The 105,601-nt window shown below is 32.4% G+C and overlaps 1 protein-coding gene across 1 annotated transcript; it reads right to left on the bottom strand.

Moving 5' to 3' along the window:
* Positions 1–21,694: 21,694 nt before the first annotated feature.
* Positions 21,695–95,597, bottom strand: LOC111707116 (chondroitin sulfate proteoglycan 4). The gene is made up of 36 exons (XM_023480123.1): positions 95,386–95,597; positions 82,090–82,577; positions 80,993–81,080; positions 80,653–80,725; positions 80,292–80,382; positions 80,038–80,093; positions 79,264–79,350; positions 76,745–76,937; positions 75,349–75,458; positions 73,488–73,598; positions 72,065–72,259; positions 70,872–71,060; positions 70,571–70,674; positions 61,911–62,012; positions 61,273–61,425; positions 60,747–60,840; positions 57,977–58,138; positions 52,020–52,093; positions 50,866–50,959; positions 47,041–47,209; positions 46,363–46,426; positions 45,778–46,250; positions 44,846–45,594; positions 43,535–43,686; positions 37,857–37,975; positions 37,660–37,760; positions 33,978–34,030; positions 33,875–33,924; positions 32,091–32,273; positions 30,728–30,946; positions 28,879–29,114; positions 27,781–27,914; positions 25,599–25,792; positions 24,073–25,110; positions 23,662–23,805; positions 21,695–23,351 (listed from the first exon to the last, which is right to left on the bottom strand). The coding sequence occupies exons 3-36, from the start codon at positions 81,048–81,050 to the stop codon at positions 22,170–22,172; spliced, it is 7,206 nt and encodes a 2,401-aa protein (XP_023335891.1). The 5' UTR covers positions 81,051–81,080; positions 82,090–82,577; positions 95,386–95,597; the 3' UTR covers positions 21,695–22,169.
* Positions 95,598–105,601: the final 10,004 nt, after the last annotated feature.

Genomic DNA, 105,601 nt, shown 5'->3' with positions numbered 1-105,601 from the left:
ACGCGTCTCTAACTCTAATTTCTAATCCCTATATCTTCATAATCTGAAAGCCACAGACCATTCTTCTTTTAAACTATGATATCTTATTAAATAGTCAAAGTTTGTAAAATCAAGGTCTATGTTGTTGCAACGATATAAGGACAGGAAATTTGAGTTTTAAAAGAGAAAGTATAAAACGTGGTTATTCATCATTATAATGTTTATGAGATTTACTGTTTTAAGTCGATCTTTTATTTCACATTTGAGACCTTAAGGTTTATCATTCACAATTACAATACAACTTTTTAGGGTTAGGGCAGACGACCTCATTACATTCTTCGTGCCAATTTAGGTGTCCTTAAGCTCACCGTCCCTTCATGGTAAATCAATCTTGGGAACCTTCCCTCCTTTATACATGATAAACTGGAAGCTGAAAACTCTTCTTTGGCATTTCCATCTTGCAAGAAGAAAGACAGGTTGATGAAACTATATTGGCTGAATTCCAAGTGATTTTTATTGGATTGGATCCATTAAAGAGGCATTCTCTGGATTCCAGGATTGAAACTGTAGCAAAAACATTTGAGTATCTTAAATAATCTTTTAATGTTTTATTTTTTATTTTTGCGCAAGATGCATCATCAACTATTTGTATTGCTTAGGAAATAAAATTTATAAATTCTGTTTTAAATGAATTGAAATAAAATACAAGAAATCGTTCTAAGAAATGTTTTCTTCCTTTGAAAAGAAAAGTTTGAATATTTTAGATATTATTTGAGAGGTTTTCAGAGGCTTAAATAAAACTGCATCGTTCTGTCCTACTAATAGGATTACAAAGAAAGATTATAGCATTGTTTTTAAAGTTCCATAGTTTGGTCATATTTTAATTTTTAAAGAGAGCATTATCAGAAACAGAGTGAAAATGAAGTGGTTTGGAAAGTGAAGGTCAATCGATCATTCCATATATCTTCACATTGCTATTATGTGTTGTATAAATTAATTACTTATTTTCACATATATATGTAAATTTATATAATGCACATATGAATTTGATCTAATTTTAGATCTCTGCAGATATCTCAAACTATGAGTTATTTCCGATCAAATAGTCCATATTTGATATATTAAAGATTTACACCATCAAGTTGCAAAGATATTGGGATTAGAAAATTTGAGGTTGGGACAAAAAACTGCATTCCTTTCTTTACTTACCGCTAGAACTAAGGTCGACTTTAGCTCACATATTTCCACATTCGTTTATAATTATCCTAGAACGTTATACCACTTACCCTAGCCTTTTTAGAAGTATATATATTCATACACATATATAAACTATATTACTCATAAGACATAAACGTACACCCTAGTCTGAAAACTAGTCTCAGGGCGTAAACCATAGTTTATCATAGACACAGGATACGTAAACTATAGTTTATCATAAACTCAGGAGACGTAAACTATAGTTTATCATAGTCTCAGGGCGTAAACTATAGTTTATCATAGACACAGGAGACGTAAACTATAGTTCATCATAGACACAGGAGACGTAAACTATAGTTTATCATAGACACAGGAGACGTAAACTATAGTTTATCATAGACACCGGAAACGTAAACTAAAGTTGATCATAGACTCAGGAGACGTAAACTATAGTTTATCATAGACACAGGAGACGTAAACTATAGTTTATCATAGACACCGGAAACGTAAACTAAAGTTTATCATAGACTCAGGAGACGTAAACTAAAGTTTATCATAGACACAAGAGACATAAACTATAGTTTATCATAGACTTAGGAGACGTAAATTATAGTTTATCATAGACACAGGAGACGTAAACTATAGTTTATCATAGACACAGGAAACGTAAACTATAGTTTATCATAGACTTAGGAGACGTAAGCTAAAGTTTATTATAGAGTCAGGAGACGTAAACTAAAGTTTATCATAGACACAGGATACGTAAACTTTAGTTTAGCATAGACACAAGAGATGTAAACTTTAGTTCATCTTAGTTTCAGGACGTAAACCTTAGTTCATCATAGTCTCGGGACGTAAACTTTAGTTCATCCTAGTCTCGGGACGTAAACTTTAGTTCATCCTAGCTTCAGGACGTAAACTTTAGTTCATCCTAGTTTCAGGATGTAAACTTTAGTTCATCCTTGTCTCAGGGCGTAAACTTTAGTTAATCCTACTTTAAGGACTTAAACTTTAGTTCATCCTAGCTTCAGGACGTCCTAGTTCATCCTAGTTTCAGGACGTAAGCTTTAGTTTATCCTAGTGCATCAGGACGTACACTTTAGACACAGTGCGTATATTTTAGTTCTTCCTACTTCCAGGTTCAGTTCATCCTAGTTTAAGTTTCATCAAGGTTGATTCTGTAAATTCCTTCGTTAGCTTTTTTCCCATACAATAACTGATCTTTTTTGTCTTATCATATTTTGACCGAAAAATTGAAACCATTTGTGTGTTTTTTTATTATTGTGGGAAGTCTTAGTAAGTAAAAGAATAAAATCAAAATATAGTTGATAATGCAGATATTTTGATCACTTCTACATCTATCATTTTTAAAAAATGATAAGTTTCAGAACTCTAGTTATGCAGAAAACTTTTCAACCCCAATTAAATAAAATTTCAATAACAAGGCACTGGCAGCCTTTGAATATTTTAACTTATCAAAGGGATTGCTATAAAATGATTTGATGCAGTGCAAAAATAAATTGTTCAGTGAACCTAATATGTTTCCCTGCCTGTCAGAACTTGTATTTACATTTATTGACAAGATTCTTGGATGATCTTACTCCGGCTGGGAACTTGAGGGGGTTAGAGAAGAGGATGAAGTGGGAGGTTTGGTTTCCCAGGCTTCGTTTCCCTAGAGGCAGCACACCTGCTTAATACAAGCCTGGAGATGGTCAAGATGTTTATTTTTTTTATTCTGTCAATTTGAAAATTTTTTTTCAACGGATGTTAATAGTTTAATGTTAATAATTTTTCATCTCTGTCGTGATCATGTGTGACTTTACAAAAATTTGTTTTTATTTCTTTTACTTTACTTTTCGAATAACTTTCCAGAGCTTCAAAAAAATTACCACATCATTGGGTTTTCTTTGATCTAAGGTTCTAAAATTCTCTTTGAGAGGATCGTCTGTATAAAAGAAGAAAATATTGCGGATATTTATTTTTTCTGTGTTTGATATATAAGAAGCTAACTCAACAAGAAAGTTGATCAGGATTATCCTCTTCATCTCCAACTTCTCCAACACAACCCTCTCCTCATACAACCTTCAAAACTTTAGCCTCATTTTTTCTTACTTTTTAACTTTGCTATAGTTTTAAATCTCTTGCTTCCGTATACATTTAATTAAATCAAAGTAATATAAACTCCATAATTTGAAGAATGTGTGTTGACTTATTTTCTGTGATGTAAGAAAATGTAGGAAAACGAAGTTAGAAGCATAATTGTATTATGACATTAAATACAGGGCCACTTTGATCGATGATGACTTAGTTATAAGATAAATGAATTACACAACTATTTTAGTGTTTCCATTAGCCCGGAAATTCAGCACTTTGCTGTGTCAGTCATTTGCAATCGTTCTTTATACCTTTTCAACTGACCCTGGATGTTTTTAAATAAGCACTAGGCTAGATCTAATTTTTAAATATTAATGGTCTATGACATCAGGCTGAAAAGATATACGGATTAGAAAAATACAGTTTTATTAGTTTAGGTTTTTTATTTCCTTTTTATATGTCGATCTATCTAATGTTTGCACCCATCTTTGGTTTAATATAATAAAATTTAATTTTAAACTTTGATTGGATTCTATTTTCACGTCTGTCTGGCTCAAACTTCCGGTTCAATAATGTGTATGTATTGGTTCTAACAGAATGCGTGTCCGAGTTACATAGTGCGGTTTCAGTATTTAAATCAAAAAGGGGTAGAGGTACAATAAATAATCAACCCTTCTCTCCCAACCCCTCAATGAACCTGCATGCCATGTATTTATATACCACTGCTTCAGTGTACCGTATTGTAATAAAATAGAACAGAATAATACAATTTACAACGCTACCTCCCCTTGTATTTATATACCACTGCTTCAATGTACAGTATTGTAATAAAATAGAACAGAATAATACAATTTACAGCGCTACCTCCCCTTGTATTGCAAAGAATTATTAAATCCAAACCAAAAGGTTGAATAAGATCCTTGGAGCTAGAGTTTCCAACGGAATTCCGGGTTACGGTTTACATATGGAAATGATCTAGATTTAAACATCTTAAACTTATGTAAAAGATAAAACTGAAACTGTTCTGCTTTACGGAATAGAACCCGGAATTTTTCACGTTTACAGAATGGAACTTGGAAATTATTCGGTTTCCATTCCATAAACCGTAAACCGGAAAATTCCTTAATTTTATGATAATTCCATAAAGTAATAACACGAAGAGGGCTTAGCTTAGATGTACACAACCGACCTCCCTATTAACTAATTAATAGAGTGGTCGGTTGTTTGCATCACGATATGTTTACGTATCTAACGGTGTACACTTGTATATAGAGTGATCGTATTTCTAAGGGGTGGTTTTCTGGAGATATTTGAATATTAGTATTGATAATTAGACAGTCACTTAATATGGATTGTATACTGCAGTACATTCAAGTTCAGTTGTTTGTTTATTTTAATAAAAGTATGACTAAATATTGCATCGTGAAAAAGTGCAAAAACAATTCTTCTTGTAAAAATGTGAGTTTTTTCAAAATACCAAAAAATTGTGCATGGCAAAACCTTTTAAGGTTGGCCGACTCCGTTGCATTTGCTCAAACCATTTTAAAGAAGGAGATATTAGTCAGGGGAAAAATCCGAGTTTGAAGAAAAATATAACATAATTTTAAAAAAGGTTCAAGACATCTTACAAAAGTTTGCTAGCTGGCGCTATAAACAAGCACAAATCAGGAAATTGTCTTTTCGACAGCAATACATCAATTCTAGCAATTGATTCTAATTATGTTCTGGAAGAAAGCCATATAGATGATCATCATGAAACTCATTCAAATAAAAAGGATTCTTGGTCGGAAACATACTCAAAAATATAAGCTAACTGAAATTCAGATTACACCGAAAATTTACTTCTGTATATCTATGGGTACATTCAAAGAAGATTGGTGAGAACAAAAAAATGTAAATCATGCATATCTGTACTTCAAAATCAAAATCTGCAATTAACATGTAATTTGTTGGAAGCCAAAGATTTGGGATGTTTATTAAGGCCCAGCTCTGATGTTGTAAAAATAGTAAACTTGGAAAATAAAATCTTGAATTCATACAACGCCACTTCAGATATATTGGCCCAAGAGATGAGCCTTAAATCTTTTAAAGAAGTCGGGTTAAAACTCAATTCTATTTTCCAAACCATGCATGAAGACGAAAACATTTTTATTCAACATATGCACAGGATAAAACAACATTCGTCAAAAATCTAATAAGTTGGTTTTATTTAAACATAAATAAAACTATATTTTTGAATCATTCTTATTATTACTGTGTGTTTATGACAATTACCACAATACCCACAAAGAACGAGACAATATTTGAGACAGAAACTAAATTTAACCTTTAGATTGTTGTTTATGTTTAACCCTATAGGTATAGGGTAAATGCATGTTCATAACCAAATTTTTCAAGGGAGGGTCGAAAAATGCAAAAAAAGGTCGAAACAATGAAAAGAAATTTTTTTTTGCTTAAAACAAATATCAACGTGTGATATGTTTCTACACCCATTTTTCAAGGACTTTTCAAAATTATAGTTTCCAGATCTGTAGCTTTAGTCATTAAAAAGTTATGGACTATTTAAGATTTTTTTACATAATCCGGTTTTTTTATCGCCCTGTACCCTACCTTATGCATAAAAAAATTTTACAAAAAACCTTTAAATTTCTTTTTATGAAAAGTCAAAAAATTAGAGGGGGAAGCCTATTTTGGGCTAAGAGCTCCAGGTTGTCAATGTTGTTTCATCTTTTGTGGGTAACCCTGCATACACTGTCATTTTTATGAAAAAGAGTTGAAGAGAAGAAACAATAAAAATTTTTGAAATAAGAATGTTTTAAGTTAAATTCATGCCCTAGAAACTTAATATTTTTGACATAACCTTTTGCTAATAAATTGAAAACCTACAAATTTGAAAAATGTCAAATGTTTGCAGTCAACATCATCGAATTCTCTTTAAATAAAGAAAGAAAATCTAAAAATTGGTCAATTCCATAAAATCCCCCTTAGAAATACGATCACTCTATCTTATCTATCCTCTTAAAATGCATTTGTCTTGTTTCATGATGAGAATGGACAAAATAAATATATTCTTGTATTCTTTTCATTTACAAGCACTGTATGAAGACTCAAAGTGAATAAATACTAAAGTGGGCCAAACTCTTAGTTGGATGACGACAAGTATAAGCACAGTACAACAGCATAAAAATTTTGGCTGTTTGAAGGAACTAAGTTTTTGCCACAAACTCTGATTTTTTATTCCTGTATCTTTGTTACTAGATGTCGTAGAGCTTACATAATTTTTATATTATGAATTCGCTTAGTCTAAATTTGCTTAGCCATAGGAAATGTGCTACTGTTACCAAAAATATGATGAATAAGTTTAATGAATGCCATGACGCCTTTAAAAATGTTAACTGATACTATTAGATGCTATTACATTTGTCTATATTTGATAGTATAGACATATTGCCGGAAGACATTTTGTGACGTCGTTTGTGGGTCGGAGGTAAAACGGGTGTGCCTCCCCTCCTCTAGCAGGCTTTTAGCAACAAAAAACTGGTCCTCCTCTTCTTGGGTTTTAAATCATGAAAATCCGCAAAAACTGTTCCGCTCTTAAATTTGGGATTGAAGAAAATCCGTTTGTAAAAGTTTCTTTCTGAAGAGCATAAATGTGTTGGTCTGGTTGGCTTGCAAGTTGCATGATGCTGCTGCGCATTCCGATCCTTTTTTTTTATTAAATATTTATCTTGCCACATTCAGTTTTATACCTTTTTTGTATTTTATAGTTTTTCGGTGAATTATCAACCATAGTAGGTTGTCTATACTAGTATGATGATAGATTTCTGTAAAGTGGGATATCTATAAAAGTCGTCATCTATAGTTTTCTTTCAGAGTTGATTTCTAAATTGTAAATGTATAACAAATTGAGACCATTTCGTGGGGTTCACGGCGGCCCTGAACCCCTTCCTGTTCTAGCTAAGCTTAATTATTTCTTTGTCTTATTTTACATTACAAATATTAAACAATAAAATACTTGACCAAGAAATTAATTGTCTTTACCCAGCCGAACCCAAACACTTTAAAAAAAAGTAAAATATGTGAGATTTACGTGGTTTTGTGCTACAATTTTTAGCAGTCAATTGTGTACAGTGATACTTATAACCAGAAAACTCTAAAATAAGAAGACGACTTTTAGAATCAAGGTATAACTTTTAGAAGCAAGTGTCTATTACAACTATTTGCCTCGAGTAACAACATCATATACACTTAAGTACTCCTATAATGTCGTCTTTCTATTCCATTGTTTTCTGGTTATTACTATACAACACTTGGAAGATGGCAATGGGGTGGGTCGCGGGTTGTCCCAATTCTCAAGCAATATGATATTAGGGGAAAACAATTTAAAATAGTAATTAATTATATGTTTTAAAAAAAATTTTGAAACCAATATTATCTTAAGAAATCATCCAAATACGCCTCGTTCTAAATAAGCTGGCTTATTATGAGTCAACTAAAATAGAGTTCTCTGGGTGTAGTAAAGATCTGATTACTCTGAGCTCAGGTCAGATAATTGGTTTCCTGCTAGGATAATTCAACCCTATCAGTACAATACATCTTCACATCAATTTCATGGTTGTAACCCTACACCACCTCAGGCGCTCGAGAAATACCCTCAGGCGCTTTAAGAACCTCCTCAGGCAAACTAGATATATCCTAAGGGTTTAGGAGGGCTGGAGAGTTTAATGCATGCAGGATATGTCAAGATCAATTATTGTTTATCTATCATCAGCAGAATCCGGACTCATCCATCAATCATATCTTGTCATATCGTTTCATGCAATATTCTCATCATCCAAGGGGGATGGGGGAAGGTAAATTTGAGATTACGAATAAAATGGGTCACTTTTTGCCTTCAATATTAAATTTGTGTTTCCACTATAGGTTCTTGACATACCTGAATTGTTTTTACCAATGATTTTTTAGGAAAACATAAACCCTGAAATTTGGATTTAAAGAATAAGTTTGAACGTTTTCAGAACTTAAGTTGGCGAAATGATCTTAAATTATTTCATATGAGGGGTTCTAAAACATTAATTTAATTTTTCACTATTTATTCCAGACAAAATACAGGATTCAAAAGCTTTACATTTGAAGACTTCAAATTTTTTAAAATCGAAACAGTAGGTGCCCCTGAAAGTGAATGTATTAACCATAGGGAAGGATAAACTATGAACAATATTCATCAATCTTCAAGTTTCTCAGATTGTGGTTTCTGATGAGATGAGATATCCTGCTGGGTGAAGACCATCCTCCCCTGTCCCCAGATTTTGTATCCTCCGGCAAAATAAATCAACCCCCAGGGTAAATGTGTCTACCCTCAGGGCGCAATTGTGTGTCTTGCTGTGAGGGGGCGGGGTTGTATTTACATAGTCTTCTTGCCCAGGACAATAGAAATTGGTAACCCTTACCCGTACCAAATAGATAATTAACAATTGGTATGTATTTAAGAGCCTGAAGCCTAGAAAGGGGGGGGGGGTTTGAATTATGGTCGAATCAATATGAGATGAACTGAGTATGGGGAGTAGAAAGTTGTGAACATCTAAAAGTGACGTGTCAGGACTGCTAGAAACTAATTTTATAGAAATTTAAAATGAATTAAAAGATTGTAAACAAAGATCATATTTATTTTGGACAAGGGCAGGAGGACAGGCCTTGTGAAATCCTTATTTGCCAGCTAATAGTATGTTTATTTTTGTACAATAAACAATTTCTCTGAATAGTGCTAATACGTCACAAGGTCGGTTCCAGAAACCTTAATAGCAATTAGTACTCTTCACTAATCCTGGTTGGTAGGATTTATGGCCGGTTCAAGAAACCTTAATAGCACTCTTCACTAATCCGGGTTGGTAGGATTTAAAGCCGGTTCAAGAAACCTTAATAGCTCTCTTAACTAATCCTGGTTAGTAGGATTTAAAGCCGGTTCAAGAAACCTTAATAGCACTCTTCACTAATCCTGGTTGGTAGGATTTAAAGCCGGTTCCAGAAACCTTAATACCACTCTAAACTAATCCTGGTTGGTAGGATTTAAAGCCGGTTCCAGAAACCTTAATCGCACTCTTCACTAATCCTGGTTGGTAGGATTTAAGGCCAGTTCAAGAATCCTCAATAGCACTCTAAACTAATCCTGGTTGGTAGAATTCAGGCTAGATCATCTTTTTAAATAATCCACCCGCAGGGTAGATTTAGGTAGGATCATCTACCCTAAATACTGGTATTAATTTGGTTTGGTCTCGATATTCTTGCAACCTCATGAAATACAGGGGATGTTTCAAATACAGGGATGCATAAAAACAAAGAAATACTTTTTTTTGCTTAATTCAGAAAATTGAACCCTTCCTACCCCTTCTTAAAAGGCTGTATTAATAAAATATTTTGAATATAAAAAAAAACAGTTTCATGAGGAAAAATTTATAAAATTATTTTTTTTTCTCTAAATAAGACATCTTATTTAAAAGGATTTGATTGAAATATTAAAAGTATCTTATTTAAAATTTAACTTGGATTTGATTGAAATATAAAAAGTAAAATATTTCCATGCATTTTCAATCTATCTTTCGTCATAAAAAAAAAATGTATTATTTAAAAGTCGTCTTAAATTATTAAAAATTATTAGATTGAGAAGAGAAAATATTGCACATAAAAGTTAAAACGGTAAATATTCGATGATAATCCCGGTTTGAGCTAGGATGACTTATGAACGCATCAACTGTTTTAGGCTAGATATCCTTCCGTAAATTAGGCAGCATTAGCGACTCATGAATCCGTATTTCCTAAACCGGTGTTAGTGTTAAGAGTGGTATAAGAGCGGTATATAAGCTTATACTATAGAGGACGTGAGTCAGACTCTAATAAAAACGCATAAATAACTTCCAGTATATATATTTCTTATAACTTATTACTAGAGGGTTCAGAACTAGAGTCAATATCGATATCGCACGTGTAGACTGTAGATGATGATATCAGTACTATGCCCCGTATCCGTTCTCATTCTGTTGAATCTTGTGGAACTAGTTTAACGCGGCCAGGCATCGTCTTCCACAATACCGCTCTTATGCCACTCTTAACATACCGGACTCTTGGACTGCAGCCTACAGTTAAAACAATCCCAATAACCCCACCTTAATTCTACCCTCTTTGGGTTGAGTGAGCAAAATAACATTTAACACACACCTGTGAACTCTATTTTAAAAAAAACGAAGAAAAGCTGGATGATGAGTAAATGTGTTTGTGAACTTATGTATTCAGAGCTGAAAACTTTAGAATGGTGGATATCGGGATTAAGGCTTAATCCACTCTTTTTCTTAATCTCCAGATTAAATGTGGCTTGTTCTCCTCTCATTTTTAATCTTCAGATTAATTAAGAGAGCAAGATTAAGGAAATCTCATTCTAAAGTTTTCAGCTCGGGTTGTATCTAAGTTAGGATTTTTACTTAAATTTAACTCTAAAAGACCTTCATTCTGAAGATGTCGGATATAAAAGATATCCAAATCGGAGTCACCTATATCTATTATTTATTTACCTGTCATATTCTATGTACTTTTTAGGTACAGTTTGTCGATTTGAATTTAATTTTTTCGTAAAATTAATTTGGTTTAAAAATACGAGATTCAATTTTATGGGCCAAATTTAAAATACTTTTTAATTTTCAAAAAGGTTTATTAAAAGCACTGAAAATATAAATGGCTAATGTTTAATGTAATACAGAAATATTTTAAAAGAAGCGGATTTTTTGGCAATGAAGATATGCATTGGAAATCTTATTTGATCTTTGAAAAAATATCGGTTTTATTTGGCAATCTAATTTTAAATGATTATTTTTAAAAAACCTGCCATTTCAAAAATGTGGTGTGCCTCTTTTGTGCTCGCAAAATTAGCAATATATCATCATCATTTATGTTTTTTTTCATTATTTTAACCATTATCAATCTATTATTTACTAATAAAATATCAAACACAGATAGCAGCAAACTCCAAAATGCAAGATGTATCTAACAAAAATGTTTGATATGAAAACAGAATTTATGATCCTGAAACTTATTTCCACACATACTTACATCATGACATCATGACAGGTTTATGGAGGATTCTGCAGTTTAAACTTTATAATATAGTTCATAGCAGAAATCTCTAAGCTATATATTTTACACTTGTACTCATATTTCACCAAAACTTGTCTAACTTCTTTTAGATAATTTTTGTTAATCTTAAATTTAAGTTTAATTTCTAACCATCTTTAGAAAAAAAATACGATGGAATGAACTTTATATATTGTAAAACATTTGAATTCACAGTTCTGAAAAAATTTTTATTCTGCAAACTTTTTTTTTGAAGATCGTATCCATTTACTATGTCTCAGTTTAGGGCGCAACCTCAGGAGCTCAACTTACATTCCTCTTTTAGAATTCAACTCTCATCTCACTATACACTATTCAGCTCATTTCCCTGTATGTATAATTCAGCTCCCATATCTGAATGTATAATAAAGCTCCCATATCTGAATGTATAATAAAGACTCCCATATCTGAATGTATAATAAAGCTCCCATATCTGAATGTATAATAAAGTTCCCATATCTGAATGTATAATAAAGCTCCCATATCTGAATGTTTAATAAAGCTTCCATATCTGAATGTATAATAAAGCTCCCATATCTGAATGTAGAATAAAACTCCCATATCTGAATGTATAATAAAGCTCCCATATCTGAATGTATAATAAAGCTCCCATATCTGAATGTATAATAAAGCTCCCATATCTGAATATATAGTTCAGCTCCCATATCTGAATGTATAATAAAGCTCCCATATCTGAATGTATAATAAAGCTCCCATATCTGAATGTATAATAAAGCTCCCATATCTGAATGTATAATAAAGCTCCCATATCTGAATGTTTAATAAAGCTCCCATATCTGAATGTATAATAAAGCTCCCATATCTGAATGTATAATAAAGCTCCCATATCTGAATGTATAATAAAGCTCCCATATCTAAATGTATAATAAAGCTCCCATATCTGAATGTATAATAAAGCTTCATGCATGCCTCTACATATTATTTCGTTCCTATCCCTTTACATAAAAATTCAGCTACCATCCCTTCTAAAATAATTTTCTCCCTTCCATCTGATTTGATCGTAATCTACATTTTATCATTTTAGCATTTAGCTAATGAATGATATTCTTTCTTACAGTGATCAGATTCTAATGTTCAAAGTTTAAAGAAAACTTGTCTGTGGTGTTGGTTTAATATATTCTTAAGAGCTGAAGTTTTAAACTTCTTGGCAGAGGTATATATATAGAGATCTATCTATAAGATGTATGCATGGACTGTTTAGTATACATGCATACATCTTTCGGATTATTCATAAAACATTTCATAGTTTGAAATATTAAAGGTCTCTACTGCATCACGTAGAAAAGAAAAAGTGATTAGAAAATTATAATTGTGGCAAGTTTTCAATTGAATTTAGGAATTAATATAAATAAATAGTGTAGAAATCGATAGTAGAGATTTGTGTGGGATGGATGAATAGTAGGGATGGATCGCATAGAATAATTAGCCACTAAAATATAAATAACGGAGAGACAGATAAAAGAGATGGTAGTGGAGGGTAACTTGTTATAAAATTTACTATAGCTGTAATGAGAGAGTGATATTTGAGATTTTGATTAAGGAGATATAATTTATATAGAGATTTCTTGAGAGAAGTGAACTACGATATATATCAATAGATAGATTATATTGATGACACTTCTAGTTAAGAAAGAGATGGATTGCTAACTTAAAGCCACGAAACTTTTTTTTTATCATAGAAATAATGTTAAAATTTCATTTCTAGGCTTGCACAATGAACAATGAAGAACCATAGAATGTCTTATTACATTACTGAACATTTTCTGTTTGAATGAATATCTTTTGTGGGGTTTCTCTCCAATATTTCTCATCAAGAACTTTGATTCAAACATTTGTAGGAAAATAAGCCAATAAATCTTCGACTCTATATTGTGTTCTAATCAATGTCAAGTCTATCTGATACTGTAGAATCTTGAGTATAGTCGAATTATATTTGAATATAGAAGAAATATATCTACATATACATTATGCAATGTATATTATACATATATATACAAGTATACAACAAATAAGATGGTTATAGTAAAAAAGATATGGATACTTTTTTCCTTTTAAACACACATTTTGATTCTCCAAAAATGTGTTAAAACGCGCGCTGTGATAATTGTATTTGTAAAAATTTTTAATTTTTTTAAATATTTATTCACCTTAATCCTCTTCAATAAAGGACATTATTAAAAATTTTGATCGATGGAATAGAGGATATAATTATGCCAGATAATATGCCAGATAATATAATAGGGGAATAAATGACATGGTACAGTTACTTTTACTAAAGCCAGATAACTGAACCCTTAAAACGGTGTGAAGTAAAGTTTTTGTATTTAATCAAAACTTTTGTTCTCTCCTTTAGGAGAGCCCATGGAAAAGTAATCTCATTAGTGTGGAAGGGGGGAGGGGTGCTGACAAACCAAATTTTTGCATAATGGATATTTTGTAGATTTTGTATTAGTGTAAAAGGTGTCTGGAACGGTTCCTGTAAAACGGGTATGAAAGGGTCCCTGTATCACGTGAATCATGTATGTATGGGTTCAGGCATGGAATGGATCCTATACAACGTGCATGGAAGGGTTCTTGTAATATGTGTATAAAAGGGCTCCTGGATAAGGTGTATGGAATGGATCCTATATAACGTGCATCTTAGAGTTTCTGTAATATGTGTATAAAAGGGCTTCTGGATAAGGTGCCTGAAATGGATCCTATATAACGTACATGTTAGAGTTCCTGTAATATGTGTATAAAAGGGCTCCTGGATAAGGTGCATGAATTGGATCCTATACAACGTGCATGTAAGGGTTACAGTAATATGTGTATAAAAGGGCTCCTGGATAAGGTGTATGGAATGGATCCTATACAACGTACATGTTAGAGTTCCTGTAATATGTATGTAAAAGGGCTCCTGGAAAATGTGCCTGAAAAGGATCCTATACAACGTACATGTGTGCGTATTTCGCTCATTTTCTAGCAAAAAGTGTTTATATTTTATGCACCTGTGTAAATCCTATTCTACCAGAAGACAAAGATCATGAAGATGAACCAGATGATGATGATTAAGACGAAATTGGTGAAGATGAAGATAAAACAAATTTGTCAGAGAATGAAAGTGATTTCAAAGACCTAGAGACTGAGAATGATTGTTCCTACAATGAACCGGAAATAGTTGAATCTAAGGATTCCCCCATATCCTGTTAATCACCTGCCCTGCCCAATTATATGTCAATTAAGCTGATCTCACCCCTCTCCTGACTGCTATTTACTATGTATAATTACTGTATGGTAAAATACGTCCCCTTCACTGAGCAATTATAAAGTACCTGTTTTTATTCGTATTATTATTGTTTTACACTGAAAGTTCTAGAACTTAATGACTTATAATTACTCCATGGTGAAATTCGTCCCCCTCTCTTTGAACCCCTGCTCTCTGTTAGAGCCAATCAGATCTCATGCAACGCAATTACGATAATTAAGATAATTAAAAAGGCACCCAACTCTTTTCTCCCCACCAATAGGAACCCCTACTACCCAATTATGTATCATTATAAGTGTAAACAACCAATCAAAATCTGAATAGTCCAATTATCGCGCGCAGTTCCTGCTCCCTTGGGAGTATAAAAAGAGGCTTGATTTCTCCCCAAGCTGAGTTCAGAGCTGAAATTTCTCCAGAGTGAAACTGCGTGTGATTCCGCCTATTCAGGTTTTGAAGTTTTCTTTATTACTTTTGTTTTTGCTCCCCTTTTCTATTTCTAAGTTAGTTTAGTTCGTTTATATTGATTCTTTTACTCTGAAGGCTCGTATTCATGTATGTTCTGCCTAGTACTTAGTTTTTAAGGATTTATATTGTTTCAGTTTCAAAGAAAAATAAAATATCTTCTATGTTTTTAACTTGATTATTTGAGACCAGAACTTTGAGCTCAGTTTTATTTCAAGCAATATAAGGAATCACAGTAGTCAATAGTCGAGCAGTTTTGATTTTTGAATTGAAAGGTTAAGCTAGAATTAAAAAGTTTTGTCATTCTCTTACACATGTTAGAGTTCCTGTAATATCTGTATAAAAGGGCTCCTGGATAAGTTGCATGGAATGGATCCTATACAACGTGCTTGGAAGGGTTCCTGTAATATATGTATAAAAGGGCTCCTGGATAAGGTGTATGGAATGGATCCTGTATAACGTGCATGGAAGGGTTCCTGTAATATATGTATAAAAGGGCTCCTGGATAGGGTGCCTGAAAAGGATCCTGTATAACGTGCATGGAAGGGTTCCTGTAATATGTGAATGAAAGGCATCCTAGATAGGGTGCCTGAAAAGGATCCATGTATAACGTGCATGGAAGGGTTCATGTAATATGTGTATAAAAGGGCTCCTGGATAGGGTGCCTGAAAAGGATCCATGTATAACGTGCATGGAAGAGTTCCTGTAATATGTGTATGAAAGGCCTCCAGGATAAGGTGCCTGAAAAGGATCCTGTATAACGTGCATGGAAGGGTTCCTGTAATATGTGTATAAAAGGGCTCCTGGATAAGGTGTATGAAATGGATCCTGTACAACGTGCATGGAAGGGTTCCTGCAATATGTGTATAAAAGAGCTTCTGGATAAGGTGTATGGAATGGATCCTGTATAACCTGCATCTTAGAGTTTCCTGGATATAAGGTGTATGAAATGGATTTTGTACAACATGCATGGAAGGGTTCCTGCAATATGTGTATAAAAGGCCTCCTGGATAAGGTGCCTGGACAGGATCCTGTATAACGTGCATGGAAGGGTTCCTGTAATATGTGTATGAAAGGGCTCCTGGATAGGGTGCCTGAAAAAGATCTATGTATAACGTGCATGGAAGGGTTCCTGTAATATGTGTATGAAAGGGCTCCTGGATAGGGTGCCTGAAAAGGATCTATGTATAACGTGCTTGGAAGGGTTCCTGAACAGTTGTATGAAAGGCCTCCTGAATAACGTGTAGAGTATTGTATAAGTAGCATGAAAGTGTATTCCTTGTAATTACGAGAGATAAAGAAAACAGGAAATTGCACTGGAATGTTTTTAATTAGAAATCATTAGTGTAACGGCCTCGTACAAATTGAACTAGGAAAGCTCTTTATAGAAAATGATGTAAAATATTAACGTTTTTTTGTATTTAAAAATAGTAAGTCTGTTGATAATTCGTTATATTTAAGAAAGGAACCAAGCTGAAATAATTTTTTTTAATTCCTACATTTTTGAAACTTTGTAGAGGAGTAGAGGATTATGTTTAGAGGAGTAGAGAAGTATGTCTTAAGGAGTATGGCTAGATGAGTAGTAAAGTATATCTTGAGGATCGCGCCACATAGATTCAGCCTGCTTATAAAAAGTCTCATCAATTTTTAAGACAATGTATAATTTGAAGTGTCGCAACGCCTTGAGCTTTGTTTTTTCCGCTCTAACTCACGTATGCTTTTATGTAGCCCTTTACATGTATATCTAGCACTGTAATACACGTGTTGCTAGCTTTGGTTTTCAGGAAGTAATTGGCAAAATTCTCATAGATTGAGGAGTAGGGAAGTATGTCTGAATGGAGTAGAGGAGTATGTTTGGATGGAGTAGAGGAGTATGTCGTGAGGAGTATTTTTGAGGAGTAGAGGAGTATTTCTAGAGGAGTAGAGTAGTATGTCTAGAAGAGAATGTCTAGAGGAGTATGTCTAGAGAAGTATGTCTAGAGGAGTATGTCTAGAGAAGTATGTCTAGAGGAGTAGAGGAGTATGTCTAGAGGAGTAGAGGAGTATATCTAGAGGAGAAAAGGAGTATGTCTCAGTTGCTTACCGCTTGCGCCAGAAAGAGGATCTCTCATAGCATCTCCCGGCTCACAGTTTGGAAGAGCGCTGCATAGAGTTGCTCATGATTATCCTACAGGGGAGTAGCGAGGGAATCATTGGAGTTAAATAAAATAGAAACTGCATCTCCAGCTTGTCTCAGCTGAAAGGAGGAGTTATAACCCCTGATGGGAATGCAGGCCATGCACAACAATACCGGTTTTTTTACTTGGCTGGCTGTGTGGACATGGTGTGGACTGGTCTACTGTGGAAGATTCCACCTGGTGTGGCTTTAAGGCTTCCAACTCCATATTTTGCATAAGCAGTACAGTTATGGGTTCCTTAATTCCGCTTAGTCGGAAAGACTTTAACAAAAAGGAAAACAAGGAGCAATCCCCCATACTCTTCCTCCTCAAAACCTCCTTATCTCTCTCCTACCTGCTCCACAACTCGATGTCACAATAACTATTTGGATAGGCCTTAAAGCATAGCAACAAGGAACAAGAAGCAAGAAGAAAAAAGAAAATTGAGCAGGAAAAAATGGAAGGGAAATCTTTTGATGACAAGCTCTACACTATTATATATAAATATTTAAGCCGTTAGCAAAAGGAGACAATATTAAGAGATGGGGGAGTATATCTAGAGGAATAAGTAAGTATGGCAAGATTAGTAAGTATGGCTAGAGGTGTATGTCTAAAGGAGTATGTCTAAAGGAGTATGTCTAAAGGAGTATGTCTAAAGGAGTATGTCTAGAGGCGTATGTCTAGTGGAGTATGTCCAGAGGAGTATGATTAGAGGAGTATGTCTAGAGGAGTATGTCTTTTGTCAAAAGGAGTATTTCTATTGTCTAGAGGAGTATTTTTTTTGTCTAGAGGAGTATATCAATAGTATAAAGGAGTATGTCTAGAGGGGTATGTCTATTGTATAGAGGAGTATGTCTATTGTCTAGAGGAGTATGTCTATTGTCTAGAGGAGTATGTCTAACTAGAGGAGTATGTTTATTGTCTAGAGGAGTATGTCTAGAGGAGTATGTTTTGAGGAGTATGTCTAGAGGAGTATGTCTAGAGGAGTATGTCTGAAGGAGTATGTCCTATTGTCTAGAGGAGTATGTCTTGAGGAGTATGTCTAGAGGAGTATGTCTAGAGGAGTATGTCCTATTGTCTAGAGGAGTATGTCTAGAGGAGTATGTCCTATTGTCTAGAGGAGTATGTCTAGCTAGAGGAGTATGTTTATTGTCTAGAGGAGTATGTCCTGTTGTCTAGAGGAGTATGTCTAGAGGAGTATGTCTAGAAGAGTATGTCCTTTTGTCTAGAGAGTATGTCCTATTGTCTAGAGGAGTATGTATTGAGGATTATGTCTAGAGGATAGGTGCAAGTTAATGTCAACCTGAGTGTTGGTTTGAAAGGTTTAAGATGACACTGTGACCTGATTGATAACTAAACTTACAAAAGAATTGTTTTGCTTCAAAGAGTTTGTATAGAGGCAAACTTAAGCTAAAAATTCTTCAACCCCATCATGCTATTATGGTGAGAATATAAATTCCAAGCTTCTGGAAGTGGAAGTTGTGGGTTTTACAACACCAAAATTGTTAAGAGTGCAAACAAAAAGGAAACTACAATGAATACAATTAATACCGTAAAGAAATTATATTAAAACAAATGCTATAATATCAACATTGTAAATAAAAATTCGTTCTGAGGCCCTATCAAAAGCTTAAAAATGTTCAAAGAAAGAAAAAAAGTAAATATTACACATATGTTAAATAGAAAGAAAACGTTCTCCTGCTAGCTTTGTGTTAATTAATCTTTCTGTATTGCAATGTAGTAAAAGTTTTTTATAAGATAAAAATGATCCCGGAGATTACAGGATTACTAAACTTTAAGATCTACCTACACGGGATAGAAGGCGAAGGGAGGATAACTACCAAGGATTTTAGGATTAACCAAAAGAAAGTTTCCAAAGAGAATTATTATCAAATTATCTTTTAGATATATCATAAATTATATTTGATATTATGAAAATGTTAACAAAAGGAACTATATTTGATATTATGAAAATGTTAACAAAAGGAACTAAGTTTTTGCCACAAACTCAAATTTTCTAATCCCTATATCTTTGCAATCTAATGGTGTAAACTTTTGAGATTTCAAACTCAGATTATTTGATGTAACATAATTCATAGTTTGAAATATCTAAGGTCATACGACATTGGGTTGAAAAGATATAGGGATAAGAAAATCATAGCACTTTATTTGTAAATATCTCAATTGAGGCGTTGAGGAAGTGTTAACAAGATTTCTAAATTCCAGTTAATCTTAGCTTTGTGTGATTGATTAACCTTAATCTTTATACATCATTAAACAAAAACACTAAGAAAGTTGTAATTCGTGACTTTCTAAAATTCTAAAGAGTTGATCAAGTTTTCTTTCTTTATAAATGTTTTTTTCAAAATTCAAATTTTTTTATTCCTTAGCCAAAGCCGGGCACTTTGAGTAAATTAAAGTTTTAAAAAGTACTGGGTTCAAACAATCTTCCATCTCGACTAGAATATTAGACTTAACTATATGTGACCTAGAGTAAAAAAATAAATATGAAAAGTAATCAATAATTAATCCACTATTTTAATATATTTAATTAATTATTTAAAATATAACATTTTCCCTCTCCGGCAGTTTTCTTGAAATAATTTTCAAGCAACCTTTTTTTTAATTAATTCGATTTATACAAATTTATCTTATCGAAAAAGTTATGTTTGATAATTTATAATTTTGTTTAGACCTGTCTATGATCTATGTTTTATTGAAGATAATGAAGTTTTTGTCGCAATGAAAAGTTTTAAAACCAGTAAATTGATTCTCGCAGAGCTCCCCACACCACAATCTCCGAAAACCCTTCACATCTCAAAGAATACATTTATTTAAGGTTAACACTCCCTTCCTGCTGCAAACTATATTATATATTTGATAGATTATATCAAGAGAAGGATTTCCTAAATTCCTTTCCTACAGCCCACTACAAAGTATATACTTTATTCTTGTTTAATTTACTTTTATTGCTTTGTATTCCTTTTATTGAGAAGAAATAAAAGTGGGTTACGTTTATCTATTTTTTAACGTGTGCTAATTTTTTCGTATATTGATAAAAGTATAAAAAAACACAACTGATCTTGTTAAGTATTAAGACCTAGGTTACTACCTTCAGACTTCCAAATTACTAGCAACGTTTTTATTGAAACCCTGAGTCTTAGGAGTTATGAACATTTAAAAAAATTTCATCGGTTCAGGAGTGTCATTTTTATGTAATAAATGAGTTAAGCAATTGTTTCTCCGTTCAAGGCAGAAAACTAAACACTAGCTATCTTATACACCAATTTATTTTTATTTATTTTTTATTTAATTAAAATCAAGACGATATATGATTATTTAAACTAGTATTCAAACCCAGTAGAAATGATTTTCGTCATTCAAAGTTAAGTGATGTATGGTTGGGGGGGGGGGGGGGGGGGGGGGGGGGGGGGGGAGTTTGGTTAAATATAAACCGTTTTAAACATAAAAGAATAAATATTCAGACTCATATTTTAAAAATACAGAAATTTTCGAAAATATTTTGCAGGAAGAATAGATTCACAAGTTTATAAATCATTACTATACATAAATATTCAAGTTGAATCTATCAAAGTTTTAATCAATTTTACTGCAAAACTTTGGATTAGATGTTTGCCACATCTCTATGCTTTTCTTTATTCAATACGTTTCCCAGTTAACAATTCTATCCCTAGTATTTATCATTGAAAAATATTGGCCTGGTTTCCGGGTTTTGAGCTTCCAAACTTGAACCAACATCTCGTCAACAATATTATATAAACAATCTATCAAAAGGACTTAAATGAAAATGTAAAGTGAAAACGAAGTTTATTTTTACCGATTACATAAATATTTCCTGCTAATATTAATAAAAAGGTGTTTTTCAAGTTGTTTGTAAACCTATTTGCTCGTTAACATGAAATACACATATGATTTATTAAATATGCGTCTTCCTACTCCACACTTTTAGGATCCCACTGTACATATCAGGAATTTCTCAATCTCAATTTCTCTAGAACAATTTCGGAAATGCTCTCATAATAAAATACTTTGCAATTAATTATTAGGAAAATACATCAATTTAGAAAACTAGCGCGATTGGATAGATTGATATCTGGAAAATGCTATCGGAAAGTACTCATCAAAATAAATCAGAGCTAATGATATTGCAGTACTGTTATATGGAATTAAATTCAAGTCTTAACTTACTGACCTTTATAAAAAATAATAGAAATAGATTTTATTTTTTTGTTTGCATGTATTCATTACTAGAATATAGACTTTACAGGAAAGAACAAGAAATCGTTTTATCGTTGATATTGGTTTAAAATAAAAAATAAATTAAAAATACAGTGTATATTTTGATTTAAAATTAAAAAAATTAAAAATACAGTGTATATTTGTACATATCTAGATATTTTTTTATTGACAAGTTTTGAATACTAGACACTACTCTCCACTGTGTCTATAACCTCGGCGCTTCTCCGTCTCTCCGAGGTATCACATATATTCTCAGGTCCGGGAATATATTCAAGCAGAGATTGGCATCCGCACCCTCCAGTACCAGGTCTAGGAAGGGATTGAAATTGATTGTTTTTTAGAATTCCTTTTAAAGGTTTCCCCATACTATCTAGTAACTGACGATCCTCTGACTCTCCTCTCTGTTCCTGGCTCCAGTAGTTTCTCTGGAACGAGTTCTGAATAAGAGGGGCGTATTCTGTATTCTCTACTAAAGGATCATAGCTCCCGACCCGACGATGTCTTTTTTGAGAGGAACCAGAACCACTGTCAGATTCTGGAAACCCTACACCAGAGTCAGGATCAGAACCAAGAGAAAAGTCAGTTAAAGGCCTTTGTCACACCCAATACTGGTTTCTTCTAAGTAAAGGCTGTCCATGCAAAGATGGACGATCTCCAAGAAGGGTGCAATCGGAAGGGTGGGATCCCGCCTCCGACGATGCAATGTGGAAGTCATTGGAGTTACGTCCGAACGGAATTGCGGATACAGGTGGATCAGAAAGATGAGTTCCGGAACTCTCGGACTCACAAAGAGGTATAACCCTAAAGGCTGGGAGGGAGGGTGGAATGCTGGAAGAAGGAGATGTTTCTCTAGATCTGGAGCTCTCCATCCATGAATCAGAATCAGATATATTGGCTCCGTGTGGGGACAATGGTAGGGCTGGATGACGAGAGAGAGTTCCATTTCCGTGAAACCTGTCAGTATTAAGGCGGGGAGATGAAACTGGATGATCTTTAGATAATGACATAATCCCGGACCTAGTTTCGTAAACGTCATCGAAATGGCTGTTTCTCCTGTGTCTCATGTCCGATGAAATCTGACAAACATGACCGTTAGGTCTCAGCATCTCCGCTCTATACTTCCCGTTCCTACATTTAACAATGATTATTGCGCAAATGATTATGAGAAGGAGACTAGAAACAACACTCGTGGCTATAACAATATCTTTCCTGGAGGCAATGGGTATCGGAGCTAACCCTGTTGGTGTAACATTAGGTAGTGGCTGCCTTGATGTTACTCCGGACAGATTAACCATAAACTTGAATATGCCAAGTGCAGGTTGCACCCCGGGGGCTTCTAACCGATACGTTATTTGATCCGAAGTATTTCTTGAGATAGGATTGTTAGAACCAACAAAATATATGACCCCGTTTCTCAGATCCTCATGGGTAAAATGCCAAACCTCTCGGTCCCTTAGGGATCTTGGTTCTCTTGTTCTTGACGTCCTAATAATCCTCTTTATTTTGCCGAGGCTAGGAGAGCTAAGAATATAATACACTGGATTGCTATTGGTTAACCCTGCAAGCTTAGTGGCATCAAGGTTCCGACAGGAGAGTGGAGTTGAGTTGTCGATACTTCCCACAAATAGGATTTCCTGTCTCACCAGAGGTTTTACTGATATATTAAAAATAAGTCCTGGTATTTTGTTTTCCTGGTTCGTAATTTCAGCAGAGAAAGAATCATTTGAGAACTTCATATCTGTCTGTAAATACACAACCTCCTCGCGGTCTATATTCACCTGGAAAAAAGATGTGTTACGTTTAAATAAAAGGCTAAAAATTCATATTAAAGTATTTTGAGGTTCTTTCCGAAATGTCTTTCTTACGCTTTTTGTTGCAAATATTCAAAGTTCGAGCTTTCATGGTACATTTGAAGTTTTAAATGCGATTAAGCTAAAATCTACTTCCTTTGACCAAGTGTTAAATGTTCTTTTAAATAAAATTAAAGTACGTTAAGTACGTTTTATGCAGATTTAAAAGAGTTTACAAAAAATATGTTTTTGATCAATTACGTGAATTCAAACATTTTCTGATAGCTCATTACAGTACCTGAGAGAAAACATCAGCAGGTTTATCCTCTACTAAGAGCTGACCAGCCTCTGGTTTTCTCGTTATCCTGTACAGAATCCGGTTTCGATCACCATTTGAAGAAGCTCCAAGGTTACGATTGGTTAGAATAGCTGTAGTTGTTCCCTGAAATATTCGTATTTTAATCTCGTAAAATTTAGCATTTTTTATATTCGTCATATATGGTTTCTTACTTTCATAGCATACATTTATTGAAAATAAATTTTTATTTGCAACAATTTTTGATAGCGCAAAAAACCTACACTTATCCATTTCTACAGAAATTTGCAATTTTTGCTAAAGAGGAACTAAAGATTATAAATGGATGAGAATAATAACGAATTGTATATATGATATATTGGTATAAAATACTTTCATGTAATATAAACCCACCTGGTCTAACTGAATCACTGTCTGGTTCTGAAGATCCAAGGAAAGTGGGATAATGTGAATCCTGAAATGTCGAGAGAGTCCGGTCTCTCGGGGCTGAAATCTTCCGTCTGTAACGGAGAAATAAAACTGTGTTTGACTCGAGGCTCCGTCATGGACGTAAAGCACTCTCTCTTTGTTTATATCATCCTGGGAGAAATGAGAAATACTCTGAGCTTGATTTTCTTTAAAGACAAGTCTGCCCTGCAGTCCGTTATCCAGGATAGTAAAATGTATATCCTGAGGTTCTGTGTCCGGATCTTGTATTTCCAACATATCCCTATTTATAGGTTTGGACTGCCCTCGGACCACAACTATACTAGGGTTCTTTGTTACCAAGAAGGGCATTCTGTCATTTACTGGAGTAATTGATATATTGAGTTGAGACTGGTAAACCAATATATCCTGGCTCAGGTCTAACACTAGATAGACTGAAAACCCAACTCTGTCCGACACAGTGTCAGAATCATCGTGAGAATAAATAATCCGTCCAGTATCTAAGTCTCCCTGTGTGAATATAGCCCCTTGTTTAGCTAACCCACCTCCAATACTAATGGTACCTCTCAAGGGTGTACTCGACAACTTTATCTTAACCAAAGGCATAAAGTTTGGAAGATTGAACTTAGGACCTGAGCGGAGAAAATGCAATATTCCCGTTGTGTTCAGATTTTGAGGAAAGATTGTAACATTTCCCCCCTCCGGACATACTACTTGCTGAACCTTTATATATCTTTCAATTCCTCCGGGGGTTTGAGCTGTTACAGATATGACTACATTAAAGACGGATTTTAGTCTATACGGAGCATAATCAGCAACTGCTTCAAAGTTGAAGAAGTCAAAATCCTTGATATGTTTAAACGGTTGATCGTGTTTATAGAATATTCTGCCCTGTGAGATTAGGCTCTGAGTAAAGTTCTGAGTATCTTCGTATTGTCCTGCATCCGTGAGATAGAGAATTTTCCCTTTGCCAGGAGAACTGGTAACAAGGAACACGATCTCTCTCTAGTAAATCATGCAAATATTCCAGTCAGTTCTCCACACTGGATCAACCTCATTATTTATTCATCCAACTACAAACTACTTAGTAAATAATTTGCTTTCAAAACAGGGAAGAAAAGTACACCTTGTCCTAACATGAATAGTTCAATATGTATTTTTTTCATTTATATATCAAGAATAAATTCCTCATGCTGGAATAACCATGATTTATAAGAAAAATCCTTATATGTGTATATAACTAGCCCTCACTCCCAGTGCCCCCATATTTTTTACATATAAAAATACTCTGGCTGTGTTTACACACTCTAATCAAAGCATGGGATATATTAAAAAAGTTTCTGATATCACGATCTAGTTCTTTCATCATGAAAGATTAGTATTACTTACTGAAATGATCCCTCCTCCAAAGAAAAAAAATCCTTATATCTAAGGGGTAACTAACATGTTCTATTAAATTCGAATTTAAAGAATTGGTTGGAATATTTGCGTGCCTGCGAGTGAGCATCTGAGGTCTGGACATGAAGATCAGATTCTGTTATTTTTGTCTGAGAACCAGGAAAGACGTGGAGTTCTTTGTTGATTTTTTCCTTTAAAACCAACTGTTCAATCAATACTTGAAATTCCTCTTTCTCTCCTATATTCTTTCCGTCCCAAAGCTTAAATGAGAACCCTCCAGCCAGACAACCTAAACGTAATATGTTAATATTATAATTTTAAGTAGGAATTAGGATATTTATAGTAAAAAGAAATGAGTATTTACAACAAACTCAAATTCTCTAATCCCTATCCCTCTGTAACCCCATGATGTAAACCTTTTATATCAAACTTAGAATATTTAATGTAACTGAATTCATAGTTTGAAATATTAAAGTTCTACCACATTGAATTGCGAAGAGATATAGGGATTAGAAAATCAGTGTTTATGAGAAAGACTCAATTCCTTTATACAATTTTTGTCCAATAGTTGGACTCATAACTTGGAAAAAAGTTATGAGTTTTTAAAGAATTATTGCAGGATCATATATTCTGACTTTCTGTGTTCGGAATCGATTGTAAAGTTTTCTGTAATCATGTACTGCATAATAATTAATTATACTATACTTAATAATAAAATAAATTTTGAAATACTGAAGTAAAGGAGAATTGTGCCGGATTCTAAGAATTTGTGATTGCAAAAAAAATTATATGGGAGGGTCGGTGTTGTGCACATCAGTTCATCATCCCTGCCGATTTTTAAAGGGACCGTTCACTTATTTGGGTAATTTGAGGGTAAACTAAACAGCCTATTCGATCTTGATTGCCATGGTATTAGTCTTACTTTTCAAAGACAATTGTGGCCTGAGAAAAAGCCGATTTTTCGTTCAGAATTTGAGCGGAAAGGGACGGTCCCTCTCTATAGACACTATTTAATGTTTTTTTCAGTAAAAGAAGCCCAATAACATTTAAATTTATTATATTTTAATGTCATTATGTGTTCGTTATTATGTACTAAAATCTGAAAACTTTTGATATTTGAATTAGCAAGAAATTCACGTTTTCCGTATTAAAACATGTAAAATGTGTATACAAAGACGACGTCTCTACGACAATCAATTAATCATTACTCGTATTTTGGTTCGTAGATTTTGTATATTTTTTTCCCGTATGTGCATAACTTTTCATTTGTCATGCCGCGTTCAATTCAGCTTTTTACACAGGCAATACACAATTTTGAATGCGATAAAATAGTGTTATTTTAGAAATAGAAAGTTAAACAACAAAAAAAATAAAAATAATGACATTCACAATTAACGATTTGATACTACAGTTTAATTATATATTCGAAATTTATTTTGATTCACAACATGCTGAAAAAAAATATCAATTAGTGTCTATAGAAAGGGACCGTCCTTTGCGCTCGAATTCTGAACGAAAAATCGACTTTTTCTCCGGCCACAGTTGTCTTTGAAAAGTAAGACTATTACTAATCAACAGCGAATAGGCTGTTTAGTTTACCCTCAAATAACCCAAATAAGTGAACGGTCCCTTTAAGAATGTATTTTGATTTGTAAAACACATTGAAATCATCTTTACTTCGAATAAATATTAATTAATTGATAATTTGAAAAAGACGACATTTTTGGCGTCGCATGGAAAATGAAATAACTAGTGAGGGGGGGGGGAGGGGGTTGACTTGTTTATTCTAGAAACATAGAAGAAGGTAGGGTTGTGTACTTTAGGCCTGAAGGTGGAAGAAGGGTGGAGAGGGGGGGGGTAGAAAGTTGGGTTGGATGAAGGTAAACACTGTCTGTCTAGAGTTATCAATTTTTAACTTAAATAAAGACTCTTTCATTTTTCTTCCTGTCAGCAAACACTTCACTCAATACATAACTGGAGGGAAGGTTGGAATATACTATAAAATAAAGTATTGAATAAACAAGTTCCTAATATCTAGCTTCATGAACTTCAATTTATTTTTATCAGGAAAATAAACTCAGTTCAAATTCTGATTATCTTCGTTCTGTGGAAATATCTATAACCAAACTGAATTTTAAGTTCAAGTTCAAATATTGACTGTTGAATAACAAACATCAAATTATCGATGTCGTATTGGATTCAAGAATTAAATTTGGTTCCAAGACTGCTAATTAGATATAAAAGTGGATGGAGTCTACCTAGGAGAGTGTAAAATACCTGAATGCGTGAAGGCTACAGCGCCCTCTTGAATTTGTTCCTCTGTGAATTCTGAGACAGGATAGGTTGGCCGGCTTATCAAGTTTACCATTCCACAGTGAGGCGAACTTATACGGTAGGTGATATTTGCAGCTCTAAACATTTTATTTTTAGCTCTAAATAGTTATATTTGCAGCTCTATAAACAGTTATTTTTACGGCTTTAAACAGTTTTATATTAACGAAAAACGGCTGCATAATATATTTAGAACCAACAAGTTATATTTGTACCTGGAAGAATTTTAATTATTTATAAGATATATTTGTAGCAGTAAAAAATGTGATTTGTTTGTTGGTAACCATTATATTTTTAGATAAAAGGTATATAGATTAAAGACAAACATAATCACAGTTCTTCGTGACAGAAAGACAAAAGAGACATAAATTAGAGTTGGTAAAGAGGACACAATGCAGAGTAGTAGAATCCTTCACTTCCATCTGATTTATATTTTACCGCATACATTATATATTTCCTTTATCAACAGCTCTTTGTATTCAAGGTATCAATATATATATACATATGTATATTTATCCTTTAAATACACATATTCTGCAGGTAATTCGTTGTTTTAAAAATAATAGTCAATTTTTTAATCCTTCGCAAGAATGTAATGCAAGGAAAGTTTATTACGGTTGTGTATACTCTGCGCACATAATGAAACCAGTTCTCTTTGGGCGGAATTTGTAAACAAGAACAGATGAATCAGTGTTTGTTTAGTATCCGAGGAGGTTAAAAGCATTAAATTTTGATAATTTTGATTATTCACATAATAGTTTCCTATGACCAGAATATTTCATTGATTATTTATGTGAAAGATGGATCCCATGTCAGGCTTCGACATCCGTCTTGTGTTTACATTACCGCCCAGAGACAATACACTGCAGTACAAAAGATGTGTACACTTCTGAAATAACGTTCCTTGCATTACATCCTTGATCCTTCGTATCTATATTTTTATTATCTTGTCTGTGTCGGAGTGTGTACGTGTGGTGTACATTTTAAGTATTTTCGATTTAATGTAACCAAGTTTTTTATCCAATCAGTTTTAATATTATTTACCTGGTGTCCGCGTCAGCTGCTGCTAGGTTACTAGAGCTTAGGTTTACAGTTGCTCCAGCCCACATTGTTAACCCAGTGTTGGTGATAAGTATAGGCTCAGCATCGTTGACAGGGTTGATTATAATGTTAAGAGTGGCGGGGACACTTGTCTTGTCCTTGTCTGGCCAGTCAACCCCAGCAGTTCTACCCACTATTAGTACACTGTCAGTTGTACTATCCGTCCCATCGTGAAAATACTAAAAAATTAACATTAATCTTTAAAATATCAATAATATCTAATTATCATTTTGATACAATAGAGATATTAATAATGTCAATACTAAAACTATAAATGGAAATGATAACATGAATAATAATGATACTAGTAGCCAGTTATATGTTGTTTGCAAAGGTTGAGTATTAAACTAAGACTAAAGTATACTATGGATCAAAGCAATGGGAAAAGCAAACAACTAACTTGGTTTGTGCTACTACACAATACAACCCAATCCGTAATTAACTCTGAGTTTAATAGAACAAAGCTGCTTCCACTTTCATGCAAAGTGAGGAATTCTTTTACAAAAAGAAAAATGTGCCGAGCTGAAGGCTTCACTGTTTTATTTAATTTGAATTAATTTCAACTTTAAAAATAATAATTCTAAATACATTTTTTTATTTTGGAATTTAATTCTTTATCTAAATGCAATACTAAATGAACAGCAACAGATTTAAAATTTACTGACACGTATTTGTAATTTACAGTTGAGATATGCAAAATTACAAATACAGCTCTTCATATATATTTTACTCCTTTCCTCTTCCTTTTTACTTTAGGATCTTTTCTGTTAATTTGCCTCTATCCTCTATATTCTCTTATTTCTAGGATTTATCATCCTTTTCTCTTCTCCAAACTGATAGTACCTATCAATATAAGTTGTATATAATACGTCTCTACCCCAAACCCCCTTCTTCCTTTCCTATTATAAGTATAAATCAACGTCTTACTAATAACCTACCACTTCTAGTGCCAAGTTAATGTTACAGTTAATAAAATGAGAACAATGTCTAACCCCTCTCCTTCTTATCTTATGGTTTGTATTCAGGAAGAAAGAATTCAAACTTTTTTTATAAAATAAGATTTGAAGATATCTTTCTAAAAGTGAGAAATATATAATTTCTCTTTAAACTTGGAAACTTGTTGTGACAGGCAAGTAATTACAGATGCTGATTCAAGTCTATGTAGCTCCACTCCTCAAATTTGGGAGCTATACAGCATTTCTTTGTTACATTTTCCCTCAAATATATTCTAGGTTTTTTTTACTGCATAATGTATGAGTCTAGGTAGAGAATTAATTGGAATAAAGATTTGTTTCTACTTATTCTTTTGTTTCTACCATAATCCTTAATATAAAAACAAACAAACAAAAAAGGGCCAAGAATTAACATTTCCCGAAGAAATCCTTATTATGATGATGATAAGGTGGATACTGGATTGACAGTGAAAGAAGCAGTAAACAAATTTGACAGTAAATAATGCAGATAGTGAAAGGTATGACAACAGGACACAGAAAGCAATCAAATAAACAGAAAGTGTTTACAAATGGAAAAGTGGGTTAGAATGGAAGAGGGACGAACGAAGGATAAAAGTGGGTTTGGGGAGTGTAAAACTAATAATTAAAATAAGGAATGTGTGGCATAAAATGAGAGTTTAATAATTGAAGGTTGAAAAAAGAGAATCGATATGAGGGCAAGTAAGGATGGAAAACCGACGATGGATGTGAAAAGAAAAAATCCTGTATAGGCCTAGAACTTTATTTTATAGATTGTTATCATATTTTATAATAATGAAAAAATGAAATAATTTTTAAACCTTAATCTGATTTCCCCTCAGCTGTTGCATACTGAAGATAGAAACATTTCTATTAGGTTGATGAAGAGCAACTAGGCTACCATGCTCAGGTCCGGATACAATCATCCAGTCTCCGATCCTATCTTCATAGTAGGTGGTGAGAACATGTAGGTTCTCCGTAGACAAGAATCCAGATCCTCCCTCATCAACCCGTAGCGGCCTCGTCTCAATATAGATATCCTAGAACCAATAAAGGTTTCAAATAAATTCTATATGTCCGTTTTAACTAAATTAAACGAAAATTTTTGAAAAAGTGCTAGGTTTTTCAGATAAAAATATCAGTTTTATTCTTAATTTATTTGAAAATAATTTCCACAAAAAATTTACAAAATACATCAAACAAAAACAGAGAAATATATGAAAAAAATTGTATATGTTTATTGTGTACTAATATATTTAATAATATATAATATATATAATAAATATCCTCTGTCCAGGGGATATAAAAACCAATAAAGTTAGTTGCACTTCTCCGAACTCAGGATTTATATCCGACCTAGATTCTACCATTACATCTAATTTTTACACATTTTTCTAGATTTTCTTTGACAGCAAGTATTAGCAGCTTAATATATATTTCAAAACAAAATGAAAAAATAGGTTATAATTAAGATAATAAGATTAATTTAAAATATCCTTAAAATCTAAGTATATAACTATAGAATGGTATGATAAAAAACTTAATATAAAATGTAAATCAGTTCACACCAAGGAGTGTGGAGTACCATGGAGTCGACCCCTTCAGCTTTGCTGACTGTTTTACAATATATTTGGAAAAGAACATCCAGAAAGGTTGTCTTTTTTTCTTAAATGTATATTTACTGTATAAAACTGCCTTTTTTTTAATGAAAAAAATGTTGCCTTACATATACATTATACCATAGGTTATAATGCAAGGAAAGTTAATCGCAGTAGCGCATACTCTGGGTACATAGTTCTCTCTAGGCGGAATACAAACAAGATTAGATGCATCAGTGTTCGTTTAGTATCCGAGGAGGTCAAAAGCATTACATTTTGATAATGTTGATAATTCACATAATATTTTTCTATGACCAGAATATTTCATTAATTTTTTATTTGAAAGATGGACCCATGTCAAGTTTCGACATCCGTCTTGTGTTTACATTACCCCCCAGAGACAGTACACTGCAGTACAAAAGATGCGTACACCTCTGAAATAACTTTCCTTGCATAATAACCTTGCATTACACAAATGTATATAAAACTAGCTGTATTATGATAATAGATAAATATCACAGGAAATGTATATAAAACTACCTGTGGTATTATAATAGATAAATATCACATTAAATGATAAAACTACCTGTGGTATGATGATGAAGTGAAAAACGAGACCGACAATACTTGAAATACCGTTGCTCACGTCGAACATGAATGAGTCCCTAGTCTGGTTGGAACTAGACTGAACATAATGAAGACGACCTTCATTGATGATATTTTGAGTAAAAGAGGTCACGTGATGTTTAACTCTCTGCGGTGCAGGCTCCTGATATATATAAACATGTAGGATATATAAAGTTGATCCGATGCATACATATATATACAATATACCAGTATACATAAGGATGAAAAGAAACTGCAAATCCTGGGTAAGTTTTACTGAAAAACTTGTATCAGGGTAAAATTAACTTGCATACTGTGAAATGATGTATTTTGCGTAAATGCTTATTTTAGATAGATATAATGTTCTGCAGTTAATGATCTAAGATGCATTTAAGTAAAACTTTCCCATTGGGGTAAAAAACTGTTAAAAAACTTCGTTATCATATTTATCACTATTATTATAAAACATATTTTAATGTTTAATTTTTACACTTTAGAACTTTAGAATTATCCAAAAGGATATAACTTTATCCGTGCGTAGGATTTCTGCTCACTGATCTGGAATTCACAATTCAAAAATTCCGACCTTAGAGACCAGAATTTAAAAGCATAGTCTCGAGTGTAAATTCCTCAGTCTCAATTCTAAAGTCTAAGGTTAGACCCGATTTAGCGAGTTTTGACAAAGTGATTTAATGGCTTGAAAATTAGAATCAACTCTAGGAAACATTGATCCCGAAGAATTTCTTCAGCTAATTTTAGTCTATAAACCCCAGTTGTATTGATTTCTTCTTAGTTTTCTTATTGGCTTTGATATTTTTCGATAAAACAGTATTGTGAGAGATTAATTTTTGATAAACAAGATCATGAATGATGGTATGGTTGACGGATTAGCTAATAATTTCTTGGATCCTGATGTACCCTGCAGCATTTCCTTATGATCAAACACAACGTTTTCTAATAATATGCTTTTCTTAATCTATAGGGTAAGCGGTGCATAACATAAACTATCAATATGTTGGAATCCAACAAAACCATTTTCTTTAATAGTAAAATCTTATAAAAACAATGGATATTTTATTTGAGACAAATAAAAAATACATCTTTGCAGTTTGCAAGCGAGGAATATTTTAACCCTATCACATAAGACACAAAACAATGAAGGTGTACCAACCTATGGAAAAAATAATTAACATACAGGATTCTATGATTTTTTGTAAAACTCTACTTTTAATAATGTAACAACGGTGCAAAGTGTAAATTTTGAATTTATGATTTTTGAAAAAGAAAAATTTTGAGCTAAATGTGCCTCTAATGTTCCCCATTTATAAGAGTGAGAGTACACTTTCTTCAAGCTAATAAAACCGACCGCTTTAAATCCATATGAACCATTTGTATTCGAACGCCATTTAATCCTTGAACGTGAACCTCAAATAAAATATAAAACACCCGTTATTCTTTAGTTTTTCTTCAGACCAATATTTTTCACTACATTTTCCTGCCCACACTTGCATATACTCGCCTTAGGTATTTATATATTGTTAATATTTCACGATGGTGAATATTTTCTAAAGTTTTCGAAACAAAATTATAAGTTCAACTTTAACTTGCAATTGTTTTTTTTCTTTATATTTTTAATCATTAAAATTCATCGATACAGGACTTCATTTCTTAACTTATGTGATGGAAAAGGTTTATTTTTTAAAGATCTAAATAGGAAAATTTATACTTTGTATGTAGAAAAAATCTTATAATCAATCATGTTACCTGATCCAAATAGCTGGGAGGATCAACCTCTAGAAATCCATAACTTGGACCTAAATCAAAACAATTAGTTTTAAAAAAGTGTCTCATGAAAATAAAAATTTACCTTGAGTTACTGAAAACTTGATATCCTGTGAAACCATCTCACCATGCACAACCCTGATCAAACCCAGATAAAAGTATTTTAAAACGAGAATTGAAGAATACATATCTCTACCTTTTCTCAAGTTTTTAGCCTACACTAATCTAGTGAAAGCTTAACAATTTAAATTTTTAACTTAAAACTTAAAGCAGGAAAGTTTTCAAGTACAGATAAGTACCAACTAAATTTTAAAACTTTTAGCAAAGAATTGAAAAAAGTTCATTTAATAGATAGACTTGATACTAATACAATAAAAAAATCCAACAACATTGAATTTTTAATATTTGGTCCTAGATTCGCATCAAACTGTAAAGTGTCCACCCCCCCCCCTCCAAAAAAAAATTAAAATAAAAAAATTTCAAGGAATTAGAAGCCGAATTAAAAATTGTGGCAAATGGTTTTTCTTTAATTCTGAGGTTTTTTTTCCATTCGTTCGTTCATCGTTCGTTTAAGACCCATTTCGTTTGTTTTTCCCAGTCGGTCAGGAAAAATTAGAATTTTTTCGTTTTCAGAATTATCGTTAGTTTATTTTCAAGTTTAATTTAAATCGCTCGTTGTTTCTTCGTTTTTCAGATACTGTCTTTTTGATTTTTCTGAACTTTCCAACTTGTTCGTTGATCGTTTATTAATTTTTCTATACAACACCATCGTTCACGAAAAATTTCGTTTATTCACAAAAATGATGCCCATCTCAAACAGTTTATTTCCACCCACATTTCCTTAATGATTTAAATAATATTTGAATTCGTAGGATTGTGAGGGATAAATTGTAGCAAATGATTTAAATAATTTAAATTAAACATTACTTTCTCCTTGGATATAATCGTGTGACAGGCAGAAGTGACTTGGTTTGAGAACAAAAATTTGCCTTATTTGTAAATATATCAGAAATCAATGATTTTTTATATGGATTGAAAAGGAAAGATTATAGACCATGTTCAAGTTAATACTTTGAAAGTTAACCATTTTCGAGGAAGAAAAGGTTTAAGTTTTAACCTAAATAAAGTTTGGCATCATTTTCATGGATTTGAAGATTCCAACATTATAAAATCATTGCAAAACTTTAGTTGTATGCCCTAGCGTGGCCAGCTTTTTAAAAAATATTCTCATCTTCAAGGATTGGACACATAAAAAAATATTTTTTAAAAGACGAGGATTTTGAGGAGAATGAGGCTCGGATTAGGAATTGTTGTGATCGACCTTCCTCCCCTCGTTGAACTATATTCAATCTAAATTGTCAATTTCATAAATAATATGGCACTATATTTGTTCTAATAGTTTTCCAATCAAGATAAAGGATTTATCTCTTATACAATAATAAGAAAGGAAGATTAAAACTAAGCCTGAAACGAATATTAGAAAATATTGTAAATAAAACTGTCAGTGTTAAAATATTTTAAAGTGTAAAGTTTATCTCCAAAATGAATAAAGTGACGACGATGCTCAATATTTAATTCTCATATTGGTAAATACTTTTCTGATTTGACCAATTGATGATACGTTAGGCGAATATCATAGTTTTGACTTATTTTTATATTTATATATTTAACAGTTTCCAGCTCAGATTCTTAGAAGATGATGTCTTTAAAGTATTTTTGAAATGTTGAACTGAGTGTGGCGGTGGGGGGGAAGGAGCAGCTATAAGGTAGAGTAGGGCGGAAATGCACTATTTCCTATGCTGTAATATACAGATTTTATGAATATATTCCTGTTCTATATATTGTAAAGATTGTATGAATGTATTGAAAAGAAAATAAGGAGAAGTTTTGTAAAAATATACGGTCTATTCTATCTAGCTGGAAACTAAGAATTTTGATTTGGGAGAACGGGTTAAAGGAAATGAGAGATTGCGAATGGGATAATGAAAGAATATAAGATGGTAATAAAGGGATATAAGTTAGATAGTATAGATACAAGAATATTCTTTGCTAGACGATTGCTACTTTTTTCATCATTAGAGAGCAAATAAGAGAGTCGCAGGTGCAATTAAGATTAAGTACAAATATCTGCCAGATGATTACTGTAGTGCTGTGTACTAGGATGCTGAAGAGACAGCAAAGAAGATCCATCATTCATTCTGAGAAAGGTAATACAGTGATGGTCCAGTAGAAAAAGGATAGATAGATAAATAATAGTTAAATAGATGGAGGGTATATCTATGGATTAGATACATTATCTAACACTCTATACTACTCTAAAGTATGGAAGATTTATATTAGGTGAAAGAAATTGATGAGCTAGGTAAATGGACAACTAGATAGATAGATATTCAATACTCGGTCTCTGTCATTAATAAATCCATAATATTATAAGCTGAGAGTAAAAAAAAGCAGCAATGACAGTCTGACAGTCAATGTAATAATACAATAAGAAATGCATTCTTAACTCCATCTTTTTAAAATCATGAATTGTTAAAAATATTAAACCAATCGAAAAAAGGATGGCTAGAATTACTCACAGTTAGTAGATTAGACAGACTTAATCGTTTAACTGTATGATATTAACACTTAAGGTTTAACAGTTTATGATATGACACTATGGAAAACAGACCTTTACATTTTGATTATCATTTGATTTTATATTTCCAGGTGCACCACGTCATGCACACGACATTAGCATGCTGGAAGATTCATTAAGGGATTGGCCACCTATATTAAAACAGCATGATCAATACTGAATGTTGCGGGTTTTTGGATTTTTTTTCGGACCAACAAATAAAAATATTTATACAGTTAGATATGTAAAGTAAAAAAAGTAGAACGTCCAATCTATTTAAGAAATAGAAAGTAAAACAATTTCTCTGAAAATGGATTGAATTCTAATCTGTTTTAACGTGTTTGAATTCTCATTTATTCCGGTATAATCTGAATGTTATCGTTTAAAACAAAAATCTTTTAATTTACGTCCCTTTCGGCTTAATTGTTTTTTGACGGTAAAGACTCCTTTTCTTTAGTTAAATACAAGGTTACCCATAAAGAATTAGGCTTAAAAACATTACGATTTCAAGGTTAAATTAAGTGATATACAAAATAAATATAGTCTTTTATGGCTTATTTAAAGATTTGGCAAAGAAAAAGACAAGTTTAACGTTGCAGCGAATCATGAAAAATGGGAACATTTTTCAACAGTTCAACAGTTTATTATAAAATCAAAGCTTAAATAGTAATCTCAATGATATATTTTGTATTGAAATATGTGCCGACCATTGTAAAAAAAAACAAATCATATATGATTCTAGGCTACATCATTCAAAATCATGATGGAAATTGTCACGAAATATTTTGATTGCTCCGGGACTCAGGAGCATCTTTTAATGGCACAATAATGGACTCAGATGAGTTTTCAATCCCAAAAATTGGGGCATCCTGATTATTTCGTAAAAGGTAAAAAATTCCATCAATAAAAAATTGACTAATCTAAAACCAGGACTGGCCTTCTCGTTCTATCTGTGTATTCTGTAAAAGAATTAGAAAGTTTAGCTGGTCCACCAATCAAGATCAATAGAATGCAGTTTACACCTGCAATCTATTTCACTCAACAAGTGCATTGATGATTAATAGAAAAGATTTTGTAATACATGACATCTAACTTGACGTTATTTATAATAAAGAGTAGATTTCATGGTAAATATGAAAATCTAGGTTTCCTGAGATCGTATTCTGATATTTTAACAGAGGTTCCTTCTTCCACTAGAAGGGAGTTGTTGCTCCCGATCTTCAACCCGTCCCAATATGATTCAGGGTAAACCTTATAACAAAAATATATTTTTTAACCTAAGCACAATTTAATATTTTTACTTCATGTTGAATTCGCTCAGATTATCAAAAAAATTACATATATAACCTGTATATGCAGAGTGTCCTCCATATAAACAGTCCCTCCGACCGTAACCTTGAACATGAAGAAGTCCGTGGTAGTTGAATTGTCATTGTTAGAGTACTCGACCTTTCCCTCCTCAAGATCTGAAAGAAAAAAATCTAAATTGACATCGCTATCTAAACATTTACATGTTGTAAACTACTAAATAATACAGTTTCAATGTATGCATGGACATATGTTTAAATTGAGCAACTGTTTAAATTTGAAAAGTCGTTTCTAGATAAAAAAAAAAGGCTTGTGTACCACAATATGTATAGTATAGAATAATTGTATTATCAACCAGAATCCATCGTTATCCTGAATTGTATAAAAATTTACCAGAACCTCAATACATTTATTTTCTCTCTAGGTGAATACAAACTTTATAAGAAGAATATTTCAGTTTTATATTTATAAATAATAAAACAAGATGAAGACGAATTATATATAGGTTTCACACAGTTTTGTCATTTATAATTCAATAGGATATAAGAAATGAAACATGTAATTTTTAGAGAAAATATTTTTGTGTCGTTTCTTTACAGTTGTAATTAAACCTAATTAATTGAAAGCAAGTTAAAGCTTTTTTTATTTAATGAAATAATGATTTGTCAGATTTATTTCTTCAACTAGATTTATCTTCTAAAGTACTTTAGATTTTGAAATTAAAACAAGTTAAAATAAGATATTCAGCACTGTAAGAAGTTGCTGTCATCCTTGGTGGTTCTGAAAATTAATATTCTGAGTATTAAAGAAGAAAAATAATTGAAAACAAGTTGAGGTTTAGTTTGTCCAACTAGATTCAAGTTTCTCCATTAAACCTTTCTATTTAATGAATTCTAAACTTTAATTCATCATTTTTAAAGGATTTGAATTTCTTTTTGAAAATTCATTTATGTGTTTCATTTCAATGTTATAAATACTGATTCAACTGATGTATTGACTACACTTGCAACTATGTACACATTTTTTTGTTCAAGCAATAAATACGCAACAAAAGTAAAATTAAATAATGACGAGTTTTCTTTGGAAAGTGGAATTTGTTTGTACGCTATGAAAGTGAATCCTAAAACAATAAGTTTTATCTATGTTTGTGCTGTGGACCTGACAAGGTTTCAACCGAAATATGATATTTATGTCATCCAGTCCTGATATATATATTTTATATATATACATTTTCATGTACACAAACGTCTAAATAAAGCAAATAAATTGCAGCAATATCTATGAACTAAATATATTCGATACCTGTTGTCTTATAGATTTTTGAATTTGTTATGTTTGGTTCAGATAAAAAATACACACATGAAGCACTAGGTCTTTATTCACAAAAAAATGTGTTGAATGTTAAAAACTACAGTATAATTTTTTATTAAAACTCATCCTGATGTGTAGGAAATGTGCAAATAAAAAACGTTTTAACAGTTTAGGTTCAATTCAGAATATGTTCTTTATTCCTAACATATGGGCAATAAAATATCTGAATATTAGCACATTATTCTAATTTTACAGTAAAACATTTTCCCCCGACTCCAGTTATAATGATAGAGAATTAATCTTCTGGTATGGTAGTACTTTACACTGTACACTGTACAGTGTACAGAGTATGTACATAGAACTATACTTAGCTGTAAACTGGAGTACAGAACTGGATAAAAAACTGCATGCTGGAGTTAAAAACTGTATCATAAAAAACAAAACTACACAATTTACATTCATTACAGAACGATTCTTGTATACAGGACACAGAACACAATATTGAATAAATGTTAAAGTTGTACTCTGCAGAATATCATGCAGGACACATATAAACTGTTATACATACAAGTGCTGCAGAACCATACACTGTAATATATAATTGCTGCAGGACTATATACGGTGATATACGAATGTTGCAGGATGATGCAAGGTAGTATATTAGTATATATACATTATTCATGTACTAATTACTGATTATTTGTAGTATGTATTGTATAATATGCATTTACAACTTAAATGAAGTTCTATCAATATATTTATGTCCAGTATATTTATGCAGTCAAGTAATTTCATAATTTTTCATCTGCCTCTTATTCTTGATTGTTCTGTAAGGAAAGAGAAACAACCACTTTATACAAATTATTCTCCTAACTTAGTTCAACAACTAAACTTTTGTATTTACATAATCCTAAATCATCTTGTCTTTATATCTCTGTGAATCAAAAACTTCAAAATGACAGAATTAACAAATTAATGCAAAATTGTGCCAACATTTTCTCATCACTAGTTTAAAAATTCATGAGCCGAAAATGATTGAACTAAAAAGTATGTTTGATTTCCGAACTGATTGATAAACATAGGTTTAGAAAATGTAAACAGTGACCAAATGTAATAGTTTTAACTTAGTTGTCGTGGATCATTCAACTATGTCTGGTTTCTGGATCCTAATGCAAGTATTAGAAACACAGATAAATTATCAAATAATTATCTAAATTAACTAGTCAAAGGTCAGACTTGGAGAAAAATAACCTTAAAATCACACTCAATTCTATATATGACCCTTAAAAATGTGGCCACCGACCCCACTGGAAAATAGTTTGGTGTCGCAAAGTTTAATAATCTCAGTCATGAGACATTTTGAATATATTTCAATAATGTAAAATAATTTCTTTATATATTTTATTGGAGGTTTTTCCTTTTATGTATCTTTTATCAAATATAAAAAAAATGAAAGTAAATGAAACAAAATCAGCTAAAAATTTGAAATATCTTTTTTTATAAAAGAGTTGAGTAATTGTGAAAAATTCAAATTAAGCGCTCTTACAATTTCCCTTTTTTATTGATAAGTTTGATATGGAAATGTGTTAAGGGGATAACTAGTTAATGGCCTGAGATATGAAAAAATGAACTTTTGAATTGAAAACGTTTTTTTGTTTACTTGAAAATTATTTAAATGATTTTAGATTTATCAAGAAATATTATTTTTCTTTATAAACAGTTCAGCATTAGTTTTAGACACCAGTAAAACCAGATTTGCATACCCCTTTACTTTATGTAAGTAATGAAAGTTTAAAATCAAAAGCATTTGTTATGTTTTTACTCCTAGAGATAGGATCGATTTCAGATTTAAAAGGTTCTTCTTTTTATACAGACTCCTCAAATATTTATCTAAAATGTTTCTTATGGTATATAACCAATTCTAGAAAATTATCCCTAGCTTCGGTTCATCCCCCCATTAACTCACTCTATGAATATATTTAGGTTTTACACTACACATTCCATCTCCTGGGTTTAAGATCTGATAGTATTCTAGAATTGCGAGCAAGCTGTAAAACTTATTTCAAGACTTTTCATCCAATTTGTATAAATTAATGTTTAAAGGAATTCTTTAGCCTTAAATTCTTTACTTTTTCTTTCAAGAGAATGACACAAAATTAAAACTTGGAGATACCACTTATATTTAGAATAAGAGGGTAATAATCAGATTTTCTAAATTTTCTTAAGTTCAGAGAGATCCAATAAGATGAAGACGACTGTTATGATTCTAAATAATCCAATGAAAATGAAACACTGCAATAGTGTAGTATACACAGGCTCATTTCTCTTGATAAGTTGATTTTAAAGCTTCTAGTAAAACCATATTGCATTATAACATAATCAATTCCATTCCATAGTTGTATGGGTTCTCACTGTAATTTTAAGAATCTTTATTTAAATCCCGACTTCTGACATTTGTCTTAGCCGTTTAACTGTCTTTTAACATAAAAAAACTGTTTATTTTTAGAGAGAGACAAACGTAGACTGAGGAGACCGTATTATATTGGTAAAATTTTTGAGCTAACACTACATTAAATGAAATACAACCATCTATTCATATAAAATATTCTTTACGCAAAAATATGCATAAATTACTTTATTCTGTAAACTGGGAAATAAATAAAAACATGAGAAAAGCGGGAGAACATTAGGTATTATTAAACTCGCCAAACAAATTATCCCTGCTGGGTTAGATTAAAAATATTTTTTCCCTGCTCTTTATCTTTACAGAAGATTGGAGAAAGAATGTTTTTTTCCTGTGATGGATGTAACATTTAATCCCTTGATATCGTTACAATCCCAGACATAAATCCAAGGGAAATCAAGATCAATCGTTGTCCCCCATCATTTGAGGGTTAATACAAGACTTCACTTTCATTCCCAGTACCAGTTCATAACACACCCAAACCTCTCTTCTTATGTATAATATCTATCTCTCAAGGTCTTGAATAAGTGGGTGGTTTAACATGACACATTTTATTGGTACAAATATATCTGTTAATATCTATTTATATTAAATCATATTCCATATATTTGTGGAGTCCCTCAGCGGTAAAGCAAGCCTCCACTAACTCTTATATGAGGAAGAGTCCCTCAGCAGTGAAGCAAGTCTCCCCTAACTCGTATATATGAAGAGTCCCTCAGCGGTTAAGCAAGTCTCCACTAACTCCTATATAGGANTGGTTTATTGTATTCCTGAAGATATGATCATGTAGATATAATCATGTAAGTCCACATGCTGTAAGCCTTCTGAGAGCTGTCCATGAAGTGCCCGTCCCCTAGCCTTTGGTTGAACAAACGGAGCTTAACTCATACGTCTGTTCGGTTCAAAGGTCTAGGGTGCACTGATCAATCTTAATGAATCCGTTCAGGTTAATTCTTCTGCATTGTTGAAAGAACAAAGACATGAAGGTGTGAGGCCAGGGAGGGTTTTCTTGCCATGAGTCATCCATACTTTAAATATTACATGGATTAAAATTTTAAAGAAGTTTGACTGAATATTTTATATCTATGAGTTCCCACATTGAATGATGAGAACGAACAAGAACTATCTTCAACTGCTCAATGTTAATAGTGCGTGAATAATAGAATGCTTTCAAAAGAAACGACAGTGAAAATGAACACACAAAACTAATAGTGGTCAATTTCTTTTCTAGTGGATGATGAGGGTTGTTCTCTTAGTAATAAATATAATTTTTTACGAATGTGAGAGCTGTAAAAACAAAATATTTATGTATCAAGATCAATTTTAACTATAAAGCAATAGTCAGAGCAGTCTCAGTTTTTTTGTATTTATAAATACAAATTGTTTCGGATCTCTCGATCCTCATCAGTCTATAAACATGTTCAATCAATTATATTAGTCAAAAAGCATATGTTTAATCAATTTGATATCAATGGAATTGAGTCTTTGGAACAAAATCAAATATTTAAACCTCAATATCTTTACAGCCCGATGTTGTAAATATTTGATATTTAAAACTTAGATTATTTGATCTAACAGAATTCAGAGTTTGAAATATCTAAGGTCTACAACATTCGGTTCCAAAGTTATAGTGATTAGAAAATCAGAGTTTGCGGCAAAGACTCAATTCCTTTCGGTTTCGGGCGATTTAAAGACTGTACAATTGTTAAAGATGCTGTAAAGGAAAAACTGGAGGGGGGTATATTAGTAAATATGTTTAGCATTGTTAGCTGGCAAATATAAAGAGGGGAAAAACAGATGTATTGTAAGAATAATGATGATTGATGTGAACCTGACTTTAAAGTTTTTTATTAACAATTGTAAATAATGCTTTAGCATAAAAATTAGGAAACTTACATTCTCTAATTTCTCCAGTAAAATGCTTTCTCTAGATGTAAATTACCTAAAGCTGTAAATGATGTAACACTCCTATCTTCCAGTCTGATACTCCCAGAGTGTGGTCCCTCAATTACTAGATAGGTAATATCCGAACCAAACATATTCAGATTTGTGTCCACACTCAGATTACTGTTCGTCAGAGCTGCTGCGTCCCCTCTAAACAGCGTAAAAAGGATTATAACTGCTTTTCTTTAATCTGTATAAATAAACCCGATCTCACGGGTTTATTATAGCGTATATCTATGTATTTCAAATTTTCTTTCTGTGTTTCAAGCCAGTATGTATAAAAATGTTTTAAATATCTTAAATCTAAAATTCTTCTAAAATGGTAAATGTAATAACTATAAAAGTAAATTGTATAAATCAAAAGTAAACCAAAATTATTTGATTTATGAATTAGATACTACCTAAATATAATGGCAGTAAAATTCTCAAAATAAAAAAGGTTAAATCATTGAAAGGAATTGAGTCTTATCACAAACTCTGATTTTTGTAATCCCTTAATTTTAGCAACCTACTGTCGTAGATCTAAGATATTTTAAACTATGAAAGGAATTAAATTTTTTGCCACAAACTCAAATTTTCATTCCTTCATATTTGCAACCTTATGGTGTTAACCTTTGATATTTTAAACGTAGATTTTTTGATCCAACATAATTTATAGCTTAAAATATCTTTGGTCTCCAACATTTCGTTGCAAAGAAATAGGGATTAAAAATCGAGTTTGTGACAACGACTCAATTCCTTTGCTAGATCAAATGGTCAAAGTTTGAAATATAACAGTTTTAACGATCCGATTGCAAAGATATAGGGATTAGAAAATTTGAGCTTGAGGCAAAAACTTAATTCATTTGTCCTTTTTTCTTGTCATCTATCACGGTTCTCCGTAAGTTAGAATTTGTTAAGGGGAAAAAGTGATAAACTGATTCTATCATTCAACTAACAATATATTTTTTTAAATTTCGCCTTTCCATCATTTTTTGAATTACAAACTAGATTGAAAACATAAGAATTCTGAATCATACTAGGAATGTTACTTTGGTTTTAATTTAATTTACATAATATGACTTTAGGACAGATTAAATTTTACTTTGAGTTTGGACAATTTAGATTAGATTAATCTGGAAGTGACTGGAGGAACTATAGCCTAGCTTCAGATAGATAGATAATATTTAGATTAGTATGTAATATTTGTTTGTCTAAAACACAATTGTTTGTTCCTTGCAAATACAAACCATTTATAAAAATTTTAATATCAGAGTAAGAATTTTTTTAACGAATCAAACTTCTTCAGAATAGTTTAAGTGAACCTTACCTTTGAACAACAAGTCCTGTGTTGTTTTCAATCTTGACGAAAGGTGGTGAGGCTCGAACCTTAAGCTCAGTACTCACCCACAGCTGACCATCGTTTACCCATATCAGAATCCGACCAAAGTTGGACCCTCGGTGACGAAACATAATTTTTCTGTCGTTGATATCTTGCTGGGTAAACTCACTCACGCGTTTGCTTGGATCCTCAGCATAAACTAGTTCTCCATTTGGCGTAGCTCTGCTTTCGAACTTGATATCCTCAGGTCTCGTGTCAATATCCACATCTGTAAACAAGAGATCCTTCTCTGTAAGTATTTTTTCACCTGACTCTACCACCTGAAACACCTTGTCCACCGCCCGAGTTGGAGTTTGATCGTTCCTCAGCAAAATGTGAATATGGAATTCCCCGGAGAACTGAAAGGTCCGTCCGCCCGTTTTGGTAGCCAGGAAGGAAAATGAATCCCGCCTAGATTCTGAATCATCATGATGGTAAACAAGCCTCTGCTCTGAGAGCTCTTGGGATGTAAAGAACGTTGTTCGTTGCCGAAGAACATCAACTTTGTTTTGATTCAATACACTTAGCCAGCCATTTACTGGAGGGACGGAAATATTAAACATGAATCCGTTATAATCCAGAGATCTTATCTCCAGATACTTATTTGTTATTACTTTTCTACCCCCCTCCTCCACCTCACATCCTTCCAGAGTGATATCTACGCTAGTATCACCAGGTGAATAAGATATCTCATAAACCTATTTGATTCTTAAATATTCGTATTAGTTTTTAAAAGTTAAAAGGTTCCAATTGTCTAAACATGGTGTAAAAATACTTAAATATTTTAATTTCCTGAAATCTAATCTAATGTGAAGAATGTAAACTTGAAAATGAACCATTTAATCTGTATTGGGATTGAATTTGAGAATATTTAAGTAAACCTGAAGGTTTGAGGTTTGCTTTGGTGTCGAAACCTCGAAAGAGAACTGGTCTTGTATCCCGGAGTAAGGTTTTCCGGAGAGTTTATATTTTAACCGCCCTGAGAGAATCTCAACCTGGGAAAAGGTTGAGTTTGCGAAGAGTTCTTGGAATATATTTCCAACCCCTCCTGCACCGGATTTGGAAATTAAAATACTTCCTTGCTTCGGAGGATTGATGATTCTGTAGATTATCCTTGAGTCCTGAGTTTCCTCGGGAAATGTTTGATACATTAAACTTGACTCCGTAATGACGGATTCTATCACGTTTTCTAGGCTGAGACCGTGGTTTCTCACAGCCTGAATGTTAATGTTTACAAAGGTGATGGCAAACGTGAAGGATTTACCGACACTGTTACCGTTAAGCTGGGCTGTGAAGGTGAAATAATCGCTTCTAGGGTTTCCTCTACTGTGAATATAGCGAACCTTTCCCTTCTCTGCAGTCAAACATAAAACCTTTAAACTCAGCTAACATAGCAGAAGTATACACTTTGAAATGACATAATATATATCATAGTTTTTATTATCATTTGAGTTGTTTATGTTTTCCTATTTGTCTCTGGGTAAACCTACGACTTGTCACCCATTTTCCGTTCGCTCTCTGTCTTTGAATCTGGTTGGAAGGTTTGATTCTATTTTTATTACAAATGTTTTTAATCAAGTTAAGTCAGAATTAAATGTACCACCTCAACACAAGTTTTAAGCTATGTCAAAAACTTAGATGGTATGGTATGAAGGGAACGTTAAATGATTAGAATAAAATGAGATAAAAATATAAAATATAAAAATATAGGATTAAAAGTAAGATCTTTAAGAATTTTATTGAAGGTCAGAAGTTGAGCATTATGCTTTAATGTCTACTAAATATTATCTTAATGAAGATTTGGAAGAGAATTGTAAAGTGAAGGTTCCCACTCGGGGATTATTGTGGCACTGTTTGTTGGGAGATAATGAAGTACTTTTAGTTCTACTCACAGATCTAAACAACATTGCCTTTTCTAACTATAGACAATTAAAACCAGATCTAAAAGGAGAGAATAGAATAGATAACAATTTGACATATGAAGATCGGTATGGAGATAAAGGCCTTAAAAAATAATATCAATTTGATATGGGTTAATGAGTAAATAAGACCGCGATTTCTGGGGAAAATATGGTTCTCGTAAAACTTTAACGACATTCTATTTGTGTTATCTGCCAAATAAAAAAGAATCTTGAACCCCTTTCCTTCCCATAGTTTGGACCACTGATGATCTCCAGCTTGATCTCTGCATCTGGACCAAGGTTGGAGGCCAGGAAGGTCAGGTTGGCCGGACTAATAACACGACCTCCACCAAGGCTAACGGTTAAACCAGTGTTGTTAACGAGCACAAGATCCAGTTCGAATGCAGAAACCCTAAACATAAATGGCATTATTTCTTTTCTGGCGCCAAGGCCAAAGGTACGTTATTTACGGTGAACAATTAAATATCTCCATTTTCCTATGACATCTTGATTTCCAAAAAATGATCTGAGGTTCGAACTTGTGTGGGTCTTGAACAAAATATCCCAGTGGGGTATAAGAGATATCGAAAAACTAGTCCCTTTCTTTAACTAGTCCCTTTCTTTAACTTGTCCCTTTCTTTAACTATTCCCTTTCTTTAACTAGTCCCTTTCTTTAACTTGTCCCTTTCTTTAACTAGTCCCTCTCTTTAACTAGTCCCTTTCTTTAACTAGTCCCTTTCTTTAACTAGTCCCTTTCTTTAACTAGTCCCTTTCTTTATCTAGTCCCTTTCTTTAACTAGTCCCTTTCTTTAACTAGTCCCTTTCTTTAACTAGTCCGTCTTTTTAAATTGTCCAGTACCTCTCATTCACCTGCCTTTCTTTTGAACCAGTCCTATTTCAGAACCGTTTTTTCTCATACTTTTTTTCTGAACCAGTCCCTATTCTAATTTTTCTACAATTAAGTTTAAATATAAAGAGACGTTGGAATAATTTATAAAATGTCGTATTCTTAACTTTCCGATAATGGAATGCTGCTGATATTTAGTTTTTTAATTAAATGATTATATGGAGCTCTTTAAAACTGTTCCCGCATATTCATGGCTATTTAGTTATTTTTTTTTTTCAATTACTAAGATTTACGTATAATAGTATAAAACCCATTGAAAAATTGTCAAGACGACATTTCATAATTTCTTTCGGCGTATCTAAATCTCTGGGGGTAAACTGTACCAAACCTATTATTACTCAAGTCCTTCTGTTGAACCAGTCTTTCTTCTGAAAACTCTTTCTCTTCACTACAGTTTGTGAAGAATAGTGGAAAAAGTGTGTTTCCTTATTATACTTATTTTGTATCAGTATAGATGTGTATACCAAAGATGAGGTTGGTTCTATACATCTAGGGAGATAGTGTCTAGAATTTCAATTGTAAAATATGAGAAAATTTTATATTTCTAAACTCGCTGGTCTCCTTTTAGAGAAAGCTAGAATTTTCCGTAACTTCTAATAAAGAAATTCAGACTGAAACAATTGTTTTCAAAGTGATTGAGTGAATTTAATTTCTTTTTTTTATTGAAAGAGTAAAGATTTTTGCGTGAATATTATCTTTAAATTTTAAACAGAAAGATAAACGTTAAAATGAATTGACGTGAATAAAAAAAAACAATGTTCCCTCCCCCCTCAGTTCACATCTTTATTTTTTTGATGAAATGAATAAGATCCATTATGGAAGATTTCTAAAACCTGGGACTTTGAAAGGTTTGAAATGAAGAATTGGTTTCTAAATTCTAATCCTTTGTGAACCAGATTAAAGAGAAGATACAACTTACAATGGAGTAAGCTTTGAAAAGAAATAAATCAAGTAGGGGTGCTTTAAATCTCAGTCGGGGGTATTTCGACTACCCGGCTGGTTCTTAAGAAAGGAAAACACTATAAACCGGGGATGGGGGGGGGGGTAGTTAGTATAAAAAGAGAGATTTAGTTGAAAACTTTGGTGATTAAAAACAGGGATGAAACAAACACTTCACCCTTCCACACGTATTTGTCTGTAGTTGGTGTTTGTGAACAGTTAATTAATTAAAATAATTTTGTGCAACTGCTTCATTTCATTGTTTTTATAAACGTTATTTAGACTAAGAAATGATGGAGCTTCAACTCAAATAAACGTTGTTTGGTGCAATTCTTTTTTACAAAAATAATGAGGAAGAGGTGCTAAAGTGTTTAGTTAGTTAGTCGGAAGATTCTATCTTAAAACTTGAAAATGTATTAATGGATAACTTCAGAATTTGAATATTAAGAATTAGATAATATACATCCTTCAAATTGAAATAAATTCATGTTTGAATTAATTATGAATAATACTGTTCTTAAGCAAGTGCGAAATCAAGAAACTTCATAGCTTTCATATGTTATGCAGAGTTATGAGTAGAAGAGCAGCAGCAGTTTAATTGTAAAAAGTGTAAAGTGTGAATTTCAATGTGCAAACATAGAGTATCTGCTGCAAAGTTTAAGTTGCACAGCAGAATGTATGTATAGTGCATGTACATTTCTTAGTGTAGTCTGTAGAGTGTAGAGTGCTTAATGGATAGATTAAAGTGCAGATGTAAGTAAAGAATTAGGGACATTAGTTATAGTGCAGTTCACTGAAATGTAAGGATAATTTGAATATTTTATTTTTCCGAAATGCTGACAGCTATTTGATCGAATTGCTTAGCTGGCAAAAATATTAAATTGACATCATCATTCTTTTGTCTTTCTTTATCTCCAACTTTTCTCCAGGTTTTTACTGAATTTTTCTTTTTGGTTCAGAGTTTTAGAAGAGTGCTGTGGATTAGTATCCAAACTTAGTATTCAACACCCTAAACCATCAAAAAAGAAAAACTTGAATAATCTCCCTTGATTAGAAGAAAGTAAACTTGTTAAAGGGAGTGTTCGCGAAAAATGAAAGGGGGTATAGGCTTAATGCAATAGAAAAGCGCTTTTGATCGCTACTAATCTTACTTCTATCTGTTGTGTCTTTAAGGAGAAAATTGTTAAAAACGACTAATACCGAAGAACGTGGTGTCCATACAAATTCAGAAAGATGCAACATACGACTTAGACCGTAAAAAAATCTATTTAATTTTAAACAAATCATTCAGATATTACAACCTATGGCCATCGATTATCTTTCGCCACATTTGTATATAGTTGATTTTTCATAATAAATTTTATTTTATTTTTTAAAATAACATTTAGCTTACAACTTGTTCTCGAAGATTCCTGGAAAATATGAAAATGTCGTCTTCTTTACCAAAAATCCTCGAAACAGGAATAAATGTTTTTATAAGTAACTCTCAGATCATAACAATTAAAACATATTATGAAAAATCAACTATATACAAATGTGGCGAAAGATAATCGATGACTATAGGTTGTAATATCTGAATGATTTGTTTGAAATTAAATAGATTTTTTTACGGTCTAATTCGTATGTTGCATCTTTCTGAATTTGTATGGACACTACGTTCTTAGGTATTAGTCGTTTTTAAAAATTTTCTCCTTATAGACGCAACAGATAGAAGTAAGATTAGTAGCGATCAAAAGCGGTTTTTAATCGCATTAAGCCTATACCCCCTTTCATTTTTCGCGAACACTCCCTTTAAACCGCTAGTTTGTGAGTTAATAATTTATAGTTTTCTGTCTTTTAATTATTTGATTGAATGAAACTGCGGGATGGGATATCCTTGAGTTTATTGTTGAACCAATAGAATCTAACACTTTTATCATGTTATAACAAATACTAGAGATAGAGCTAGCTTTCACTAACTTGAGAACTAATAGAGTGCTTTTATTTCAAGTTGTAGATTCTTTCAACATCTGGATGATTATTATTGTTAAATATAGAAAACTATTTCTAATCAAGTTTGCAGTTGGTCTAGACTTAGATTATAAGTTTCCAGTTTTTATCCAAGGCTGTCGAAAGCTATTTCATCACAGATGGGTTCAAAAATAGAAAAGAATATTTTTATATTATATCGAGAAAAAAATTCCATCAATGAGGCTCAAACCAAATAAAGTTAAATTATATACCTGAGATATTCTGTGTTACTGTAAAGTTCTCCATCCCAGGCTTGAATTCCCATTTGTGAATTAAGCTGACCCTTATGCGCGTACTGTAATGAACCTGAATAAAAAGGCTTTGTTTGACTTTTCCGTTAAAATATTTTTTTCGTATTTTTTAGCTAAAATGTATTCTTATAGCAATGAAATAATTTGAAGATCTATTAAATATTAAAAGGAAGGTAATTATGTAACGATTTATTTGAGAGAAGAATTTGCAACGAAAAGGTGCAAATATATATATAGTGCATTAAAATATTATTACAAAGTAACAAAAATGAGAAATCTTTCTTCTGTAAAAAATTTTTTTAAACAATTCATTTTTTTCTTTAAAATTAATGCTGTTGTTGGGAGGTGGGGGGGGGGTCACACAAAAACAATTTTACAGGTGGTTCTATTTATAAAAAAATTTAGATTATTTCTAGATCTGAGATTTTAAAAGCTTGAACCCAAATGTCTATTAACGCCCAAGTGAAGACTTAAGTTTTATCTAGACTTTGTTTTAAGAAAACCGACCTAGTCAGTCTGCTCAGTGGTAGATTCTTTGCAACCTAATGTTAAACAATGCATAATGTTTAAAAAATTATAGCACCATAAGGTTTCAAAGATATCTGGATTAGAAATTTGGGTTTGTGGCAAAAACTCAGTTACTTTCAAAAATACTATTATATTTTTACATTAAAAATCTCAGGAATTATCTGTAGTGTCCAGTTGTCTGTGTCAAGATTTATGAAATATAAACACACTATATAAAATATCTAAAAATAAAATTTGAGTTTTAGAAATCCCGTCAACTAATCTTTCTAATAATAAAGTGTTTGCAGTTAACCTTTGGCACTTAATCAAATATTTCCGCAAACAATGTTTACTTTGCAAAATGTTTCCTCTAAAATCTGCCCCTGTCCCAAACATGCATCCCGGCATTAAATATTTTCCTGCAACAACTAATTGTCTTCTGAAAACTAATTGTAAAAATAATTAAGAATGCCACTCTAAAAATATATATAGTTCCAAAATTCCTAAAACCTCTAAGGTTTCCGTTAGGAAATAGCTAAATAAAGATAAGGTTACACAATTGTAATTTCCATATCTTTCATATTGTAAAATACTTGTTATATAATAACCTGCTTCTAGCTCAGCAAGACGAAATGAACTAACACGTTCTCCCAGCCTTGACATATGCTCAATATAACCATTTCTGAAAAAAATAGAAGATTCTGAAATGTATATGAGATTTAATTGACAAAAGTAGAAAATGTTTTTATTGTTTCCAGTCCTTGAAACATAATGTTTAAAAATCAATGAAACTATTTCTTTGAAGAAATCTGCAAAAAAAATTTGAGAAATATTTTCAAGTAATTTTTTTTCTTCATAAATTTATAGCTTCTTCAGATCCTATTTACAAATATATTTTAGGAACTCAAAAAGGAAGCCAGTTTATCGTTCATGTTTAAATTCAGTCAAAATATCTAAAATTTGCTTGGCTCCGCGAGCTCAGTCAAAATGTTATACATTAGTGTAGTTCAAGTGTTTATAAATGTTTGTAGATTTCTAGTCAACATACAAATATATATATATTAATATACAATATACTATATTAAACACAACAACTTATCTGTTCAATATTTTATCTCCATATATTCATCTACTGAGAAGGTTTGAGTTCCTATATTAAATGAATCTAGAGAACCAGGGGAAACTTTTCAAAACTTTTCCCCTTTATCTATAACAGGAAAAGTAGAGCAAAACTAGTTTTTATAAAAAGGATTCGCATTTTCGTATTATAAACAAACGATCCTTTTTCATGTTAACCACTGTTATTATTTGCGGAAATATTACTTGCCAACCCGAATAACACGTAGAGAGATGTAACTTCTATAATTTGCTTAACTACAGTAGAACCGTTGAGTCACTTCAGCTAGTGACACATCACACGACCTTTAGGCATGTTAGAGAAAGTACACGCAGACAGTACACTAAATTAATCATCCATACTGAGGAGTTTGTTGTGATTATAAAATGTATTCAAATGTGCACAATTTATCTTGAACGAGTCTTTAATAAACAAATAAATGTTTATTCAAATCCCCGTTACTTTTGCTAATTAATAAATCCCCTCCTCTCTCATTCTCTACAACTTAGGTCCGATAAATATTTTCCCATCTTTTAAAGAAAAAAATTTACGAACAAACGAGAAAAATATGAATGTTTTTTTCGTAAGTCGTTTTTTCAGAAACGGAAGAAAAATTAATAACAAAGAATAAAGTTCTGTTATACAAAAGCCATGGAAAATAGCAATTTTGTAATGAATACATTTTTTTATGTTCTTTTGAAATGTACTGCATGGGTTCAGTGTTAGAGTTGAATACCGGATAAGATTTTTTCTACTTCCAGTTTTTTTTTGCTTACTAGGCTTTTAGGGAGCTTCGCAGCCATCTTCTATTTAAATTGTGAACATGTTTTTTTTGTTTAAATTTTAAAACAAAGAAGAAAAAATTGTTGCGGATTTTTTAAAAAATTTGCGGCTTTTCAAGAATTTAATTTTTTTTTACCAAATTAGAAACCTTTAAACACATTTTTTAAAAAATTTTATCATTCAGAAACCTTCCCTGTGGTAACATGATATCCCACAAAAAATTTGGGCCCGATCGGTTCAGCCGTTTTGACGTTTATTAGATACAAACAAACGAACAAACAGACAGACAAGCCAAATTTATATATAGATTCGAATTTCTATGTTTGAGTAGAGCTTATAAGTTTCTAAATTGTAATATACTGATGAATATTATAATATATTTCCATCTCCTAGAGTAGGGTTAAAGTTGGTGGCTCCATCTAATTTAATATTAAAAGTTCAATTATAAAAGTTTTGACGGCACTTTCTCGGTCGATAACTTTGATGAAAGAAGAAGAATATATAGGATGCGGCAAATAAGAACTTTTTCTATCTATTCCGACCCATTTAAATATATTCAGAAATCTTTTTATTCAAACTAGGACAAATTCGTTCGCAATTTGCAAAAATGCATGAAACTAAGTCTAAGGGATGAAAGATTTTCTTTCACAAATAAAGTTTTTTTAGGATTACAGTCTCAACATAATTTTGAAAAATCTCGGAGATGGAGGCTTTAAAAATTGCTTAGGAAATTTTAAAATTGTCTAGAAATTTCCACAGATATCTCACTTAAATTTCACACGAAGGGGATGGTTTATGTGGTGTACTGTCCTGTTTTGTCTTTTACAGTAGCTGTATGTGTACTGTAACAGAGGCGTAGTCAGGGGGGGCTAAGCCCCCCCCCTAGTATCACCAGGTNCCCCCCGACAAATTCCTGACTACGCGGATTACAACAGTACATCTTGCTCTCTGTCCCGGTACTTTATGAATTTGTGTTCTATATAAGAAACTGAACACTAGCCACAAATTTTAATTTTCTAATCCCAATGTATTTTGAAGTCTAATATTAAAAGTCTCAACGTATGAATTCTGGTAGATCAAATAGTAGTTTAAATTATAAAAAAGCTTACACCATCAGGTTAAAAAAATATAGATATTGGGACATCAGACCTTGTGGCAAGTGTTCAGTTCCTTTATATTAGAAAAAAGAGAGAACCATGATTCATCAGTACTTGGTTAATATATTAAATGTCTTTGTTTTTTATGTAGAGAGAGAGAGAGAGCTTACAATATGACGTGTGATAAAGTGTTGATGTCCGGAATCCACCAAAGCCCAGTGGGTATAATGTACTAGTATATATTTACGACAAGCTCTGTGTAATAAATGAGTGTTGAATAGTATAAAACTAGATCAGAAAATCATTTATTTCTCCATTGCTAGATATACCGCTTTACTACTTTATATACATATATATATATATAAGAGAAACAAGAGGAATAGGATAAGTACATTCTGGCAATAATATATACTTGTATTAACTAATAAACATAGCTTGGAACGTAAAAAATGTTCATCGCCATGTGTGATATGAATATATAAAATATATTTGTACTTTTTTGGTTCTATCAACGATATTTCATTTTTATTCTTTCTTGAACTTTGAAACTGTACACAGAAGCGTTTCTACAAATAGATCTTAAATGTAGTGACTAAAAAATGGCGTTAACTGCAGAGAATGAGATACACTTAAAATTCTTTCTTTTTTATTAATATTTATTAATTTTCATTTAATATTCCTTGATGGCACCTCTTTCCCCTCTAACTTTCTTTTTCCTCTTTATCTGATCTTACTTTTCAATTTTTCTATTTTTCCAATTAGTCAATTTTTCTTTTCCATTCGGCAAAGGAGTATAAGGGTTATGAAAAAAAATCTCAAAAATTACGCGCTGAATATTGCCGAATTAAATGTTTTGAATTAGACTTTATTACAAAAAAAGTGCTCATCGATATTAGGAAAATGTGGATTTTTGTCTTTTTTGATGTCGAATAAGTACCGTAGGAAAATGTAATTCGGTTTCGTTAATTTGGTCACAGATCGTGTCGATCATTTGTAATTAAGTCTTTTGTATTCGCTCCAGAAGATTGACCAAACATTCTATCATATCTTTTCAGCTAATCTCCATTCTTTCATTAAAACTACAAATAACACTTTCCTTTCTCATTTTATCTTCTTTCAGATTCTTAATTTTCCAAATTATGGATTTTGAAACTTAAAGGGAAAGTAAGCGTAACTTCAAGTGACCCTCCAAAAGGGCAATGCCTGATTTACAACGGTGCCCTTTAAACTGTTGTGTGTTCATCGAGTACAAAATCTCAGCGTGTAAACTTATCGAAAACCGCTTGTGTTCTTGAAAATTCTGATGTGAACTTGAAGCAGCTGTTATTTTACTAGCGTCCAATGAAAAGATCGTCTTTTTAGCGTTAAAAGCGGATTTAAACATTTGAAAGAAAATATTTATTTTCTGCCTCTTCTGGATAGTAACTATTGATAATTCTTAAATATATAACAGCTTGCAAACAAAGTATTTAACAAATTAAAACGCTTCATTAGATTAATAAGGATATCTCTAACTTCCTTGATCAGTCAAAGGTTTTCAGGGTACTCTTGTGAATCGGGTAAGCCCCTCTTTAAATTAAATGTCACCTGAAATTACGCGTACAGGCCCTTTAACTTTTGATTGAGTAAAATTAAAATATAAGTTACTCTACTCAGCAGGGTAACTTTTTTAATGACCTTTTATTCAAATCTTTGTACAGTATTTCTCTTTTATCAATGTAAAATAAATTTCGTTATACTTCTTCCCTATAACATTTCCTGTTTCCTATACTTTAATCTTATTCTACCAGGGCCTGTATCCCCAATGGTCCGCCGGAGAAAAGAAATCTTTCTCCGTTCTCAATCAATTATTAATCTTTTCATTACCAATTTTAAGATTCCTTCATCCAATATTATTAATTCACACAAACAGAATCACTTGCTTTAAGGCCGTTTTTTACCACTATTGTATATAATATATATTGAAACATGACTCCTTGCCACAAGTATAAAAGTAACCATGCCATCCAATACTTTATTCTGGAAGTGAAAACAGACGCTTAAGATCTTAAGCCATGGGTCTATTATCTATATATCTGCCTACGCATAATCAATTCTATGTATAATGTGTATTGTATATGTAACCAAAATACTAAATTCAGCTCCAGGTGTAGCCTTTGTACATTAAACATTCCTTCTGGTATAAACCCTAAATAACAAACTCAGCTCCTTTGTACCTTACCTTACTTCTGCATGGTATGAAACATAAATAATAAACTGCATGCTCCAAGTAAAGCCTTGGTATATTAATTCATAATTTTGGTTTAAAACCTAAAAACTCTAGGGGTAGCATTAAATTATACTTCAGCTAGTTATATGAATATTTTACTCTTAGATATAACCTACATGAAACTAAGAATTATTAAATCTTGACAGTAAACTATGCTCCAGGTCTGAAATATACATATTAAACCATTCTGCAGGAACAGAGCCTAAACATAAACCACTAAACAGACAACATGTAGATAATCTCAATGTTTAACCTACTCCAGGTGGATAAAATCAATGTTTAACCTACACCAGGTGGATAATCTCAATGTTTAACCTACACCAGGTGGATAATCTCAATGTTTAACCTACACTAGGTGGATAATCTCAATGTTTAACTTGCACCAGGTGGATAATATCAATGTTTAACCTACTCTTAATGTGTAACCTACTACAGGTGGATAATCTCAATGTTTAACCTACTCCAGCTGGATAATCTCAATGTTTAACTTGCACCAGGTGGATAATATCAATGGTTACCCTACTCCTGGTGGATAATCTCAATGTTTAACCTACTCCTGGTGAAAAATCTCAATGTTTAACCTACTCCAGGTGGATAATTTCAATGTTTAACTTGCACTAGGTGGATAATATCAATGGTTAACCTACTCCTGGGGGTTAATATCAATGGTTAACCTACTCCTGGTGGATAATCTCAATGTTTAACCTATTTCAGGGGGATAATCTCAATGTCTAGCCTGCTCCAGGTGGATAATCTCAATGTGTAACCAATTCCAGGTGAATAATCTCATATTTAACCTACACCAGGCGAATAATCTCAATGTTTTACCTACACCAGGTGGATAATCTCAATGTTTAACTTACACCAGGTGGATAATATCAATGTTTAACTTACATCAGGTGGATAATATCAATGTTTAACCTACTCTCAATGTGTAACCTACTACAGGTGGATAATCTCAATGCTTAACCTACTCCAGGGAGAGCACTCTATACTCTAAGCTCTTGATATAAAGCCTACAGTATAAGTAAGGGAATACTGTATACCATCATTTATCAATTACAAGATTATTTATTACGCAATATATTTCTTTAAAACAAATATTCACACACACTCTAAAGTTTAGTAAAATCTAACTAAACCAATATAGTAAATTTGCTTCATGATTTGGATAAACTTCAAAATAATCAAAAAAAAAATTGGAGAAATTTTTTAACTCCTGACCAGCCTGTTACCTGCCCCGGGGTAATTTTTGTCTAAATGATAAAACAAAATATAATTTTGAAAAATAATATTAACCTTGAATCATTGTAGCTGACCACGATAATAATTTGATCCGTCCTAGTATCTGGATCCTGGATTGATACAAGGGTTGGGGATAAAGGCAGGGTCCCCCCTGCTCCAACCTTTAGCACAGATTCAGTCAGCACTATCTTTGGCCGGTCATTTACAGGCAGAATCCTAAAATAAGTGTTTATTAAGACTGATTACAAGAAGTTTTGTTTGTGAAGGCCTTTCCAAAGATGTAAATTTTCGGTCTCAGTCCTGTCTGGATTGCCAACGGAGCAAGGTTCAAACCCATATCAAATCTCCCATCCAACAGATACCGGTTCCTGGACGGAGATTCTCTCATATTCACTTAGATCTGGTTGGTCCTCTTCCTCAATTCTGTGGATATACGTTCCTGTTCACCATCGTTGATAGAACAAGTAAATGGCCAGAAGCTATTCCTCTCCAGTTTACAACAGCAGAAGAATGTGCCAAGGTTTTACTCCGATCCTGGATCCCAAACTATGGAGTTTCGTCTATGATTACCTCCGATCGTGGAGCACAGTTCACAAGCTCTATCTGGATTAATCTCTGCAGGTTCATAGGAATCATTCACTCTCCAACGACATCTTTCCATCCACAGTCAAATGGCCTGGTGGAGAGGTTCCACCGTCGTCTCAACGTGTCTCTTAGAGCTCTATTGTCTGGAACAGACTGGTTTAATCATCTACCCCTGGTATAACTTGGTCTTCGGGGTGTTCCCAGAGAGGATTCTGCTATACCGCCTCCGAAGCTCTTTTTGGTTCTCGGCTGGTTCTGCCCGGAGAGTTTCTGGATAGTCCGGAGCTGCCCTCGCCGGAGTATCTTAGGAGAATCCAATCAGTCCTGAAGAACAATATCACAGTTCTATTCTCATCATTCTGCAGTTCCAGCACTTAAACCAGACCGGATTACTTCCAGTTTAACCTCCTGCTCTCATATTCTGCAGTTCCAGCCCTGAGACCAGACCAGATTACTTCCAGTTTAACCTCCTGCTCTCATATTCTGCCGTTCCAGCCCTGAGACCAGACCAGATTACTTCCAGTTTAACCTCCTGCTCTCATATTCTGCAGTTCCAGCCCTGAGACCAGACCAGATTACTTCCAGTTTAACCTCCTGCTCTCATATTCTGCAGTTCCAGCTCTGAAACCAGACCAGATTACTTCCAGTTTAACCGCCTGCTCTCATATTCTGCAGTTCCAGCTCTGAAACCAGACCAGATTACTTCCAGTTTAACCTCCTGCTCTCATATTCTGCAGTTCCAGCTCTGAAACCAGACCAGATTACTTCCAGTTTAACCGCCTGCTCTCATATTCTGCAGTTCCAGCTCTGAATCCAGACCAGATTACTTCCAGTTTAACCTCCTGCTCTCATATTCTGCAGTTCCTGCTTTGAAACCAGACCAGATTACATCCAGTTTAACCTCCTGCTCTCATATTTTGCAGTTCCAGCCCTGATACCAGACCAGATTACTTCCAGTTTAACCTCCTGCTCTCATATTTTCATCAAGGAAGTTTCATCTAAACCACTGCTTTCTCCGTTTTATAGAAGACCCTATTTAGTTATCTCCCGGAATCCGAAGTATTTTATATTCGAAATTTATTTTGATCCACAACATACTATAAAAAAAAAACATCAAATAGTGTTTATAGAGAGGGACCGTCCCTTTCCGCTCAAATTCTGAACGAAAAATCGGCTTTTTCTCCGGCCAAATAACAGCGAATATTTACCATGAAATTACCCAAATAAGTGATACAATTAACTATAACTCGAGGTTACACTTTCAAATTATGAAGTTTTCATGGTCATGCTTAGAATTTAAAATGAAATTTGAAATTGTGACTACCAAAGAAAGACGATTTCATTTTACGGGACATAACGAACTTTTATCTAAAGGAATTGAGTTTTTTCGCAAACTCAAAGGAATTGAGTTTTTGCCAGAAACTCAAATCTTAGATAACATTATCTATACGTATTAATAGTTTGAAATATCTAAGGTCTACGACATTGGTATACAAAGATATAGAGATAAAAAATCAGAGTTTGTGGCAAAACTCAACTCCTTTTCTCAAAATCTTTATAGCTTGATGATGTATTCCTTTCAAACTTTGATTTTTATATCTAATATAATTCATAGTTTTAAATATTAAGCTAGATCTAAGATATTGGGTTGCAAAAATATAGGGTTTACTAAATCTGAGTTTGTGGCAAAGACTCAGTTTCTTTTAAGCAATTTTAGAGTGTCATTAACAATTTACAACTGTATTTACAACGTTTTTCTAAGAAACACTGTATCGCAGTTAAAAGTTGATTTCTAGAAAATCTGTAAATTTGGTTTATGTAAAACCAAAATGTTCTCTGAAAATAAAGAGGCACTGTTCCTTATTCGTTTTAAAAAGGTTCACCGACATAGGGCTAGGGGCCGAGCGCTGCATACATTACATTAATTATTACATGTAAATGATAAATAACCCATATTTTTGGGATAGGTATTGGTAAGACTAATTCTGAGCCGAACGCTGCGACTGAGCCACGTGTTGCATACAAAAATATTGGCGGAGCGCCGCGGCTAGGACTGGCCCGGGGACCGAGCGCTGTGGCCACAGATATAATTATGCCGACGTGATTTTTCGTATGATACATATAGTTTGGCCGTTTCTCGTACTTTTTGAACCTAAGCCTCACTATATTGATTATATCCGTCTATATTCAATCTTTTTGTTAGAAAAGAATCTCAATATCACTTTATTAAATAGCTTACCTTATCTGCATTAGAAAGCGCTGCCTTGTGTTGATAAAGTCCGGAAGTTCTGTAGATTTTGGTCCAATGGACATTTCAAATACAAAACTATCCTCTAAAGAAAAATCATTTCAATATTTATTTCACGTGTTCTAGAAATACTCATTTTTCAAAACAGAATATAAGTTAAAACATCATAATTTTAAGTATTTTTTCTTTTTGATTAGATACTTATTGAATTGTATGCCAAAAGAATTGAGTTTTTGCCACAAACTCAAATTTTCCAATCCTTATATCTCTGCAACTGGTTGGTGTAAACCATTGATATTTAAAACTTGGATTATTTAATCTAACATAATTCATAGTTTGAAATATTAAATATGGGATTAGCATACCAGAGTTTGTTACAAAGACTCAATTCCTTTCTTTCGAAAAAAATCCGTCTTATAATTCTTCAAATCTCAACTTATTAACACACAAAAAGCATATTTAATAACTAGGTTGATATTTGATTCGCCTATAGTTCGATTTCTTAAAATATATTTACCTGTATTCTCCAGGCCTGAATGTGTGTATTTGATTCCTGGTTTGCGTAATGTCTCAAGATTAAGCGTATTTAGTTCCCCGGAAGGATTAAAGTTTAAAGCTCCCTGTGCAGGAGGTTCTATGATATGAAAGTAGATTTCTCTTTCCGGTATTCCTGAAATATTAAATATTGATATTAAATGTTTAATGCCGGAAATTAAACATTGTTTAGTAATGTTTAGAAGATTAATATCTAACTTTGTTTATTTGATGACGAATAATAAACATCTTTAAAAAGTAGTTTATTACATTCATTAAACCAAGATTTGTTTAAGTAAAGCATTTCAAACATGGTTTAAAATCCTGAAATAATTTACACGAAGGGATTGTATGGTAAGAAACTCTGTTTTCGAATATTCGTTGTTATATGGATGTATTGTAAGCCCTGAATATTGGTCTTGTAAACTAAATAGTCGTTTGAATGCTTTGAGTCCCAAGCAGGGTTTGAACTGTATAAACTTCAACCTTTTCATTAAATCTTTTAAACTATAGGAAAAGAATAGTTTTAATTTAAACTTTTCTCCGCCAAAGTTCAGTATATTTATCAGGGATTCTGGCCTGGGCGAGATGAAATTAATCTTTAAATGATATAAATCCTACCTAGTTTCTTGTAATCTAGGAGGACCTTTAGATTTTCATGAGATATCAGAACCTCTCCACCCTCTGCTACTTCAACGGGAGAAACTTCCAGGAAATCTCCAGCTAAGAAAAAAATATCTATAAAGTTTTTGTATCTTATTTCAAACTTTATTAGGGGAACTTTACTAGGGGCACTTTATTGATAAAAATCCTCAAATCCGCCTTGCACCAGTTCTAAGGTTTTCTTTAATACATTTTTAAAAAAAGATTCAGTTTTTTGCTACAACGAAGATATTTATAAAATCTAGAATATTCTTGCATGATTTATTTAAGAACATTAAATTTCGGAAAATATTTGGATCTAGAAAAAAATATATATAAGCTAGATTTTAATGAGATTCGGACAAAATCTAGACTTGTTATATAAAGATATTTCATATTAAAATGAAACAAAAAAATTTAGGAAAAAGTTTATCAAGACAAGAAAAAAAATATGTTGCACAATATATACATTATACATCCCGGAAAAAAAGGTGTTCTAAATCTAAATCTATAACTAAATAAGACTCAGATAAAGTTTATTTTTGTTTCAGAGAGTGTGTCCAAATTAGAAAACGACTTTTCTATTGTCTAAACCAAACTTTTCTTTTGCTTAGAATTGAATTAAAAGTTGTTCAGAGGATCTCTCTTCATATAAACTTACATACAAACATACATTGATATAAGATCTGAACTATGAGTTAGAAGCTCCGTGTGGATAGAAAAGATGGACTATGGGGGGGGAGGTACGTATAGACAGTAAATGCATAAGGGGTATTTCGCTTTCAGCATCAACTTATTATTTAAGCATATTCTATTTTTTCTCTACAAAAACCTATACTTGAAATATGTTAGTTGAATTTTTACATTTGTGTATTGTTGAAATTGTATCAATTTTCAGAGTAATTTGAGCTGTATGAAAATAAATTCAAATAATATTTGGGAACAGTCTGGACTACAAATTGAATCTATTGCACAGAATTCAGTTCTGCACACTTATCCATTTAGCTTAGTTTAAACGTTTTAAAGACTAAAAGAATCTATACTTAACAGTTGAGTCTTTGCCACAAACTCAAATCTTGTAATCCATTTATCTTTTTACAACCTGATGGTGGAAATCTTTTATATTTCAAACTCATAGTATTTGATCTAATAACAGAATTTATAGTTTAAAATATCTAAGGTCTACAACTGTAGGTTGCAAAGATATAGGGAATAAAAAATCAGAGTTTGTGGTAAACACTCCATTCCTTTACATGCTAACTATCCTTCTTGTATTACATGTATTTAACGAGACTGCCAACGTGTGTCAACGGAACTTGACATAATCTAAGTTTACTGAATATGACTTATTACATATTAATGAAAATTATTGCTCGCGATGTATGTTAACAAAATCTTACTATTTAGTCGATGAAAGAGAAAAAATAATTATAATTTAAAAATAAATAAAGTTGCACCCTCCTCGGTTCTTCTCCTAACACACTGAGTCAACTAACTTTAAAGCTTGATTAATTTCGCCAAAGTTTATATTGGAAAAAATGAAGAAAATTGGAATAAATTTTACCAAGTTCCCTTACAGAGAAAGAATTCAACCATTTTACCCAAGGGAGAAGGGGCATAGACTTAGAAAGAGGTCGGATGGTCCATGCATAGAAAAATAAAGCGCATAAGTTTACCATACATTGTACCTAATGAAAGAAAACGTTAACTTTTGCATCAGGTTATATCTTTTTACCACCTGTTATACAAAAATTTCCTTTTTTTATGTGAAAACTGAATTTATTGTTAAGTAAAAACTTGCTTTAAACATCTGTTGAACCTGTAACTTTAAAACTGTCTGTAAGTAAATTCAATGGTTTGGAATATATGCCTTTAACGGGAAAGAATTATCGAGGGGAAAATATGTTGTAAAATTTATAGTTTCTCTGAACATTGTGTTTAATAAATATTCTTGAATGAATCACTGTTCTACTCTGTTATTCTTAGATAAAGAAATACAAAGATATCTTCCATTTTGGCGGGGTTGAAAAGAAAAATTGTGTAAAGTTCACTAAACATTTATCCTCTTCATGGTTTAATATTAAACAAAGTTTATACTTGTAAACCAGAGCAGCATTTATCTGCGCAGTCAGATTGTACGCAGTACTATAACGATTCATTACAATGTAAAGGGACTTTAAGCGCGCGTAAATTCAAGTGACCCTAAATGCAAAAGCTGTTTACAACGGTACTCTTGAAAACTTTATCTGATCAATAACGTAGGAATAGTCGTTTTTCAGGCTTCTAAGTGTTTAATTTGAAAAATTCCTTATTATTTTACTGCATAATTCACTTAAAAAATTAATCATATTTGTTTTTATACAACTAGGCTATTAAGGCGCTTCGCGCCCATCTTCTATTTCAGCTTTTAGTCGTGGCTTTATCTGTGAGATTCTTCTCTTTGTACAGTTGTACAGTATAAAAAAAGTTTGCGGATTTCATAATTTTTTTTGCGCATTTTTAAAATTTTACAAAAGTTAAAATGTTTAAACACATTTTCGAAATTTGATCATTCATAAACATTCCCTGGGGTCACGTGAGGTCCCACACTAAATTTGGCCCGGACGGTTCAGCCGTTTTGATATTTATTGCATACAAACAAACAGACAAGCAAAGTCACCGTTCACCTCAGCTATAAATTAGGTTTTAAAAACAGAGACACATGAGGTTTTTTCAGATTCTGAAAATAGACTATGTCTAGACCTTGCATTTAGAAATCCCTATCGAGGCCTTTTTGAGAAAATTCCATTTAAACTTTAATGTGTAGTTTAGACTGAAGAAAAGCGTTTGACTTAAAAGTTTTTGCGAGCTTATTAGGAAACCCGAAACATTTTGAGTTTTTATGCTACAATATTATCATCATATGATAAATTTATGATAGAGTATCATCTCGTCCAATCCGGACCAGGCCCTAAAACCAGTTTATGCGATGCAGGCATAATTTCAAATATGTACATAGTCTGTTACAGGGTTGTTACGAAACGTTGATTAATACAAAAAAAAATTCAAAAAATCAAATTATATTTTTTCGTAAATAAACACAGTTGAAATTCATTGCTGTTTTGAATAGCATTTAATCGTTGCCATGTTTAAGAAAAAAAGCTTCCATCCTGCAATTGACTTACATACATGGTTTTGCGGTAACTTCCTGTCACTTCCTGTCACTTCCTGTCCTCACCCAATATATCTTCCCGAAAAATGGTGGGAAGTGGAGAGTAATTGTGGGAAGTGTTAGGGAGTGTGGATTGTGTTGGGCGTTTGAAGTGTTAGGGAGTGTGGATGGTGTGAGGAGTGTGGATGGTGTGGACAGTGTTAATTGTGTGGGGAGTGTGGCATGGTATGGGGTGTGTGGGGAGTGTGGATGGTGTGATGAGTGTGTGGGGAGTGTGGATGGGGTGATGAGTGTGTGGGGAGTGTGGATGGGGTGATGAGTGTGTGGGGAGTGTGGATGGTGTGATGAGTGTGTGGGGAGTGTGTTCAGTAAAAAAGGCAAATTATGTTTTCAGTTTACTTGCTAAAATTTTCGAATATTCATGAAAATTGCAACCCTAGTTCTTCGTCCCTAACAGAGAAATTGAAGACGCGTACCTAACTATTAAAATCAAGCACCAAATTTTCTGGAATTTGACAAGATGATAGACTATTAAATTTAGCAATGTAGAATTAACAAATAGGAAGAAATTAACCAAGCACATTTTGATGTATAAATCTAGTTTTCTCTTTGGTGGACATTCAGAACGCTTCAAAATCAATGCAGGCGGCTAAATCTGCACTGCAAAAAATAAGATGACTTGTAAAACGGTTAAGATGCACACGTTTTCATTTAAACCCAAACTTTATTTTCAGACTGTAAAACTTTTCTTTGAAATAAATGCTCTAATGTTGCTTATAGTGGTAGCCATACATACAAAAAATGAAGTCCAACTCCTGCAGTTTTTAATCATATGAGTTGTAAAAGTTCTTCTCATCTCTATCTCGTCTCACAGTACCTGGACTTTAAAAAATCCTCAGCTGTTTGTTCTGGTTAACTTATCGGCCATTTGGTATTTATTACATTAATGTTGGATCAAGATTTACAATATTTAAAGGTCAAATAATCCTTGACATTTTTCCCCATATACTAACAAAGAAAACTGTTGGTACTCTTCGCAGAAATCTCTTGATTTTTAAGAGTCTACTGGACAAGGCAAGGAATTAAAACATACTCTTTACTGCAGTAGGATGTACTCAAGCATCTATATCAAAGTCTATCAGAACTTATTAAATCTTAATGTTACTCTTGTGTCAAACATTTCTGCTGTAAAGGTCTAACCTGATATGTAAACACTCAACAGACCCAAAATCTGAGTCTAAATGTGCGATAATTAATTCGCAAGCCTAAGATTCTATTGAACAGCTGAGGTAGATTTTTTTTCTTTTTTCTTTTTAATGACCATTAAACTGTTTAGGACACAAATTATGCAGAAAAGCTCAAATCACTTTGGATTGCCTTATATTCTCATGAAAATGCCTTTTTTTCAGTCTAAACTACACAACAAAGTTTAAATGGAATTTTCTCAAAAAGGCCTCGACAGGGATTTCTAAAAATCTAAATGCTTGGTCTAGACATAGTCTATTTTCAGAATCTGAAAAAACCTCAGGTGTCTCTGTTTATAAAACCTACTTCATAGCTGAGGTGAACGGTGAAGTAAATATATATATGCTCTTATATGATTTAAATGCTGTAACGTAATATAATAATCATCTTTTAAAATACCTGTGATTGTTATTAATTTATAAATCATTAGAAAATTTAGTTTTTGTCTATAAAAGAATTACCGAATTAATTGTACCATTTACTCCACTGCACTAATTATATGTTGACTTGTTCCCCCAAAAAACGTATAATAGTTGTTTTTGTAACTGATCAAAAGCGAACAGCAACTTTATCCAGAAAATCTTTGCTAGCCATTCCTTAAAGATTGTTATAACAATCTCAAGCCAAATTAGAGTGTTCAACAGGTCGAACCAGAGTGTTCAACTCGTACAACAGGTCGAAGCAGGGTGTTCAAATCGTTCAACAGGTCGAACCAGGGTGTTCAACTCGTGCAATAGGTCGAACTAGAGTGTTCAACTCGTTCAACAGGTCGAACCAGAGTGTATAACGGGTCGACCCATGTGTTCGGACAAACATTTTATTTGTCGAACACAGCGCTAGCGTGTGCGCGCCAGTGTAAATAATTTATTAAATATTTAAAATTAGTTGCAGGGAAAGATTACTTTTTTGCTGAGTTGGTTTAATCAGTACTTGCATAAATATACAGATGTTTGTGATTAACTGTTTCTCCAAGATGAATGCAGATAACCGTGTGTTTAGTATTCAAAGAACATCAAACTTAGTGTCATAATACGTGGAGTGGGATATGTTAGCTATAGGCATGGATGGAATGGAAGTGTTAGGGAGATACTGTATCATAATCTCCCTTGGTGTATCATAATCCCCCTTGGTGTATCATAATCTTTCTTGGTGTATCATTCTCCCTTGGTGTATCATATGATGTCTTTTGGTGTGTCATAATCTCCCTTGGTGTATCATAATCTCCCTTGTTGTATCATAATCTCCCTTGGTGTATCATAATCTTTCTTGGTGTATCATTCTTCCTTTGGTGTATCATATAATGTCTCTTGGTGTGTCATAATTTCTTTTGATGTATCATATAATCTCCCTTGGTGTATCATAATCTTCCTTGGTGTATAATAATCTCCCTTGGTGTATCATAATCTTCCTTGGTGTATCATATAATCTCCCTTGGTGTATCATAATCTTCCTTGGTGTATCATAATCTCCATTGGTGTATCATAATCTTCCTTGGTGTATCATAATCTCCCTCGGTGAATCATAAGCAGAAACTCCCTAGGTGTATCAGAATCCAACTGGGTGTATCAGAACTTCCGTTGGTGTATCATAATCTCCATGGACAAATCAGAAACTCCCTAGGTGTATCAGAATCCCCCTGGGTGTATGAGAATTCCCCTGCTGAGTGTATCAAAATACCACTGGGTCACAGCAAGGCTTAACCCGTTCAAGACATGAAGTTTGTGCTCAGATATGAAATTAATTCTATGATAAAGAGAGGGTCAACCTGAGTTCAAAATGTAAAAATTCAAAATCTGGGACCGAGACAAGATTTAAAGAAATTCAAGTTTTAGTCCTGATTGCACAGATACTGGAAAGTTCAATATATTCTTGCACAACTATTTCAGGACAAATATGTAGAAGTACGACCGTTATGATTTTTGGAGAGTCATATAAATGATATTTCGTTTAAAACGCCTTTAATTGGCAGTTTCTGCGCTACGCTTACACAATTTAGATTACAAGAAGAAGAAAAATTAAACACACATTCTTTTTTTTTTATTTCAAACAAACGAGGAAAATTTTATATATTTCTCTTTTTTAGTGCAGAATTGTTTTCATAATCTCTCAGAACTGCCTGATGTTATGAGCAGACAGTGTTCCTCAGGATGATGTATCCCAACCTTCCAGATAAAGTCACAACTTGTTAAAAGCTTGATGAGTTGACTTTAGATCCGTGGCTTAGATAATGAATTCCATGGTTTAGATGATAATTATCTAGGTTTAGATGGTAAACTCCATGGTTCAGGTGATAAACTACATGGTATAAATGAAAAACTACATGGTTTAAATGATAAACATCATGGTTTAGATGAAAAACTTCATGGTTTAGATGAATACTTTATGTATTGAATAGAAAACTCCATGATTGAAATGATGAACACAATGGATTAGATAAAAAACTCTATGGTTCAGATGAAAAATTCCTTGGTTTTAATGATAACACCATGGTTTAGATGAAAAATTCCTTGGTTTTTAATGATAACACCATGGTTTAGATGAAAAATTCCTTGGTTTAAATGATAACACCATGGTTTAGGTGAAAAAAACCATGGTTCAATCGAAAAAACTCTTTGGCTTGACTAAAAACTCCTTGGTTTAAATAAAAACACCATGGTTCAGTTGACAAACACTGAGATATATCTGCAAAACTCTAAGGTTCAATTGATAATCTTTGAGGTTTTTAAATAAAAGGATGGATGGTTCAGGAGATAAACTCCAATGTTTAGATGATTAACCCAACAATGCAGGTGTTATAAAACTCCAAGGTTTAGATACTAAACTTCTTGGTATAGATGAAATATTCCATGGTTAGGATGTTTAAGTCAAAGGTTCAAGCGATAAAGTCCATGGTTTAGATGATAAACTCTACATTTTAGATCATAAACTCCATAGTTCAGGTGATAAACTCTGTAGTTTACGGAATAAACTTCCATGGTTTGAATGAAAATTGCATTGTTTTAGTGATAAACTCCATGATTCAGGGGATGAACTATAATCAAACCAGGTGATATTCATTCCATCTTTGGGATTCTTGGTAAGCATGTCTTGAATAAGGTGTTCCCTGAACGTGTCTTGATGTAGTTTATCACCTGAATCATGGAGTGAATCATGTAAACCTATGAGTTTAACATCTGAACCTAGAGTTTATCATCTGAACCTAGAATTTTATCATCTGAACCTAGAAGTTAATCATCTGTCCCTAGAAGTTTATCATATGAACCTAGATTTTTATCATCTAAGCCGAGAAGTTTTCATCTAAACCTGGGAATATATCACCTAAGCCACGGATCTAAAGTCAACTCATTAAGATTATAACAAGTTTCTGCATTCATTGGAAGGTTGGGCCGGATAAATCATCCTGAGCTGGGAACTTTTAAATGGTGGATATCGGGATTAAGGCTTGATCCACTCTTTTTCTTAATCTCAAGATTAAATAATGCTTGTTCTCCTCTTGTTATTAATCTCCAGATTAATTAACCGGTCGGGATTAAGGATATCCCATTCTAAAGTTTTCAGCTCTGGATATTTGGAGAAACTATGCTCTGATCATATAACATCAGGCACTTCTGAGATATTACTGTTAACAATTTTGCACATTTAATTAGTTTCATCATTTGTTTCATAAAATACAGAGAATTGCATAATTGTTTTTTCTCCATGTAATCTAAAATTTTGTTAGCCTTTCGCAGAAACTGCCAGTCAGAGTCGTTTTAGATGAAATATCAAGTTTTATGACACCCCAAATACGGCAAAAATTAAAAGGGTTGTACTTATATATATTTGTCCTAAAATAGTCATCTGTAAAATCAGGACTGAAACCTGAATTTCTCCAAATCTTAAATGTGGATTTTGTCAGGATTTCCTTTGTCCCGGATTTTGATTTTTTTTACATTTGATCCCCTCTTTAGCGTAGAATTAATTTCATCTCTGACACAAACTTCATTTATTGAAGGAGTAAACTTAAAGCCTCACTGTGGGGTGGGTAAATCTCTCCAATAAAACTTTTTTGGCCGTATAGCTAAATTCTTCCGGAGGAACTATAAACCCTTGGAGAAAGGGAGAGATGGAAGTGGAAAAACAATTAACGAAAATTAAATAAAAAAGTAATGATGATAATGGTTGAAAGTAGAGAAATAAATTGTATGAATTGTTGTAAAAAGTTGGATTAATTAATCAATAAATTAATTTCAAGAAAACTTACCATGGGGGGAAGCTGAATTGTCCTTACAGGGTGGGTTGGAGCAGCTACAAGAATGACCGGTCATACCGTTCTGTGTACACACCTCATCACTCGTACAGGGATCCCTAGGGTAGAAAGGGTAAAGGGTACCGGGTACAGAAAACAATTTAGAGAATTTAAACAAACCAACGAAATTGATCTAATTAAATCCAATCTAAAATTCTCATTCATCCATTCATTTTTATATCTGAAGACGATTAAGAGAAGATAGATAAGCTTTTTTATTAATCCTTACAATTTTTATGAATAACCAAACCCTTACCTGGAGCAAGGGAAGTCCCAAATACATCCAGATCTGATCTCCATAGTTTCCATCACTTCAGGAAACCCGATCCTTCGTCCGTCCAGTTGTATCTGCTTTATACACCCCTGGAGCCCTGAGCTACCCGATCTTACACCATCCTTTATAGCTCTTGTTTTCTTCTTTAGTACTATACCACCAATGTATAACCTTAAAAGTCAATTTTATGCATTAGAATGAATAATTTAGAAACAATCACGGAGATTACATTGTTTACAGGAAAATAGTTCATTATGCATGTGATCATTTTCTACTGTATTTGTAAATACTTATAAATAATTTACAATTTTCCCAATTTCTTTGTTTTGTATAAACATAGTGGGTTTTTAAAACTTTTTTGTCTAACTAAATAATGCATTTTAAATCTTATTTTCTAATTTTTATCTATGTCAGTGGTTTAGTGAATCTTTACAGAATTTAAGTAAATAAAGTAAAATAGAGAGTTGTGCTCAGATATAAAATATTCAACGATATATTGGCAGAATTTATGCATAAATATCAAATACACTTCAGGCTTGCAGTGTCAGTAATCTGAATTTAGATTTAAACAATACACTACCATATTTACCCTATTTACCATATTTAACCTATTTACCATATTTACCATATTCACCTTATTTACCATATTTACCCAATTTACCGTATTTACAATATTTACCATATTTACCCTATTTACCATATTTACCCTATTTACCATATTTACCATATTTACCATATTTACCATATTTGCCCTATTTACCATATTTATCCTATTTACCATATTTATCCTACTAGCCTTAGAGGGCGCTTCGCGCCCATCTTCTAAATTAATTGTGAACATGTTCTCTATGTGTACATCGTAAAACAAAACAAAAATAATTCGCGGATTTTCAAAAAAATTTCGTGGATTTTCAAAATTTTTAAAAAATTTAATGAAGATCGAATTTTGATGGAGACAAATATTTAAAATTTCAATCATTCATAAACCTTCCCTGGGGTCCCTAGATGTCCCACAAAAAATTTGGGCCCGATCGGTTTAGTTGTTTTGACGTTTATTGGATACAAACAGACAGACAGACAGACAGACAAGCCAAATTTATATATAGATTTACCTTATTTACCATATTCACCATATTTACCATATTTACCATATTTACCATATTTACAGTATTTACCTGTCAGTGAGGTCGATGTGCTTTTGTGGACCCTTGGTTGGTTTCTTTATCTCAGAGTTTCCGTCCACAATTAGCTCGAGCAGATCGGAGTTAAAGGTGATGGTCAGGTTATGCCAGGTTCCATCAGATATACCCCGGGTGTGCTCTAGCTCAGATAAACCATTCCCTTGGTCCATCAGAAGCCGAAGTTTCCCTCTAATGTTTTAAATAATAAAATGATGAAACATGACTTTTAAGGTTATCAAAAACAGTGCACAGAAGTGAAAAAGTGTATGAAGATTTAAAGTGGTTTCTAAAATATGTATAAACACAACATAGAAATATCTGACCCGGCAAATCCAGATATATACGATTAGTTTTCTATTCAACACTGTAAACTTGGTTATACAAGGAGGGAAAACCAGATTATCTAGAGAGAGGGAGGAACCCAGTTTATCTGGAGAGAGTAAACAAGATTGGGGAGAGGAAACAAGATTATATAGAGAAAGGGAGGAACCCAGTTTATCTGGAGAGAGTAAACAAGATTGGGGAGAGGAAACCAGATTATATAGAGAAAGTAACCCAGATTATTTAGAGAGAGAAACCAGGATTATCTAGAGAGAGTAAACCGGGTAGAGGAAACTAGATTATATAAAGAGAGGAAATAAGATTATTTAAACTGCCAAAGAGGAAACTATATGAAAAGAGGACACCAGATTCTCTTAATTAAGAAAATTATAATCTAAACAGAGGAACCCAGAAGATCTTGAGAAATAAAACCAGATTACCGAGAGAAAGGAAGCCAGATTATCTAGACGGAGAAAACTAGGCTATCCAAAGTAAGGAACCAAAATTATCTTTTAAAAAGAAAATCAGATTATCTATAGAGAGGAACCAGAGCTGAAAACTTTAGAATGGAATATCCTTAATCCCGGTGGGGAAAATTAATCTGGAGATTAATATAAAGAAGAGAACAAGCATTATTTAATCTGGAGATTAAGAAAGAGAGTGGATCAAGCTTTAATTCTGATATCCCCCATTCAAAAGTTCCCAGCTCAGATTATGTAGAGAGAGGAAACCGGATTATCTAGAAAGAGGAAACCTGATTATGTAGAGAGAGGAAACCATATTATCTAGAGAGAGGAACCAGATTATGTAGAGAGAGGAAACCAGAATATCTAGAGAGAGGAAACCAGATTATCTAGAGAAAGGAACCAGATTATCTATAGAGAGGAACCAGATTATCTATAGAGAGGAACCAGATTATATATAGAGAGGAAACCAGATTATCTAGAGAAAGGAAACCAGATTATCTAGAGAGAGGAAATCAGCTTATCTAGGCTTATCTAGACAGAAGAAACAATTTTATCTAAATAGAGAAAATCTTATTATATAGTATAAGATTATGTAAAAGAGTTAAACCATATTATCTTTTTAACCTCACCTATGAATCTCCAGAGCGATGAAATCCTGGCTAGTAATATGCCCAGTATTGTAGAGTAGAACAGCACTGGACGAGATGGTTTTTACTGAGAATGCAACCTGTCCTCCGCTCCTAGAACAGACAAGTATTGCTAGAAGATTAGATAATTATATCAAGACTCTGGGGTATTTGTATATTACATATATATATATATATATATATACATATCTTTATTAAACTCATTTTGTGCCTTTTTATAGTCTTAAACGGGTTTTTAGAATATAAATCTGGAATCATTAATTAAAATCATATATATAATTAAACGAGACATTCGTACATATGTTTCCCCTGGACGGCAAAACGCCTGGACCGAATGAGCTGACACGATCATGGTGGAAAAAAAATAGAAATTCTTCTCTTTTAAAAAAAAAAATTTTCCACGGGCAACGCCGGGCCCTTTAGCTAGTAAGTAATATGTTTTATTTTAAAACGGAACAAAAATAAGCGAAGACAATATTATATAGCAAACAAAGTCCTTATGTTTTTTTTTATCAATAAGTTTTCAAACAGTTGGTTGGCATTCAGAAAGAAGTGGATACAAAACACCCAAAATTACACATCACCCAAAAACAAAACGCTCAGTGTTACAAATCGCCCAAAAACAAAACGATCAAATAACAAAACATCCAAGATAACAAAAAGCCCAAATTTACAAAATGTTCAAAGCTACAAAATGTCCAAAATATCTAAAGTTACAAAATGCCCAAAGTTACAAAATGTTCAAAATTCCAAAATGTCCAAAATAACAAAATTTCCGATATTCCAAAATGTCCAAAACTAAAAAATATCCAAAGTTACAATTTTTTAACTCATTTTGTTTTTATGTTTAAAATACAATGAAATATGAGCTAAATAACATTTCATATATGTTGTGACATCTGCCTTTCTATAGATCGTGTTATTATATCTTTTGTAACTTAAATCTTTTGTACTTTATGTTTTGTGTTACTTATATCATATGTTTAATTTGTTATTGTATATTTTGTAATTATTTTCTTTCAAATTATATCTTATGTTACTGAGCCGTGGGTTAAATCCTTACTATCAATATCAATAAACAATAAAATAGTTTGACATTTTTAGAACATTTTGGATCTTTTGACACCTTGGACATTTTTTAACTTTGGATATTTTGTAAGTTTGGACATTTCGTAACATTGGACATTTTGAAATCTTGAGTGTTTTGTTAATGGGTACGTGTTATGTTTTGGCTGTTTTGTTATTGGACATTTTGTTTTTGTGCGTTTTGTATGTTGTTTGTCAACAACACACAATTATTAAAATCTGTCTCGGATAGGTATAAGATTGGTGTTAACAAGCCGTATTTTCATTAATTTATAACCTTAGAGAAGGTTTTCAAGAAACAAGCGCTCATTAGGAAAAAATTGTGAAAAAGATTTAAGGAGATAAATTAAATTTATCTTTAAAGAAAACAGGATTTAAAAAAACAAACAAATTCCTTATTTTTTAGATACATTTTTTAGAAAGCTCCCAGTGCATTTTTTTCGATTAAACGCAACTGTTCGAAAATAATTTTTAGATATATTTGTATCGGAACACCTTTTTATGTAATAGCTATTTAAAGGAGTTGAGTTTTTGCCACAAACTCTGATTTTCTAATCTCTATTTTTTGTAACCCAATGTCGTAGATCTTAGATATTTCAAACTATTAGTACTAATATATTGAATGATCTAAGCTTGAAATATCATAGGTTTGCGCCATTAGGTTGCCAAGATATTGGGATCAGAAGATTTGAGTTTGTGGCAAAAACTCAATTCCTTTGTTTGGGCTTTAATAGAAATGTAACATTATCTCTATCACCTGGGAATCCAGGTTGGAAAGGATACATAGGAATCAGTGCTGAGGAATCCCATAGCTTCGCTGGACCCGGAGTCAAATTGTGGTGAGCACTCCCACTGGATGTTATAGACCTAAATATGGATAGTTATTTCTACTGATAAATTACGTGCCATATTTTGATGGATACTCCCACTGTTAAATAAACTAGATATTGTTTACCTTCAGTGAAAATTTTACTGATAGTGTTTGATTAATGGGTAGTATACTGTTTTATAAATCCATTTAACCAGATATACCAAACAGGGAAAATGGTAATTGCCAAAGTAGAATTAGATTAAGGATTGTATGAAGAGTTTTCCCAGCAAAAGCAAAGTGTATAACTTTAAATTCAAACTTTGAAATGTTGCTTGTGAACTGATGATCCTCAATGCAAAAAATTGTATTGATGTTCGATTTAGATTGTAGAATATACAATGTGGACTATTGACTTTATTGAATATATATATATATATATACGTAACATGTAAAATTTTAATAAGAAATAAAAAATATGGATTGAAGGACATATAATGAAGATGGTAGAATTTAGAATCTAGAAAGAAGAATCTAGAATGTATAGAATGTAGAAAGTAGAATATATAATATAGACTGCGAAATGTGAATGTATAGAATGCAAGGATTTGTAAAGTTTGAAATGATTCCTCTCTGCTTTACCTAGTTCAACTATTACACTAATCTAATCCTAATCAGGTTCTATAAACCACCACAAATTCCATTCAATCCATCATTTTATATTTGTAATCAATCAGATTCAGAACTAATATAGTAAAGGAGCTTTTTATAAGAATAATTCACAAAATTCTTTTAAGATTATAACATGAAAATCTTGACCGATGGATGCACAGAACTGTAGTTTTAGAATGTTTAAAAGACTCTTTGGTTGATTGACAATACAATTAAAAATAGTTATAGATGTATTTCTTCCCTTTAATTATGATTTCTCAATCTCTATATTTGTGAAACCCGATGTCGTAGACCTTTTATATTTCAAGCTATGCATTCAGAGCTGAAAACTTTAGAATGGTGGATATCGGGATTAATGCTTAATCCACTCTTTTTCTTAATCTCGAGATTAAATATTGCTTGTTCTCCTCTCATTTTTAATCTCCAGATTAATTATTCGATCAGGATTAAGGAATTCCATTCTAAAGTTTTCAGCTCTGATAGATCTAATAATCTAATTTTTATACCAAGAACTCAGTTCTATTGGGAATATTTTGGTTTATAAATACATTCTTTTTGCAAATGATTAAAACCTTACTGTAAAATCGACTGTTTCTCAATTACTTTAAAATTACATAAAGATAGTTAACCAATTTTTTTCCTGATATGAAATTAAGATTTTTTAAAACTGTACCTTGGCTTTATTTGAGGCTAAAGCAGCATCTTCAGCTTTCACCATAACATCTATTCCATTAAAGAACACACTCTCCATACAGCCTCTGAAGTTCTTCTGGTTCCCAAGGAAAACTTCGTTGAAGTCACCCATACCCCCCACAAATACACCATAGTGAATATTCAATTCATAGAATCTACCTGGCAGCTGAGCTCTAAAGAAATATTATTTTTAAGAAACAACGGAATCATCAGATTATTTACAGAGAAATTCTTTTGCTAAATCTAGCAATATGATTTATTATTTGGTTTTTAGAGCTGTGCAGAAGAGTGATGAAACAGCATTTTAAATAAATGAAACCAATTTTTCATTATCTTAAACATGCTCCAACGGAGTTGAGTCTTTGCCACAAGCTCAGGTTTTCTAATCCCTATCTTTGCAGTCTGATGGTGTAAACCTTATATTTCCTAAACATAGATGATTTGATCAAACAGAATCCATACTTTGAAATATTTTAAGTCTACGACATTGGGTTGCAAAGATATAGGGATTAGAAAATCTTATTTGTAGCAAAAACTTCATTTCTTTGCATCTATAAATATGTGGACTTTTTTAGTAGTAAGATTTAAATTTTTGATAGATGCCTAATCATGCTTTATTTCTGTACGTTAATGCAGATGTAACATAAAATAATAAAAATGCAAAGTATACCTTGATATACAAATATATATATATTGTACGTATATATACTTTGTGTGTTTTTATTCAACTGTACATTTACTATTATTTATAATATCCACTTAAGGTAATACTTTGTGTCCAAATTGACCATTTATCTAAAGGAGATCTACAACGCACATTAACATTTTTTTCAAATACAACAGCGGAATATAGAATTCAGCTGTTCAATCAAATCATATGTTTAACTGTACAACTAATCAAGGATTAGAGTATGGTTTTTTAAACCATAACAATCATTTTTCTGTTTTGCGATGTTTTGACCAGTTTCTGATTTGAAAATGGAATTTCAAAAATTATTTAATATATATATTTTTTTAGAGCGAAGTAAAAATAATTGTTTCATTAAAATAATTTTCGCTGTCGCTGGATTTTCGAACATTCCTGGAAAATATGAAAATGTCGTCTTCATTTTTTAAAATCTTCAAAACAGGAATAAATGTTTTCAAAAGTAACTCTCAGATCATGAAAAATATAAATATTATTAAATATCAACTATTTGCGAATGCGTCGAAAAATAATCGATGACTATTGTTTGTAATATCTGAATGATTTGTTTGGAATTAAATTGATTTGTTTACGATCCGAGTTGAATGTTGCATCTTTCTGAATTTGTATGGACACTACGTTCTTCGGTATTAGTCGTTATTAACAATTTTCTCCTCATAGACGCAAAAGACAGAAGTAAGGTTAGTATCGATCAAAAGCGCTTTTTTATCGCTTTAAGCCTATACCCCCTTTCATTTTTCGCAAACACTCCCTTTAAGTATTTGTGTTTATTTTTAGATCAAAGTGAGAAATAAGTTTAATTTGGAAACATTGATATGCTGCATACAGTGGAAACATAATTGATGATTTGTTTCAACTTGCAGTTACTAAAATGGTAAAACTTTTTTAAGACAAAAGTTTGAAAAGTTTGTAGGGCCGGTAGATATATACTGTGCAGTTTATAGGCTATTCAAGTATAATAGCATATTGAGAGTTTATAACAGATTAAACAGGTTTTTAAGAACTAGCTAGTTTTTCATAGTATTTTAGAACTAGCTAGTTTTTCATAGTATTTTAGAACTAGCTAGTTTTTATAGTATTTTAGAACTAGCTAGTTTTTAATAGTATTTGAGAGCTAGCTAGTTTTTAATAGTATTTTAGAACTAGCTAGTTTTTCATAGTATTTTAGGACTAGCTAGTTTTTTATAGTATTTTAGAACTAGCTAGTTTTTAATAGTATTTTAGAACTAGCTAGTTTTTCATAGTATTTTAGAACCAGCTAGTTTTTCATAGTATTTTAGGACTAGCTAGTTTTTTTATAGTATTTTAGAACTAGCTAGTTTTTCATAGTATTTTAGGACTAACTAGTTTTTCATAGTATTTTAGAACTAGCTAGTTTTTCATAGTATTTAAGAACTAGCTAGTTTTTCATAGTATTTTAGGACTAGCTAGTTTTTATAGTATTTTAGAACTAGTTAGTTTTTTATAGTATTTTAGGACTAGCTAGTTTTTCATAGTATTTTAGAACTAGCTAGTTTTTCATAGTATTTTAGAACTAGCTAGTTTTTCATAGTATTTTAGGATTTTATTTCCATTTCCATAATAATTTATTTAGATAAGCAGATAAGCGGGTCAGATATATTCACAACGGCAGCCCCTTTACTAAATATAAAACTATAAAGGTTTATAAAACGATAAATAGCATTTTATTATGCAATATATCGTAGGAACTAGGAAATAATTACTAAGGTATGTTACTTAAATCATTTAATTTGTGCAGTATGGTATAGATGTTAATAAACTATTTACTTTACCTTGATGTGTGTATTCTATCAATGGATAATTGTACATCTCCATTGTTTCTCTCTAACTCAACGCTGTGCCAGTTTAAATCATCAAGTCTAAATTTTTTGAATAAACGTGAAAAGAAAATAAGAAAATATTTAATCAAATTTTTTCCATTCTCATCCACCTGTTTTCTATTTGACTGAAGGGTGTAAGATTAATTCTTCTCCCACTAATTGTTCAAATAGTAAGGAAATTAAATTTTTGAACAGATCACACAAAGAAAAATACTTTTAAACTCAAAAAAACTGTTGTTGTCGCTCTTAAAACCATTTGCTCAGGACAAAAATGTTTTGGTTAAATGCTAAAAGCCGAGTTAATAAATAAACCTGAGCCCGCGATTCAAAAACTTGGGCTCGAGCCGTAATTCCTTAAACCCGACTTTAGACCCAATCTTCAGCCCAACTCTGACGACAGCTTGTGTCACGTGATTGACAGCTGAAAGATCTTCGGCTCGACTTAGGGAGTTTGGCCCAATGAAAATAAAACCGACCTTGGTTGGTTTTAGTGGAGAATAAGGCTCAATGTTGAATCTTCTTCTCATAAAAACTAAGAATGCGCCATGAAAATCCGCCAAATAGAATATTAAACCGGTTTTTTGAATTCAACTCTGTGGAAAACAAGATTCAGCTTGAATCCGAAAGCTCAAGCCGTAATTAAGGCCCAACGACAGCTTAGACCCGAGCCGTATTTTCCCGATTTTTTAAAATCGCGGGCTTTGACATATTAGTGCTCGAATATACCTGATATTAAGCGGACTAGAAACCTCTGTTTCGCCTGCTCCCAAATTGATGTGAATCTATGGTAATAATAAATTGTTTCAAAAATTTTATTTTGTGACTTTAAAAGTAAATTTTCTACTTAAAAATATAAAATTGATAAATTTTGATTGATTCTAGGTTTATGATTACTTTTATATCATCCAACTATATAATTGCAATATTGATGCCTCTGCAAATAGTTTTGTTTTTAAAGAATGAAAGTTAAATATCAATACCTTTATGATCCCCTGCTGTAGCATTATCAAACAATAATCTGTCTTCCCTGCCACAAGAAATAACAAGGACTCGGAGCGGGAGGTTCGAAACCTAAACATTATTCAATATTCCATACATATTTAACTTCACAAGAACACCATTTAACAATTTTCATTATTAATTCTTTTAAATTAATTGAAACAAAACACAATATTTTTTTTTTAAATTCTTCTAAAAAGTGCACACACTATAAAATTTCAATCTTCCGCATAATCTATATTTTTTGAGATTCTACATTTTTCGATGCATTACATTTCATAAAATAAAATTCTAATATTTTAATTGGTATGATTATGATAACATAATAAATTTTCATAATACCTGAATGAAACCTCTGTTGTACTTTTGGCATCTTGAAGGGGAAGAGAAACAAAACTTGAACCGAAGAAAGAAGCTAAAAATACTACTTATTAGGAAATTAAAACATAAACACAGTTTTTTTGTTCGGTTTCTCCAATTTGAATCTAATCATAGATCAAAACGCGATTGAACAGCCTTTTTATTTTTTATCATTTTCATCTAAAACGCATTCACTGCCAAAAAGTAGAAATACGGAAATGCGAAAAATGTATGTTAAATAGGTCAAATTGTGTTGCTGGCACTGCAAGACCAAATCGAAGTAGCGTGACTTATCATTTCTTTTATAATCTTTAATAAATACCTGGAAGCGAAGATTGAAAGAGGGAAAGGATTAGAATCACTTCAAATAGTTGTCGCATCTTCCCGGTTCAAAGAGAAATCCCAAAAACCTATTTCCAGAGGCCAATTTTAAATAAAATAGATACGCCCTTGAATTTCAGATAAATTAAGACTTATATATTTTATATTGTTTTTTAGTTTTTTATGGTATAACATATATATCTATTGTATTATGTATATATCTATTTTTATATTGTATTTTGTATATTGTATATTCCATATGATGTATCATATATTCTGCGTTGTAAATTATATATTGTATATTCCCGATCATTTAATCAACATCTATCATATTTACAGGGCAGCTGGGCGGGTGCTTCAGGGGACACAAACCAGAATTTGTATTATCCTCTTGTCATGGAATCTGGCGATATTATTCTGTTTTCGTTTATGTTTAAAATACACTTTCTATAGGACATTGCAGCACTTGACATAATTTTTAGTTTGTAGCACTATAAGATTGAGTAAGTTGTGACAGTTTGAAGTTTGCTATTTTGGCTCAGTTTGAATTCATCCTATATTGTAAATATTGAAGAAAAAACTTTACCTTTGGCATTTGTTGAGATAAAATGAAAAAAAAACAGAATACAAATAAACAGAAATTATTGAAAATTATTATATACTCTCATATTTTTATATTCATAATGTCCTCAATTGTTCCGATATGTTTCTTAGCCAATACTTTACTTCTCTTAACTGCTACAGTTTCCCTCTTGTACATTCTATAAATTAATTTAGATCCATAGAATCTTCCACTTTAGAGTTACTAATAAATTCAAGTGACATGATCTCAACCTATTCAAAATGGAAAACTTCAAACTGCTCTGAAGTCTTATTTACTCCATGTTATAGCTACAAATCCATAATCAATCAATGGAAAATAAATCATTACAAATTAATTACGATTACAGTAATATCATTAAGAATTGTGTGCTTAAACACCTTATATTTAAAACATTTTTCTTAAAAAATAATTTGTAATAAATGTGAGTGATAACAAAAGCTGGGAAACAGGTATAGAGACAGATCAAAAGTTTCAAAATTATTTGACCAAAGTTCCTTGTGTAAACACATGTAAACTGTGTGTCTTCATAGATTTCACAAACATCAACAGTATTTCTCCTTACAGTTTTCCCTCAAAGTAGCAGAAAATGTTTATTTATATTTTTCTTGTCGGTTCAACACTGTCAACTACAATACGTCCGAAGGATTTTTGACAAATTCTTCTTCAAAACTGAAGCTAGAAACGAACACTTCGTAGCTTTACATTCTTTATATTCAGGTCCATAAAAAAGTCTTGTTAGGAAATCAATGGATAAGGCCTGGCGACTCTTCACAGTCAGCCTGTTGTCAAAAATTCATGAAAAGTATTTGCACGTGTAAACTGTATGTCTGTCAAAATTAATTTTAACTTTAAGCTCTGTTATAATGTTCAGAGCAATGAAGACTTTGGAGTTAGCTGTGTAATGGAGCAACTGAACTAGTTGGAGCCAGGTGTAGTAAACCTGCTCAACAAATCAGATTTTCTTGCTTTCTCTACTCCAAACCTGAAAATTAAGAAATACATAAGATTTTTTATAATTGAATTACAAATTATGACATTTATATTCAGAAAACTAAACAAAACCTGAAAGAGTGTGCAGTGTATTTCAAGTTTAAAGTTAATGAACAAAAACTGAAACGAATAAAAACATCAAACTGTTTGTGCATATCTGCTTAAAGATAGCTTCTTTAAAATATTGAATTTTCGGAATTCCAAGAAACTTAGGCAAAAGAAATTGTTCAAAAGAAAATCAAGGAAATGTTGAACCTAGAGAATTTCAAGTCAAAAGTTTAAAGTTTTCTCTTTTTACTGTTTCTTATTACTTGAGCTGGGACATATGTCCTAATGAATGAGTACCCCAGCGTATTCACAAAAAATATTTAAAAGGAAAATTATGAAGTTGATCCAGAGTTTATAAAAAGTTCCAATTTTATCTTATCAATTATATATTTAAAAACTGGAATCCCAAACAAAATTATGTTGAAGTATAAATCCATTTTTAGAACAGTCGTCAGTATATCTATATATGAGGATTATTGTCCTAAACCCCTTTCCTCTCTTATTAACTGACCCCCTTGTAACAAGTACCAGACAGTGTGAGTTTTAATATCATTTAATAGGGAAGGAAAGTTGGGAAAATTGGAGAAAGAACTCATTTCTCATGGATTAAAAACAGTATCAATCATAGTCAAACTAATTTAATGTATATTTGATCTTACACAAAAAATCGTTAGATCACGCACTGTGACACTACTTCCAACATTAAGATCTTAATTAAGCAACATTTTTTAATTTCATGAATGCAGCGTTTAATTAACAAATAATCCTTAGTAAATATTCAATTATTTAAAGATTTTCGGTAATTATTTTTAATAATATTTTGAATCATTTAAAAAATTTTGTACTGAAATGTTAAGATAAGGTCATCTTATGATAGTTAAACGTTTAAATGATATTATGTATTCGATCACGCCTTCTTTCTAATTAAGGAACTGAGTTTTTGTCACAAACTCAAATTGTCTAATCCCTATATCTTTACAATCTTATAATGTAAACCTTTGATATTTTAAACTTAGATTATTTGGTATAACAGAATTCATAGTTTGAAATATCAAAGTTCTACGACATTGGGTAGCAAAGATATAGAGATTAGAAAAGTAGAGTTTGTGACAAAAACTCAGTTTGTAAAAGGTATTCTGAGTCCGAATTTAATGAATTTGAGCCGCGTCTCCAATCCGCCAAAAACCGGTTTCAATTGAGTGCAGCGGCCGGCATAAATCTTGAAACATTCAATACAATTTTAGGTGGAACCAAATGCATTTCTTTAAATGTAACATTATCTATGTTGTGTTGTCTATTTTGTAGAAGGTTACTCGTAAAGGCAACATACTTAGGGAAAAGAAAGCTGAAGGGTTGGAAAGGGCATGAAAATGAGAAAATAGACTAAGAAAGTCAGTTTGGAGTAAATTTGGGAGTTTGGTAAAAGTAAGCTCAGGAGTTAGGGAGGAGTATAGGCTGGAGAGCTGGGGATGTTGGTTAGAGAGGTAGGGAGAAGTAGGTTGGAGAGATAGGGAGAAGTTGGTTGGAGAGGTAGGGAGAAGTTGGATGGAGAGGTAGAGAGAATTTGGTTAGAGAGATAGGGTGAAGTTGGTTGGAAAAATAGGGAGAAGTTGGTTGGAGAAGTAGAAAGAAGTTGGTTGGAAAGGTAGGGATCAAAGTTGGTTGGAGATGTTGGAAGAAGTTGGTTGGAGTGATAGGGAAAAGTTGGTTAGAGAAGTTGGGCTAAGTACAGGTTGGAGAGCTGGGGAGAAGTTGGTCGGAGAGGTAGGGAGAAGTTTGGTGGAGAGAAAGGTAAAAGTTGGTTAAAGAGATAGGGAGAAGTTGGTTAGAGAGGTAGGGATAATTAGGTCGGAGAGCTGGTGGAGGAGTAGGTCGCAGAGTTGGGGAGAAGTAGGTCGGAGAGCTGGGGAGGAGTAGACTGTAAAGCTAGGAGTAAGTAGGTTGGAGATCTGAGGAGGAGTAGGTCGGAGAGCTGAGGATAGGATAGGTAGGGTAAGAGAAGATAACTGGAAAAGAATAGGTTGGGAAGCTGAAGAGTTTAAGGTGTAGAGCTTGGGATGAGTGGGTCTTAGAGCTAGGAATGAGTAGGTCGGAGAGGTAGTGAGAAGTAGGTCGGAGAGCTAGGGAGGAGTTGGCTGTATGTCTCGGAGAGAGTAGGTTGAATATCTGGGGAGGAGAAGGTAGGAGAACATAGGAGGAGTAGGCTAATAGCTAGGAGGGAGTAGGTTGGAGATCTAACGAGAAGTAGGTCGGAGAGCTGGGGATAAGTAGGTTAAAGAGTAGAGAACTGGGGAGGAGTAGGTTGGAGAGCTGGGATGAGTAGGTTATCGAGAAAACTAGAGAGGAGTAGTTTGGAGAGCTGAAAGAGTTGGTTAGAGGTTGGGAGGAGAAGTTTAGATAATCAGGAGAAGTACTTAAGTAAGCTATGGAGCTGGGGATGAGTAGGTTAGAGAGCTAAGGAGAAGTAGGTTAGAAAGCTGAGGAGAATTAGGTGTAGATCATGGGAGGGGTAGGCCGGAGAGCTAGGGAGGAGTAGACTATATAGCTAGAAGGGAGTAGGTTGGAGATCTGGGGAGGAGTAGTTCGGAGAGTCAGTGATGAGTTGGTTTAAGAGTTGGTTAAAGACCTTGAGAGGAGTAGGTTGGAGAGCTGGAAAGGAATAGGTTAGAGATCATGTGAGTTGAGGTTAGAGAATTATGTAGATGTAGTTTGGGAAGCTGGGGAATTAGAGGTAAGAAAGATGTGTGTAAGGAGAGACGATGTAGATGAGACGTGAATTTCTGCTGATACAAGCAGGACCTAGAGAAGTGCTTAAATCTTTATCTAGTCAAATAAATATCAGGAAATGAAAATAAAAAATTCCAGAGGATCGCAATTTCTATTGCTATTTTGTTCTCTGGTAATCAGTTTTGGAATCGACACTTAATTTGATTTTTTATCTCTTCTTTATTTAGATTCACGTTCCCTCGTTCCCCTTTCCTGAATTTTCCTAACTCGTATTCCCATCAATATACAACTTTCCTTCCCCATATTCGTCCCATTCAACCCCCCCCCCCCCCCCTACATGGAATTTAACAGTGCATAGTTTCACCTATATACTCAAATAGCGTAACAGGGATCTAGTTACTTCGTACGTGCTATAGGAGTTGTAGAAATTACTAATAAATACATAGCATATATATTATAAATATTCGAATCCATGTGATTAATATTTACAATATTTCTATGCTAACAAATTTTGATAAATCAAATTTTCCATGTTTATAGAGACATTGCTCATATATATACACAAAGTAAGGACAATTTTCCTTACTTTTATCAACTGTAGATATATTTGGTTCGTTTTGATCCGAATTTTAATGCGTGTACCTCACATGAACCAAGGGAAGCCTGCTTCAGAGATATATTTAACTTGTCAATCAAATATTAAAACGGCTGAAGCTATGATAATAATTGGTTTATAGTTGCATTTAATAAAAAACAGAAAACACTTGGAAATATTTCTTTGTTATTGTTTTAGAAGAAGAAAGGCTTGCAGATAGATCAACAAGAAAAGCTAATATTATTACTGTAAAAAAGGGGCACCAAGAGCCCTTGAAGCTAATTGATATTTTTTATGTTATTCTTCTTTGGTAATTAACAAAACCAATATAAAATCATAACTCTAAAAGCAGGCAGTTTTCTTTTCAAAGAAAACCACAGATGTGCAATAATAACTTACCCTAACCCTAACATTAAGACTTCAAGGCCCGTAAATATTATATTGGAATTACTCCAAGCTTTTTTTTAAGAAAACAAATATAGAATATTCCTGTAGTTCTACGTCTTCATTTATGTACTCTGGGGCAGGTAATAGTAGTTAGTGACACCCCGTGTATGAAAAAAACCTAATCTGTAAGTTTGAAGTGAGTGTAAAGGGAGGCTGTAAATTTTTATTTTATGTTACACATCTGAAATTGGTTGCACGGAGCTGAGCTTTAACTGAGAAAAAATACTCACACTTTGAAAATCATTCAAAAATCACGAAATTTTTGCGTACTTCCAATAAAAACCTTGTAAGAACCAAAACAATAATCTAAACGTTGCATTTGTGAAATCCTAACATAAAGTTTGTTTTAACAATACAATATACGAGAGAAGGAAAATACGCGAGGAACCTCACAATGCATGCAATGAGTCAAACCTGTGATTTGCAAATTCATAATCTGCTTTCCTCTTGCATGATTTTCTAGTACACAGAATTAACAGAGTTGGGAACTTTAGAATGGATAACCTTTAATCCCAACTACTAAATCCGAATATCCACATGTGGAAACGTTTAATTTTAGTCCTTAATCCACTCTTTTTCTCTCTCTTTCGATTTCCTTACATTATTTTCTCCAATGAGAGTGCAGGAATATAATTCGTAAATTGTATTGACCAATGACAGTCTTGAAAATAAATTCTATCTCATGAGAGAAACCCGCAATTTCTAACAAATAAAGAATTTGTTGTCGGCCATTTTGTAAATTAATCGGTGAAGAAAAATATTGAATAATGCGTTTGAGATTCTTTTGTAACCAATTTTAACTAATGTATTAATAAATAAATGGGTGAAAAATTAAGTGAAGGCCCTTCTAGTCAAGAAAACGAACCAATCTGGCGTTCTTAGAATCCAATTTGTTGATCTAAATATTTAATCTCAAGACTAACATAGTCTCGAGATTTTCAAAAACAGAGGATTAATCAATAATCCTGATATCCACCATTCTAAAGTTCTAAATTGAAATGCATCAAAAATGTTTATGCATGAAAATGTTAATTACATATAAATCTTAAATTTTTTAAGAATTTTAAGTCAGGATAAGAGATTTAAAAGATTTAACAAATTATTGAATAAATGGAAAATACCTTAAGATAACCTTCCCAACCTCGTTCGTCGGGAAGGGGGGAGAGAGGGGGGGGAAGAGAAATCTGTTAACTCTTACAGGAATAGAAAGGAGTGGGAGAATCGAGTTAAAGGGAAGGGGAAGGGGGGGTAATAGTAGGAAATTAGGATTGAATGGAAAGGTGAAGTTGAAGAGGAGAGGTTATACGATTACAAGCTAAATCTTCTGCAGAGGATTGTTGACTTAACTTCAATCCCGCGTAGAATTATTCTCTAGCAGTAGAAAGTAGGGCGGGTTGGAAGGGGGAAGGGGAAGGATGGAATAGGGGTAAAGGAGAAGGGGGGAAGGGAGACTTTCTAAAAGAGTTAAACCCTTAACATTTTCACTATATACGGGTTTGTTTGGGCTTCCTTTCTACAATATAAACTTCATGATACAAATTCGATTTAGTTTTTATCAAAGAACCCAAGTTTCCGTCTTTTACTTCAACCTGTCTGTGCCCCCTCCATCCTTCCCCCGTCCACCTTCCTTCCTTCCGACCTGCTTATCTGTCCCCAGCACAGGAACAGATTTCAAACATATTCGCTAGAAATCTGTGAAAATCTTGGAAAAGAAACTATTTTTAATTTTAAACTTCTTCACAAATATACTTTAATACTGCTGCGGTAAACTAGAAAACAGATGGCCAATCCAGGCAACCATATTATATCAAGATTATTCTCCCCCCCCNACTAATTTAAGCAAAAATGGTTTCAAGGGTTTTGATATTCATAAATTAAAATTGCGGATATAGTTCAAACCTGTAAAACTATCTATTGTATAATTTGCTGTGTTTTTTATAACTGGTCAAACAATAGCCGTCTTATATTTAATTATTATTCAAAATATTGCAGGGCTTAATAAAAACAAAAATTTAAAAAGATACTTCGTCTCTCTCCAAATATGATTGAAGCAACTCAGTTTTATTGTTATATATCCTAGAGTTATTGACTTTTTTATGTTTTATTGGTGTTTTTTGCCAGGTCAAAACCAACATCTGTCATACACCTTTCTTCAAATTATTTCTTATATGAGTACAAAAGTGGGGGAATACGGTTAGTATGGAGATAAATAAAAGGTAAATAAGAAGATAAGAAGGTTTGTACTAGAATGAATGAAATATGTAATAGGACGCTAAGATGTGTGTGAGGATGATCAGAAAGTAAAAGAGGACGGTGTATACAGGTTTGTAATGAAATATGTAATAGGACGCTAAGATGTGTGTGAGGATGATCAGAAAGTAAAAGAGGACGGTGTATACAGGTTTGTAATGAAATATGTAATAGGACGCTAAGATGTGTGTGAGGATGATCAGAAAGTAAAAGAGGACGGTATCAGGTTTGTAATGATATATGTAATAGGACGCTAAGATGTGTGTGAGGATGATCAGAAAGTAAAAGAGGACGGTGTATACAGGTTTGTAATGAAATGGACCGAAGGTATAAGATCAGGATGGTAAGGCTTGCATGAATAAATGAAACATAAATAGATCCATCAGGCTTATATTGGGTTTAATGGCAGATAAATAGGAGGATAAGTTTTGAATAAGGAGGAATAGAAAGTAGTAAGGACGAGAAATTTAGCATAAAAATTAACTGAAGACAAATAAGACGATACATATTTAATTGTGATGAATGGAAGGTAAATAGTACGATAAAGTTTGATGGACGGAATCAGTGTGATGAAGTTTGAAGGGATGAAAAATAAAAAAAGATGATAAGGTTTGTATGAGGATGGATGGAAAGTAAGTTAGACTGGTAACATTAGAGTTTATGGTTGTCTGCATTATACTAGCAGGAGACAGTTTACAGTTCAATTCATTCTTTAAAAAGTCAGAATATACAAATGTATATAAACTAGTCTTTCAAAGCACTTTGCGCCCACCTTCTTTTTCAAAATTTAATGAAAATCGAATTTTGTTCGAGGCTAATTTTTGAAGTTTTTATTATCCATAAACCTTTCCTGGGGTCATGTGAGGTATGTAGATATATTTGATAAAATATGAACAGTTTACACTACTAGTATATATAAACATGATCACAAATTAAAAAAAAATATCAGAAATTTTACTCTCAAACATAATATATTTTATATTTTCAAAGTCAAAAGTGTTAAAGACATACTTAACATAAGTTTCTGATGAAGCTTTATGTTTCAATATATTGTTTCTATTTAAGTTAACCCAAACATTGTAAATACATTTAGACGGTAGAAACAATATGTTAAATTTTATTGAATTTTCTAGGTGAACAACCTGAATAACAGACTATTTTTAGAACACACTTAAGTGATGAAAGTAACTGTCTGTAACACAGAAAAATACACATGTTCTTCTTTTTATTATACCCTATTTATCTTGAATTAAATATTTTTTCAAATATATTGTGGGTAAATAATCATATAACACCATAAATAACAAATTTTTCATACCTACATACTTACGGTATAGTACAATTATTATTTTAGCAAAAAATGCTAAGAACTGTTAAGAAGTAAGTATGTTTTTTCATTGCAATGAAGTCAAATTTATATCTTGTTCTCAGATCAAACGTTCATAGTTTTCAATATCAAAGGTTCACACCATCAGGTTGCAAAGATTTTGGGATTAGAAAAATTATGAAAAGTGTTTAGTTCCTTTGTGGAAAAGATATTTAAAAAGTTTTCCAGGAAATTCCATCTCCCGCTTTAAATTACAGTTTATCCTGAAACAATCTAAAAATTATAAGTTTAAACCTTATCCTAATATAGCGAGACTAGATATTTCGTTAGTCCAAATATTGAAAAGAAAATAAACAAACAGCTTAAGCAGGGAATATTTATGTATCAAAGGCAGAAAAGCATTCCGACATTTTTACATTCTTGTACTTTCTACAATAGTTGATATAGAATTTTTGTGTTTTTACTAGAAATTCCGTTTTCTAATAGTTTTTCATTTTTACATTTAAAATCTGACATCCTTAAACTCCTACATCTATTTATTATGAATCTTTAAAATCTTACTGACAGTTTTCTTTATCACACTTTCCAAATTCTACAATCTAAAATTTCTCTGATCTATTCCATTTGATAAATGTAAGCTAGTTTGGTTGAAAAAACGAGGAACCATCTGGAATTTGTCAAGAAAATATGAATCTTTGTTGTGCTTTTAATTGTTGACGCGATCTATTTTGATAATGATAATACTCTGCAGTCGACTATACTATCTCTCCAACTATATTGAAACTCAGAATTTCATTAAACTTGAATTGAAAAGTAAAATGAGAATTGATCTCTAGGTCTGGTTCTAACTTAAATATATATATATATATATATATTCAAGGGAATTGAGTCTTTGCCACAAATTCAGTTTTTGTAAAACCTATATCATTGCAAAGTTATGATGTAAACCTTTGATATTTCAAACTTACATTATTTGATCTAACAGAATTCATAGTTTGAAATATTAAAGGTCTACGAAATCCGGTTGCAACGATATTGAAATTAGAGAATCAGAGTTTGAGGCAAAAACTCAATTCCTTTATATATAAATGTATTGTTGTAAAGTTGTCGGACTAACTTCTTGATATTCTTGACTACCTTGTATTAATATACTGTAGAATATAATTTATTAATGATAGATTGATGTTTGCCAGGTTTATAAATACTCCGAGTATTCAAGGATTTCTAGTGTTTTTATAATCTTTTCTACAAACCAAGTTTTCTCTTTTATATTATAAAAGAAAATAAGTGAGGTTATTTTTTCATGCCTTTTAATCGAATAAATAAGATTTTTTTTTCAAAGTTTTCTCTTTTTAAATGTAAGGGGCCGGGTGGCGCTTTTTCGGTTCCTGACGTCTTTGTTTTAAGGTGAATATATATTTTGATTTTTCTAAAACTTTTAAAGGTTTGACGTTTTATTACTGTGATGTTTAGAACGTTAACAGTATATGTTTTTACTTTTACAACATTCTACAAACAATGATGCTTCCTTATCTTAGAAACAAAGGTTTATAGTTTAGGTATTTAAAAGTCTAAACCAAGAAATCATGTTTATATTCTGAAAGAACAATGTCTTATAGAGCTAAACTATCTATTCCTTTATTCTTTCATATCTTTCCTGCATAAATCTATTCTAGTGTTTAAATTCAAAGACATCATTGTTCTTAAATGAAAATACAAAACGGGCATATAAAGGCATGAACTTAAAGCTAATTAGTTTTCGTATTTAAAATAGTTTAAAAATAAAAACTTATGACTGAAAAAAATCATTTTCGTGGTTGATGAAGAAATCATCCAGAAGATCTAGGATATAAAGTTACCCGAAAATAATTATTTTTTTCAAACCATTAATAACTTTCAGATTTTTAAAAACATGAATTTATTCAAAATTCAATTTTATTGAAGATAAAACTTTCATTTGTCACGGAGTTTTCGAAAGTAAATTCGAATTTCAAATGTACACGCTTGTGGTACACTCATGTCATATATTATTAAATTCTAAACCATGGCAATTTTTTCAAATCAGCTTATTAGGTTTGGTGTACAAATGTGGTGCAAAAGTTGTAAAGGAAAGAAAAGATCTCGAGGGTTGTTTACTTCTATTTGATTTTTACTTGTAAATATATTTTGGTTCTAATAAATCTTGTTTACAAGGTTTCATTAATCTGATATTCATAAATTAATCTCAGTCCTTTCACACACACAGAACAGATTACAAAACTAATCAAAGGTTTCATCAAAGGCCGAGAAAATACTTGGGATGGCAGATAGGATAGGATTAAGGAGGGGAGGGTGAAAGAAGGTTAGTGTATTATAATAGAATGGGCTATAGGCCGGGAAGTCTGTATGTTTAAGCGAAGGATTGCAAGCAGTAAGTTTGAAATACAAGTTTTGTGTGGGAGTGATAATGGAAAGATGGCAAAGAAATTAAGTTTTTGACAAAAAACAAATTTGCTAATCCCTAAATCTTTGCAACCTGATGATGTAAACCTTAGACATTTCAAACTTAGTCTGTTTGATTTAACAGAATGTATCGTTAATTGAAATATCGGGTTAAAAAGATATAGAGATTAGAAAATCAGAGTTTGTGCCCAAAACTCAACTCCTAAGTTTAAGTGGTTTAACATTTTTTTTAAATTCTCAGCAATTTATCAAAAAAAATCCATAGAAATGAATACAAAATTTAACAAAATTTCTTAATATTTTTCATTTCTAAAAATACTTCGGATTTTTGGGCCCCGGAATGGAGAGAACACAAATCCCGAGGGTGAGAGGTGGTAAGGAATCCAAGATGTGCACTGTGCAGTGCAATGAGTAGGAGTGGGCTCTTAGAACCCCGAAAACCAAAGAGAATAGAATATATATTAGAGTAGAATTTACTAGAAAAAAGTGTAAAACGGCCATTTTCTTGTACTGTTTCCATACTGCAGGTGTACTTCACATATTTGTGCTAAATAACCTTTTGGCCTGGAACATCATTTTATATAAAATCTAAAATTAATATTAGAAGAAAACCAAATTATGAAATAGGCTGGTTTCATAATTGACCAATGATCATTTCACATAGACTCTATGACTTTCACTTTACAAACGATGATTTTCCGTTATAACTGTAAATCAAATGATGTTTTTATTCACCTAATTCATTTAAAAAAGTTTATTTAAAAGCTTTAAAACATTCGAAATTGAAATGGATAGTCTAGGGAACATGCTGAATTAGTGTACTATACTGCATATAATTTGTGAACATTTACATGATTTGTACACTTTGAACTCCCTTTCAGGCTGGAAGGAACTGATAAATTTCATACATACCGAGGGATTGTCTAAAGTCCACTCTAATATATATTCTATTCTCTTTGCTGAAAACCTAAAGCATCCTTTTAAAGTAGGAAACAGACCGCCTACCCCCACCCCATATATCTTTTTTAAATAATTAGTTCTTGTCAAAGCCAATCTTCTCATCTCTCTGATGTAGTAACCAATGTCTAAATGTCCAATTTATAAACAATGACAAATGAAAATTCAGGAGTGGTTAGCTAGAAATGGTTGTTTCAACAGGTGAACTCTTTAACGTTGTGAGATTGATCTCTGTCAGTACTTGTAAATGATGCTTGAACTATATAACATCTTGGTGCTTCTCCACAAGATAAGATTCATGGATTAAGGATTTTCAGTTTTCTCGTGAGGGATACTTAAAACAGATCGCTAAAGTTATTTTTAAGGAGTGCATATTGAGGTGCTTCAAAGCTAAACTGTACCTACAGAGATTAAGCTCTATTCCCCAGGTATAGAATTAGGGGGAAGGCTAGTAAGGTATTTAAAGGAAGATTGGTTGGTTGTTCTTTTTCTTCAAATGTTTATGTATATTGCATAAAGTAAGTGTTGGATGTAAGCTATAGAAGATCAGAGTTTATTGAGGAACGAATTAAATTATGATCTAAATTTCGGTTGTTTTACAACACATTGCTGACTTGGCAGTTTCCTCTGAAAATATATTTTTATGACAGAACCCTCACTTCAATACATTTTAAATTCGGGAATTTATTTTATCGCTAAATCTTATTTATATAGAAAATGCAAGCTTCACATAAATTGCATGCAAGCTTAAAGTGACCTCCCTTTTTGTCTTGTAAAAATTCCAAGAATTTTTCTCAATTTTCATTTTCTAAGGTATATTTTCAAGCATGAAATAAAAAAAAATAAAAGAAAAATTACATGCAATTGATATAAAAATAATTGTATACATGGATATGTTAAATATATTTTGTGAACGTGGGAAAAGAAGGTTCAGGTATGGTAGGAGGGCCAGGGGAAGTAAAAAATAGTAGTAAAATGTCTTAATTTTAAAATAAATAAACCTTCCTTTCATTCCTCCTTTTTTTCATGGTAGAAAAGCGCTAAATTGTAATATTTTTCTTCAATATTCTACTTAAAAAGTGTTAGTTAATTCTTTTTATAAAAACGGCTGAATTGCAGATCCGACCAATTACGCAACTCAAAACCTCACATGACCCCAAAGAAGGGCGGCTGGTTGAAGTTGAAAAACTTTTCCCGGTGAAAAATGTTGACATTTTTATTTAAGAAAATGCACCGATTTTAACAGAAAAATCTAATGCAGAGTAAGCAAGAGTTAAAAGCTAAACTTGTTGCTAAAAAAGGGACTTCAAGCGCCCTTGTATGTAAGGCTAGTTATTAAGTTAAAAAACTCTTCATTTCTATTCGTGACTTTTTTCTTCTGATTAGTATGCAACCCTTAATTTTAACTCTTTCGACGCAGCTAGCTGTTCATAATTTAACGTATAAATTCGTTGCAACAACCAGAAAATAAAGATGTTGTCTTCAGTCTCATAGCAGATCAAATAAGTCTTTTAAATATTTTGGCCTACCCTGGACTTCCATATAATTATAGAAAAAGTTTTTACTTTAGCTTTTTAAGTGGTTTGTAGTGTTCATGTAATATTGTAAAAAAAATACACTTAAAAACACTTTGTTCAATGTAGCCTTAAAAAAAAGTTGCCTTTAAGCAAATTAAGAAAAAACAAAAGCAGAATTTTATTTAAATTTCTTTACTGTAAAATGAATTATTGATTTTCTATAAGATATCAGATTATTACAACTTTGAATACTAAGAGTAGAATTTTATTTCGTTGTATGTTTTGAATCATGGATTGAGATAGTTAAATCGTTTTAATTAAAAAATGTATTCCTGAGTTTCAAAACAATCCTTAGCTTTAATTATACTGTGAAACATATTCATGAATCTAAAAGAAAAAGAAACAACTTTTTTATCGTTTGTATTCAGATTTATGTGGTCGAAAAATATATTCAGTTTTAAACAGGGGGGTTAAGGGGTAAAGGGGTTACCTGGAAGTATGAGAGATAGATAGGGTTGTTTGACACTTTAAGTTACTGGGTTTATTTTTGAAATAACTTTTATTTCACTCACAATTACACATTAAGTCATTTGAAGTGTAATATTCTAGAATTTACACACATGCATGTAAATATAAAACTTCATTAAAAATATTTTAAATATTCTCCTTTTGTTTCTCCGAAGCTGTCTATATGTTCTCTCACCGGAGGGTGATAAAGGACTGGGGGAAACTGTCCCGTAACTTGGACTTCGGCCAGAGGCTGAAATCTGCAGGAATAAACACGTGCTTTGCCGGGTGTGGGGCAGGGGATGCTTGGCGAGAGGTGGGGGATGGGGTTGAAAAGGTGAAGTAGGAGTGAAATGAGGGAAAGAGGGATTTAAAACTGCTGTGTGAGATTCAGGCAAACGTGCAGCCTCTGACTAAATAAATTCATAGAGTTTTATAAATACTAGAAAATAATTGATAAAAGATTGTGTTATGCAGGGCTAATGGTCAAAATGTTCGCCCTTCTGTAGAGTCCAGTGTAATTTCACATCCATGTAGCAATCAAACCATCCTGCCTTTTATATATCCAAGCCCTTTTATATACCCAAGCCCTTTTTTCAGGATCGAATATGCAAAAAAATGCAAAACGCATGCAAATACGAAATAAAGCATCCCACACTATTCAGCAATTCTAATAATTCAATGACTTTTTCAATTCAAACACAGCTGCGTACTTGTTAAAACTTAAAACTTTTTAACCCGTTTAATTGCAAACTATGAATTTAAAAGTGCCAAAAGGATAAGCATTTGTTGAATAATAGCTCTTAACTGAAAATCCATGTAATGTATATAAAATTCACAATTTAATTATATTAAATTGACCACAACCAAGTTCGTTCAAGTTTGTTTCAAATCCCAACCTGGATCCGGCCTCACATCTTTGCATATTCACTTGACCAAGTATGTAAAGAACTGTAGCCCATGAAAGAGACTCATTAAAGAACTTTTATAGAATACCAAACCCTGAATGAACAACTTCTAAAGGGGCAATCTCTTGAAAAGGCAACCCTCTGAATCGTTTCTTTTACTCAAAAATCTGTTCTATCGTTTTATATTTGAAACTCGATCAACCCAGCCTAGTCGACACAATTGTAGATATAAAGTGATCTGTAATAAGTATCATTCGTTTTTCAGGGGTTTATGGATTTTAAAAGGTATTTGAGAAGTTTTACAAAAGTCAAAATTGATTATTTTAAAAATTTGCTTTTCTTTCACTTTAATTTTGGCCATGAGAGAAAAAAATAAAGTTTTGAAATGTTTCTTTCTTAAAAACTCCTCTCCTTTAATGACATGTCCTCATTGTGAACCGTTTAACCGATATAATATCCTATTCATAAAATGTCCGATCTAAAAAATGTCTCCAATGTTGGTACTTCAAAGGAATTGAGTTTTCCTCACAAACTCTGATTTTTTAATACCTCTATCTTTGCAACCCAATGTCGAAGACCTTAGATATTTCAAACTATAAACTGTGTTAGGTCAAATAATATACGTTTAAAATATCAAAGGTTTACACCGCCAGGTTACAAAGATAAAGAGAATGGAGTATTCAAGTTTTTGGCAAAGACTCAACTCCTTTGTGTTCTCATATATTCCTAACTTCAAAAAAATTATTCGGTTGTCAAATACAATTTTTTGATGATTGGATATTATATCTATTGTATTTTTAACAGTGTTTTATGTTCTGATTCTGGGTTTACACATTATTAAAGTAGAGCCCAAACATGCACGAAATGTTAAATAATATTTTACATTAAGGAAATGCCCCCGGTGGTATTTTGAGCAGAGGAAACATCAGTAGGAATGGGGTTGAAAGTTGATGCTATTGCAGCCTTTGAAAGTTTCTTCCAGTAGACGTTTATTTATCTTTAAAGGTTTCGTTTCAAAGAAAAGTCTGGTTTGGTATTTTCTAAAACACAACACTTTGGCGTGCTACAACTTTAAAGGAAAAGAGTTACTCAACGATTAACTTTATTTAAAAACTTAACTTATCTAGTAAAATAATTGAATCTTTAACACATGATTTTATATCAGCTGATCTGGAAACTCCTCCTTGGATTTCTCTAGAAATATTCAGGAAGACGATATTCATATCCGCCACAGTACTCCCCCCAGAAGGAACTTACAACTTTAAAGGAAAAGAGTTACTCAACGATTAACTTTATTTAAAATCTTAACTTATATAGTAAAAATAATTGAATCTTTAACACATGATTTTATATCAGCTGATCTGGAAACTCCTCCTTGGATTTCTCTAGAAATATTCAGGAAGACGATATTCATATCCGCCACAACACTCTTCCAAACGAAGTTCAATCTCACTTATTTTTTGTTATCATAATGTAACGAGAAAATTGAGGTTTCTGAATATGAGTCGATAAAAGATATGTTTAGGTGGAGAGTCTGTTATATGAGAATGATTGTGAAAATGTATTAAGTTTACCTTGATCTCCCTGTAGATTAAGGTTATGTTATACATCAGCCGAAGAGAGGGGGGGATGATGGGTGGTGGTGAGGGGTTTGAGGGGGGAGCCAGGGTATTTAAATAAGGGAATGTAAAAGAAAGGTGAGGGGAAATAGAAGGGTCAACCCAAGAAATGTATTCCCCACCAAAGCAATCTAGGCAATGCTACAAAAGAATATCCTCCAGCTTCTCCCTTTCCCTGCCCGTCTGTTCATTGCTTCGTCCCACTCATCCCCCATCCCACCACCGTCTTCCCCAGTATCCCCCAGTATGCAGACATACTGAGCTTACATATTTTGACAGCTCCGAGACGAGATAATCAATTTTTTTTGAAAAACGGAACTTATAAATGTTTGGATTTCATGAAAAAAATAAGTCCGTGGCGGCTTCTCAGATGTTCTGACATTTAGAAATGTAATGATAAATGTATAAATGTAAAAGTTGTAGATTTGGAGGTTCAAGTCAAGATGGATTCCTTTTCATCTTTCTTGGTCTTTACGTATTGAAGATTTTAGCTCCTTCTCATCTATATTGACATTAAAACTGTGTTAATTTAAGTTCCCTTTTATTGTTTTTATAGTTTTCAACCTAGTCAATTGTTAAAATCTTTATCATTAATACTCTATTCTGGTTCTTGCGAGAAGAAAAGCAATGGTTTATAATAGGATAATTAACAATATACCAACACTACTGAAGAAATGTCAGAGAATCACTGAGTGCATTTATCAAATAATCATTAAATCCTTTATGGGTCATTTATTTTTCCAAATTATAAAAGAAATGATAAAGTGTTTTCTTAATTGTTTTCTTCGTCTTAATCATGAATGTGGCTCAATCAATTGATATAAACCATGTGGTCTTAGACCGGATATTTTTATATTCTTTCTGTTCAAAGGGGGCTATTGGGTGCGTTTTTTTCATTTCGTTCGTTCATCGTTCGTGAACTTCCATTTCGTTCGTGTTTTTTTAATCATTAAAAAAAATTTTTTTAGAAAAGTTCGTTCGTTCAGTAAAAAAAACTATCGTTTTTTTCGAGATCATTTAACGATTGAAAATCGTTCGTTTTCTGATCGACACAATCGTTCACAAAACATTTCGTTCGTTCAATAAAACGATGCCCATCTCTAGCTTTGGGGGCTGGAGAATAAAAGACTATGCTTATCGGGGGGGATTCAGCTCCCAACGCTCCTTCCCCCCCTGGAGCGTCAAAAAAGGTTAAGTCCTCCCCTGGAAATATAACTGTGTACACTTTGCCCCTGATATATAACAGCCTAAGATGAGAGAATAATAACCATGGAGTTTCATATTAAAGTTTATTTACGGCTGGAAGAAATGAAAATAAACTTATTCTGTCTTTGCAGATTGCAGAAAAAAGATCTGTCATATCAAATATTATAAAAATGAGTAGAATATAGTGGTAGTTTTCATCTCATATAAAAAAAATAGAAAAATTGAATTAAAAAAAATGTTTAGCCTACGTTATACCCCAGGGTACCGAGGTTTTTCTGCAAAAATAATGTTGTAGGTAAAAAATCGAAGCAGAAGGAGGGAACACAGAGATGTAAGGATTAAAAATTAAGCCAAGCAGACATGACCGGCCTAACAGAAGGGTCAAATGGAGATGTAGGAGCATCTCAGCATCTGCAGAGGGTTCACTGACATATGGTCAAACGCCTTAGGGTAAAATGCATAGAGTAATAAAACGAAGAGGTGAAGCTTAGCTCAGATGTACACAACCGACCTCCCTATTAATCAATTAATAGAGTGGTCGGTTGTGTACATCACGATATGTTTACGTATCTAACACTGTACACTTGTAAATAGAGTGATCGTATTTCTAAGAAGAATTTTATGGAATTGACGACTTTCTTTCTTTATTTAAAGAGAATTCGATGATGTTTCCTGTGAACATTTGACAATTTTCAAATTTGTAGGTTTTCAATTTATTAGCAAAAAATTTTGTTAAAAATATTAAGTTTCTAGGGCATGAATTTAACTTAATACATTCTTATTTCCAACATTTTTATTGCTTCTTCTCTTCAACTCTTTATCATAAACATGTCAGTGTATGCAGGGTTACCCACAAAAGATGAAACAACGATGACGACCTGGAGCTCTTAACCCTAAACAGGCTGGGGGGGGGAGTTTGGCTCCCCCCTCTAGTTTTTTGACAAATCTATTTACTTTTCATAAATAGAAATTTAAAGTATTTTTTTGTATTTTGTTATGCATAAGGCAGGGTGCAGGGCGATAAAAAACCGGAGTATGTAAAAAAAAATCTTAAATAGCCCATAACTTTTTTGACTAAAGCTACAGATCTGAAAACTATATTTTTGAAAAACACATTTGTCACACTTTGATATTTGTTTAAACAAAAAATTTTTAAAACATTTTTTTGACCTTTTTTTTCGACCATATCTAGCACTATAAAAGTTATCGATCTAGCTAATTTTGTTTCAATGAGCTGGCCTTGAAAAATTTGGCTATGAACATGCATTTAAACCCTATACCTATTCGCTAAGGCCTTTTTCTAAAGGGGGGGGCGTGGGACGCCCCCACAGTCTATTCATAGATTCAGACCCCCCAGCCTTTATAGGGTTAAACATAAACAACAATCTAAAGGTTGAATTTAGTTTCTGTCTCAAATATTGTCTCGTTCTTTGTGGGTATTGTGGTATTGTCATAATCACACAGTAATAATAAGAATGATTAAAAAATATAGTTTTATTTATGTTTAAATAAAACCAATTTATTAGATTTTTAACGAATTTTAGTTTTTTCTTTCATACTTCTGCCTACAAAGATGCAATACTCGCATTGAAACGAATTTCTGAATAATCTTCTTTATGAGTTTTATCCTGTGCATATTTTGGGTAAAAATGTCTTCGTCTTCGTTATATCCATATTAAGTGTCTATCTAATTTTTAATACTAATCAAATATCTCCATAAAACCATCCCTTAGAAATACGATCACTCTATATACAAGTGTACAGCATTAGATACGTAAACATATCGTGATGTACACAACCGACCACTCTATTAATTAATTAATGTGGAGGTCGGTTGTGTACATCTGATTTAAGCTTCACCTCCTCGTTTTATTACTCTATGGTCAAATGACCCAGGGCCAAACGACATAGGGTCAAACGACAAACGGTCAAAAACGCGATAAAGGGTAAAACGACAAAGTGTCAAAACTCAAAATGGAAAAATATAATTGTATTGTATTGTTTCAAGGTTAGGTTAAGACAATTTCTGGTCCGAGCGCTGCGGCTAGGACAGGCTAGGGGGCCTAGCGTGTCGGCTAGTAGTTCAAATGAACATAAAACATAACATAAAAATATGTATTATTTCAGGGTAGGTTAAGCTAAGACAATTTCTGGGCCGAGCGCTGCGGCTACTGATTCTAAAGAACAGGAGAATAGTTCAACTTAACCAAAAATAGTCTAATTGAAATTTTCCCAGTTTTTCGCAGTTACCTTTCGTCGTTATACCCTTAATCTTTTTACAATATGGCATTTGACCCTAAGGTCGTTTGACCCTATGACGGTAAATTCTGCAAAGCAATCTGAGAAGATACTATTCACCTAGCGACTGATAAATCCAGGCTGAATTTATCATAATAGGTTTATGTGTGAATTCACCATCATTTCCGTGTAAATAAATACTTGAATATATGTAACCACAATATAAAATCATCTAAATAGATTTTATTCTTTACATTGAGAAGAAATGATGTTGAATATAAATATAACCAATATAAACAGTCTGTCAAGAATGTGTCTCCGATATTGTGTTGATAACTTCCGGGACTCAACTAACTTGGCATTCAAGATGCCAGACAGTAAAGAGACAGTTGGCAAATATTATATTTAACAAACATTTGAATATTGAAATGAATTAGATTGTGTATGTAGTAACAATGTATGATGTGTATGTTTAGTGTGTACTGAACGTTGTCTATTTAAGTTCAACTAAATTTCATTCAGTTATGGTCATCCCTTAATGTAATAAAGTTTGCTAATCTAGTTAACTCGGCAATTTTTTGTCCTTCTTTTGATATATACTGACTTGAGAATCAAATTCAGAATGTTTTCCCTTAATCCTTTGTAGTAAACTCATTATAATGTTTTATCATAGTCTTGAAAATTATTGTTTTTAAAAGAAACATTTAAACTTTCTGCTTTCATTCCCAAACATTTATAAAACAAGAATTTTTATCTTCCGAGTTCTCTGGAGAATTCTCTGCAGGAAGCCTTGTTTTTGACAATCTCATAAGTCAACATCTTTAAAAGCTATAAATTTGAATGAATTGCATTGAACTTTAATGTAAAAATAACAAAAAACAAGAATTATAAAAAATTTGTTAGTACGTGTTGTTCTATTTTTAAAAAGTTTGTTTATTTTGTTCTAATTTTAGAAAATTTATAATTTATTATAATTTTAGAAAATATTAAAAATACAAGATAACTGATTTATTGTATTTGATTACTAGGTTGAAACCTTCATCAAAATAAATTAATTGAAAGCACTGCACAGATTACACAGATATGATAAGTTGTATTTAAGTTGGTTTAGAAACCTTTGTGCATCATAGATCCCTTGGAGAATATTATCTTTCATTAGATAAAATTACATTCAATAAAGTTACAAATTATTCGCGAATTTGCCTTATAAACCCTCAATTAAAGGAATTGAGTCTTTGCCACAATTTCTGATTTTCAAATACTGATATCTTTGCAACCTAATGTCGTAGACCTAAGATATTTCAAACTATAAACTCTGTTAGATTAAAAAACTAAAGTTTGAAATATCAAAGGCTTACACCATCAGGTTGCAGATATATAAGAATTAGAAAATTTTAGTTTGTGGCAAAGACTCAGTTCCTTTGTTTCACATAATTAAACTGTTAATACTAGTTTTAAAATCAGCACACCACCAGAATAGGCAAATTACTAAAAACCTTAAAGGGTGCTTCACGCCACTTCTTCCGTACATTAACCCTATCCCCGCTGGGGTACTTGAAAACCAGGATACGCTGGGGGGGGGTCAATTTGCCCCCCCCCCCCTCTAAATCCCATGTTTTATGTCCAAATATGACAAATGATACATCATTAGAAAGCTCTTGTGCTCTACTTTTAGAATCTGCAAAAAAATTTGCAAATATGCGAAAATTGAATTTTTTATCGCAAAATCCAGTTTTATAGTAAAAATGTTTGCAAAAAAAAATTTGTCCAAAAAATGACAAATTATACATTTTTGAAAAGCCCTTGACCATGCCATTTCAAATATGCAAAAATTTTTGCAAAATTTTAAATAACCTGATTTTTAATCAAGAAAAACTAAAAATGTGCAAATTTCCTTTGACAGGTTGTTTGCAAAAAACTTGCAATTTTTTTTTCGCAAAACTTGTGCAATCCGTTTCCTTATGTCATAGGCTTTCCAAAAAGCTAAATTTTATCAAAATCTGACAAGTGAAAGTGGGTCAAAACAAAGATTTAGTTTGCTACAGGCAAAAGCAGTCATTCAGGCAGTGTGCCTGAGGACTCAGGCAGTTAGTATTAAAGACCGGTTTTAGGCCTAAAGGGAGGACTTTGGGTATGTAAGAAAAGTCAGAAAATTTCAACAGCCTCAGACCAATACTTTTTGAGTTATGAAAAAAAAACTACAGGGGGGGTCAAATTGACCCCCCCCCCCCAGCGGGAATAGGGTTAAAGGAATAAAAGTTAAAATTATTCAAATTTTCCTGTTTTCATTGGTCGATTAAAAAAATGTAGGCATATTTTTTCATTTCGATCATGGTCACGAAAGTTGCTACATCAGATTTAATCCCGATTGATTCCGCCATTTTGATGTTTAATGTATACCAAACAAACCAACAGACAAACAGTGAAGCCAAATATACTTATATACATGATAGGTGCATATACTCCTTGTGAAGAAATACATTTATGCAAGAATATATATTAAATATTATTGGGTATTGATAATGTAAAACTCAATTTTATGAAAATGATATGTACAGCTTTATTTTTACAAAAAAAATTCTCAAAAATATTAAAAAAAAGTTCTCCGGTAATGCTAATATGTTTCATAAAATTCCGTTTTACCATTTAAATAAAATGATATTTACTCTACGCTGATTATTTAATTTCTCAAAAATATAAAAAAAAATTCTCCCGCAAAATACGCCTTGTTGCTATAACAAGCGGTTTCTTTACGTTCGGTTTCTATAATAATTGACTCCGTAAAATTTACCAAGCTTCATAAAAAAAAATTCATTTTATGGAGCTAATAGAAATGTAAAAGTCCGGTATTTTAAACATTATTGATGTATTTTATGTAGAAGCAATGCCAATGTATGCATCTCGGATTGCAAAAATGAAATAAAACTGAAATAAAATATTTCCGATACTCCCAGCTTCTCTGCTGAATATTTATCTTGAATGTTTGGAATATTTAAATTCTTTTGTTTTTATGTTTATGTTTATTCTTTTCCAATTCTTCAAGCTTTCGTTTTATTCACCTCTGCTCCTCTGCTAGCTCGTCCAGTTTAAAACGGAACTCAGAAAATATTGAATATATATCGAAAACTGAAACATAATTCATTTGAGTTTGAGTAAATAGTTGAGTAAAATAGAGAATATTATTGTTCTGACATAGTTAAGAATCTATAAAACTTATTACAAGTTCAAATACTTGATAAACAATTTTATGTAGGATCAATAGAGGAGGAATTGAGTCTTTTCTGGATATTCTAATCCCTATATCTGTTCAATCCAATGTGTAGACATTATTTCAAACTATTTCTGTTAGTTCAAATAATCTAAGTTTGAAATGTATGCATTTGCACCATCAGGTTGCAAAGATAAAGAAATTAGAGGATTTCAGTTTGTGGTACAGACTTAATTACAGTACAGTACAGTACAGTACAGTACAGTACAGTACAGTGGTACAGACTTAATTCCTTATATTTACATCCGATCATTATGGTCAGTATGGACATATTTGAGCATTAACATCCTAATCCCAAAAATGGAACTATTATTATCAAAATTCTTTATCCTAATTCCCACCTGGTCAAAAAGTGACAACTTTATTGTTAATCTGAAGTTGAATAAAAATAGATTATCTGAAAAGATCATTACTTTATTAAACACATTTTTATTTTAAAATTGGTTTTAAGCTTGATTTTTTTTCCTTTATATAAAAGGCTTGAGAAATTTTTAGAGACCTTGACGGAATAACCACACAGTATAAAAATTCAACTTTTGTCTCAGTGCATCCATTCGAGATGTTAATTTATTTGAAACAACTGCATATGCTTGATTGATTCATTTAAGGTCAAATTATACTGATGGCGCACAAACACCGTCATAGGTATGAAAATTTGGGTAAACGCAATCCAAATTTGATCAAGGTAGTACTCATATCGTCTGGGGTATATCCATATCAAATCAAATCAAATCAAATCGTTTATTAGGCCACAAGTTTAAACATACATATATTAATTAAATAACTGGCAAGTTATATATTTTATGGAGCTACAAGATAGCTCAGGGTGTTTACACATGAGCTCCCCTGGTTCAGCATAATAATGATTAGATTTAACTTTGTGCAATGTGCATGAATGGAGCACAAAAATGGCAGGGTGAAGCGGCGGTGGAGGAGGCGGAGACAATGACGTCCATCTAA

Source organism: Eurytemora carolleeae, unplaced genomic scaffold, assembly GCF_000591075.1.
Source record: "Eurytemora carolleeae unplaced genomic scaffold, Eaff_2.0 scaffold39, whole genome shotgun sequence".
Classification (NCBI taxonomy): Eukaryota; Metazoa; Arthropoda; class Copepoda; order Calanoida; family Temoridae; genus Eurytemora; species Eurytemora carolleeae.
Note: the sequence above shows the minus strand (reverse complement) of the source record. Positions and strands in the feature narration are given on the sequence as shown.

Bases quoted from the DNA above. Each gene is read 5' to 3' on its own strand.
- LOC111707116 (XM_023480123.1), bottom strand. From the start codon at position 81,050: ATGCGACAACTATTTGAAGTGATTCTAATCCTTTCCCTCTTTCAATCT. The intron at 80,383-80,652 runs GTATTATGAAAA...AATAATGTTTAG, and splicing joins ACAACAGAGGTTTCATTCAG to GTTTCGAACCTCCCGCTCCG. The intron at 30,947-32,090 runs GTAGTTTTATCA...TATTGGTTCTAG, and splicing joins ACTTCATCATCATACCACAG to GATATCTATATTGAGACGAG.